The sequence below is a fragment of the Xenopus tropicalis genome, chromosome 4 (assembly GCF_000004195.4).
Source record: "Xenopus tropicalis strain Nigerian chromosome 4, UCB_Xtro_10.0, whole genome shotgun sequence".
NCBI classification, from domain to species: Eukaryota; Metazoa; Chordata; class Amphibia; order Anura; family Pipidae; genus Xenopus; species Xenopus tropicalis.
The window spans coordinates 40,269,359-40,405,780 of NC_030680.2; the positions used below are offsets into that span (position 1 = coordinate 40,269,359).

Consider the following 136,422-nt stretch of genomic DNA (forward strand, 5'->3'; position numbering starts at 1 on the left):
AAGCGTAGGGCTGAATTTTCGGCAATCGTTTTTCCACTTGCTGAAAAAATCAGCCCTACGCCATGTGTGGCATCAGCCTAACCCTTGGCAATAGAAACTACCAGAACAATCTTAGCACCTCTGGACCTTTCTAGAACAACTGAAATCAAATGAAGTTAAAATGGAATAAAACCACTAAAAGCAATCAAAGAACAATAGTTGCAATGAAATCGGTGGTCAGAGCCCTGGATCCACCAATGTCACTGCAAAAGCAACCTTTTAGGGGCACTAAACACACAAAGAACAATGCAAAGATAAAACACCATAAAATCAGTAAAATCCAATAAAACCACCTAAACCAACAGAAGAACAATAATTGCAATGAAATCGGTGGTCAGAGCCCTGGATCCACCAACGTCACTGCAAATTCAGCACCCAATAGCAATAAAAAAGTTATAGTGCAATAGAATAATTCAAAAACAGAAATCAATTATGAAAATGCCAAAAAAACACTAAAATGCAACCAAATAAATCAGATAATTATAGAGCAAGATCAGAAATAAAGTTTTAGTAAAAAAAAAAGACTGCCAAAGAAAGCAAAGAAAGAAAGAAAAGAAAAGAAAGAAAGAAAAAAAAAAAAAAAAAAAAAAAAAAAGTGTAAGTGTAAGTGTGTGTGTAAGTGTCTGTGTGTGCTTGGGAAAGTTGTAAATAAGTGTGTATGTGTACAAAAGTGTAATAATGACAAAGATAGAAGAAAAAATTGAAAAAAAAAAAAAAAAAAATTTTTAGACAGTTGAGATAGAAATAAGCAAAATAAACAGTGGTAGAGAGTTGTAGTTCAGCTTACCCAAGGCAGGCAGGCGATCAGAGGCGATCAGGGTCGATAAATCCAGCAGGCAGGCAGCAGGGGAGCTCCATCCGGTCCAACGTGCGCAGCAGGAGTGAGGGAGCCGACAGTAGGCGGCGCTATTTAAAGGGACAGCAGTGGACACGTCATCAATGCGTGTCCACTGCTGTCATTGGCTGGAGCGACGATCGGTGCGGCTGGGCGACCGGATCGGTGAGTATGTCCTTATTCGCTCGTTGCCTAGGGGGTTGTGAAGGCTTTACAAGCGCTGCGCTGCTTTAAAAGCGAGCGCAGCGCTTGTAAACCCGACAGTGCCATTGGACGTAGATTCTACGTCCCATGGCACTTTGGTCCCTTGGTACCTGGGACGTAGAATCTACGTCCCTTGGCACTTAAAGGGTTAAAGAGTTTTTCTCTTGGGAAAGGATATGATTACTCTTTACAAGTACATTAGAGGGAAATATAGACCTAGTGGTTTGATTAGTGGTAGATTATGTACTTGGAATGTAAAAAGATGCAACCAATGTATACCTTTAATCATTAAAATCATAAAGTTTAATGGGATTAACTTTGAAGATTAACATTCTTGATGAAGAAGGACTTGGGTGTACTTGTGGATAATAAACTTGAATGTAGCAAGCAATGTTGTTCAGGAGCTGGCAAAACAAGGTTTTGTCCTGTATTAAAAGGGGCAAAGATTCACAGGAGGAAAATGTTCATGCTGTCTTTACAAGGTGCTGGTAAGGCCCCATCTTGAATATGCAGTGTAGTTTTGGTCCAGTCCTTATAAAGGACATTAATGAAATTGAAAAAAGTCCAAAGAAGAGCTACTAAGTTGATAAAGGGTATGAAGGTTATGAGGAAAGGTTGGGTAAGATGGGGTCGTCACCACTGAAGGAGAGATGCTAATATATTAACATTTGTGCTAATATTTGTATAGGGTTGAGTTGGTTTAGAATGGTTTACCTTCTCAACTGTCCCTGCAGTAAAACCTATGTTGGTCAAAAATCTAGACCAATTAAGGCCACACTCTGGATACGTTAAAACTCACTATGTCAAACATCACTTGTCTCAATTAAAATGGATGGTATTGGAGGTTGTATGTGCCCACCACCCGAGAGGTGGAAATACTAAATTATTACTGAGAAGCATTTTGGATAACAAAAAAAAATAAAAGGTCCTTAAGGTAGTTGGTTATAAGTATAAATTGTTTTCTATAATAATCCAATTAATACTTACATTATTCTTCTTAACCTCTTACAGATTTTTTTTCCCTTGCCCTTTATACATTTAATACATATTGCGTAGGGCCAATGTAGAAAACAAATAAGGGTAAGATTAACTGGACAAGTGGGCATGCATAACGTACATACTATATAATGTTTCTATAATACTGTAACAATTTTAGCACATTTTTTTATTTCCCCCAGGTCCAACAGAGACAGGTAGGCCAACATCATGGAAATTCCTGGTGCAGTGGTGACAAACTAGTTAACCTTTTTCAGGGTTAAAGGATTTAATATAAATGTGGATTTATCTTCATCTTGAAAGCTAATTAGTGGGCTATGACTACCCTCCACCGATTTTTTAAGATTTTTCATTGGTGCTTGGACTTGGCTAATGGACTCTCCTAAAGATGGTCTCCACTTTGTTTAATAGAACACACATTTGATACTGGTCCTGCCCTGTTTAAGGTGCTTTCAATGATTGCAATCTGTATGCACCTTTAAATCTATTGACGTAAAGAGCCCTAGAGCCTGAAATTGTTGTGTCAATAAACACAAATTTCAGCTAGATCTTTTTTCATTCATTTTTTCTAGTTCTGATTGGCTGTGGCATGTACATCTAAAGCAGAAATGTTTTCTGGGAGGATGGGACTTACTACACCACTTTAGAAAGTGTAGTGTTTAGTGCAGATACCATGGTACCTGGCAGTTTATTTTTGGACTGAAAAGGTAAATCTCTCCCTAATTTAGACTTTCACGTATAATTAGTGCAGCAAATGGGCATTCTGCCCAAATCTTACCCTAACTAGCATTTAGGCTGAGTCCATGCCCTCCCCCTTCACTGCTCTATGCCCCCAATGGGGGGGGGGGGAGGCAGCCACATAATTTGGGAGCCACTGTTATCTTCTCTTGGATGCTAAAGATAACTTGATTTTGATCTCTCCAAGCCTCGCAAACCTCTCTCTGTTTACAGCATGGTTTTCTCTCCAGAAATGTAATTTTAGTTTGTAAGAAATGAATGCAGAATTAAAATGTAAATCTTGTCAAGCAATTAGTTTGAGGCTTGTGTTCTGTGTGGTTTTGGCAACTGTTTATAAGGAGATATAAGTGATGGTTAAATTGGGAAATGGGAATGTAAATGCGGTACAAGTTTAGACATGGTATGCATTATGTTACTTGGGATGTAATGCACATGGGACGTTATATCGCATGCACTGGGGAGGTTACATTCCTTCTGGAATTAATGTAAATCACTGTTGGTAAAACATATGCATAAGAGTAGTGCATATATTTTACTACTGGTGATTTACATTAATCCAGGTAGTAAAGTAATGTTTTGTTACCTGCAGTGGTGGTGATTAAGTGAAGGTGACAAAATATTGTTGGAATATTTGTAATTAAAGTGTGTATATTTGTTGGATTTCAAAGAACATTCCTACTAAACTTGTTTTAGTTATATAATTTATAGTTTACAGTGCAATAAGGCAATGCTGTCCATGCATTGCATGCATGCAGTGGGCGAATCATTTCTCATATAGCATGGTTGAGGGTGAGGGCCAGGTTAAATGAAAATGATTATATTATACAGTGAAGACTATGAAGCCTTTAAGCAGACTAGGGACTCTAAAAATCCTTTGGAGGGCTACATTAGGGCTGTGGGCCTCCAGTTAGACAGGCCTGTAAGGATAAGACTGACGGGGGGATAGGGGAATATTAGAAGAAGCATAGTAAGTATAGGTATGGAAAATAATATAACTATAGCCGTAAGGGATTGGTGACTAAGGAGATTGACGGAGAGTGAAGAGGATAGAGAAAGTAATAGGTTTATGAGGTTTAATAGAATGAAAACCAGTCAGATTATATGATTAAGCACACTGCTAAAAAGAGGGGATATATATAGATATAAATGTGATTGGAGAGGGTATGGGGTAAATGTCTGGTTAACCTTCAAACTAACCTTAAATATACTGATACAGATATTCGTACTAATTGGATTAGGGCTACAATTAAAAGGAAGAAGTATAATCAAAGAAAACCTCGAGGGTGCACTGGAGAGAAAGAATATAGGCTGCTTACTTTTTACTTTGCTATGACATATGCAGGCATATAAATATATTATACATAATGAAGTAAATTATGGCTTTTGAACTAATAGCTTACCTACCCATACGTCCTGCTAAGGCAAAATAGTTTGCTTGGCCACATGTATCACACTATTGGCACACATATGTAAAGCTGAGATTTTATTTTCATCAGCTACATAAATATATGTGACTTAAATATTTATAAAACCTGCAAAACAGTCCTTAAAACCAAATCCTTAAAAATAAATCAAATATTTCCAGGCAGAAAAGACTCATATGTTAAAAATGTCGTTTCACCCTTGGACTGTACCATATTTGTGTTAATCTATAAATATGCAATGGCAAATACAACACTACTAACTAACAAACTAGTTCTTTTATGTCCTTTGCAAAAGTGTTGATTAAGGTTTAATTGGGTATTTCTAATAAATATTGTTTAATCATTTCATCAACTTAGATTCAACATAATTAACAAAATTTAACAATTGGCTTCATGTAAGTAAATTATGTAGATCAATAATGAAAATAAAAAAGTAGAAAGTGTCTAATAACTCTAGCGAATTGTTAGGGTTGGACCAGAAAAAAATAAGGGTACTTTTCAGCCATGATGGAGAAATAGCTTTACAGTAAAACTTTACACTGAGCCTAGGTACTATACTCAATGAGGTCAGGATTGGGCAGATGGTGTAATGCCATTTAATAGGAAGAGGGAAATTTTCCCATAAGATAAAGTGTTGCACTTGCCTATACTTACTATAAACTGCCCTAATACAATCTAAACTAATTGCTGCCTAGCTGCTATGGTATGTTGGACTGATGTGACATTGCAGGTCCTAGTGTTTGTTAATGTGGGATAACCATTAATATATTATTGTGCACACTGTGTAATACCCACTCTGGCTCCCATGAATTGTTCCCGCAGGACTGTCCAGGAGAGGAGATAGCCCAGAGCTTTATTACAGGAATACAAAGCAGCTACTTCTGATGTTTTTAATCTATATAATCCCAGAAAGTAGAGGAAAAGGGTAAGTAGAGATAAGGTACAGAGAGGGAGGATTCTCTTTATAGCAAAGAGTGGTGTTAGAGAGTGAGGGCCAAGTTTCTGGAAGCTTAACGAAAAGGCAGGAATGAGGCAAAAAAGAACAACAAAGAAACACATTAAGATAAAATATTTACATGCAGAGGTTAATGAGACATAATTAATTTAATTCTCTAATCTAAAAAGATCCTCTTGTTTTCTGAAATCCCTATTAATCTGATTAAATCTTAAATCAACAGTTAGTGTTATACAAGAATTAATACACAAGCAATATATTCTAAATAACTTAAAAGTAAACAGACAGGAGTCAGATTTTGTCATTAACTAACACTTCACAAAATTACATTTTATTGTAAAATGAAACACATATTATTATAGAATTTACTTTAACTTTATTGTTTAGAAATGTCCAATCATTTTTTATTCTGCACAAGGAAAAATATAAATCTGTATATCTGTTATTATTCATATGAGTAAAAGCAGCCATAATATGTTTGGAAGAGAAACATATTAGAGACTTTGTTTTAGGAAATGATTAGCAATGCTTTTTAGTGGGTGTTAGATATATTGTATAGAAGCTCCCACTTAAATATTTACTTACTCCACTTATGCAGGCAAACAATACTCTAAGGGCAGTGACTAGTTGGTGCGTGACAAATCGGCTAGAATGTAAAGCGGCGGTGGGATAGCATACACGGCGCGTTGATTTGCTGAAATCGCCAAAGTTGCCTTGAGAGGATTTTTTTGGCACCGCGTATGCCATCCCATTCTAGCCAGTGGGATGGCATTGAGGGCAGATTAGTCACCCACGACAAGGGAGATTTGTCGCGCGCCAACTAATCTCCTCGTCTGTCACGGCCCTAATCCAGTGATCCCCAACCAGTGGCTCATGAGCAACATGTCACTTACCAATCCCTTGGATGTTGCTTCCAGTACCCACAAAGCAGGTGCTCATTTTTGAATTTCTGGCTTGTCTGTAGTCAATTTTTGGTTGCAAGGTGGGGTACAAGTAGCACCAGGTAAAATGCCTGGTTTTGCAGCAGGTAATGCTGTGTTTAAGTTACTGGCTTAGGAAAAGCCAAAATAATAGGTCCCTGGAGTGAATGGAGGGAGATTAGGAAAGATCTTCCATTCCATACTTCATTTTTTGTTTTTAGTTGGCTATCTGTAGGTAGCTGTCTTATTAGGCTGCAGGTAAGTAGCAAATAAAAGGGCTGTGGGATTACACAGTAAGGGGGTTGTCTTGGAGGTTGATTCGTGAATCAGAAGGTCACTCTCAGAGCGGGGCACAGGGGAGGAGGGCTGCCTGTGTTAGGAACTCCCAGAGGAGCTGGGGTGCCTCCTGCCACTGCAAGGAGCAGAGGGAGTTGTGACCAGGCGGATGAGAGCTGAGAGGAGTCAGCAAGGCTGTATGTTTATGGACTGTCTTATGTTGATGTTGGGAAGAATTGGCCCTAAATAAACCTGTGTTTTGCCAAAAGTAGTTGTGTCCCTGTCTTTTATGCTCCAGATCCTCTGCATGCCTGCCTGCCATTGCTAATTCCCCCAAAAATTACATGTACAGGCAGCCAGCATGTCACATAGTACACATAAGGGCTGCCAAATAGCCAATCACATGCCTTATTTGTCCCCCCCAGGAACTTTTTTTATGTTTGGGTTGCTCCTTAACTCTTTTTACATTTGTATGTGTCTCACAAGTAAAAAGTCCCCGCTCTAAACTTTTCTTATCCTATCAGTTGCCCAATATATTTTCAACAATTGTAAGTTGTTATGGTATAATACAGGAGCAAATTATACATATTTGCTGTCTTGCCGGTTCTGTCCTTGGCAGTGAATATTACTTGGGTGCTGTTGTGTGACTTCAGCTAGTCAAAAGATATTAAGTGGCCATTATTTACAACCTTTATATCTCATAGACATAACTTTTTCAGCTGTTTCAGTCTTACATATATATTTTAGTAATTTAGCTGCCTATTAAAATATTATTTCTCTTGACAGAATTTTTAAAACATATATTGAAAAATGGTTTACCTGATACTCTGCATTCCCCCTCCATGCAGTTTGCCAAAGCACAGTAGAAGACAAAATGCAGATATAATTCCACAAAGCCATGAAAGTAGGGCAGGATCCACTTTATTATTCACCACTATAGTTGCAGTGTGGGAACCACAACCCCACAGGGCAGCAGAGAGGAAAATACCAAGAAGAAGACATATACCACTGCGCCAAATGGGTATGTGGTGACCTGCTGTAATATAAAGCTGGTGTTATTCTTTGCAAAGAATGAGGTAGTTCAGTGTTGAAAAATGGATCTCATTAACCAATATAGCTAAAAAAATATATGCTAAATTGTACAAGTGTAGTAGCCAATAGTATCCAGTCATCAATTAAGTTCTTTGTGTAACTAACACCAGACTAATCAAACCTTATTGCTGATTGCGCAGTTGCAATTTTTCCCCTACTATATATTAAATAAGTCCCACTGACTGTATCAAACCTGCTAGTAGGGTTACATGGATGACTGATATGTCTTACTTTCTACTGATGAGATCCTATTAAAATAAAAACACACTTTAGAGGAAAGTAATGGGCCTGTAGCAATGGGACTCAGAAACATTAGTTTATTTTTTTTTCTAGCACTGAAATGGACATTGTTATGTTCTATATTAGGTTCTTTTTAATGGTCCAAGCTGTCATTCATAGACTTTGTATGATATGATTGTTTTATTATAATATACCCATATTCTGAGGTATGAAAAATATTTATCACTAGGACAGCACAGTTCTGTAGAAAATGCACTCTGGGGTACAGACTACATTGCAAGACTGTATAATTATAGAGGTATGCGATTTCTTATCTATAAACTCATTATCTAGAAAGCTCTAAATTTCAGGAACGTCATCTTCCATAAACTCCATTTTAATCAAATAATTCAAAATTTTTAAACATATTTCCTTTTTCTCTATAATAACAAAACAGTACCTTGTACTTAATTACATCTAAGACATAATTAACCTAATAAAGGCAAAACATTACAATTAGGTTTATTTAATGTTTAAATGATGTTTAGCAGACTTAAAGTATGGAGATTCAATTTATGGAAAGACGCGTTATTTAGAAAAACCAAAATCAGGTCCCACGCATTCTTGATAATGGGCCCCATTCCTGGACTGTACTAGGTTACTGTAATTGTGTAAAAATGCGGGACAATGATTCATTGATCCATTATTTTGTTTTACATATATGCCACCAAAAAGAAAGTATTACAAAAATGTAAACAACATTTCAATTTTTGCCCAAAATTAGTTTTTTTTTATCAGATAAAACCATGTTTCTGTGCATTGATAGAAAGATTAAATATTATGCATTGAATAGGTTGTTCTATAGAAGAAGGTATTCAGGATCTGTCACACTCAATAAAAGGCTGTTTAAAGTGGGAGGTAACTAATTCAAAAAGATGATTTACAATTTAGCATTTTCAAGGTTTTTGCGTTGTTGTTGTCAAGAGCAAAGTTTTCCAGCTACGAAAATACCATTTAGGTTTAGGAGACATAAGATGCTTTACAATCATCACTTTTTAGCCACAATAAATGTACCTTAAATCACCCCAGCTAATTTCCTCTCACTTGAATAACAAACACCCGACAGTGCCAGTACTGGTGCTTTTCAGATCAAAAATATTCACTAAAGCCTTGCTCTTCATGTTAGCTTAAGGCTTTATGCCCAGAACATTGTACATGAGAAGCACAGAAAACATGAATATTTCAACAGCATTAATATTACAGTATTTACTTTTAACAAAAGGCTTTTTTTTCTTTCTACAATGAAAACAGCTGATGAAATATGATGAAAGAGAATAGATTTTTATCATCTGCAGATGGTAAGGTGGGGATACATGGCTGAAATATGTTGGATCTTTGACATAAGACAAATAATGAGAAAATGCTGTGTGCTGCAGACACTATCTCTGGTCTTATTACATGCAGTTACGGGATCTGTTATCCGGAAATCCATTATTCAGAAAGTTCCGTATTACAGGTTGGCCATCTCCTAGACTTCATTTTATTCAAGTAATTAAAATTTTTAAAAATTATTTCCTTTTTTGCTGTGATAATAAGACAGCTAAGATACAATTAATCCTTATTGGCAGCAAAACAATACTATTGGATTTATTTAATGTTTAAATGATTTATAGTAGACAAAGTATGGAGATTCAAATTATGGAAAGAACTCTTATCCAGAAAACCCCAGGTCTGGAGCATTCTGGATACCAGCTCCCATACCTGTATTACAATAAAACAAATTTACACATAGCATTCATTCTCTCTCACCTGTTTCTGTGGTTGTGTCGTGCTTATCATTTTCTGAAAGTGTTTCTGGGGAGACTTTTGCAGTAAGTGTTTTCATTTTGTTCTTCCTTCTGTAGTTTATTCACTTGGTGCCTTCTCTCAAGCCAAACAATATCGTTTTCCACCAATAACACAGATTTAGGTCCTTGTTTTTTTCCCACACTCTTTCTTTTGCATCTTTCTCTTCTTAATCCATATACCAATCCTTTTGAATGTTTTTTTACAGCCCTCCTTCTAATTAGAGAGGATTGCTTGTTACAGATAAGATGACAAGATGTTTTGAGTACAATGGATTGGAACATACCAGTATGATCTTCTAAAGCACATTAATTAAAACAGTAAACATTTTTTTACATTTTCATGATATATGAATACATTCTTATTTGGACATTTTTTTTTTTATAAAGGGTAAAATAGAATTTGTTACTGTTTGTTAGAGAGGAACTGCTGCATCTCCACAGAAACCCCCTGATCCTTTTTTGCAATTTGATAGCCAATAACTACAGATTCTCACTTCAACATTCATGCAATGATATTGTACTCATTTGTATTCTCTGGATTTATGAGAGAACTCGGATAATTTGACAGTTCTATTATTTTTCTTCCTGGCACATTTTGCAACAATAATACCTCTAAAAACACACTACAATATTAGCTATCTTTTTACTGACTGTATTGTTTATCATACAGTAGGTTATACAGTTCAGTTTATTATTGTCTTATTTCCTGCAATCTGATATTTTAGAACTGAATCATTCAGACCTACTGTGTTAGCTAGGCATTCAATAATAAGATAGCACAAGGTCAGACCATGCTTTTCCTCTAAGGCTTTAAAACCAGTGTAATAATTAGAAAATGTGCTGTATTTTATGGAAACATAACACAGTAAAATTTGTGTTAAATAAAATATCTTTTAGGGCTCTAAACTATGCATTTTAAAGGTTTGGGTGTATTTTACAAGTTATTAGTCAAGTGTCACAATCTCCCTGAGGAGACACCATGGAGTACCAGTAAGTTGGGAGCCTGAAGACTTGGTAACCTGGAGTGTAACCATTTACCACTGTAACATACTGAAGTGAAAACAAGCAACAGTGCACACTATGGATATACAGACTTAAATAGTTGAAAACGGCAGGCAGAGACACAATCCAAAGTCAGGACTAGCAGCAATCAAATGGAGTAGAGCACAGGCCAAGGGTCAGAACTGGGGAATCAGAGAACAGGACAAGGAAGGGCACCAAAGAACTGGAACAAGGCAGAGAGCAGGAACAGGACACAGAATCTGGAGCTTGGAACCACAAGGGGGTCCCAAGATCAATACTACATGAACAAGGAACATAATAATCATAGGCAGGGTCACAGAAACAGCTTAATGACCAAGCAAGGTGCAATGGTCAGGGACAGGCTTATAAAGGGTCATGATTACAAGATGGGAAACACATAAGGATAATGAGGTGGGTGGAGTAAAGGGAACAGACCAAAACGCCTCCAGTGGCTCAGGAGGTAAATGCATGTTACCAGAAATACATCAACCAGTGGTTGAATCCTGACTGATCCTGACATCAATGCTACCTCTGACTACAGGAAAGTTTGCTGATACTTCCTTGAGTATAATCCTCATCTTTAAACCACACCAATACCTTTGGTCACATCTCACTAATTAGATGGAAACTTGTTATCTAGGGGCACTGGCACAAAACATTTTTTTTCAAAATCAATCCCACAGGGCAAACCCCAAACTGCTCTGCCACACTGTCACTGATTTAAGATTGCTCGAGCCCCGGCATGAGTTAAGCAAGTCATGCAGGGATTCAGGGAAACTTTTTATGTAGAAAAGCCCGCACGGGGGCAAATATCTCTAACTAACAAGGTTTTTCCCAGAGAGTTTCTTCATTTACGCAGGGTTTCCTCTACGACTGCTGAAGCCAAAAGAAATATCATTTTGGGCATCAAACTATTCATTGACCTCTGACATTTATAAAGTAAGAAAATCTGGCACTGAGTGTAAATGAAATGCAAAATTCAGCAGGTACTGGTTAAGGCTAAGGGCTCGACATATTTTGGTTACAGATGAAAATGCAAATGTGCCTAATCAAGAGAAGTAACAGTTACAGGACTCACTAGTAGCTGACAAAGGATATACAGTAGCAATTAATTGTTTATTCAAAATTAATGTGAACAAGGCACCAAGGCCTGACACATACTCCCTTTTATCTTATGTAATTCCAGTAATTAAAAATGGATTACGATCTTAGCTTGTCAATAATAGTCCTGTAAGTTTGACGTCAGTTGTAAGCAAGTTTTTTGAAGGTTTGTTTTGAAGGGATGACATTTAAGAGAATGTTCTGGAGAATGGCATTATAAGTGATAATTAACATGGCTTTGTGATTTTTCTGATGTTATAAGTAGGAAATCTGACAGTGGGGATGTTAATGTCATTTGTAGATCATCGGCTTTGACCTTTGATTGTGCCACATAAATAGTTGCTTTTTAACCAAAGGTTTGTTGGCCATGGTAATGCTCTTTTCACAAAAATGAAAAGCTGGCTAATGTGTCACGTACAGAGGGTGGCTGTCACCGGTAGATTCTCTGCATGGTATAGAGTTGTTCTGTATTGGGTCCACTTTTATTTAATTTATTCATTAATGATTTGGGGATGGCATTAAAAGCAGTGTATCTATATCTGCAGAATACACAAAACTATGCATGCCAACAAATAGGTCCATCTCTGATGTGTCATCCTTGCATGGGATCTGGATACACTGGTAATCCTGGCAGCTAAAAGTCAGATAAGAATAAGAGCTGATAAATCTGTTACATATATATGTTACATTTGGCATTTAGAAATATGTAAGCAATTTATATCTTATCTTGATAGGACTACTTTTTACTTGATGAAGAAATCCTTCAGTGTTTAAAGGAGAAGGAAGGGTAAATGCCTAACATTTTTGCACCCTGCAGTAATTGCAATCACTTACCTTATACCCCAGGTTGGTGCTCCTGTTAGGAGAAAACCCCACTGGCCCGGGGTAGCTGTGAACAAGTCATGTTCCTTCTCTCACCTATCTTTGGAATCCCGTGGCGGGCACATGCGCAGTAGCTCAAGCAGCACAAAAACTAAAGAAGTAAGAAGATTATACAAATGAATTTGAAGAACTTCTAAAGCCTTCTTAAAGGTCATGTCAACCCCCCAAAATGTTTTTTTGCCTAATAAAAGAAAACACAATTCTAAGCAACTCTCAATATTAATATTTTAAAAATTATAAGTGCTTTAAAAGTTGTTTGCAAATGTAATTGCTATAGAAAGCAGCATTGGCTGAACTCCTGGTTGTTACTTTTAAAACAATGTTGCAAGCGCCAGGCTCCCCCAGCAAGGCAGGTCTGTAAAATCTGCTGGTTTGTGTTACATTGTTTTATACGCCAAAGCCACCGGGGCAGAGAATAGACAGGACAGACAGACAGACACTTCTTTTCAATAGCAGTTATATATACATATAACTAAAAAAAAATACAAATTTGTAATGAATGTATATTGCAAAGTCGCTTATTAAGTTTTAATTTATTAGGCAAAATTATTTTTGGGGTTGACATGTCCTTTAAAAATGCATATGATTCTGATTTCAGATTTGGTTGTGCGTTAATTTGTAATTGTTTTTTTCTTGTTTCCACACCTTTCCTTATAACCTTCCATAGGTCTGTCTATCTGGCATTGCAAAGACCAAGCAGAGAAACTGAAAGAACAACAACCTCATATCCACTCATGTTCATATAGCATTAGACAACAGTATTTGTATCATGAATAAATAATGCTAAGTTTTATTGGTGTTTGCACATTAGCTGTTACAGTTGTTACATTCTTTTTTCCTCATTTTGCAAGAATTGTTTGCTGCTTTGGAGGGGAGGGGGTTATGAACTAAAACCCTAACCAGTAAAATTGTTTCCTAACATAATGGTCTAATTGCATCATCAACCTGTGGCTAGACTTCAGCAAACCACCAGTGGTATTGGTTCTAAAGATAGGTGGGAAACTTTGGATTTGAAACTTTATTTTGAAGCTAAACCTCTAAAATACGTTTACTAATGTAAAGCTTTAAGAATGCAGAGCAGGCCATGTTTACCTCGGTTTTTTAACATTTGCTTTGTTTCTTTGGTTTTCTCTGTGCCTTTTGTCTCAGTACCTTCCCATTTTCTTTTTAACTACAGTCAACGGCAAATGGTCCAAAAATGAAATATTGTCTAATACAATGAATCCTAACATGTTGCTCCCAGTTGCCTCAAAGTAGGTGCCCATTTTTACATTTCTGACTTGGAGGCAAGTTTTGGAAGCACAGAGACACAGTTTTAGTCCAAGCAGGCTAGCATTCCACATGGGGCTGCCAAATAGCCAATCACAGCCCTTATTTGGCATCCCCAAATAACTTTTTTCATGCTTGTGTGGCTCACCAACACTTTTTACATCTGAGTGTCGCTCATGTGTATAAAAAAGTTGTGGATCCATGGTCTATTAACCAGGCAATGTTTGTTATACATACCTTAAAATAATCCTCTTATTATGTGACTTTGGCATCCTGCTTGAGCACAAATGGATCTGCTTTGTAATCGAAAATTTGCTCATACATAAACATGCTGTTGAAGTGTACCTTCAAGATTGTTGCACTTCCATTTCTGGCAAGTCAAGCTCACAATTATCACCATACCATGCAGGAAGGCACAATTATTGTCTTCTTCTGTTCCATACATCTATGCTTTTTCTGCTTTCTAAGCTGTTCATGACAGATATAAATATAAATACACCTTCCACCTATCTGAGGTCTCCAACCATGCCTTCATTCTTCTCTTTAACAACATGGCCAAAAAGATTTGTTAGTTGCCTATAGGTTTCTACAAGTAGCCAGAAAAAACAAGTGCATGGAACTGTGGAAGCCTCTACTGGAGGTCGCTGTATTCCTTTGTTTTAATATAAGTGTAGGAAGGAAGCTATTTTAGATATTCTGGAGATGCTCCCAGTAGTACTGCATTCAGCAGCAATAACTTGCTTTTCTTCCTGAATTCTTCTGCCAGAGAGTGATTACATTCACCTGGAAGATTTTATTCTGTTGAGACATAAACCATGTGACAAAAAAAAAAAAATGAGCTGCTTGGTACTGTAAGTGGTTGGAATGAGGTTAGGGTATTTGTTCTGGGAATATCAGTCAGATTAGGCTTGTACTGCTGTAACACATAATGCAGGATTGAAAATGGGTCTTGTTCCCTGAGAAACCCACACAAGTGTTTTGTAAGTTTTTCTATATATTTAATGGTTTATGTTTGAAGTTTTCTGTGTGAAGTTAACACTTATAAAGTTTTCTATATATGCATATTGTAAAGAAGAAATGGTTTATAGAAACCCCCAAATTATTACTTAAAATGTAACAGTTTCCAGTGCCACAATCACTTCTGTAAGAGTTTATCCCTGTAAAGGCATGCTCTTGATTTTGCCTCATATGTAGCAGATGAATTAGCCACTGCCACTGGTTTATTTTGCAATTGTGCACTCACAACATAGACATTTGACACTTACACAACATAGACACTTGAGAAACAGCTTAAAAGAGGGAAGACCTTTTGCCAGCTAACTAGTTACTAGAGATAAGAGAATTTCTAGCAGTACTCCTATGTAACACTTTCTCTTTGGCAATGGTACAATGTAATTTTCAAATATATTTCTACCAAAATGTCCTGTAATGCCTATTTTGATGCTGCTTCACAATCTCCCAAAATCTCCCAATTGTCCCAGGAGCAACACCAAACAGCAGATTTTATATGGTTGGTTGAGCATTTCCTGCAGCCCTCCCTAAGCTATACCCTAGAGCAGTGCTGTCCAACTTCTGTGGTACCGAGGGCCGGAATTTTTCCGACCTACGTGGTGGAGGGCCGATAATGGAAGCCAGTTTTGACTACTCCCCTTTTTGAAACCGCACCCACTTGAAACCACACCCATGTTATCACATGACCATACCCATATTAATGGTTGTAGTACAGCAAAAACTTGCCATACTCTGCCTGCCCTACCCTGCCTGTGTGTGCCATACTCTGCCTTCCCTACCCTGCCTGTGTGTGCCATACTCTGCCTTCCCTACCCTGCCTGTGTGCCATACTTGGCTGGTTTGTGCCATACTTGGCCTGTGTGTGCCATACTCTGCCTGTGTGTGCCATACTCTGCCTTCCCTACCCTGCCTGCATGTGCCATACTTTCACTGTGTTTGCCATTCTTGGCTGGTTTGTGCCATACTTGGCCTGTGTGTGCCATACTCTGCCTTCCCTACCCTGCCTGTGTGTGCCATACTCTGCCTTCCCTACCCTGCCTGCGTGTGCCATACTCTGCTTGCCCTATGATGCCTGTGTATATGGCACACACAGGCAGCCTACAGTGACACAATGCTGGCATTGCTCCTACAGTCTGCACAATAACTATATATTAAAAAACTTTTTAATTGCAGTACCACCTCAGTATATGTTCTTTTTGTAGTGTGCAGGGATTATTTGTGGGTTTCTACTGCTCCTGAGGTGTGAACAGATGAACAATGGGGGTGATTACAGCCTGAGCCTGAGGTGTGAACACTGCAGGGGGTGAACAATGCAGAGATTAAAAGGTGTGAACAACACAGGGGATTACATATTTAAACAATACAGGGGGATTACAGCCTGAATCTGAGGTGAGAACCATGCAGTGGTCCAGTTAATCACAGTACTGATACCATTTAAAGCTTACACAAGAGTAAGCCATCAAAGCAGCCAGACAGGTGGGGGGCCACACAGAGAGGGGTCGCGGGCCGCATGCGGCCCGCGGGCCGCCAGTTGGACAGCACTGCCCTAGAGTAAAGGTGTGGACCATGAAATTTAATATTTTTGGCTTTTTTTTGCATACTCACATACACACAATACATACAAATACAAGTTTTTTTCTTTCCTTTTTAATTTTATTAACCGTTTTTACTCTTTTTATGTGCAAAAAAAGTTTATGCAGAGTGACAGATGGGCCAACTTTTGTGAAAACAAATTACACTATTTTTTTATATTTTGGGCCAGAATCAATTCAATGAGAAGACGTTATCTCAGGGTAATAAATAAATCAGTTCCATTTGTTTCCCATAGAGCAAGGGACAGACACTACTGCCAGTTTTTCAGGAATATATGTTGGAAAGTTGCTTAGAATTACATTCTCTTTCATCATGCACAAACTATTTTGGTTTTGTACCCATTTTAAGAAACTTCCCTTAAACCTTGTAAATGGTAAAAATTATTTTTAAATATTTGAAATATTTGAAATGTAAAGACAATTTGTAGGAATAAAGAGTCGCTGTGCTATGAAAACATCTTCTATTTTGGCACAGCTGTCAGGATTGTTGATTCAATAAAATAATTTTATGATATGCTTTGTGTTTTCCTAAAAGGTATGCAGGCCCATACTACTGTCCCCGAACACAGCCTTCAAAAAACGTTTGAGCCCTACTAGTAGTAGTCAGAAGTGTCCCATCACATATGGTGGGAGGGTGCCCTTAACTATTTTAGTTAGGTGCTTCTGCCAGCTATGTGTATGACAATGAGACATTGGCTTCTGTGCTTAACTTGGGAGAGCAGAATGCAACTTAAAGTTTCTAAGCCCTGCTAACAGCAACCTGCCATGCAATGAATTCATTTACTTAACCAATCTTCCAATCTTGGTGCTGTAGCAAGAGGCATAAAAATGTATACAATGTTGAGACTGACATTTAACACTGGCTGTATATATCGGTTTGTGCAGCTAAGTAGGATACAACTTGGTCAACAGCTATTGCAAAAGAAGATATAAGCTTCAAAAATATTACTATCTATCTTTATCCTTTTCCCAAAATCTGACATATTGCACTAGGTGTGGTATTTGTTTTCCCTCTCTCTGTAGCCTTTGGCGCTGATCACTGTTATCTGAAAAAAAATGATGTGCCACTGAACTAGTAATCATACGGATAATATTTCCTTTTCTCTTCAAAATGATATCACTGCTATGCATGCCCTTTAAAGGAAGAGTAAAACCAAAATATGAGTATGTGTATGAAAGTAATTAAATTAAATTGTAATGTACTGTTGCCCTGCACAGGTTTGCTTCAAAAAGACTATTATCACTTCTACAAACAAAGCTGCCTTGTAGCCTTGCCTTGTATTTCAGTGCGAATAGTTGCCCCCATAGCTACACAGCAGCTTATTAATGTAACTTATAGTAGTATTTCTGAAACAAACACCAGTTTTTATCAGTGCGGGGCAGCAGTACATTATATTATGGTGTTACTGTTGCTTTTAAATCACATTGGCAGACGTTATCTAAACTTGATAGGCAGGGAAATCTAAATTTGTGTTGTTTATGCTGCTTTAGAAGAAACATTGCTTCATCAACAAGCCATAAACTTTTTTGGTGTAACTGGGCTTCTAAGGGATGGGGGAGGGGGCAGGTGCCTTGGGAATTTAGTGCATAATATGGCTTTGTTTATTATTTCCACTAAGGCAAAAAGCCTGAGAATTTCCATGCAGTTGAAATTGCCATAAAGGCCTGAGAATTTTCCTTTCAGTTGAAATTGCCATCACATGATATGTATCATGCAAGCTTGGTATTACCTTTTGTTTCTGAAAGGATAAAAGTGCAGTCCAGAAATAAACTGGGTTGTTGTAGAGTAAAGCATCTTTAGTTTAATATTTTGGTTTAGGCCTCACTACAAGAAAGTGAACCTTATTTAATGTAATGTGACATTTTTCAGTAATGCAGTGATTCTTTAAAGTAGAAGGGAAGGGTAATACAAAGAATTCGCAATATGTTAGGCACCCCCAGGGTAAGATGGAGGCATGGTGCTAGGTAAGTTCGTTGGAATGGTGCAATTTTTTTGTTAATGTTTGTATTGTGTATAGTATAGTGTTACTCTTTCCTCAGCCTTTAAATTCTTTTTATTTGTTGAAATTTATATCTACTATTTTCATTCATTTTAAAAGAATGAATGTAATAAAAATGCACCATGCACAGGCTTATTTCAATGCATTGGTCAGAACCCTCTTAGGCTATAATTTGGGAAAAACACTGTATAGTGGGTAAAACAAATAACACTATCTGCACTAGTTTTGCAACCCCCAGGGCGGCACTATGGCCCAAAATGCCCCTGCAAGACGGCTTGAGTTTAAGCCGAAACGTTTAAACACCGTTTCTTTGCTTCATACAAATCCTGTGAGTGCGGTTTGTTTGTGCTTATATATATATATATATATATACTGTATATATATATATACAACCCAGTCCGACCCTGAGCAAGGCAAATTATTAAAAGATTATAAAAAAAAACAAATAATGAAGACCAATTACAAAGTTGCTAGCAATAGGACATTCTATTACATACTAAAAATAATGTGACCGTACACAGGTTTTAATAAAGGCTAAGCTTCAATAAACCAACACTAATGAGATTAGTACAACAAACAGGATAGAGGTATTACGCATAGAATAAGCACTTTATTTAATATACCATGTGTTCTTCACACATGGAATTGGTACTGTGTCCTGGGGTTTCTATAGATGGACCTGGCACTACATTTATTCTACCATGTATTCTGGGAACATTATACTTTGAATTTGACTTGTATTTATTGTGTAATGTGTTTTAGAGTTTGGAGTTGCCGCTGCATTTATCCTGCTATTTATTTTGGGGTATTATATGTGGAACTGTTCCTGACATACTATGCTCATACATTTGAAGATATATTCGTTTGGTCAAAGGGCCACTGATTAGATCAAGGTTGGCATATCGGGGAAAAGTTCTGCTCATTTGGCAACCTCGCCAAACGGGCATATCTTTCAATGTATGGCCAGCTCTACACTTTCTTTCCACAGGGAAAAGTGTTTTCTACAGCTTGTCTTCAAGATCAACATATATATATATATATATATATATATTGCAATTTATACAGCACCCTGCTATAGAATAAGCTGTGGTGCATGTCCCTAAAAGGTTCAGAATTTTATAAAATAATATTTGTTCAGATTTTTGTGTGGTCAACAAAAGTGCACTTTATTGGAGGATATTTTGTCTACTTACTATTTAAAGGGATAGAACCCTGCAACAAGTATATAATAAATATATAATAAATAGTATATAATAAATGATGTATTTCCTCTTTTGGACTATATAACATTTCTGTGAGTCATATATATACACACATATGTGTGTGCTGTAATTAGTAGAATTACTTGCTTATAATGGATTCTATCGGACATGGCATTCCCCTTTCTGGATAACAGGTTTAATAATGGATCCCATACCTGTGTTTATGCCTGTATATACATATATATACTTTATATATATAGTGCTTGATATGCAGAATGTTTAGTTGCTTACAGAGAATATAAAGTAATATAACTGAATGCTGTAACATTATAACATAGCAAAATAGGACGAAAAAAAGAACTAATGGGGAGGACTATGTTTGTCTCTGTCTCTACAGAACCTTTCACATTGTCTCAGACTTCCCGACACTCTCAGGATGTGACAGTGACAGGCAATGGGGGGGGGGGGGACCACGGTGAAAACAAGAGGAAACTGTGGTCACTCAGAGTGCAAGGGCAAATAAGAAAGGCACGCTACAAGTAATCCAGACCAAAGCAGTTTCACTAAAAGGTAAGGTAACAAAGCAATGATACCTGAACAAAACCATAGGCATAATATATTTGTATTGTCAGAGTGACCTGGAGCAGATAGAGGAACAAATTTATACAGTAGTTTGCATACACATGTGTATCTGTCTATCTATCTATCTTTCTATCTAATTTGTAGCACTTTAAATACCTTGCACATGTCCCAGCTTTGTAAGCCTTGCTATATATCTAGCCATCACAAATGTGAACCTGCGCTAGGCAGTGCAAATTAATTGAAAGCATTATTTCAGCAGAAGATCTTTTGTCTGTTAAATTTCCCTGTTGCTTTTGGCATACTGCAGTGCTGAGTGACATTACATGGGATAAATAATCGCTGATAGTATAAGCAGTCAGTAATAACAGCCTGTGAGCACTGTTCCCTCTAAGCTGCGCGCTCGTAAATGTGCACACACATTTTCTAGGCCAGCACACACATAAAATTGTGGTGTGCACAAAGAATTGTGTGTAAAAACACATAATTTTGGATTTATTCTGACCTGGCATTGCCTGAGAGGTACAGCATTACCACTTTCTTTTCTGAATTAGTAGTTAGGCCCACACTTCTAACCTAGAATTCACCAGTGAATTACATGACATTACTAGTTATTATCTATTTGACTACCAAGGGTGATACTCCTTTTAGTGAATATTTAGGTACACTAGTCAGGGTTTGTATGTTGTCAAACTCACTGCACAAATGGGATATAGCAGAATGTAAAACAAATCATGGATTCAGTGAATCCCTAACAAACACAAAAGCAATTGAAATAGCAGGATTGAGCTGAGTGAAAGTGGTATCAAATATTCTACAATGAATATAGCCCCTAACAATTTTAAGGCAAATGGCATAGCAGCATTTTATCATCTGAGCTATTTCAGCCAACAGAGAAGTGTCCAAAATACCTGATAGCCCCAGTACTGTTGCTTTTCAACCCTAGTATGTTTCTGGGTCATTATTGGGCTGCAAAGTACCTGAATTGACTATGTCATGTGTTTTGCATTTAAATGAATGGGAGGTGACAGTAGACAAAGCAGTCTCTATCTCTCTATACAATGGCAGATGGTGCATGTTTTTTGCATTAGCACTGTCTATGGAAAAAATGCCCCATGTGCCATCAGACTATGGTTAATTCCCATTCTACGCAATCACTGGGTTCCACAATATTTTTTAGACATTTTATTGCCCATCTTGGAAGACAATTTTCAGTGGATGAAAAAACACCCCGTGTGCACTAGAAGAGAATAGGTACGCTAAGAACTTGAATTTAATAAATAGACTACAGAGGAAACAAAGAGATTTCAGGCATCCTGTGCAAAAAACCCCAACATTTTCCCTCAGTGCAAATATTGATGCAGAATTATATTTTCTTACTATTGGTACACCATTGCTATTGGTCATTTTGCAGCACAACACATTTTTTCAAATCAGAATCAGATTAATATTTAAATATTTCTCATCTCTTAATTGCCCTTCTTAAAAAAAGAAAGTATTATGAAAGTAACATATAATGGTACATACCTGTACATGCTGTATTTCCATAAAAAGAAATTCACAGCATTTTAAGGTACAGGTATGGGACCTGTTATTCAGAATGCTCTGGACTTTCTGGATAAGGGATCTTTCTGTAATTTGGCTCTGCATACTTTAAAGGAGAAGGAAAGGTATAATCACTGGGGGGGGGGGTGCCAAAATATTAGGCACCCCCAATAATTGTAATCACTTACCTAATACCCCTGGTCTGTTAGCAGAAACCTGCACTGGTATAAGTGCCACTTGCGCATGTGCAGTAGAGTGAAAAAGCTAACTTTAACAACAAAAAAGCTGATGTTTTTACTCTACTGCACATGCGCAGGTCCCAGGATCGCAGAGAAAGAAGACAGGAGGAAGAGAATCACTCATTCACAGGTTCCCTGGGCCGATGCAGGTTTATGCTAACAGGAGCACCAACCCAGGAAACCTGTGAGCAAGCAATCCTCTTGCTTCTTCTGGCTTTGCCCTGCTTGTGCATGTACAGTAGAATGAAAAAGCCGGCTTGCATGGACCCTGCGGGATCGCATGGAAAGAAGAGAGGAAGAAGAGGATTGCTCGTGTGCAGATAACCTAAGCCGGTGCATTTTTCTACTGACAGGGGCATCGGCCTGGGGTATTAAGTAAGTGATTACAATCACTGGGGGGTGCCTAACATTTTGCCCCCTCCCCGAGCAATTATAATTATATATTATAAAAACAGTATCTTGTACTTGATTGCAACTAAGATATAATTAATCCTTATTGAAGGCAAAACAATCCTATTGGCCTTATTTAATGATTTTTAGTTGACTTAAAGGAGAAGGTCCTTTAAGTCAACTAAAAATCATTAAATATTAAATAAGGCCAATAGGATTGTTTTGCCTTCAATAAGGATTAATTATATCTTAGTTGCAATCAAGTACAATATACTGTTTTATTACTATAGAAAAAAAAGAAAAAATAATTTTTAAAATTTTGGCCTTCCTGTAATTTTTTTCTTAAACTTCTCTTCTAAAAGCAAAATAACCCCCCCTGTCTGGTACTCTCAATTGTGTCACTCAGCATGGGGGTGACAGGCCCATCAATGCCTTCTGGTTTTGTTATTGTGCTACAGTGCAGGGGGAGGAGCAAATTTACATTTCACATCTGTCTGTACCATTTTGTAGGGAAAGTTATAGGTGCCTTGAGCCCCCAAGCCAGTGTCACAACACCAGAGGAAACCATAGATTTAATTCTTTTTGCATGCCTTGGACATCACTAGAGGGTTCATTTACAATGCCCACAAAGTGTGCAAAGTGCAAAAAAGACCACATTTGCCCTTTTTTTTTTACACTTCACATACAGCACAGGACATTTGAAGAATGGCTGAAGGCCTTTTTCTTTGCACTCTTCTTTGGAGCACAGAGACCTGCAACATGCCCCTTGAATTATGCACTGACCCAAGAAAGGTGGGAGTGGAAAGGCACTTAGCCATCCCCCACCCTCCCCCTAATTTGTGTGTCATTCAGCCTGCAACAGGGTCTGGGCTAGCTATGCCCCCTGATGCTGCACTATGCTCCACACACCAGGTATGCCCCTTAATGTTCCAGCAATTGTGACTGAATGAAGTAAATGATCTCTACCTTTTCGATACAGTAATAATTCTCTTTTATATGCCAGTGTATTATTTTTTGGATAACCAGCTACGTGACTACCTTTTGTCCCTCACTATGTCACCCGACAAGAGAAAGATTGATGAAAGGGAGTGAGGATGTGAAAGGGGGTGGAAAAAAAGTCCAGCCATAAGGGTCACATAGCCAGAATGACACCTGGGAATGACAAAACTCAGCCAGGCTTTTAACACACTGAAAATAATGATTAAAGCATAAGGCTCATTAAGCAAGACTGGGCTTATTTGCCCCTGGGCACTTAGTGCATCCAATCAGTGATGAGCTTTTTTCAGCCAAGTTAAGGTAGAACAATGAAAGTAAATATGTGATTGGTTGCCATGTGCAAATCTGCCAAGCACGGAAAAATGAGCACCCTAACACAGACGTTGTTTATGAAAAGAAAAAAGTGGTATGTACTTAACCCCTAATACCATAGAAGAACACGATTCAAAGCAAAAGGTCTTTGTAAACATAACTGCTATTAAAAGCAATATTTGCTTAACTCCTGGTTATCGCTTTTTTTTAACAATGTTGCAAAAGCCAGTCCCCTCCAGCAACACAGGTCTGTCAGTCTGCTGGCTTGTGTTACATTGTTTCAAAAGTCAGTGCAGAGAATAGAAAAGGACAGACACTGCTTTAATAGCAATTATATATACAAATAACTTAAAAAACATTTGTAATGAATGCATATTGTATAGTTGCTTAGAATGATGTTTTCTTTATTGGGCAAAACGTTACTTTTTGGGTTGACGACTTTAAAAGGCTTTATGCAACCCTTCATCAATTGGGCAAGCTGAGCTCCCTTCCTCATTCACCCACTCAAAGCATTCTGACCAAATGGATATGCTCACCAGCTGACCCTTGGGTAAATGTGTGTGTGTGTGTGTGTGTGGGGGGGGGGGGCAGCTGGTGTGCTTAGGAGTTGATGGTCAGAGTTTGGTACATAACAACAACAGCAAAGGCAACAGGGTTTCTGCACCCTCTGCTTTTAATGGCATTGGCCATTCTCTTACCCTGGCCCAAGCCTAAAATATGTATCTGTATGTGTCATTGTCTTGTGTTAAACCTTAGGGAGGTTGAGAAGAAGAAAGAAATAGGTTGAACTAAATATCCCTGCTAGTAAGTTCCCATTTATACCACAATCCCCTGTTCCCTCATTCCCTCTGACCCCCCATTGTCTACTTGGCTGCTCATGGGGGGCTTTTGACCCAACCTTGACCAGCTAAAATGGCTCCGTCACCTTGCTTTAATACCCTCTGTCCCTTAAGTACACCCAATGGCAATAGCAGGGGGCTGCTACATTTATCAGATCTGGACATGCTAACGTGAGAAAACCGACAAAAAATGAAGCACCGGCCTGCAGCTGTTACTGTTGAAACTAGGAGTATTACAAAATATAACGTAAATGACCAGCCTACATGTCACCTCACACTGTACCACATTTGTCTGTAGCTGTTTGTAGCTTGAGTCTGGCTGTGTGTACTGCCCTTTGCATTGTTTGATCAGTGTGTATGCTCTGCAGCATTTCCCTTGTTATGTGGTAGTGAACCCAGTGGGTAACTGCATTCAGCACAGCATGTGTGCTCATCGTCTGAAACCCTGCTTATGTTTCCTCATGATGTGCTTTTTTAATTTTCCTTGCAAAATAGCAACAACATTATACTTATTAACATCAGAGCACAGATTTGTGATTGCCCTTAAATGTTGAAGCTTAATTTTTGTATTTTTTTTTTTACATTTTTGTAATAAATGTGGTATATATTTATTATTGTCTATAATGTGAGTGGAGGCTATACATCTTGTTATCACTACCATTTATTTCACATTTTTACTTTCATCAGAAGATAATTTTGCTCCCTTAAATGTGTATGCACCCCTCTGAAACATTTACATGATTCCTATATCGTCTCGCATTCCCTGCCTCTCGAATTTCCGCTTGGATGACAGAGGAAAAGGGCACGTAGAGCAGAAACAGACAGAGGAAGTGACAGAGTGGAGCTATAGGGAAAGGATGTGTAGTGTGTGTGTGAGAGGGAGAGAGTCATAGCAGGGGGAGGATGGGTGGAAGGGAGTGAGGAAATGGAAGGGGGAGGAGGAAGAGAGAGGTCAGCAGAGGAGATGCTGATGGGAGGAAACTGACACACAGAGAGAAGCAGCAGCCTGCAGCTGTTACAGAGAAAGAAAAAGGGAGGTTGAGGGAGCTGAGGGTGACAGCGAGGAGGATTACAGAGGTAAATGACAGCTGCTCATATCAGTTTGAATGTTATCTCACTGTTTATGCATTGTGTATACTGTGCAGTGTTTAAATGATCCCACTCGTCTGTAATGCCTGCTGCCCCAGTCACTGCATGATTTTCCGACTGTGAACACTGCCCATAACATTGTGTGAGCTGTGCGTGCGTCTCTATTAGTGTGTATGTTCTGCAGCCTTTCACTTGTGGCAGGAAACCCAGTGGGTAACTGCATTCAGCACAGCCTGCGTGTACATCATCTGGAGCCCTGCTCATTGTCTCCCCATGACAGTGTGCTTTTCCCATTTGCCTTGCACAATAACCCCAACTACATTGTACTAATGCCACCGACACAGCATTGTGATTGTCCCTGAATGATTGTAGCACAATTATTTGTGTTTTTTGAGAGTGTACTTAGTATTATAGCCAGGGTGGTATATATTGTACATAGTCTATATGTGAAGGGTGCACGTGCTTTGAATTCACTACTGTTTATATGGAATTTCCATTTCCAAGAAGCCAGCTCCCCTCTCCTCTCTGACACATTTCCACTATTCCTGTCCTCTCTCTCTGTCTTTTCCCACTCGCTGCCTCTCTCATTTCTGCTCGGATGACAGAAGAAAAGAGCATGCAGATCAGAAACAGACAGAGGAAGTGACAGAGTTGGGCTATGGGGAGAGGATGTGCAGTGTCCGTGTCTATGAGAGAGAAATATGGGTAGAATCATTACGTGAGCATATGGAGGGTAACCAGAGAGTAAAGATATGTGAGGCTAATGGGGGAAAGAGACAGATGTTACTTGTGTATCTTGTGACCTCACTACAGTACTATATATTCATCCAAGCATTGTGGGTCATACAGATGGTATTTCTAGTTCTCTACCAGCAATACTGTTTGGTGATTAACTTGTGCCTATTGTCCATTACTCGGCTTAGCTAATGTTTTTATTATGTGAAAAACTTTCGGTCACACTAACACTTAAAGTGGGTGATCTACGGTAGGTGAGAGGGTAAGTAATGATGTAAAGGGCAGTCTAGGGGGAGTGACTCCTAATACACAGGCTTCTCTGTTCACTGCTTTAGAGCACATTATTGTCAACCTACATCAACCCCCATCACCCCCCTCCCATTTTCCTATTGCTTCTCTCACTGTCTTCATGTTTCATTTCCTCTTTATTATGAACATTTATTTATAAAGTGCACATGTACTCTCCTAAGGCATTTCATGCTCACTGATTAATGGCAGCCTCAATTAAAGTGCATTTGTCATTAAAAGCAAACGTGACCTCATACAAAATGACTGGATGGCAATATATTTGTCCCACATTGTAACCTAGATTTGCCCATTATTGTCAGATTTCTAAAAAAATTTTGGCCTACACAAGCTCCACTAGAAATGCAGTTCTACAAGGGCTAAGGTCAGGTGTGTAGTAAAATGTTTTACAGGATAGCATTAAAAATACAGAAGCTAATATAGATATTGTGTGCTATAATGTATTTAAACAGTTTCACCAGTTTCCTTTTGTGGTTTTTTTGCCCCAAGTGATAGAATTCAGGAACAGCTGCTTATCCATGATCAACATCAGTGCTTTACCCAACTGTATACTTATTCATTACTAATAGTTGACATACCACAAATACCTTTATTATTTTATAGTAAGGTCAACATTTTTCTTTTGTTTTCCATAGGGCATAACACACTACAAATGATATACTCAGTTCATAGGAAATAAAGTAATTGATTTTTGGTCTACTATATGTTTCAGATACAAGTCTTGAATGTGATGTAGTCTTACGTCCACATGGCGTATGACTGGGTAGCTATTGTGTATCAGTTTTCAGCAATCTCTCAATGCTTATTCAGTAAACAAATCTATATTGTTAAAAAAAATATACAATATATAGTTAAGAAACATTTCATTTATTTAATGGCAAGCAAACAGGATAAGGTTGCCTTTCAATCCTTTCAAATTAGACACATAATAAATCTACATTAGCAGTTAATACAGATGCAGACTGCCCTAGTTTCAGTATAGTCACGTTCCATACATACACATTGCAAATAAGTCATTAAGCATTTGGATCTTTTATATGTTTCGTTTTAAATGGTTGTTACATAGTTACATAGTTACATAGGGTTGAAAAAAGACCTGTGTCCATCAAGTTCAACCCATCCAAGTAAACCCAGCACACCTAACCCACACCTACCAATCTATACACTCACATACATAAACTATAAATACAACTACTAGTACTAACTGTAGATATTAGTATCACAATAGCCTTGGATATTCTGATTGATCAAGAACTCATCCAGGCCCCTCTTAAAGGCATTAACAGAATCTGCCATTACCACATCACTAGGAAGGGCATTCCATAACCTCACTGCCCTCACCGTGAAAAACCACCTACGCTGCTTCAAATGGAAGCTCCGTTCCTCTAATCTAAAGGGGTGACCTCTGGTGCGTTGATTGTTTTTATGGGAAAAAAGAACATCCCCCAACTGCCTATAATCCCCTCTAATGTACTTGTACATTGTGGTGGCAACTCTAGTCCAGAAAGCTATATAATAAAAAAGTAACTCTCCATTGATGGGGTGTGCAGTTGGGGAACACTGCAGTTATTTAAACCACCTCTGGGCAGCAATAAGGTTGAGTGGTTATTGTTGCTGCCTTGTAGACCTGGGGTCCTGAGTTTGATTCTGACCTGCACAGTATCTCATAAAAGTTTGTAGTTTATTCATTTCCTCAACACTTTAAAATATATACAGATACTTTAACTGCCTTCCAGTGAAACTGGCCCTAGAACTTGTTGCTTATATGTATAAGGAAACCTTAGATTGTAAACTCAACTGAGATGTGATTGATTGTCAACCCCTATAAATGTTTTGGGATGGGATCTCATATTCAGAGACCTGATTTCAAAAAAGCTTTCATCTCTCAAAGAGTCCTTTTATGTGAATAATTACATTGTTACAATTTCTTCTTTTTCTGTAGTAAAAGAACACCACTTTGTACTGTATTTGATCTTGAGTAAGCTAGCATAAATCCCATATTGGGGGCAAAGCATTTCAACTGTAAGGGACAGATGGGCAGGGACCTTCATTCTCTTGTCTTTTTGACACTTAGCTCTCTGGAATTCTCAATGCAACTTTTGTACTTCTACTTTGTATTTATTAGTGTACTTTATATTAATGTATCTGTTATTGTAATCACCCCATTTGTTGATTTAATGTATTACTCTGCTGTACAGCCATACATATATAAGTAAAACTATATAACTTAAACTATTTATACATACCTGTACATACAAAGCATTCTTTTAGGGTTTACCACCATTCTTTTAGATTTTATTTTAGCATTTGTTTTGGGTTTATTTAATACTGAGTTGTTTTAGTAGGTTTTAGTAGATTTAAAGTATGGTAATCCAAGTAAACCCCAATTCCCAGACATTCTGACTCATAGATCCTATACTTACATAAGAAATTGTTATGAGTTATAATCTTGAATTTCAAATCTGCTTTATTGCATTGTTGCCCAGTTTATTAATGTAATATTTTAACTAATGCTGAGCTTACTCTACACTGCTTTGCTTCTGGAAGGCCATGTGAACAAATGAAAAGAAAGCAGGATTCAGCAATTTGTTTTGACAAGGACTGAAGTGATGCTGGGCAATTGCCTTTTTCAAGAACCTGAAAGGACACAAGCCACTGATTTACAAGGACATTGTTTTCCTGCAGAACCAAATTGGAGATATCCTATGTTAGCCTCAGACTTGCACATGCACAGTAGAGTAAAATATTTTTATTTTATTCTTCTGCACATGAGTGAGCCTGCACCTGGGAACACCTGAGAAAAGTAAAACACATGGTTACATCATGCTACGTTACTGTTTTTTTCTGGGCCAAGTTATTTATTTTTTACTTAAAGAAGCCTTGGCCATGGAAAATTTTTTTAGTGATCTAATTGTTGGTGTTGCCTAAATTATTGCCCTCCTCCCAGAGAATTCAGTATTTGCTGTTTTGTAAAAATAAAACTATAAAAAAATATTTTTTGCCACAAGGATCTGCCACCTGCCGTATCAACATCTTATTCCAAAATGAAGGGCAATAATATAAAATTGGTTGTCTCTTTTACAGTCTCTACTCTTGTGGGATGGCTTTCCATTAGTTGTTGTACCATTGTTTCTGGGATTTGCATTTATTTAGCCACAAGAGCATTAGTGAGGTTTGGCAATGATGTTGGAGATTAAGCCTGGTTCACAGTTGGTGTCCTACTTTATTCCACGTGTGTTAAATTGGCTTGAGGTCAGGGCCGTGAGCAGGATTGTCAGGTTCTTTTACATTCATCTAAGCAAACTTGATTTGTATGGACCTGATTTGTGCATTTGGGCATTATTGTACTGAAACAGAAAGGTCCTTCCCAAACTGTTGTCATAAAGGCAGATGCAAGGAACTGTACAGAATGTGATTTGAATACTGTAGGTTTAACGTATCTATACCACTAGACAGTCAAAGCAAGATAAATAATATTCAGAATGTATTAGACCTTAATGGAATTTAGAAGTGTAAAAATGTTAATGTTAAGTACCTTTTTGTTTGTTTGGTTTTCTTTTTATGATCCTTAGCTTGCCCAAGGTCTCCATAAATATCATTGCAATAACATTGTTCTGTGCAATATGTTGTGTCACCAAATTATACACCAAATTAATAAAAATGTTGCCCATATACATCTTTAAAAATAGTTTTTTTAAATATTTGCACAAGGAATAATTTTCAAGAATGCTTTTTTTAGTATTGAATTCTTAATTTTCATTTCTTACCATACTGTTGAAATAAGCACTTTGAAAAGTAATGTAGGTGTAATATTTTACATTATTATCCAACTATTTTGTTTCTATGATTCAAAATGTTGCTCAGGGCTAATGAGCTGACTACACATTGGTAGTCATAAGTATATTGTAAATATTAACACAATCATAACTTTTCATATGTATATGACAAGTATAATATTTAAATGTACAAATAATTGACTAAAGAATAACAGGACCACAAAAAATCTCAAGTTGGAGGTCCTGAAACATTTTCATCTCTATTGCTGATCTTTAATGTTTATTTAGAAGTAGCATCTTATTTGTTCATGCTCATGTATGTAGTGACCCTCTTGTACCAGTGGCTGTATTCATTTTTCTTACAATATATACACAGAGATATAATAAATATTACCTTAAAGAATAAACCCCTCTTTAAAGAAGTTACGGAAAACTATCAAAGATAATGTAGTGTTTATTAGACAGTGAAGCGAAGATAATGTAGTGTTTATTAGACAGAAGTGAAGTGTGAAGTGTGAATTTGTAGTGTTCCGTAGTGACCCTCCCAATTGTTTACGACTAGTTGATATGACTTGTTATGGCTAGAAAACAATCAGCCTCTTAGATATTGTGCTGAAAGATAAAAAAAAGTGGTATAGACTTAAAACCAGGGACAGGCAGGTTAATATGAAAAGGAAAGGGTTCCCACTGAAAATGAGATAAAGATACGAAAAAATCCTCAGTATAGCATATGGTTTTGGTTTGGTGGATACAATCTACATGTAATAAAAATAAAAAAACATATTCAAAACACTCTCTACTTTGCTTTAAATGGGAAAATCCTTGCTTTCAGACTTGTATTCTATAATATAAGCCAATACCAGTAGTTCTGCATTTTTAAAAAGTCATCCAAGCCCTTCTTGAAACCATCCATTGTGTTTGCTGTATGACCTCTTCAGGGACTGCATTCCACAGCCTTACAGTTCTTACTGTAAAAATTCTGTTTGCAGCTGCCGATGAGATCTTCCATATTCTAACTGCAAGAAATCCCTGTGTTTTCTAGAAGCATCAATAAATTAACAACCAACAACCATTTTGTATGGTCAGTTTGTATATGTCCATTAAGTGATCATATCTTGTGAGTACATACATTTCCCTGAAAATCTGCATTGTGTAAGGAGTGTTTGTCACATGTAGCTATTAACTAACCAGCTAAGCACAATGTCTATTTCTAATCACCAGAATAGCTGTTGAAATTCATGTATAGCAATTGTCAGTAGTTGAAAAACAGAATTTAAAAGAACGATTTCATAAATCGTCTTTTATAAAATCATGCAATTGATTCTTTTGAAAAGCTCAGCATTCTGTGGGATTATTCGCCATGCTCAAGGACAATGGTTATTTCCAGTTGTTTACCTACAAAAAAAAAGCAGAAAAAGAGAAGTCAAATGGAATTTAGGTAGACTGCGAAGTTAATTGCCCTGGGCTTGTAGGCATGAATACTTCTACTGATGCTGAATAATATGTTTCAGTATTTTATCATCAGCTGAAAGATTTGAGCCCTTAAGAAAAAAAACATTATTAATGGGCTAAAAGAAAAAGTAGGCATTTTTAGCTGACCGAGCGCTGAATGATAATGAAAACAGTAACATATGCTCTTGAATTTGCCAGCCCAAGTGTGAAATATCATCAGTGCATAACCTATTTGAAAGTATTTTTAGATTCTTTCCTGTTCTCTAACACAAAAAGAATGCCTGTGAAAGTAAACATTTTAAATACTATTCAGTGTTGTAAATAACTAAATATTTCAGTGCATATATTTTTTAATGTTGCATTATTAAGACCCCAATATAATATTGTACTATTGTATTTATTTTTAAGGTGCCACCAGTCCATATGTTTATAAATAATTTTAATGGCTGAAAATGGCTCCGTAAAATGCTGTAATATTTTGCCACAATATAAACTACAGTATATACAAGTATAGAATCCTTTATTCGGAAACCTGTTATCCAGAAAGCTCTGAATTACATGAAGGCCATATATATATATATATATATATATGAATATATAAGTATAGGACCTGATATCCAGAATGCTTGGGACCTAGGGTTTTCCGGATAAGGGATCTTTCCTAAATTTGTATCTCCATACCTTAAGTCTACTGAAAAATCATTTTATATCTTGATATAGATATATTATATTTATAGATATATCATATATATATATATATATAATTTTTACTTTTCAATAACAACTTTGATATTTTGTTGAAAATCCTTCGCAATCAATGACTGCCAGAAGTCTGGGACCAATCAACATCGCCAAATGCTGGGAGATGCTTCCACTGAAGAATATTCCACTTATTTGCCTTCAGAATATGTTTTGGGTCTGTATTGTGAAGCACCATCCTATCAGTTTTTGCAGGATTTGGCTAAACTTAAGCAGATTGTTATAGTATAATTTGCTTACTTCTTGGAAAGTGCTCTTGACTTGGCTAGATGTTTTGAATGGTTATTCTGTACCATGAAAAGAATTCTGTGGTCACTCAGTACAGTTGTCTTCTATAGCTGTTCAGGTATTTGGTGTTGTTGAGCTAAGCAGTGCATTCCTTCTTTTTAAGAATGTACCAGATTGTTGATTTGGCCTCACCTAATTTCTGCCATCTTTCAAATGGGTCTGATTTGTTTTCTTACACCAATGATGCACTGACAGCTCTATCCACAGCACCAATCTTTAAGTGCAAATTGTACACTTCATCATCTCCAAACCTTTTAACTGATTAATTGTTAATGAAGTAGTGAGGCCACTGCCCACATTTGGCTTTGGAACAGCTTGTTCATCAAATGTCCAGTTAGCTTTGGTCCCTTGAAAAGGAAGGGAATACACATGTAAAGTGCTGTCATTTCTAAACCATTCACCCAATTTGGAGGTAAATACTCTCAGGTTAAAACTGACGATCTGCACTTTTAGTCCACATTCACAATATAACTTGAGCTCCAACATATTTTGGTTAAAAGGTTAAAAAAGTTGGATTTTAGCAATGAAAAAATATTTATGTATCTAATTGTATAAATACAGTATATAGCAAAGGTGCTAATTTCAACACTGCTGTGCATCCTTAAGAGGCAACATAATAACATTAATTTTAGCCCTCTGATGTCTCTTACAGGTTGCTACTGTTGGTTTCTTTTCCTCTGAGCTGTAATTTCAGTTCCCCTCTGTCTCTCTACTGTGTATTAACCACAATCTTAAAGTAATTTCCTATCTCACATGCTTTCTCGCCCCCCCCGTCTCTCTTTGTCAAACACAAGCTGATATCTTTTAAGTTACTGCCTACCTTTTTTAAGGCAATAAATGTCCTACCTTATAGTAATAATTTGTGCTTGTCCCTATTATTTACAGGTAGACTTATTTAAGTACCAGGCCATTCTTTTAAAAAAGGGCATTTTATAAAATGAGCTTTTTGCAGAGCAGGACTAAACCACAGCTACGTAGACACATATATTGGCTAATGAGTATAACGACATAACAGATTTCTGACTGAAACCACACTATTTTGAACTAAAAACACCACAAGTTTAGACCTATTTTACTTGTGATTTTTCATGTTATTACATTAAACATCTTTTTGTCTGATACGTAAGACAAAACAATTGGATTGTTTTCCCATGAACATGGATTTATGTATGTATAACTTTATTTATAAAGCACTACTTGGATACACAGTGCTGTGCAGTTTACCAATATTGAAAAGTACACATAGGGAAGACAACATTATAATAAATAATAGTTAATTAGTATAAACAGCAATGAAGTGTCATGTGGTAAAAGGCACATTAGACTGGAATCCCTGTCCCTTAGAGCTTATTATCTAAGTGAGGGATCCCCAGCCTTTCTAACTCGTGAGTCACAGTCAAATGTAAAAAGACTTGGAGAGCAAAACAAGCATCATAAAGGTTCATGGAGGTGCCAAATAAGGGCTAAGATTAGCTATAAGGTACCTCTATGCACACTATCTTTATTTGGTAGTAAATCTTGATTTTATTCAACCAAAACTTGCCACCAAGTCAGGAATTCAAAATTAACTACCTAGTTTGGGGGCACTGAGAGCAACATGTTGCCCCTGAGCCACTGCTTGGGGATCACTGATCTAAGTGATAGGACAACATACAGGCAGAGATAGGAGGGAAAGGTGCACAAAATGTAGGCATTGGCCTTTAAGTTCCAGTACTGAGCAGGTAGTGTTCTACTGTTTCAAATAGTAGGATCTAAATTTGTTTTTGAAGGGGTTCAGAGAGTGTTATTATGGAGAAATGCAGGGATGGAATTCCAGAGGTAAGGAGCAACGAGACAGAAAAAAATTGAGAAGAAAGAGAAAGCAGTGGGCGTGGATGGTGTTGAAAGATGGTGGCTTTGAGAGTAGTGGAGGAGGACAAGTGAGGAAATGTAGTGAGAAGCAAAGGAGTAAAAGGCTTTAAATGTTAACAGAAGGATTTTGTATTCTATCCATTGTATCACAGGCGGGCTGGGAGACCGGTTAGTAAGAGGTTACAGTAGTCTCAGCAGGATAGGATAAGAGCATGATTTAGTATTTTAGCAGTTACTTTTGAAAGAAATGGGCATATCTTAAAGGACAAGGAAAGGCAAAGTCACTTGGGGGTGCCAAAATGTTAGGCACCCCCAAGTGACTTAAATCGCTTACCTTGTACCCCGGTCTGGTGCCCCTGTTAGGAGAAAACAGCACCAGCCCGGGGTACCTGCAGCGAGCCCTCCTCCTTGCGTCTTTGCGCTGCCGGCGAAATCCGTCTGCTGGCGCATGTGCAGTAGAGTGAAGAGCCAACTTCTATGTTTAAGTTCAGCTTTTTCATTTTACTGCACATGCGCGTGCAGCGAATACGGAAGAGGAAGCGCTCGCAGCTACCCCGGGCTGGTGCTGTTCGCTCCGTACAGGGGCACCAGCCCGGGGTAAAAAGTATGCAATTTAAGTCACTTGGGGGTGCCTAACATTTTGGCACCCCCAAGTGACTTAACCTTTCCTTCTCCTTTAAGTAAAAAAAGTGGCAGATTTTGGCAGTGGCATTAATATCTTAGTGAAGGATAGGTTGTGGTCAAAGATAACCCCAAGACAGCATGCCAAATCAAAAGGGTTAATAGCCATGACATAGTAAAGGAAGGAGAAGGGCCTGGTGTGGGTGTATCAGTTTTAGCTAGGTTTAGACTGAGGTGGCATTGGTCCATCCAGGAGGAAATAGCTAGGAGGCAGTTAGATGTCTGGGTCTGAATGTCAGTGGTTATGCTGGCTTTGCTGTTGGCAATTACAAGTTATTGTCTTATTAAAAAGAAAAAGCATATAAAACCCCACCAAAAAATGAATAACTTTTTGTTTAAATAGGACACTATACAAAATGGCATTTCCGTATTTTGAAGGCTTCTGAATAAACAGCTTTCAGATAATGCATTCTATATATGTACTAGTTACCAAATTCTAAGCTAAAAAAAATGTATTCTAAATTATATTTGGTATATTAACCAAAACTTATAAATAAGTTATAAATAAGACAATATATTTCTACTGTTGATTTCCACGTTTTAACATTTTGTAGAGACACCTTTTGCAGCAATACATTTAGAATCCAGGTAGATATGGTCCAGGTTGTTCAGGTTTGTTACATAATACATGTGCTGCAGTTTCTCACTCGGATTTAGATCAGTGTCTTGCCCAAGCCATCCCAGTGTTGCTTTAAACTTGTTTTGTATCGTTCTACTAAATAATGAACTTTCACCCCAGCTTCAGTTTCATTGTGGTCTCTGCAGCATTTCACTGCATTTTGCACTACCCATTCTTCTTTCTGTCCCTACTAATAAAATAAATCTGGTATGGCCAGTTAGATTTCCACCACAGATATCACTCTGAACCAAAAAGCTCTAGTGTCGGCTTATTAGATCAAATCCTTTCCCTTATCCCAACTGGACTGCTCTCTTGAGTTTTGGCAAATGTATGTTTACATGATTCTTTTGGAGCAATGGCTTCTTTCACGCCACCCTCCAATACAAGCCAGTGCTAAGGAGTGCTGTTTCTATGACAAGAAAACCTTCACTTCATTCACAAGCGACTGAATTCTTCAAAGTGATTTTTGGCTTCTCTAGTCTCCTAGAGAGTTTTGATAAATGACCTTTTCTAGGCAGTGTCTGTGTGGTTTCATGCATCTTCCACTTCCTATAGAAACAAATGGATATTGTTTAGCACATCATTTATGCATTAATATCTTGTTTTCTCCCACTTCTTTAGAACACTCTTTAGGTTTTACTTTTACATCTGTCCTTTAGGGCTGTGACACACGAGGAGATTAGTCGCGCACGACAAGGAAGATTTGTTGCGCAGCGACTAATCTCCCTGTGCACTGCCGCGTATGCCATCCCACCAGAGATTTACATTCTAGCCGGTGGAATGGCATTAATGACGATCCATTAATTGTGATACTTATCCAGAAAATGTTAATTTTCTAGATAAAACCTGTATAAACTTAAGCGATTCCACAATGGTTTGAATGACTGGAATATGGATAGGCAAAAGTTCTTAAAGTATTCTAAACCCAAATATTACATTTTCATTTTAATACTAAGAAACTTTTCGCTGTCAAAGATATCAATGTTATTTGTATATGAAAAATGTGTGTGTCTGTGCTTTGCTATTGACTGCATTGCTGCATATAGACTTTAAACAGTGCTTCAGTAGTAAAATATTGACAGTCAGCACTCTATATTATTAGCAAGTACCATAACTTATTAAGTTAAGAAGCCCCCTTCTTCTTGTGCACTTCTACAATATTTAAACATTTTGATATGAATAGTGGATTTTGTTTTAGCATATTGTGATTTTGCTTCAGTTGTCAGGCTGTATCTAGCCAAGACTCCTATTTGCAGAATGCATCAACACTTTTTTAGTCTCCTTCTTGACATGACTGTACACCACAAAATCACAGTCATTATGGAAATTGTTGGAGTGGCTGTGCTTGTTTCATTTGTGCATACAGTCAAGACCAGCAGTGCAGAAAATAACAAAGAACAAATAGATACTGTCCAATTATGATTACAAATAACTTTGAATCATTGAACATATATAATAAATATACATTAAAATGTGCATAGAATAACATTGTTCATTATATAAAAAGATGCACTGTAGTTTAAACGTTTAATAAAAAGGTAAGTAAAAATACCATAATAATAATTATAAAATCTAACCTCAGAATTAAACCATCCTTAGTAGTTAATCTCGGGTCAAGACCTAAGGGCATATTTAATTCTGCAAGTACAGTGAGCAAAGTGCAATTTTGAGCCCAACTGCCATTTTTTCTCCACAATGCAGTGTTTTCCCCAGAAATTAACAAAAGCTTTATTGAGCAGTGGAACGTGAAGCACTGTGCCACACAGAAAATGCATTACCAAACACATCTGGGTGCAATCCTTTAGATAGTGGAAGAAAAATAGGAAAAGAGATAAACTGCAGATTAACCCATAATTCTGATCAACATCATGCTAAAGAAATGTTTGATGGCAAATTCTTTTATAATATCAAAGGCTTTATGATACCAAAAGTTAATTCTAAATTGAATTTTCCCTTTTATTTATTAGTCCATCTTTTCATTCAGAATTTGTTTGTTTTTATTTTTCACTATCGGCAGTACAATATAGTGGTGATTAATTTGCTTTTCTCTGTTTGTTTGCAGAAACTTTGTGCTCCGGACTTCTAACTTGGACTGAATAAACATCATCACCTTCATAAATTAGACTTCATCGTGCTAAATGTCTAAGTTAGATATGATAAATGCTGCAGGGTTCTGGGCTAAATGAATTATACGAGTTTTAAAACTCCAGGTCAAAGATGTACATTAGGATTATTTATCATTAGTATTTTAAGGAGAAGTATAAAATACCATACAAAGTGTAGATAAAAAATACAGCTTACTAACAAAAGACAAAAACAAAAAAAGCTATAAATGCAGCTACACAACATGTGAAAGAAACTCAAAACGATGCTATAATGTGGAATACACTTTGACAAATTCACAACTTGGGATTTAACACACAGATCAACTGAAAAGCAGATAAATGTGGATTAAGTCAAGGTAAACAAGAAATACAGTGAGAGTAATAGTATCACACAGGACTAAAAGAAAGAAAGAATTGCACAGCACAGCCATGAAGTGTTACCAATGAGTTCCTTCCCATGAAATGCAGTCCGATGACCTCTTTGTGCGTAAGTTTCGTCAACCCCCTACCCGATCTTCCCCTCACAAAAATACTTGCGAAACAAAACTTTCATCAGTCACAGGAACCAAAAGACACAACGGAGGGGGGCGCTCTCTTTCTGAGTCAGAATCAGAAAAGGGGTCCGGTAGCCCCTCTGCCTCACGCTTTAAAGATCCCTTCCTACTGCTGGGGCTGGCTGGGATCAGCCAGGGGCCTCAGGCCCTGGATGCCAAAGAAAAACTCCCAGATGGAGGCCCTTTTTTCCACCGACCTAAAAGTTTTGCTCACTATGATGTTCAAAGTATCTTGTTCAACCCATTTCTGAGGGGAGAGTATGAAGCCAGACGTAATGTGAAGAGTGGTGCATCTGCAGCCTCTCAGATTAAAACTTGTACCTCTTCTCCCAGGAGATCTCTATCCTCTCCTGAGGAACCAGCAGACAATGGAGATGGAAAAGACAATGAACTGCTTCTTAGCTGTCCATACTTTCGCAATGAAGTGGGTGGAGAGAACATGGAAGGTCAAAAAGACCAAAGCTGGGGCTTCTCCTCAGCAATGGCTTTCAGTACTCCTCATATATGTCCAGTGAGAGGACCAAATGCAGCAGTATCTGTGCTGGAGGAAGCCAGGGAGAGAATGAGGGACAGTAGCTATTTTGTGGAGTATCAAGACCTGGGGGCATTATATTACCGGAAGTATTTTTATGGCAAAGGTTAGTAATTTTACCTATTTATCACTTCAGTTTTTCTAATTACACAGGCATATATATCTAATTTCATTTACATTTCTTTTCTGTGGTTCTCTGTTTTCCCCATTACTCTTTTACAGAACATCAGAACTTTTTTGGGGTTGATGAACGCTTGGGTGCCATAGCCATAAGCTTACGAAGGGATGAAAGAGAAGGGTCCCAAAGTATACAGTACAATTACAGAATTATTTTTCGTACCACTGAGGTAAATAAGTGCTTCTTGCTATCTCTATATTTAGACTCTTATCAGAATATTACAACTTGAATTTAGCGATTTAGATCCAGTACTTACAAATAGGGAAAATGAATTGATAACTATGGAGGAAAACTTGGGATCTGAGCATCACCAAGAGCTCTAAAATCCATTCAGTAGCCAAGTGTTAGCCAGTGCTAAAGCAGCAAGTGTTCCAATCCTTAAAGGGGACCTGTCATTCAGACACAAAAAGCTGTTCAATAAAAGGCCTTTTTTAAATTAAACATGAAACCCAAATTATTTTTGTACACAAACATCCCTACCTGTAATAAAGGTATTTTAAAAATAAATATGATCTGGCAATCATATATTGCCTGCCCTGCCTCTATGCCTCAGGCTGTTACTTTAACTTTCCATTTTTCACTTCCTAGATGTCACTGCATGGGCATTGGCATTAAGTATGTTTATACAGTGTAAAGTATTTATTCTGACTACCACAAAAAAAAAGAATTTAGAATTATTTTTTAGGGTGACAGACAGGTTTCCTTTAAAAAGGGTATATAGGACAATCAGTTGTATAATTGGCCAACTGGCAAAGTGCAAGATTGTCTGGCTGTGAAAGGGTGAAAAACCAATAAAGCTAACAGTAAATACTGACGTATTAATATAACAAGTACAAGACATATATATTTATATATATATATATATATATATATATGTGTGTATTTATAAATCTCTGCAAAATATATTACACCAAAAATAGTCAAAGTTTGCAAAGCTCTGTTGTAGTCAATACACTTAGGGGCTGATTTACTAACCCACGAATCCGACCCGAATTGGAAAAGTTCCGACTTGAAAACGAACATTTTGCGACTTTTTCGTATGTTTTGCGATTTTTTCGGCGTCTTTACGAATTTTTCGTTACCAATACGATTTTTGCGTAAAAACGCGAGTTTTTCGTAGCCTTTACGAAAGTTGCATAAAATCTTGCGATTTTTCCGTAGCGTTAAAACTTACGCGAAAAGTTGCGCCTTTTTCGTAGCGTTAAAACTTAAAAGGTGCGAAGTTTCGCGTAAGTTTTAACGCTACGAAAAAAGCGCAACTTTTTGCGCAAGTTTTAACGCTACGAAAAATCACAAGATTTTACGCAACTTTCGTAATGGCTACGAAAAACTCGCGTTTTTAAGCAAAAATCGTATTGGTAACGAAAAATTCGTAAAGACGCCGAAAAAAATCGCAAAATACCGATCTTTACGAAAAAAACGCAATCGGACTCGTTTCGACCCATTCGTGGGTTAGTAAATCAGCCCCTTAAATTTCACAGAATTGCAAAAGAGCTTTGGAGCTTAACTCATGTAGGATGGATTTAACAAAAATCGATTTGGTATATGTTTCTCGATTCGAGAAAAACATGGTTTCTCCGAACACACAAATAGTCAGGATTTATTAAAAAAAAAATGAAAATTCTTCGCAAAAAAACTGGCAAGTAAAAGCTGGTAAGGCTGTATAGAAGTCTATAGGAATATTCTCTAACAACTTTTTATTTATTTAAAGTTTACAGGTAAAAAAGGAACAGAAGTAAAGAACAAATCATTATAAATCAGGCTGTTCCTTAGAGACACAGTCAATGGGTAGACAAGCGACACAAGCCTTACTGAAAATAAATGGAAAAATTTGATTTTTGGTAGTATGCAACTTTTTTCCCATGAAAAAAAGAATTCATTTTTTATTTTTTGTAGTTTCTTAATTATTTTACTTTTTGCAGCTCTCAGTTTGGAATTTCAGCAGCAATCTGGTTGCTTGGGTCCAACAGGAGAGAACACGAATACAAAAATAAGTAATAAAAAGTAACAATAACAATGAAATTGTAGCCTCACAGAACAACAGTTTTTGGCTGCCGGGGTCAGGAACCCCCATTTTAAAGCTGGAAAAAAAGGAGGAATGCAAATAATTAAAAAATGATAAAAAATAAATAATGAAGACCAATTCCAAAGTTGGCCATTCTTTAACATAATAAAAGTTAACTTAAAGGTGAACCACCCTTTTAAATCAGAGGATCATAATTGCATGGTAAAGTCAAAGTATCCTATAAGGCTTCAAAAGTCAGATTATCAATGATGTAAGCTGCAGTTTTGATCCCAATTTTAAAAGTCATTAATAGAGGCTAGTTTGATTTGATCATTATGAGTTGCAAGTTCAAGTTAATATTGTTAACTCAGAACATGAACATGCTACTGTGTAAGAAGTCTTATTGCTCTGTGTGGAAAAGCACTGAGCTTTGATTTTAGTAAATTAGTATGGAATAAAATGACTCTTCTGCAATAAATCATTCTCTGCTTTTGTTCCTTTTAAGGCTTTTCACTGATAATTAATCAGCCATTTTACAGTTTATTCAGATATTTGTGTGTACATTCACAGCTTATAGCTTTATTTCTATATTTTGATGGTTCTTATTTTGTTTTTGAAGCTAAAGACCCTTCGGGGCTCCATCCTGGAAGAAGCCTTTCCCTCAGCAATACGTCACAACTCCTCCAGAGCCATATCTCCTAAAAAACTCTTAGAATATATTGTTCCAGAGGTTAACCTTCAGTGCTTGCGCTTAGCATCCAGCTCTCCTAAAGTTCCAGAAACTCTCCTCAAACTGGATGAGCAAGGGGTGAGTCAATAGAAATGCCTGTGTGTTTAGGTTATTTTATTGGGCTTACCAAAATGGTAGACAGATATTCAAACATAGAATTTTAGGGTGTTAAATACATTGGTTATAAGGATAAACATATTAAGGTTGCAAAATAAATAGATTTTAGCCCTTACAAAACATACTACTACAAAAATGTAATCAGTGAACAGCCTCTTTGAAATCTTTCAATACCTGCCACACTGATTGTCCAGAGGTTAATAGTAAGGCTGCAACATCTCCTTAATCAGTTAGATTTGCTTCTCCTCCTGTAGCCCACTCGGCCCCCACCATCAGGAATTTGCTTTGGCTGTTGGCTTGTGGGCTTGCTCATTTATTCTAAGCTCAGATTACTAAACACGCCCCCCAGTCTAGCAGCCAGTGAAGAGATGGCATTGCTGGTTCCCATAGAAACTCAGCTCTAGCTGTCTGCTTCAATTTTTTTCTACCAACCAACTCTCCTGAGCTCAGCTCAAACAAAGCAGAACTTTTATCAAAGACAGTTGTGCCTGTGTGAGCCTGTATTCTTGATGAAATGTATGCTGAATAAGGGTCTCTGTGTGTATGCTGTTTGCAGATTTATATGTATCTGATTATGTATCAGAGGAAAAATGGCCGCCAGGTGAAAGCTGCTATTTGGTTTAGTAAAATGTGATGGTGCTGGCAAGCAGAGGGGATATATGCAGTACAAATAATGCCATTTGGGTGAGGGAGGCATGCCCAACTGATATACATTATAGGCAAATGTAGGCTTTACATGTCCTTTAATAACCTTGTGTGCAATCAATATTGTTAATATTATTATGCTCATTTTTGCACCCTTTCTTTTAGACATTTATTATTGTTGTTTACCCTGTAAGTCACTATGTAGTGAATCTTCTGGTATTCTGTTAATTTCTCATTAGCTCAGCTTTCAAAGAAAGATTGGCATTTTATACTGTCGAGCTGAACAGGGCTCCGAGGAGGAGATGTACAACAACGAAACAGCTGGGCAAGCTTTTCAAAATTTTCTGAATCTCCTTGGAGAAGAAGTTCGACTGAAAGGGTTTGAGAAATATCGAGCACAGCTGGACAACAAAAGTAAGGCCTCTACTTGTTACTTTAGGTTACGAATGCATTTCTTTTGGCTTTGCTTTCCTTGTATAAAAAGCCTACTTTGTTATTATTTGGTCTTCCATTCCCTCTTTTTCTCAAGTTGGAATGCTTCTATTCGTCTAGCATGTATCATTATACCATATTAATCTATTTATTCACACTTCAGTGGTATTTTCCTATTCACAGCTGACAGCACAGGAACACATTCCCTTTACACACGTTACCAAGACTATGAAATCATGTTCCACGTATCAACAATGCTTCCATATACAGCCAGCAACAGTCAGCAGGTAAATAAAGAACTGTACATACTAGCATTTATACCCTGACATGTTATATTTTAACATTATGCTGTCAAATGCACAACAGTTGGGAAAAAATGTATCCTTAAATTTCAAGCCATTTCTCATTGAGTAGTATGCAGTAGTATGGCTGCACCTCGAACTGCAGAGGAGTTTTAGTATAAAATTTCCAATCTGTTCCTCGGTCCAGCTGATATTTAAACCATTTTAAACCTTATTCTGGGCAACTCAAAAAGCACAATGATTAGGACTGCTAACCTTGCATCTTTGCATAAAACTATATTGGTAGTTTAATTGTCTTCTAAATCAAATTAATTGATCCACATGTATGTGGCTATATCTAGGCAGCAAGCTTCATTGCGAACAAGGGCTGATGTGAATGATAAATTTGAATTTTTTTCTTGCATGTCCCACAGTGGGTCATAGTAAGGGTATAATGCTAACACAATTTAGCATAGATTCCCTATGACCCTCTGTGGATAATGCAAGGGAAAGAAGAATTTAAAAAACTCATCTATAATGGAATAAGAGTTACAAGATTTGTACAAGGAGTGGCAGCTACTCGTGAGAGAATGGAGCGACCACTTATTTTTCATATTCCAGGGTTTTTTGTCTAGCAGTTAAATCGCAGAATAATTGTGCCATGTGCAATTAATATCTCTCATTTGCAGTTTACCTTCTGATAATGCCATTCTTCTTTTTTTCCCAGCTGCTCCGGAAAAGGCATATTGGCAATGACATTGTAACTATAATTTTTCAAGAGCCGGGAGCCCTACCATTTACACCCAAAACCATACGCTCGCATTTTCAACATATCTTTCTTGTGGTGAGAGTCCACAATCCATGTACCGCTCACACCACCTATAGTGTAGCTGTAAGTCGTTCAGCTGACACACCATTCTTTGGCCCAGCATTACCTCCTGCCAACTTCAGTAATTCTCCTGAGCTCAGAGACTTTCTGCTTTCCAAAGCTGTAAATGGTGAGAATGCAGCTGAACGTGGTGGAAAGTTTTTAGCCATGGCTACCCGGACAAGAGAAGAGTACTTGAAAGACCTTGCTCGTGACCATGTAACTACCGCTACTCTGGACTCTTGCTCATCTAAGTTAGCCATTTTGGGTCTGTCTAAGAAACGTGACCGAGCAGGCAGCACTGGCACTGGAGACAAGGCTGGAAAAAGTCCTCGTTGGGCCTACACAGTACCTCCTGAATTTCACAGCCCTGGTGCACTAGTATGGCCAGTAAGAGCCAAAAGCTACTCAGTCCCTGATGGTACCTACTTGCTGGGCATCTCTTCTGAGATGCTGGTATTGATAGATATACAAAAAGAGAGAGAAATTGCCATAAGCTTTCACTGCTCATGCAGAGATGTTTTAGGATGGACATATTCATCAAAAGGGGGGCTGGACCTTTACTATGGAGGAGCTGGTAGACTTGAACTCTGTCCAGTGGCGGGTAGTGATGCAGAAGTTGAAGAAGAGGTGAATCATATTGTGAAGAGACTTCAGGTAAGAAAAAGGGAAAGCAAAAACTGCAGTTGTAATAATGATGGTCGGTCAATGTGTGAGTATGGATAAAGTAGTCACAATAAGGATACATCAGTAAACTAGAATCACAATACTTTTAAAACCCTTATAAAAGGGGGCCTTTGCATGTGGTACTAGATTATCTGCACCCTACGATTGCTTTGTCATCTATTTTTGAAGTAAGTGATGAGGTGCACTGTGTGGCAACCTCAAGTGACAGAATAATATATAGATCATATTAGCACATTTTGCATTATAACTGTACTCCACCTAATAATACAGTTGCTGGATGGGCATTCCACTTAAAAAAACATGCTTAGAATTCAGTTTATCTACAGTAACACACAATGATATAGAATGGAATTCAAGTTAACTGGGCCTTCTGAGACAACAAGAAAGTAGAAGGAGGCCAGTCAGGCATGAAAAAAAATAAAGGGTAGTAAAAAAAATATTAGTTTCAATTCGAACAAATTAAAGGAGAAATGAAGAAGAACTGCTAAAAACTGCAGTTTCTGCCTTCTTGACTTTGTTCTGCTCCGGGCAGATGCTTGCATAGACTCTACTGAGCATGTGCCTGCCCAGACCTGGAGAAAAGAGAAGAGATAAAAGAGAACGTCAGATAAGTGATTATATTCAATAGGGGTCCTAAGGGCAGTGGCACACGGGGAGATTAATCGCCCCACGACAAATCTTCATTGTCACGGGTGACTAATCTCCCCGCAATGCCATCCCACCGGCTAGAATGTAAATCGCCGGTGGAATGGCATACACGTCGCTGCGATGTCCCGAAGTTGTCTTTAGAGGAAACTTCGGGCGACTTCAGGACATTGCAGCGATGCGTATGCCATTCCACACGCGATTTACATTCTAGCCAGTGGGATGGCATTGTGGGGAGATTTGTCGCCCGCGACAACAAAGATTTGTTGCGGGGCGACTAATCTCCCCTTGTGCCACTGCCCTAACACTTGGCCCTCCCTATAATTATACCTTTAGCTCTCCTTAAAGCAAGAGACTCTTGGTATCTGAGTCAGATAACTGGTTGATAGAAACAGGAAGAAAGCTGAGGCTTTGAGCCACTTATTTTCTTTTGTTTACACCAATGAGGAACCAGTTAATAAAGTGTTCCTTCTAGTTTATATCTAGTTAAATAAATTTAAATATAGGTTAATGATTGACTCAGGAGGAAGTTCAAAATATATAATTTCAAGGTATCAATGACCATATGGCATTTACTCCAGGTAGTAAAAGAGTTCAGTTTTGTGCTTGCCCAACTACCAAGGGGAAACATCACAAAAACAAATTGTATGGTTTCAAAAATAATCAAGTTAATAATCCACCTTTCAGCAATCTTTAAACAGTTCTCAAGCAGTTAGATCATGATGGACCCTGTAGAAAAGGTAATTTAACATAAAGAAATGCACATTATGCCTCAGTGTGAGAGTGGTGAGCATGTGGAATATGCATGTATGTCTGTGTGTATATATATATATACAGACAGCAACAAGAGGTCCTCTGCATTCACCCATTATCAATATATACTGTATACGACATTAAGACATTCTGTGAATTAAGCTACCAAGAAATACCTTTCCCTTTAAGCAAAATAGGGATTGTTTGTCTATATACATTGCAATATACGCAAGCTGGCCAACTATGTCAAAGTCATCCTCAGTATGGTCAGTCTTGCTTTTGCTCTTATCTGATTCATTAAGAATTCTACTGTTTCAATATACTTTTAACAAAGGGACTGAGATTTACCTGCAACTTACTTGCTTTCAAGATTAAAACCCCCAAATGGTTGCCCTTTAATTGGCCCCACTGTGATCACCTGACTGTAGCTGGGAAGGGTGGGAGCTACAACATGGAGCTGGCCACTGCTCCTGTATAAACTATAACAAACAAGGGATAGTTGTGCTCACCGCTAAATTTTCAATCATTAGGAGGGGGTGCAATAAAGCTGTGAGCACAAAATTCATACAGTCAGCAACAAGAGGTCTTTTGCACTCACCCATTATCAATACATATAGGAAATTAAGACATTATGTACATTAATATATCAAGATAAGCCCTCCCCTTTAAGCAAAAGAGGGATTGTTTGTCCATATATTGCAATATACTTCAATCTGGGCAACTACGTCAAAGTCATATATAATATACAAGCCGAGGAGGGGAGATGAATCATGAAAGTACCGTTTATAATAGTGCTATTTTCTTCTATTGTGTTTGGTGTGGGGGTTGTTGCCTAATGCGCATTGTTGAAGATGAAAGATACACGGAAGGTTGAACTTGATGGGCAGATTAACTGATGTGCAAATCTAAGCATAGAGAAGTGTACAGTAGAGCGTACTGAATTCCTCTTCTACATACATGTTGTTGTTCATTTATAACAGTTAAAGCTGGAAAAAAAACTACACATTTTTATACTTTAAGCTAGCAATGCTTAATTTTGCATCGAATATCATACGAAATGAGATTTTGTACGATATTATCGGTGTGTGTATGGCTGGCTTTAGACTCCATAAATTCTTGCACAAGGCTTCCATAGAAGCCAATCAGTGTATTTTACTTTTTTTCAAGCTTCCTTTAGTTAAGTTGGCTTATTTATAAGTAAAATAATACTATGTAATAACTCAAATATAGGCTCTTTAAAATACTGGAATATACAAAAAATTCCAGAAATACTTCCATATTACTCTTAGATGCAGATTTATCAAAATGTGAGATTAGAGTTTACAACATACAGTAAATGTGTATAAATACATGATAAATAGACTGCTAAATTCCCATAGGAATAAAGTGTTAAACTCTAATCTTGCATTTTGACAAATCTGCCCCTAAACTTACACTGAATTAGACATGCAGATTTAAGTTTATGTTGATCTCAGCATAGTAATTTTTACTACAGTAATCATATTGGGTAAACAAAAGAGTGAAAACTATGGAGTTTAATCACATGAGCCCAGTAAACTTCACTGTTTCAATTGCAAATATAAAGCATTCATTAATAAACGGATACCTAATGGGTAATTTACCCGCCAGGGGTGCAAGTGCAGGAATGCAAAAGAGTACTTATTAATGCCCTCTTATACAGCACTTGTGCCTCCGGGTTGCTGGTCTAGGTTTGCCATCTGCCTGCTTTTGACCTGGACAGTATGGTTTTCGGAAAAGGCTGTGCGGGTCAAAACTACTTGCCCGATTTTCCAAATTAAGAAAACTAGGCAAAATTATTAGGTTAACCAATTTTAACAATCGTCATTTCATAACCCTGCATATAACATCACTGGCCCCACCCCTGACATCTCCCACCCCCTCTGGCGTCACCACACTTGCTCCCTGTCCTGAGTTGCTAAATATGGGTTGGGTATGTTGGTCTTTGCACTGAGCGATGGATCTAAAACCCGGGGCTTGGTGTAGAGAGCAGCATCACAAAGTGTATCTGAACCCTGTCCTTAATGCCTGCCTTAGGGAAGGTGGTACGGAGAGGGCCCAATTCTGTGCTTCCTGATGCTATTTAACTTGCATGTTTAAATGATGTGCAAGTTAGGGGTGGAAAGGGGGTGGGGGGCATGGGGCATGTCCTTTTTGGAGCACAGAAGCCTGCAGCAAATGAAAAAAAAGGAAGGAGTCAATGCAAATATACAATGCACAGTCTACAAACTGCAAAAAAAGTCCAATTGAACCTTTTTTTTGCACTTTTTACCCTGGGTCCTGCATTATAAACGAGGCCTCTTGACCCTTGAATTAGGAAATGTGGGACAAAACAAATGCAGTTTTATATTATTTCCAGTTACTGTCAGAAGAAGGTTGAAGTTATTTTTTCACATATAAAATTAGGCATGTCCAGTTTAAAATGCAGGAAGTTTGCAATAAAATAGGAGGAAACTATTATATCTCAGGAAGTTAGTTCAGTAGTAAAATGCTGGACACCACTATTGTTAAAATGAAGGAAGAATAATGAAAAATAAGTTGAGTCCTTAAATATAGGAAGTTAAACAAGTGAATGTGAGTCTCACAAATGCAGAAGAATAATTTTACAGCCATAGCAACCTTTAGAAGATGTAATGGCTCTTCCCTTCCTGTACATCTACTAAACTGAAGTGAGAGTTCAAATCAATTCCCTATTGTTACTATTTTCTTGTTAAGAAAAGACCAGGTCATTGCAAATAGATATTTGGCTCATTTGCTATTCAGTGCAACACAGTTACTGAGCGAAAACACTTTCTTACATCATCATGTTCATTTTGGGTTTTATGAATGATATTACTTTAATGAATGTCCTCATTCAATGTCTTATAATAGTTAATTGGTGGTGTTGTAGGTTGCCAACAACTCACTTTATTTAAGAAGTACTATAGCCTTGGCTAACACCAGGAAATGACAAAAGCCAGACACCAGCTATTATTATTGTTAACATGTATTTATAAGGTGAAACCCTGTGCATTTATTGAATTGAGTGCAAAGATCTCTGCTCCACTCTAAATGCAGTTCTTTTAGTACATTTGCAAACTGTATAGTGCTGGATACAAGGATGGATCCCTTAGGCCACTGATCAGATCAGTCTGATTTGTCTAAGCATGCGGTGGCTAAATTGGTTAAAGATATGTTTGTTTGGTGAGTGGATCTTTACTTAAATGACCACATTTAAAGAACATATTAAAGAAAAATAATCATTTACTTATGAATAACTTGTATTCTTGTGGTTGAGATGCATAAAATAGATTTACCCTGCATAAAAAATTCAGCATAACAATTTCAACAACCCTGTATAATATAGTGGCCCTTAGCGCTCATTCAGGCAGCACTTCTTCCCCGGGGAATGGCTGTGTAGTGCACATTACTCTGGTTAATAATGTGGCAGAAGGTGTACAGCACTGCGTCAGAGGGTGCATTCCAGCCCTGTCTTTACTGCCTGCCATAGGATAGGCAATAAGGTAAGATCCTTGTGTGGCCTGCATCTATTGCTGCTCCAGTGGAAAGCTTTCATTCTGTAGTGTCTCCAAATAAATAATTCCTTGCACTCTCCAAATTAAGTTTCCCGATCTAAAACAAAACTTTTGTAGATATTTTGTGGCAGATTAAACAATGACGTATTTTTGATATACAGTAAATTTATTTTTTTTCTACCTCAGGTTGTATCTGGTGGTTGTGAAACTCGGGAAATACCTCTTTTGAGAAATGGTCTGGGTCAGCTTGGGTTTAAGGCAGATTCTGAAGGATTTGTGACAGAGGTAGAAAGATTCAGCATGGCTGAAACTGTTGGACTTTGTCCTGGAGCTCGATTAGTGGCAATCTGTGGCCAACCCTTCTGCTTGCTGAGCCCAAATGATGTTCGTTCTCTTTATCTAAGTGGCAAGAAGGTTACAGTGACCACTTTACCTCCAGATGAAGCAGGAAAGCCACGCAGGCAAGTGCTTCTTGGATTTACCAAGATTCTGCCAGAGAAAGACAAATATTTGTAACCTTTGTGTTGTATTGTTTTTCATTTATACTCATACTCTTAATTATCAGGAGTTTCTCGGAGCTGTATGTGAGGTCTCTGCAGGGTCAAAGAGTTCTTAAGCCAATAGTAGTGGATGACAAGGAAAAATGTTTAGAGAAAGCTAAACCTTCTTCAGAGGCCCGAACCCTCCTTCGTACTTTGTCTGTACAGGAAGAGAGAACTGAGTTCAGGTAAAGAGCATTTCTCACTGTACCACTATATATTAGTTCCCTGTAATTCAGTGTTTGTTTAGAAAAGAAAATTAGACTAAGAACTTCTGTTTAAAGGTGCACCCATAGGCCACTGTACATGGCATTCATTTCTATGCCCAGTTTTGCCTTCTTATTCCACTTCCACTTAATTTATGTTGCAAGAAATGGATAATCTTTTTATATGGCTGAATATAGTTTACCTGTTTCTTATCTAAATGATGTGAAGGCTCATTTACAAAGGCCCATAGACAGAAGTGTAAGAACACTAAGGGCTCTGGCACACGGGGAGATTAGTCGCCCGCGACAAATCTCCCTTGTCACAGGCGACTAATCTCCCCGAACTACCATCCCACCGGCGAACATGTAAGTCGCCGGTGGGATGGTACACGCTGCGCAAATCGCCGAAGTTGCCTCGCGAGGCATTTTTGGAGATTTGCCGAAATCGCCGCCGCGTATGCCATCGCACCGGCGACTTACATGTTCGCCGGTGGGATGGCAACTGATGGCAACTCGGGGAGATTAGTCGCCCGCGAACAGGGAGATTTGTCGACTAATCTCCCCGTGTGCCAGAGCCCTAAGGAATGTAAAGTCACACCTTAATGCTCATTCAGGGAATATTTCTCTCTGAGCTCTGCACCTCCCACTTGAGATACAATGCACAACGACAGGTGCAGGTCATGCCTACTGACTCCCATAGGGCAGTGCCCCTTATGTATACAGTACTGAAAAACAGAAGCAGCTCTGTATTTATGGGGGCAGTCATGTTTTTGTGCTCCGAAACAAAGCGCAGAGAACTGTGGCAATTTATTTAGTCTGGAAGACTGGGTACAAAGTGTAAAAACATGGTGGATTGCATTTTTTTTTTCAATTTGCACCCTGTATTCAGTGTTGTAAATGACCCCTGCGGTTGCATCCTCAATAATGCTGTCCATAAATTTTCTTGTTTTGATAGAACATATAAAATCACGCCCCTCATATTTTTAACATACCTTGATATATAAATGTGAAGTTTATTTTTGGAGAAACTCTAGAAAATAAGTTACTACAAGTCTTCATATATACTTAAGCAGCTATGCAGCTGAGTATTAAAATTACAATTCTATTCAGATCCTTCCTTAAAGAGATATTGACACCAGAAATGAAACCTTTTTTACATCTGTCATAACATTGTCTTTGCATGCTATTTATAATTTTGCCATAAAAGTACTTGTCCAAGCTTTTACATTCCCTATCTGATCCCCCATGTTTCTCTATGAGGGGGCGGCCATATTTGTGCAGCAGGAGGCCGTTAGCATTAGAAGCTGTAACTGACAGGCTGAGAAGGGACAGTCAGGTTGGCAAAACAGTCAGGTTTTGGGATTTCAAGTAACAATTACATACAAAAGCAGCCATATCAGTAAAAAATGATCAACATGACCTATAGGCAACTTTTTATGTAGATTCATATTTGAAAAAGTTGTTTTTTCGTGTCAGTATCACTTTAATCAAATTTTCATAGATAAATGAGGTGGCTTAAGGTGGCCATAAATGGACAGATTTAAGCTGCCGATTTACGTCCTTTAGACTGATTCAGCAGCTTATGTGCCTGTGTATGGGCCCCCATGACTGATATCTGGCCAGAGTCAATCGGGCAGGTTTCATATGGTCCTTGGTTGAACTGCGTCTATACCCGCCATAGAAATTCGATCATATGGCCCTAGCACCAAACAATCAAATTAGCACAATATTGGATTTTATCCACAATTCATTACAGCATTGCACGAGATCTCTTAGCCACCACAAAGCACAAAATACTGTTTATGTCCAGGGCATCAATGTGTGCATCACTGGGGCATGCTGGGGCTGTTATCATCTGCCTTCTACTTATAATTTTGACACGCAAGACAATTTTTTTCGCTGCAAATTTTTGTGCCATTTCGCAAAAAAAATCTGCCAAAGGCGAAACGTGAAAATTCGCCACAAATCAATGCCTGCCTAAAAATTTCGCTCATCACTATTCATCACAACCTTTGTGTCAGCTCTCTGATCCACACTTCATTTTACTAATCGTGACCTTACACCATACCCTACATGATTTTTCCTGTGTTTTGAGAGACTACATATATACTTATTTGGCAACATATTTATAGGTGTACAAAACTCACAGTCAGCAAGGTCCTAGGTCTTGAGGGTGACACAGAAGAATGTTGGCTTGAAACCAAGATAGATAGATAGACTTGGAGAGCAACACAAGCACCATAAAAGTTCATGGAGGTGCCTCTATGCACACTCTCAGCTTACAGGGGGCTTTAACTACCTGGTTTTGGGGCTCTAAGAGCAACATCCAAGGGGTTGGTGAGCAACATGTTGCCCCTGAGCCACTGGTTGGGGATCACTGCCTTGATGTATTTCAACACACATAAGCGGCCTCACAACCTACAAGCCACACACTCGTACAGTGTTGGGTGCAGACTGCCATGTTAAAGGAGTCGCACAGTCTATATAACATGCAGACAGGGAGATTACCCCATTTATTGTGATATCTGTGCATCAATATTGCTGAGGGGATAACTTTTCTGTCATTATCTGTGTATAATAATTAGAAATTACTGTGCCCCATAGCAAAATTATTTTATCGGGTTCACCCTAAACTTATGATAATAAGTTATTTTTCATGAACAATATAGAAACTGCTTATCTGTATGTGTCCACTAGGCTACCACTGGGACAACTCCTGCCCCACATCCCAGAAGAAGAAAGATCAGCTTTCTTTATAGTTACAAACCCCCCTAGACTTTTATTTTGGCCTCTAGAGCAGGTGCTAATATTTCAAACAGGACAATGTCTGTTTCTCTAATTCTTATTCCAGGAAACTGCTTATTATGCTTAGTATGCAAATTCCACTTTATTTTTGCAGGTATAATAAATCTGATCTTGCTCCACCTGATGTCATACCTCAACCTGACCCTGTTGCAGATGAAAAGGTAAGATAATCAGTTTGTGATTTACTCAGTATTTGGGTAAAATACAACCTTTTCAAAGTTATTATTAAAGCTTATTTACAAAAAATTAAATAAATAGGGCATCGTGCTAATTGAAAAAAAAAAAAACAGCGCAAAACCCTGCTCCTATCCATTCAGTTTTTATGTTCATTCTAGTACAGATGCAAGGTGTGCAGGCCCCTTACAGCTCCAGAGCTTCTGTCTGTACCATTGGCAAATAAGCCCTTGTAGAACTCATTTAAAGGGAAAAAACTGCAAATTGTCTGTTTGGTATTTTGACCTGTTAGATTGTGGATGCCTCCTCCCTTGCATCGAATAATGATGTATTTGAACCAAGCACCCTCAGTGAAGAAGAAAGTCTCCCAGAAGCTCCATCTTTTCAAGAACCCCCCAAAGAAGGTAAAATTAATGTTATATATTTACGAATTTCAGAAACTCGAATTCACAATATTTTGCCAAAAATTGTGGTAATGCCCTTAGTATGGGTATTTATTAGTTTGTACTTATTTTGAACACGTAGACCAATCTCTACTGTTAATTATACAGAAAATAAATAGCAGAGGGTCTGAAAAAAAATAAGCGATGAAAAATGTCTTTAGTTTCAAAGTGTATCTACGATCTGCAGTGGACCAAACTATAAAGGAAGTACAGTAAAATTAGGTTGAACTCACCAAGAAACATGTAGAAGTCCAGGTGAACATGCCCCAGACCTTTCAATGCAGGGGGCAGATATTTATAAGAATTTTGAGGAACGGGCAGAAACATGTGATTAGTGAATGCAGGATACGGATTTTGGAATTACATCTGACATAAATGAAAATCCTTACAATTCCAGTTCAGCTAACCTCTTCAGACAGGCTATCACTCCTGTGCTCCTGTTGTAACTCTATTTAAACCTAGACATCATATAGAGTAATGGAGGACACCTGACAATCTGACAATGCAGTGTTGGCATGTTCCACCACATGTTTTGGGCAAAGCCCTTTTTCAAGTGAACAAACATAATATCTGAACAAACAACATTTAAATGGTTCAGGGCCCTAGTCCAACCTCCCCATTAACCCCATTGGTTCCACACAGTCCAAGGGAGGTGTTACTGCTCCAGGGCACAGTTAGGAACCTCACCCCAAAAAAACACACTTCAAAGTCCAAATTATATTTTATACATGGCCATGCAGTTGGTCTTCCACGATAATGTAGCTTTAAAGGAAATACATATAGCAGGCACAAGCACAATACAATTACTGCCTATTTTAACTGATTTTCTACTTGGGTGCCTTACCACATGCTGACCAAGTCTAACTAGGGCAGTTCATTTATATCTGTAAAAGAACCGAGGTTACCATTAGTAGTGTGTAGTTTACAAAAAACTTTACACTCCATGCACCATTTAAACCGTTAAGAGTAGTTTTGTTATATCCCCCCCCCCCCCGTTGAGGGGTATTTAAATACTTCTAGCACCATCCAGCGCAGTTGCGATTGGTTATACTTTAATTGGTGGAAATGTCTGGAAACTGCTGTATTGCTAGTGGAACCTTCTTTAACATTTCTAATATCCCCCTTGTGTTCTTTTGTCCTGGTCTTGACAGGTCTATTAGTTTGGCCAATATCCACCTTGCCGCAGGGGCATTTAAACAAAGAGTGTGATATACATGATTAAATGCCCCTGCGGCAAGGTGGATATTGGCCAAACTAATAGACCTGTCAAGACCAGGATAAAAAACACAAGGGGGATATTAAAGATTTTAAAGAAGGATCCCCTAGTGCTCTACCAATATTACTGTTGCTCCAGGCTCAAGTGCAAAAGCACTTAGGGGTGAAATATTTTACCCCTTAGTTCCCATGCACAAGCACCTGTGTCTGGGGCAACAGATAAGTTAACTGTGCCTTTTCTCCTCTGACTGGCTGCCCCCATGGCTACACAGCAGGGTATTTATATAAACTATTGCAATCTTTCTCGAACACACAACTTTTACCAGTGCCAGGCAATAGTGCATTATATTTTAATTACTTTAAAACATTTTTATTTTTTGGTGTTGCTGTTCCTTTAACTCTAGTGATTTTAAACCTGTACCTAGCCCTAAACTGCTGCTGACTACCCACTTACAGCCTGCCTCTAGTGGTGCCATCACTGCAGGGGAGGAACTTGATGTGAGTGGTGTTTTTGTAACCTAATCTACCACTCACTATCACTAATGCAAAATAAATATTATGCAAAAAAAACTTTAATATTAGCAATAAATGTTTTGTAAACGTATATCAAAGTAACTTATTGAAATTACAGTCAAAGGCCCCCTGTATCTTGAGTGCAATACTGAATATAATGTATTGTTTACCAACTAGGACTGTATATTTCCTTGAGTCTCTCTTTTTATTTCACACTGTCTGATTGTATTTCTCAGCCCTCTCACCAGCTCCTCCGTCTATTGAAGATGAATGGCAGAGTATATCGGATCTCACCTTGGCCTGTAACAGTATACTAGAAGCCATGTCTAAAGAAGGTGATCAACATGCACGACTGCAATGCATTAAATATTTTACTTATTATAAGTCCTATTTGTTGTTGTTGTAAAATGTCCTTTAGGGGCTAAAACTTTTGTAATACAGACCAAATTGATTTCAGGCCTCTCTGTAATTCAATGCTGCTGTAGTATCAATACGACCGTTGCATATTGTAGAGCCAGGTGAATTTTGGCTACTAAAATGTTACAAGGTAGTTAACTGCTTCAGCAACAAAATCTACTTGTACCTACTTGTGCCTATGATTTTCATCTACTGTTATGGAAAGTGTTAAATGCCATTCATATTACTATATTTTAACACTGCAGTTATTCATAGGAAGCTAATTTTGTGACTAAGTGCTGAAACATTTTGCCCTGCATTCACTAAGGAGCAAATAGGCACAAACCAGTAATTAGTTTTAAGTATTACGTTTGGGTCATAGCTGAGTTTAAAAAAAGTCATATATTCATCATCATCAACTTATTACATAAGGCTGCTTCCAATTTGCCTTGGAAGGAAAAATTTCTTCCTAAATCCAGAAGGATATTTAGGCCAATTTCTGAATCAACATTGTACTTAGTAAATTAATTTAATTAATCTTGCATTTTAAAAATGCACTAACCCATACATGAAGCCATCCAATGCATCCACTAGTACAATATCTCTTACACCTGGTACAACAGTGAGGGAGAACTAGGCACGTACCTCTTTATTTACCTCCCCCTAGTTACATCAGCAGCGGTGCTCCTTGCCATGCTCAACAATGCATGCACATACATGGGGAGGGGGCTGGGCATGTTGGCCCGGCACTGAGCAGAAAAGAACATGGGGAGCTACCGGGGCATCTTAGAAGATGAAGGATAAAGGAAAAGCACAATATACAATGGCTATTCTTTACAGGAAGTACACAGAACGTGCAAAAACAGGGTTGCTGAGTCTTTGATCTTCAAAGAGAGTTGTTGAGCTTAAAGGGCCAATATTAACAGCCTCTCATTTCTGGGGAAAACACCTGCTTCTCTCCACCTACTTTTCCTCCACAGCTTTTACATTTTACATTAACATTTATTTATAAAGTGCCAACATATTCCGCAGCGCTGTACAATATGTGGGTTACATACATTGGACATACAGAGTAACATATAAAGCAATCAGTTACCGATACAAGAGGTGAAGAGGGCCCTGCCCAAAAGAGCTTACAATCTACACAGCTGGAGAGAGGGTGATCCTTAGCCCTATTTGCTGCCCCATCAGCTGGTGGTACCATCACAGACACCTCTTCTACACCTTTCCTCCCTTTAACAAGCCCTGACACTGTATGGATAAAAATATTTTATACCCTTGATGAGTCCAGGATTTATTGCCCTTTATTCGGTTTACCCCAAAGAATCAAATAGCTCATTCAAAATGTTCAGTAGCCCTTTTCACATTCTTCCAAAAATGCAAGAATTTTGTATTAGCAAAGCCACAGGATTGACTTTAGTTATATTACTTGAAATGTATGTTTCACAAGTAGTCATTTGCCTCTGAAGTCCATAGCAACTAAAAAAAGCTTTATCATACCTAATAGAGAATTAAATAAAGGAATTGGTGTCTACATTATGTTAGCAATTAGAAGAATTCTGTGAAATCATATATATACAGCAGTCTATCAATTTAAAAAAAATATTTAATAAATTAAACATTACATGTGTTTGTGCTTTAATACAGTATTTGTTCCCTAACAGGACAGGAGCTGGAGGTATCTAAAGAGCTGAGGGCACAAATGCCTTCCTCACCTCCATCAGGGTAAGGAACAACATACCTAATATAATAATATTCCATGGCTTTGACTTGTCTTCTAAAGTTAATTGTGAAAAAAACCTTCCTCATTTTTTTGCAGGAATCTTTCTTACAAAGTCACAGAGCTGGAGTTACAGCTGAAAAGACTGCAGGCGGAACTGAAGAGGGTGAGAGACTTAGCAAGAAGAATAATGAAAAGCATAAATGTGAAAACTGTTTGCGGTTCCTCTAAAACAGTTAGTTTGGTTAATCATTCTATGGGGCCCTTAAAAGTTGATGAATTAGTTCAGTGTCCGTGCATTTGAGTGGCCAGATGACACCACCCAAATAACTGCCATGCCAGACAGTGGGTATGACAGTGAAAGTAAAATAGAAAGTAAGACTATGTTAGAAAAAGCAAAGTGAAAGTTAAGAAGAGGAAGTTGACCAACAACATTGATATTCCAGGTTTTGCTGCACTTGTGTTTGGTATTTAATCGGATATCTGCTTGCTAGATTGCTTTCTGGTTAGATATATTTTCAACATTATTTAAAAAGTTTAAAAAATAACAGGCTTAAGGCATGCTTCAACTACTTTGGTTTTTATGTTTATGACAAGCTGTAATATAACAACAGAAGAAGCCAACAGGGCCAGTTAAAGTTGGCAGATGTATACTAGTGGGGGGATCTCAGGTCATGTAAATGGTATTGATGAGCTCAGAAATAATTTTTAGGTACTAAGGGGATTGAAGAGATTAAGGTGCACCCCTGCTGGCAAGATATCATGTACCCACAGTATTAAGGATATGGTGTCTCAAAGGTTTATGTAGGAGTAACCTAAAAAATTGATGCCTATGACTATGTGCGCTTGCGCACGAAACGCGTCAGGCGTGATGGTTTTAAGGATATGAATAAAGGTTGAGGTTTTACGGTATCCTATGGCTGTTCAGTGAGCTATCGAAGTTGCAGTTTGGTTGAATTGATTTTGCTCCCTTGGGCTACGGGTTCGGGGCTTTAAGTAGCTGGACCCTTAATCGACATGGTGAGTCTTCACTGAGTTTTACTTGTGTGAATTGGCTGTGAGCATTCAGGTGGTGGGCCTGGGGTGAACACACCCAGACCAACGCATATTTTAGGTACTATCACAGTGGGATATTAATTATCAATTGTTGATTTAATAATAATAGCTTTATGATTTCCATGCCAATCTCTTATTTAATTACTTAAAATGTAATTATTTAGTTTGAATGTTTTATTTTTGACTAATACACCTGTATTCTATGCAGTTTTATTAATTGCAGCAACATTTCTCTTATCATAGGAGCAGGAAGGTCGGGCCCAGCTTCAAGCAGAAGTGCAAAGTCTGAAGAGGACTCAGGAGGAAGCTTTCACTGGAACCTTGCCCCATGGGGGTGGAGCAAAAATACTCAGGGGTGGTGCCACCAACTGTGAAGAACTAGCCAATGACTGTACAGAAAGAGCCAATGACTGAGTGCATTTGGGGGCTAGGACTGGTACAGAAGGATAAGGGGATGTTATGTTATTAAAAAGGATCCGTAACATTTATTTTTTGGCTGCCAAAACAAATGATACACTCAAAGGATAAAACTGTCAGAAGAAAAAAACTTCATCCTAGAAGAACCTATTAATTAAAGGGATAATCAGAAAATATGGGACTAATGAGTGACAAACACAAACAAACCTTTGAGTAGATGGCATGGACGCTTGTTGTACGTGAAGCAAATCATTTACAAGATGTGAAAAGGAATCAGAAAGTGAAGCAAGATTTTAGGTAGTGAGGAAGGAACTGGTTTAATGATCAGGGTAGTCAAGGACTGAGGGGAACAAATCATTTTATAGTGTGGGCAGTGATTACCTTGCTCACGCTTATTTCAGGGAGGGTTTTTTTTTAAACTGTGAAAGGGGTTAACAAGATGATTTGCAGGGGTATTTTGCAGAAGGTTGCTCTGCAAGCAAAGTATAAACAGAATGATGCTCTGCGGGGGAGTTATGGTCAGAGCTATACTCTGCAAAGGTTGTGTAAATGCAGCTAATTTGGTAGAAGGATGTTCTGCATTGAATCACTTTGTAAATATAAATGTCTTCCGCCAATTTTAAACTTTCCAGCCACCGTGAATGTATTCCTGGGACAAAAAAAAGGGTAATATGTATCTGTATGAAGAAAAACCGTGTAAATCAACAACTGCAATCAATAATGACTGCAGCTTGGAATTAAATATCGTAATATTAAAACTGTATAAAATTTGACTAAACAAATGGGGATGTGTGATTATTTTCTAAATGAATATATATATAGTCTAACAGCAATAAAGCTTGAATACAGAATGTGAAATTAATTTATAGCAGGAATAGGATCCACTTTGGGGGCTAATTTAACTTGAATTTTTGCAGCGATTCAAATTTTTTTTTGACCTAAAACTCTTGAATTCAGATTTTGGCTTCAAAAACTCCAATATTCAATTTCAATTAAGAACAAAAAATCCGAAAACTTGAATGTAAAATTTTGGCATCTAGAAGCTTGTGAGTTCATGTAGAAATCAATGGGAGATGTTTTTTTTTTTTTTTTTTTGAGTTTTTACATTTTTTTAAAGGTTTATAGACCCATTTTATTTTATTATAATGTGTTATTATATGTAGAAGTATAGCTTTTCAAAATGGGATCCCTTATCCAAAAACCTGATATACAGAAAGCTCTAAATTAGAGAAGGCATCTCCCATAGAGTCCATTTTAGGCAAATAATCCTATTCTTTTAACAATTTCCTTCTTTTCTGAAGTCGTAAAACAGTACTGGATCTTCTCCCTTTCCTTCTCTTCTCCTTTTATTTTGCTGGTTTATTGGAAAATTTTATATTATACATCTTCACTTGTTTTAATTTAAGTATAAATCGCAATTTCACCATAACACACTCATGGTAGTCTGGCACACCTAAGAGTGAGATAGCCAACTACCCTGTTGTTTAAACTAAGTGTCTATGCAACCTCAACAAGCTTACGAATGCAACTGCTTTGCACACCAAGACAACTTGGCATAAGACAACCCACGTACATTATTACCTCTTGAATTGATACTGTACGTATTAAGCTTTATGTTATATCATCCTTTCTGCAAAAGACACTACCTTGTATGTATGAAACCCGAATCTTATATAAAAAATAAAATAAATACATTTAAAAAAAAAACAAAAAAAAAACATTACTGGATCATAACCAAACTAGTAGTTACACAGGCATATGGTCTATTATCTTTTAGTAATTTGCATCACCATACCTTAAGTCTGCTGAATATCATGTAAACATTAAATAAACCCAAGATTCACAGCTTAGTTACCATCAAATACAATGTACTGTTTAATTATTACAGAGAAAAAGATTAGAATTATTTGTTTAAAAAGGACTCTATAAAAGGTGACCTTTGTATTTTGGAGCTTGTCCATCTAAAGTAGTCCAACAGATAGATAGATGATAGATAGATAGATAGATGATAGATAGATGTACAGAATTCTGTACCCAAATCAGCATATCAGGTATGGTATACATTATTTTGGATAAAAGTGACTTGGCAATAAATAGACCTAAGGAGTGAATGGATAGAAGACATCTACTGGGAGAGTAGAGAAGGGCCAGTTTTCATCTTGGATTTATAAATTGTGTTTGGTGCAAATTACGGTCTCCCAGCCAGAAGCGGTATGTGCAGTTAGCACCTGCCTTGAGGAAGTATAACTCCAATGGCTCCTTTTGTGCCCACACCTAAAGCTGATTGACACTTAATGTTTTACAGATTAATGCTATTTCTGGTGGGCACCAGGAGAACATTTACACACCCACATTTACTCAGAGACAAAATAGTGCCACAACTTGTCTGCAATGTCTGTTTTACCTTGTCACAATCAGACCCACTGATGTATATCTGCTGTGTACTTACTGATGGTGTGCCTACTCTTCTGCCAGCTCAGGGGGACAGCTTCAGCTGTGGCAATCCAGTTCAAGTCATTAAATAACACAGATGGTAGTCAGACTTTTATTTTTTGTGAGGTGAGGGCTTCCCCTTTATATAGCACCACAGCAGCATGCAGTGCTTTACAAGTTGTAAACACAAACTGGGGGTGCTAAAAGTCACAGAAAAAAAGTCTCACATTTTTTCTTATTTACTATTCGCCAAACGCCTAAAAATCCGAATCCAACAATTCTCTAGCTAAAACCTGCTGACATCATGTAGAAGTCAATGGCAGATGTCCCTTCCCTTCCTTGTAGGATCCTACTTTTGCTTCGAAACTTTAGAGGTCTTTTTTTTGTGACAATTCGAAAAAGTAGAGGTTTCGGTGTGATAAATCAAAAGTTTCGCAACTTTTCTGCAACTTTTTCACTCACAGACTTAACCAGTCAAACATTTGTGGAAATTAGTTTATTCAAGTTTTTAAAATAAAAAAATGAGAATCGTTTCAGTAAATGTGCCCAAAAGTGTAAGGACTGGGAGGGAGTGTATGGAAAGATAAGGGCAGATACAGTGTCAGACTGGGATGCCAGAGGCCCACCAGAAAACCTTACACCGTGGGCCCACTGTTTAAACTATTTTTCATCAACTTCTCATTCTAGTTTTTTTTCTTTACATACTATAATCTATTCTTCTTTATATTAAGTTGACTTGTTCCCATAGAGAAATAGGAAATTACCATGATGTAGGCCAAATGGTTAAAAGCAGGAGGGCCCATAGGGAGTTTTCCTAGTATCCCTGTGGGCTATTCCAACACTGGGCAGATATATAAAGAGAGCAGCAGAGAAATGGAGAGCTCTGAAGGACATGATGAGGATTTTATACATTATATGCACCTTTTGAGCAGAAGAGAGTGCCGAGAGTGGCTGCCATATCTTGGAGCCACTGCCACCTCAGGACAGTGTAGCTCGTGGGTTCCCGCAGCACCCAGTGTCAATAGGCGCAGCACACTTGTGCCCAAATATTAGGGTGTGGGCTTTATTTTAATGCTGAACACTGGAAATAACTAAATGTAATTGCGTTTATTTCCATGCATTGGCTACAATTGCATTAAACACAAAGTCCCCTTGTCTCTCGAAACTGTACTTTGCTCACTGCACTTGCAGTTGTAAATGAACCACAGAGAAAGCTATCTTACAATCTTAATGTAATTATATATTTGCAAAAAAACAAAAAATAGAATAATGTAGAATAATGACCCCCTTTACAAACCTGTAATTCAGGGGAGTCTGGGGGTTCTTATTCAATGCTACAGTGGAGTACAATTAATTAAATGGTATCTTCAGTTAGCCACCAATAGACAGATGGACTTTGACAATGCTTCCATCTTTTGCCTTTGTACTGTTTCTCTTCTATGGACATCCCCTGCCAGTATCAAAAAATACAACACCTCAAACCTATTCACTAAATTTAATTTGAAAATTTTTGAAAATTCATGTAGACAACCATGTCTTCGCTCAAAAAAGATTTCCCTCCTTCAAATATAATTAGTGATGGTAGACAGGTATAAAAGAGTTATACATTACTGGTGTAGGATACGTTATACGGAACTAAGCCGCAACTATGGGAAGGCCATCTCACATAGACTCCATTTTAAAGATATAATTGAAAATTTTAAAATTAAGTTCCTTTTTCTCTGTAACAATAAAACGGTACTTTGAACTTGATCTCAGCTAAGATATTATTAATCCTTGGAGACAAAACTATCCTATTGGCTTTAATGTTTAAATGATTTTTAGTGGACTTTGGAGATTCAAATTACAAAAAGATCCCTTATCTAGAAAGCCCCAGGTCCTGAGCATTCTGTATAACAGGTCCCATACTGTACAGGTATGGGACCTGTTATCCAGAATGCTTAGTACCTTGGGTTTTCGGGATAAGGGGTCTTTCAGTAATTTGGGTCTCCATGATACCTTGAGCCTACTAAAAAATAATTTAAACATTAAATAAACCCAATAGGCTTGTTTTGCCTCCAATAAGGATTAATTATAACTTAGTTGGGATCAAGTACAAGGTACAGTTTTATTACTACAGAGAAAAAGGGAATCGTTTTTAAAAATGTTAATTATTTGCTTATAATGGAGTCTCTGGGAGATGGTCTTTCTGTAATTCGGAGCTTTCTGGATAATGGGTCCTATACCTGTACTGGGAGATAGATCTTGTAACCACCATCCTTTCTTTCATGCTCATACACCCATGTGTTAGCAGCCACCCATACACCCATGTGTCAGCATCCACATGTTGGAAACATTTATTTAACCCCCCAGTCTGCCCTTATTGTTTCTAGGAATGCCTGAAGGGTGACTCATACTTGTGGTTGGGCTTGCCCAATAGTTCAGGATTTGGGTTAAAGCATTAAGATACTGCTTTGTCAGTGCTTAACCAAAACACACAACTCAGCCCATGGTTAGCGTAACTCTGCCTTCCAATAAAGTATTCTCCTTTCACAGATGCTCACTGCAGACTGCTGCATGATAGCATTAAATTGACATTTTAATACATTACCTGTAAATCAATGTTACTTTAGAATAAGTTGTATAAAGATTATGTTGTATTTATCTGCTGTGATAGATAGAAACCTGAAAACCACAACCTATAGAAATCTGTTGTGCTAACACTATTTTTCTAGAATCTGTCAAGCACCATTGCAGTCTATCACACCTGTGTACATAAATTCTATATAAATTCATTTTGATAATTGTAATAGTAACTATGATACGACTCTGGCACAGTTGAGATGAAGTAATTAGTTATGTGCCATATTTTTGGGATTCTACTTCATATTTCCTTTCTTTCTAACCACATCTTTGTAGTATATCTACTCCTTTGTTGGTAATTCTTGTCTGCATTCTTCTTATGTCTGTCTCGGACACTCTTATACTTTTTCAGTCTCCCTTTCCTCCCACCCTCTCTGTGCTTGGCTCTCCTCCCCTGCCTGCCTCAGTCGCTCCCTCTCTCCCCCTCCTCCGTCTTCCTGTTTTCTCACTCCGTTTTTCTGCTGGCTGCTCTCAGGACACTGCTTTCATCCGGAAAACTTTCTTCCTAAAGCCTTGGGCTTTTACACTCTCTACCTTCATCCCATTATCTTTACTCTCTTTAAACTTCAGTATTTCTCTTTCTGTTCTGTGTATATCTATTCATATTTTCATTTTTTCCTTCCTTTCTTCCCATCCCGTTTTTTTATGCACACGAGGAAACTCGATACACAACACATCAATTATACACAAAAGCTGACTCTAACAGAAAAGGCTTCTGATATGGCTCTTACCACATAGTTTACACACACTTGAGAATTTCACAAAAATTTGGAAATGATGCTTCAGTAATAACAGACATCAGTAGGTTTCAGACAGTTAGAAACTACATGAAACTAAAACACATGCACACCAAAGAGCCACACATATACCATAACACAAAAACCGTATAGATGCAAAAATATAGAGAGTTATAGCGGACAGTTAAAAAATACGTACTTTGCCAAATAAAGAAGCCGACACAATTATACAGATATGCAGTGACTCAACTATAGAGAGAGACAGAATACAGCACATTTATAGGCTTTATTCATACACTTAAAGAGCTGCACAGGACTAAGCAGTGTCCTTTATTCACAAACATGTGAGTGACACAGACAGAACACAGAAACACTAGTGCAAATGCTCATAGGTTAAAACATACCGAGGATACAGTCTGTGCTAGGACAATGTATCCTACTCGTATCATCTCCTCCCTTTGTCTTTTCTTTCTCTGGTTAGGGATATTCTCTTGCCACATCACCCCCTCTGGAACCCGAGAACGTTTCAAGGTGGTGTTTGCCCCATTGGTATGTAAAAGAACATGTCAAAAAGGCTACTGCCATGATGTATGCAAACCAGGAAGCAACATGACGCTGATAGCAGAAAATGGGGGATCAGCAGACACCCTAACAGGTTCTGGATTCCGAGTTGGTAAGTATGTGACATGTGAGTGACACTACCTCACAGCAAGGAGTAACTATAAATGTGTGTCTTTGTTTTCTGGCTATTATAGTGTCCCTAAGGGTCTACTCAGTCATTTCAATCTGTATTTTAGATGGATTAGGAGGTAATGATAGATCATGTCAAATACAGGGAAACTGATGCATAAATAACAGTGAGCATGTAGTGGACACAGATAAAACATGATTACCTGTGAAGTCTATTTTTTCTGTATGTTACAGCTTTTTAACTTGCATGCCAGCTCCCTGGCTTCCTGTCTTTGAGTGCAACATCCATAAAGGCTGCATACTAATGCTACTTACAGCTGATGCCCATGTTGAAATGCACAAGTAAACCAGCCCTTAGGGATGGGAGATTTAATGTTTTTAGGACTCATTTCCTAAAGCAAGCCCAAGTTTCCTTGCACCTTGTTTTTTTGCCTGCCAAGCAGTAGTAGTACATGCCGCAAGTTGCATGCTAAAGTACAAGAGCTTTTAGTGAACCACACACAAATGCACATTTTCAAGTGGGTATAGCATCACTTTCAGCACACGACAGAAATGGTGTCATAAAAGATTTACTTGGAATGGGTCCCTAGTGCCCTTGCACACAATTCATCTGTGTATGCTAAATATGCACCCAGCATAAGTTGTTAGGAGCATGTGTGGGCACAAGTACCTTTCTGAGTAGCATAATTATAAGTTCTATTTTCTGTCCATTCCAGCAGTTTTGCACTTAAGCTGAATGGCCCTAACCCTAAATGAGTCCTACAGAGTGACAACTTAAACAGTCAGCTAAGTGTTTTTCTACAGTTGCAAGAAAATGAGTAACATAAATAAACCAAGGAGCTACCACAGAGGCCCTTGCAAAGAAGATACATTGATGTTATGTGTCATAATTATTTTATTCCATAAATATGTGTTTTCACCCATAATGTAAAATATTATTTTTACACCCATAACTACTATTGTCTGACAAGACTCGTCAGGCAATTTACATTTATGTGGCAGCTCTGGGACCACATTTTAAGCCTGATAAAAGTAACCTCATGTGCCATTGCTCTTATACAGTGTAATTAGTTTTTTTGTTACCTGAAAATAAGTGGAGTTGGTGGGCCTGAACATGATTTGAAAATGTGTTAGGTTTTGTGGTACTAGACCCTATAGCGGGACTGTAAATTAGAAGTGCTTTCATGGATTTTATGGTATTGTGTTCTGTTGATATTAGAGTAACCTGGTAACATGCAATGCTACATGCTAATTCACAACTATATCAACAAGTTTTGAGAATCTGAATATTTTTGTGTTCTGAATATGGTGCTGCTTTCTCAGAAACATTTTATTGTTGCACTGTTATAGCTATAAGGTCTGGACTGGGATTCAAAATAGGTCCTGGCATTTCAACTACACAGAGGCCAAAACAGCACCCCCACCAGCCCAATAAATAGTGACTGTCTATGGCATCTTACAGCATTCTATCTGGCATTTGCCAGAACCCACAGATTGCCAGTCCGGGCCTGATAGCTATATGTTTAGTGGTTAAAAAAAATAGTTGCCCTTTAAAAACAACAATACACACAAAAACAAAATTGTACAAAATGAAGAATGGCAGCCCGCTGATCCCAAATGATATCCATGTATTATTATGGTTAGTTTGGTGCCTATGCACCATATTGGTTAGTATATGGTTCATTGGTAAATGCACTAAAGAAGAGCCACAACTCATCTTTCTGTCCAGCTGGGCTGCCTTTCTATTGTTTTGTTTATTTGGGCAGACAGGACCTCGTATGCTATCCATTCAGCCAGCAGGCCGTTTCATCTAGTAACACAAGAAGTTAAATCAGTGTGGCAAAATACAAGTTGGATGTTTAATATTGATGTATACTCAGATCCACTCTTACACACACCTGCACAGTCAAATCTATTCTGACACCCAAAGGCACACTTAAACCAACAATGACGAATGCTGGCTCATTCAGATCATCCCACACATTCAGAGCTGCACATACTCAAATCCAGAGTCTCACACCAACATGCCAAGTCCTGTGATGTGCCCATTTTAACAATAACAATCACCGGAAGCAAAATAACACACAATACTACACTACACACACCTGCAAAACCACACAATATACACCAGCACATTCATACCTAGGTGGAGTGCGATTGCACACTCATATGTGCATAGGTCACACCAGAACACTTAGATCTACCATGACACAAACCAGAGCACTTAGATCAATACATAGCTGGAAATGCACAGAGATGCAAACCAGCCTGCTACATATAAATGCACTACTCAACCATGATCAACTATGATCATACCAGTAAATTCAGATCTATATTGATGCAGCATAATCAGATCTGAACTGATGTCTGTGAAGAAGAAATAATTACCACTGGCAGCATCCTCATCAGTCCTGTTTTGTGCTCATGCACTTATATAAGGACTTTCTTACATTATCCCCCTAAACTAGATGTTGGGGAAATCCATGTCACCATGTGTGAAATCTGTGGTCTGTGCCTCTTGGATTCTGGCCAGAGAAGCTAGAGTGGTTGCATGTGTGTGACTCTTAGGCTTATATCATACATAGATGCAATGTATGCAAAGCTATATGATTTGTCATAGATTACTTCCTTGTATTATTTATAGGAAATGCAGACAGTGTAGCACTTATTTAACCTTCAGGTTAACTGTTAGTAGAATGAATGTAGAATAGTAGAATAGAATATAGTAGAATAGAATGACTTCTATTATTGAATTATTTGCCTTTCTCTTCTGACTCTACCAGTAAAAAAAACTATTGCTCCACATGTCTATGTCAAGGACACAATCAGTCCTCACGGTATCTACTCCTGTCTGAATTAGTTCAGCGAAGTGTGTGGGTGCGCACCGGAAGAATCACACTGACACCAGGTTCAGTACGAAAGCTTCCCTGTCTTTATTGCATATTATTTAGCTTATATAGCTCCCCAAAAAAAGCTGTATACAAGGTTGACATATAATGTCCCACTAGGAAGCTCGTAATTGGTCACTTCCTTATATGGTCCATGTTACATGTAAGCATCCTCAAGACGTCAGTGACATGTCATCTCGCGTGATATCTGTTCTCTTGGTTTTTATGTCTCGAGGAGGTTTAATCTTAGTTTTGCTTTTAGCTACGCATATCTGAGCATATCAGGTTTGAGCAAGGACAGCAGTAAAATAGACATTTTGTAACAGTTTTATTTTCACAGTATAAACTTATGTAATCTTAACAATCCCCCTTAAAAGGTCTCTTTTACTGTCCCTACCTGAGAGGCAGGCATCAGTTGCTCGAGAGGGGTTTCACACTTAGGGTGGGTGTGGAACTTCAGCGAGGTCTGGAGAGACCAGCACAATGCCACTGGCCATCCCTACCAACTATGCCTACTCAACTAACCCTGAGGAGGTGAGACTGGATGGTAGGAAGAAAAAAAGGTAGATTTTAATGGGGTATAAGGTGTGGTGTCAGGAATGTCTACAGCGTGATAGAGCAAGGTAGTGGAATAGGCTTCAACTGCTTTAGTTGATAGTTTCTTAAGGTACAGAAGGAGACAGAAAATGATGAGAGACAGGAAGAGTATGAGGAGGACTAAAGTAATGGCAATTTGTGCAAAGTATTTTTGCCAACCAGTCTTCCAGCTAAAATACCAGATCCAGGGATCAGTGATACCTGAGTTCTTGTTCAGTTCAATTGACAGGTCTTCAAGTTTCTGTATAGCAATAGTGACTTTGCCGTTAGGTCCAGTATTGTCTGGAATAAATGTGCAACACGTTCCAGTTCTGTCTAACATCTTACAAACACCTCCCTTCTCTGCAAGGATCATGTTGAGGGCTACCTTATTTTGAAAGGTCATTTGGGAAGTGGGACCTAACTGGTTAGCTATACCATGAAGGGCATTGATCCAGTCAACGTTCTTGCTGACTGTAATAATAGGTATGATGGTCTTAAGGCCAGCAGCTACTTGATCACGGGCTTTAAACTCATTGGGAACCCCCCTTGGAACGCCAATGGTGTCAATATAAACATGTGGATTAAAGCTGCCTTGTGGGGCCAGGTCCCTTTTACGCCTGGTTTGAGTGGGAGTAGAGACTAAGGGGGAATTTTCAGAGAATATGTGTATGGGCATGATAGCTTGACATAAAGCACACTCTCCGGTCCACATACTTTCTAATCGGGATCTGATTTTCATGTCCCCACATATCCAAAAAATATCAGATATTGATTGAGTCTGATTCTGCAATGGTTCGGCGAAACCATCCCTATAAGCATTACAATAGCCATTTGAGAAGTTGCCCACAAACCGGCCAGTGCCGTGGTATGTAGCATAGCAAGTGTAGTTCCCTGGGTATATAGTAACTTCTTCCCCAGGCTTTGGAGTGGTGCTTACAATGGGGTAGGCCTTTTTCCAATCTTCACATAAAGAATGGTTGGTGGATCTATTAGAGAAGAGGCTAAGGAAGCAGGCTTCAATTCCTGATGGTAGGTTAAGGGGAACAGTGCCCAGATGAGGCCTAGCTCTAGCACAGACAAAACAGTTAGTCTTGTTGTTTTGGTTGGCATTATATCTCATCCATTCTAAACACAAATTAACATCTCCAAACCCTGTTTCAGCTGCAATGGTGTCCTCAAATGAAGGGTTGGCTAGAGCCACCATATTGTTTAGAGTAAACATGTGGGGCTTAAGGGGATTGGTCACTGGATTGGGGTGTGACCATACTGATGAGTTATACATATCTTTTATCTGAAACTTCCCAAGTTTATGGTCTGATCCCCCTCACATCCACATCCCAATCCAATAAGTGCCCGCTTCCCCAGGCATGGGATTTTCTATAGTTAGGGAGAGTTTCATTACACGCCCTGGCTGTCCACCATAGAAGATCGTAGTGCCTGATCTATATCTTGTGCATGAGCCTGACTAACAGATTCATTCGGCTTATGAGGGACTTCCCATGTTTATCTACTCGTTGTTGTGTACTATTTGGTTTATACCCCCAGTCTGTGTCGATGTTCCAACCTACTGCTCCCCAATAGTTGCAATTCTGTCCCCAGTACTCATCAGTTACGCAAATGTAAATATCTTTATGCAATGGGATCTAAAAACCACTCACACTGCCATGATAGAGGGTACCCACTGCAATCTACTATGTTGCAGTAGTCAAAGGTGAAGGTGGCTATGTGTGTATTAGAAGAATTAAACCAGAATTGTACAATACCATTTTGTTGTTTGATGGCTACTTCTTGGGCTAAGGCATTATAAACAAATGCATTGAAAGGATATGGATCATCATTTTGGGATGGGTGTGTTGTCCGGTGCAGGTGTTTTTTTGCAATGGGAGGTGTGAATCCAACTAGGTTTCCCACCAAGCTTGACAGAGGTGGCAGTGGTCAGCAGGACCTGATGCGGACCTTCAAATCTGGGATCAAGGGCATTTTTCCGAACAAATTTCTTTAGCATCACCCAGTCCCCGGGCTGCAAGGAGTGAGTTCCCTCAGTGGAGGTGGGATCTGGAATAGAAGAGATCACCTGACTATGCACTTTAGTTAGTTCACAAGTCAATTGAGATAAAAATGAGTTAAAGCATCAAAGTGTAATTGCAGCTGCTAGGGAAAGTAACACCCTAATCTGGGAGCTGACCCAAACAAAATTTTGAAGGGGTACAGTTTACAGTCCCCTCTTGGTGAGTATCTAACACTGAACAGAGCTATAGGCACTCTGTCAGGCCATTGCATCTCGGAGTGCTGGGCCATCTTTAGCATCCTTGTCTTCAGAGTGCCATTCACCCTCTCAATTTTCCCACAACTCTGTGGGTGGGTGTCAGCACAGGATAGAGAGAGGTGGTGGTTTGCTGTGGGACAAAATGGCCGTTACTTGTTGGGGCATCGGCCAGCGCAAGATGGCCACCGCTGGGATTACTAGGGGTTGGGTTTGAAGGAACACCTTTTTCAGTGCCATCATAGGGTGGCGGTTGCATGCCCGCTACACAAGGAAAAGGGGCTTCTTTGTGGTATAGATATTTGATCTTAACATCTGATTGTATAATCCTCTGCTCAGACCAGAGTTCTTTATGTAAATCTTTGGCAACTTCTAAGCTACAGGACATAAGTAAATGTCTCAGAATCTTTCCTTGTATGTGTTTAATATCGATCATGCAGCATTAAAGGGGATATATTGTGCCAATATTGTCAACAATATTGTGCCAATGAATGGTACTCATCTTAATATAGAAGGAATGTGCTTTAAAAAGTAGTGTTTCAAGATAATTTAGTGAAAATTTCTCCAAAACCCCCACTAGTCCCCCCCATCTATCCCACTTCCTGCTGCCTCCTTTCCCAGGCTGTGCAGGGGGCCTGCAGCACTTAGCACACTACACTGTAGGACAGGAACCAATCAGCAGCTAGGCTGACCTGATTGGGAACTGAAGCCAGTCTTGACTGCATGGCTGTGATTGGCTTTCCCCCTTCTGCTGTGCTTATGGCAGGGACCATTAGGACACACCAACCCCTCATTTGAAACAAGACAGGAACCTAAAAGGATCTATAGGGAGCTCCAGTAAAGGGGCCATTTTTACAGATAGGCTTCATTTTTATACCAAAGTGAAACCAACATATTACCAACAGTATATTATTCATAATTGCCTACAAGGTTAGAGGTTTTTTATTTTCCTATATGTTTCCTTTAAAGAAGCACTTCTGAGAAATGTATTATTAGCACTGTGATTAAAATGAAGGGGAATGGTAATAAAACAAGCTAGTACTACCTGCAATCTGGTCCTCTTCAGTGTCCAGGCAGTATGCATTTAAACGACAAGTCAACCCAGAATATAATAATTTTCCTAATAAAATTAAACAAAGTCCTAAGCAACTTTGCAATATACATGACCTTTAAATTCATATTTCCTTTAGTAAGACATTTTTATTTTCTTTCTCTTCTACAGTGGTGTGCCCACTGCCATGCATTAATGGTGGGCAATGTTCTTCAAACAATCATTGCCTCTGCCCCCCAGACTTCACTGGCCGATTTTGTCAGTTGCCAGCAGCTGGTGGAGGGGGCACTGCGAGAAATACAGGTGAGGCAACTGAAGCCGAGGGTGCGGAGCCATCATCGGGGAAGCACGCTGTCTATGCTGTTCAGGTGATTGCAGGAGAAGATGAAGCAGATGGCAGAGAAACAAAGATTAGCCAGTCAGCTCTTACAGTACCACTGGCACCTGGGCATACATCCTCAGAAGGTATCTGTCTTTATCAGAAAATATCTGTATTTATTTCTTAATTAACTTCTTACATTTTTATCCACCCATTATAATCTGTATGATATTTTCATCCTGATTTGCACTTTTTTTTAAATCTAATTATCTTGCTTAGATTTTCATTCATAGCCAGGGTCGGACTGGTGGGTGCAGGGCCCACCGGGGCTACAACCCCAGGGGTCCCAAACCCCCACACAGTGGCCCCCACTGTGCCCCCCCTAAACCCCCTGATGTCCTCCCCTGAGCGCAAAACTTACTTCCAACGCATCAGGGGAGGTAAACAGATTAAGGCATTAAGGAAAAACTATACCCAAGAATAAATTGCTAACCAACAGAAAATCCTGGGATAAACATTCCTGGGATAAATGACAAATGTATTGTGGGTTCCTGAGCTATTATTGTATGTTGTCTAGAATATCTGAACTATTACATAACATGCCATTAAACTAAAGTAAGTGATAATAAGACCTGTACGGGAGATTAACCAATGCCAATGTCGAATCCAAAAGACATGAAATAGGACAATTTCCCTATGGAACACCAATCGGATGGACTCCAGAGCATCATGTTTGTTGACAGACTTATACAAATATTGATACAACCTCTAGTCCAAGCTAACCAAGACTTTAATTTACCATTAAGTTTAGGTAGCAGTGCTTTATCAAGACCTAGAGGGAAAGAGACTATAATGATGTTTTTGATATGATTTATTATATTTATGTTAGTACCACACCACCTATTTTCATTTTAGTTGAGTTGCAATTTCAAGCATTTAAGCTTACTTTCTAGGAATCCGCTAATGAAGAAAAATGTTTGCCATAATGCTCTGAATTTGATTTAGTAACATTACGTTAATTTTGAAACTTGGAAATAAGTATAGTGAGATACAGAGACCCTAGGGAAGTTTCGGTTTGTTACCAGAATAACAGCTATAGTATGTTTATGTGAAAGTATTGTCAATAATCACACTTACACATTTGATAAATGACTGAGATGAAGTAATTCATATTTAGTTGTGATTTTATATTACAGCCAAACAACTGTTTCTCTGCTCTGTTCTCTTTACTTAACTCATATAATTTTTATGTCTTGTCTCTCTTATATATATATTTTTTTTTTCTTGTGTTTGTATATTTTTGTGTACACACATACACAAATGCACGTCCTCAATGAATATACTGACATTAGAAGTTGCTGAGGAGTTGCAAAGACAATATAAAGGCACCTGACAATAGGCCAAGCATTTGCTATGTGATTTGTGATATTCAGATTTCTTTGGAGCAGGGAACTGTATTATTCTTATTAGTTATGGAATTCTCTCCCAGAAATGGTTGATCAACAATACAAGGTTATTGATGCTAATACTATTTTACACTCTTTGTATAATGTTTCTACAGGTATTGTTATTTTCCTTTATGTTAGTTAAGGATCTTTTTACTCTTGTGATGCAAATTAGAGACAGCCTCAAATGGAGATTTTTACCTTCCTCTGGATCACAGCTGCAGGTTCTTTAGTATTTACTTGAATAAAAGGCTAAACTTGATGAGCATATGTTGTATTTTAAGCTCAGCAACTATGTAATACTGCAGTCTATTGTTTCTTTATATCCCACCAAAACTGTTTTGATATCATCTTAGCAATGTTAAGACTGCAGAGAATCTTGCATGTTAATATGCAGTACAGATGCATTTTATAAGGTTTTCTTACTTTCCTCTATCTTTATGTATCTCTCTATTTTAAACTTTAATCAATTATCTTCCTTTCACTCCAGTCCCGGTTCTACCCCCTTTCCTAAACGTTCGAGTTCATCACCCTCCCAATGCCTCTATTCAAGTTCATCGCATCGATGGGCTTGGGTCTGAAGGTTCAACAGGAGGAGGAGCACCTCATCTCATTGCACATCCAGAGGGAAGCAAAGCTATACCTTCTCGGCCCCTCACTTACAAACCTTTGGGGCGCTGTTTTCAGGATACCCTTCCCAAGCAAGATGTGAGTAATAATAAACAAACAAAATGTTGCATAGAATCACTTTGTATTCACTAAATGTGAGAAAGCCTATATTTAAAAGTATATGAATATTTTCTCAGTATATTCCATATATACCAGGAGTCACTCATCATCATCATACCATCATTATTCAACCAGGTTGCACAAAATTGTAATATTTGACATTCAAACATTACCCATTGTAAACTACTACCAAACCTATAATTAGAGTTACAGATAATGTGTCAGACATAAGGTATAAAGCTTCCTTAGAACAGAAGCTTCCTATGGATAGAGGTATGCTTATAGGAAAACTATACCCTCAGAATTAATACTTAACCAACAGATATTTATAGTTTATATTATGTTAAGTATCAGTAAATATTGCCCTTTTCCTTTGATCCTTTCCCTTGAGCCACCATTTAGTGATGGGCTGGGTGCTCCCTCAGAGATGACATGACCAGAAATAATGCAGCTCTAACTGTAACAGGAAGAAGTATTGAAGCAAAAGAACTGTCCATTGATTGGCTGATGTGACCTAGCATGTTTGTGTGCCTTGGCTTGTTTGTGTGCACTGTGAACCCTATGATCCCAGGAGGCGGCCCTTAATTCTTAAAATTGCAATTTTCTATTAAGGAGTACCCAGTAGCACATACTACTAAAAAACAATATTTTTATGAAAATGGTTTATTTAGATGAAGCAGGGTTTTACATATGAGCTGGTTTATGAAATATACAGTATATTTTTTGAGAGCTACATTGTTTGTGGGCATAGTTTTCCTTTTATGTCCCTGTAGCTAAGTATACTTTCAGTACTGCTGGTTTAATGGCACAAATGCACCAATTAATTTAATTAATTATATCCAAACTTGCAGACAGCCTGTTTCAATCTTGTTAGAACTCATAAGAGCAAGATATTGGAGCATGGCTTCCGAAGGTAGAGCAGTGAAGCAAAGAAAGCATCCTGGTTAGGGCAAGAAGGGCATGCAGTGTAAAGCCTAATTGGGAAATGTAATGAAAGGCTGCAATGTTTGGTTACTGTAACAATCAATAGGAAGCATTTTTGCCCATCTTTTTTATAAGCAAGCAACTTATTGGTTGCTTGCAAGAAAGGCAACTGCACCTGGGCAATCTTATTCTTTTATTACATATGCAGGCTATAGATACTGACATTTTCTTGTTTTACCACCTTCTGCTATTTACCTGTGCTAGATTCACACTGTTCTTAACCTATGGCTACAGGAATGAGTTCAACATATGGAAGGAGGTGCAAAGATCTGATAAGCTGATGGACCATGTGAACAATATTAACAATATCAAATCTTTGCATCTTCAAATCTACAGCCTGTCCTGATGGTTGAACAATCTTTTGTGTAGTAGGGAAATGCTGGCACAGGCAAGTGGCATACAGGTGCTTGGCAGGAAAATATCATACTGATACTTTATTCTAAACATAAAATATGATTTCAGATCAATTTGAAGGATGTATAGCTGATTTTGATTGTACAGAATTTGAGCATCCATCTTCTTTGTCTATATGTTTTGGCGTTTGAATCATTCTTTAACTGAATCTTCGGGAATGTTGCAATTTTTATGCTTTTGTTATAACAAAGACTCAGTAATAACACTCAACCTTACTGCACTGCCTGAATGTACAGTACAGGTATCGGACCCCTTATCTGGAAACCCATTATCCAAGTTCTGAATTACGAAAAGGCTATCTCCCATAGACTCCATTTTAATTAAATAATTCACATTTTTAAAAATGGTTTCCTTTTTCTCTGTAATAATAAAACAGTACCTTGTACTTAATCCCAACTAATATATAATTAATCCTTATTGGAGCCAAAACAATCCTATTGGGTTTAATTACTGTTTAAATAATTATTTTAGCAGTCTTAAGGTAGGAGATCTGAATTACAGAAAGACTCCTTATCCGGAAAACCCCAGGTCCCGAACATACATTACCTGTATATCAGACCATGATTTACTTTTTGATTTATTATGTACCTTTTGGGTCATGCCCACACTGATGTGTTATTCCCATTCTATGTGCGTTTCTCTTATTTTGTCTCTTTGTATCACAGTGCAGCACCAACCCTCTACCTGGACTTACCAAAGAGGAGGACTGCTGTGGCAGTGTAGGGACGTCATGGGGACAGCACAAATGTCATAAATGTCCACAGTTGTCATGTGAGTGTCAAAATAATGAACTTTACCAAATGAGACATATATGGAGTGGAGGAGAAACCAAATATTTCCATACTAAATCATAATCCTGTGAAAGCTAAAATCATTGTGCAGTTATTATAAGAATTTCAAAAGTTAAAAAGATGACTCTATACACTATAAATACAGGTCAAATCTAATTTATAGGCAACAAGTAATTGTTGTAGTAGCCTGTACGTCAACAGAGTCACTGGGGAACGCTCCGAGCGTTCGTTCGTTCGTTTGATCGGTCCAATCATATTTTTCGTGACTTTTTCGACGCTTGCGTGACTTTTCTGGCACATTCGTGACTTTTTCGTATTTTTAGCACGAAAAAATTGGATCGGTTTTGCCGCTGTTTACAATCATTCGGTACGAAAATTTTGTGACTTTCAGATTGCAATACGATATTATTGTGACTAATACGATTTTTTCGTATGCAATTTTGTGATATTTGCGATCTTCAGAAATTTTCGTTTCCAATGCTAATTTTTCCCATTTGGGATTCAAACTCGTGTTTTGATAAATCTGCCCCACTGTGAGTATAAATAGCTAAAATAATTTGTGTGCTTCGGTCTCAAAGGGGTAAACCAACAGGTAAAACTGAGGTTACACAATATAACACATTATTCATTATTTTATTGTTAGCACTTTACATAGAGAGCAATTATCCCACAATAGACATACATACCTCATACACTTTAATGATAGACTGGTGGTTAACTTCTGTCTCTCGCAAACATGTATATCAATACCTCTGCAAAAACATGGACATTTATGCAAAAGAAGCAGGTATAGTAGAGCAGAGGCACTTCTGGAGATCTATTAAATTCTAAATATGAGTAGGAGTTATTACACAAGCATGACAATATTACTGCACCAGTATTGCAACAGAGCAACAAACTAGATATATATGAAACACATTGCTATATACAATAAAGTTCATGCATCCAAATTTAATTCTAATCTGCACACTTGCTTATTTATTCCAGGGGAACTGCCTGTTCACTCTTTTATAAATATAGCCCTAAGTGAAAATGATGTGAATATGTTTTTATGGTGTTAGCAATCTTTTAAATCTGACTGCCATATAACACCTATATGCTATGAAGTATCAAAACACATAGTTTGCGCTTGAAAGGAAATGCAAACAGTCTTAAAAGGAAACCATAAGATGACAAATAGAAACCCCAGCAGCCCAAACACTATTTCATTCTCATCACACATTATACAAAATATCTTTAACGAAAAAAACACACAAATATGTTTGCGTTTGCTGCTAGCTTGCTACCATTATCTGTATTATAAGGGTAGGGCATTGGCTTTTTGTACAAGCCCCTACCCCAGTGAAAAAAATCTTTTAATTAAACCTGGTTTAATGATTTCATTCCAAGGGATACTAACCGTAGTTGCCTGATTGGGTTTCTTTGTTACAGTTGACTAAACAGCACTCAGTAGCACCAGACATTCCATTCCACTTACCAAATTGTTGAATTATTCATTTTGAGTATGTTTATTATTAATGACATAAGACTAATGTGCCTATAATTTTCCTCGTAACATTATTCCCCCTTTTTAAATAGTGGGCCTACATCATGTTACAGTGAGTCTTCTGGCAGCATCCTTGCTGGAAGTCCCTTTATAGAGTGCCCTGGGTGGTTTCCATCAGAAAAAGGTTTATTGTATAGAAACACTTTATCAGCCAGTGCAGTTTGCAATAACATAATCAAAAACACCCTGCATAGAGGAGCTAGCCATAGTTAAAGCTAAATGTATTGCTTAGCTATTATTTTAGTTAATGTGATCAAATAATAAACGTATTTTTTTACTTAAAGGGGATATATTGTGTAAAAAACAAGAATGTGTCAGTGTATTATACTCTAGTATGAATTGTACTCATCTAAATCTAGAAGGAATGTGATATAAAAAGTAGTGTTACAGTCTAGGGATTTTCTTGGAGCTCTTTGGAATTCATTCCCAGAATTCCTTTTGTTTACTTGTATCTGTATGAGGCATTCTCCTCAACCCTAATGATTTGGTCTAATTCAACAGTTCTCAACCTGTGGGTGGCGACCCCTTTGGGGCTCGAACAACCATTTCACAGGGGTCGCCTAAGACCATCAGAAAACACATATTTCCGATGGTCTTAGGAATAATTTTATGCTTGGGGAACATGTGGAACTGTATTAAAGGGTTGTGGCATTAGGAAGGTTGAGAACCACTGGTCTAATTTATTAAAAGTTTCTCCACCTATCTGTTCCACTTCCTGCTGCCTCCTTTACCAGGCTGTGCAAAAAGCCAGTGGCACACAGAACAGTGCACTGTAAAACAGGAACCAATCAGCAGCTAGGCTGACCTGATAGGGAACTGAAGTCTCTTAAGCCCAGTGCCACATACTATTCATTTTTGCATACAGGATGGGGAGAGGCAGGTATAATATATGTCTCTTTAAGAATAAATCTCTGCTACCACGGGCGACCAATCTCCCTGAAATGTCTTCCCATGGGCAATAATGTTGCGTATTCCTTCCCACTCAAAAAACAGAGGTGCATATGACAATGGTTAGACTTTGTGCATGAAAGAAAAAAAGGCTGATAGGAAAAAAACTATAGTTGAATAAAGAGAGGATTAGGGTGGGGAGGCATGCTCAATGTGCCAAGTATTTTTACAAAACCCCTCCCATATAGATTGTAAGCTCTACGGGGCAGGGACCTCCTTCCTCTTGTGTCCTCGACTCTTAACTTATTGCTGCTGTATTTATCTGTATTTATTGTTATACTTTGTATTTATCTATTATCTTATTAACACCCTGTTTGTATTAATGTATTCTACTGTACAGTGCTGCGTACATAAGTAGCGCTTTATAAATAAAGATATACATACATACATACATAGCCCAAAATGTTTTGGTGAATTATAGAGTTGTGACAAATACTGATATTGTGTGTTCCTCTGTTAATATCTATAGGAACAGAGAGAGAGAATAAAAGTTTAGATTTTAGAACAAGGGCAGCTGGAGGCAACTGGAAGGCTTGATTTGCATGGGGCAAGAATGATTTAATCCACTCATTATTGTGTCTCTAAATTACTTAATTAACATATTCTGTATGATTTACTAATCTAAAAGCATAACAATCAGTTCTGCCCGGCTCACATCTGTCTCTGCTCCACCACATTCCCATCTCCCCCACCCTCACGTTTTTCTCACTTCTCTCAGACTTTGGATTCAGTTTTTCCAGACCTGCTGGAAGTGAAATACTGTACAGGCAGCGTGGAGCGGGGGAGGGGGTGGCTGAAATCTGCTTCAATAATAATACTGACTACTCCTTCTGCCTACAGATTCTGGAACCCATAAAACAGCCCCATTTCGTGGGGAACATGGATCTAACTGCCCTCAGGGATATAAAAGGCTGAATAGCACGCACTGTCAAGGTAACTTCATCTTTGTCCTAATACATATTTGCCAAATATCACCAGTGATGTTGGTGTTGGCCATAGCAACCAATCAGATTTGAAGAGTTATCTACAAGTTAGAAAATGAAATTAAACAATGCAGTGTCATTTTTCTTCTTTGTTAAACTGGAGGATACAAATTACCCACTGCTAGTATTTTATACAGGTATGGGATCCATTATCCGGAAACCCATTATCCAGAAAGTTCCGAATTACGTAAAAGCCCATCTCCCATAGACTCCATTATAAGAAAATAATTCTAATGATTTCCTTTTTCTCTGTAATAATAAAACAGTACCTTGTACTTGATCCCAACTAAGATAACTTTTACAAATATAAATAAGTGCAATTTTCTAAGAAATAATTAATCCTCATTTGAGGCTAAACAATCCTATCGGGTTTAAATGATGTTTATATGATAATTTAGTAGACTAAAGGTATGGAGATCCAAATTACGGAAAGATCCCTTATCCGGAAAGCCCTGGGTCCCGAGCATTCTGGATAACAGGTCCCATACCTGTACTTAGAAAAAAATGTGTGTAGGTGATATATAATATAGTTCCCACGATGTAAAGGATTTTCAATTCAGCAAAAGTGTTTTTTTATTGTGGAGCACACTAACATTTAAGCTAACACAATAGCCTTTGTCAAAGTGAATCAAGTCACAATAGGCAAGCTGCATTTTTTCCCTTGGATCTTACGTTATATACAGTATATATACCCTCAATCTTTCTGTCCTCATCCATAACTTCACTGATACTTTTTACTATTTACACAGTCTAAAATTTGTCAGTGTAATAGGTGATATATAGCATGGTAAATACACCTTATTGGATGACTTGTAAATTCCCCTTGCTTAAGCTTGTCTTTTGTCATTGTATACATACAGTATATTCATATACTGGTTAAAAAAATTCATTTTCTAGCTTGAAGTAAAGCTGTAGTAAAGCAGTTATTATCAATATCTGGAACAGTCAGACTGGCATTTGAAGGGTTAACATTTTCCAATTTTTGTTTTTCTTAAAAAAGCATTATGTTTAATATTTTTTTCCAGCCCTCATATATTTAAACATATTGCTTCCTGTTAAAAAATATCAGAGGGATTTCCCTCACAAAATGGAATTTTGGTTTAACATCTGCTTGAAGATGGCGTAATTATGACCGTGACTTTTTCATTAAGAAGTTTTATTACATTCACTGTGGCAAGAAATGCAAAAGGTTCGCTAATGGCTTTTTGTCATGGAAATGCAAAATGTGTTGCAAAGCGCCATTTCGGTTCCATTGCAACTGTTTTTCTGTTATCGATACATATTACATTTCCCCATATTTGACCAAAGCCAAAAGGTGTGGACACCGAGCACTTAATATAATACTATAGTTTTGTCAAATAAAGAGAGCAATTATGACACCCATTTGTGATTGTGAAAAAATGAACACAGTTGTTTTGTGCATTTATTAAAGTCATTTAGGTTGAAAACAAACCAGGCCCTTTAAATTCGACCTTTTGGCCTAAATTAAACCTTCCTCCAAATGGCTAGGTGATGCAGAGAGAGGGCAAAAAATCAGACCACTCACTAAATTTTTGCTTAAGGCTAATTTTGGTAACCCTGTTTTTTCTCATTTGCTAAAAAGCCACCCAACCCCTTTCTGAAGCTATCTAATGTATCTGCCAGTTCAAACGATTTAGGGAGAGAATTCCACAGCTTTACAGCTCTCACTGTCAAAACTACTTTCTTTCTTCTAATCAGAATGGTTTATTTGGAAGGACCTACATGTGAATAAAGTATCAGAGAGTTTATTGTTTGTCCCCTTATATATTTACACATATTTATTATAGTTCTCCTTCAGCTCCTCTTTTCTAGTGTAAATAACCCCAACATGGCAAGTCTTTGTTCATAAATGAAAGATGTTCATACCCTTTACCAGCGTAATCTGATTAAGGTTCTTGTGCCCAAAGCCATTCCTCACACTTCTACACAGTCGCATGTCATTGCTGCATCTGCCCCACATCTTGTCTTTAATAGAGCTTAAATTATTGATGCTGCCCTAAACAATCACATGCAGTTATCATGCAGAGTACTAGGAATATCAAAATCCTGACTGAAATAGCCAGATCAAAGCACAATTTTGTGCATGTGACATATTGGATAAAATGAAATCAGGCTGAAATCTCCACTGTGGCTACAATAATTACACTGGAACTGCAAAAAAATGCTGCATTATGGGTAAAAAACATGCTGAATTTCATTAGAAATTGAACTTTGCACAGTAATCGGGGGGCATAAATTATTATTTTAGTTATTTTTATGTCATGGTTTATGTCATAAATACTTTGTAGTTTATAGGGAAATTTGAAACTGAATTTTGTTTTTCATCTGGATTATTTTAAAATCTTACTCCCATTGCTGGTATTCCTTTTGTTTGAAGAACTTCTGCCCATATTTATCCTCTGTAAAACCTTCACTTTTGTACTCCTTAAACCATTATCTCATTTCAGTTACAAAGCGCTATATTTTGTATTTATTTAATTTCCAGCTGTGATAGTCATTTTATGTATTTGTTCACACAGATATAAATGAGTGCGTCATGCAAGGAGTATGTCAAAATGGGGAATGTTTAAATACACAAGGCAGCTTTCGATGTACATGCAAACATGGCTATATCTTTATCTCCTCGCAAATGCACTGTGCACGTGAGTAAAACATTTTGCTGTTTGATAGTGAGAGAATTCAGTATTACTGCTCATTACAGGGGTCATTTACGAAGGTCTGGGTACAAGTGCAAAAATGATAAGGGCCACTAAGAACCCCATGCAAAGTGCTTTGGCACCAAGTCTTTCTGCCACAATGATCTAAACTCTGCATCTTTCTGTTTAAGGTTTCAGTACAAAGGCCAGAACCCACTACTGACAAGGAAGCGCTGTACCTGTTGCCTGGTATAAGCGGACAGTGCTTTAAACAGAGAAGGGTATAGCTATTTGAAATTAGGCCTATATGGTTTATAACTGACAGACTAGTTCCCTTTAATACTGTTGCCACACAGGTTGTTCCTACGTATATGTAGGCCAAAAAACATTTGATCCGGTGGCTCCTGGATATACAATACACTGGGCACTGCATCGGCCTGAGTGCAAATACAGGGAACAAAGTATGAATTTTCGAAAGGGTTGACACCCATTTGTTTTTTATTTGGGATTCATCCCCCCAAAAATTTCACTGACCGACCCTGAAATGCATCACCATCCATCCAGACTAGGCAACCTTAATTTTCGCACTGAATTTATCATAGAATTTATCAAAGAGTGAAGTTAGAGTGAAATTCTGCTACTCTCATTCTATGGGGTATTTATCAACGAGTGAAAGTTCACCCTTTCATAAATATGTCTTTAAAACTGAACTCTAGTGAGCTCTGACTTCAGTCTTTGGTAAATATACCCCAGTGTGTCTGCACCCATGTCAAACCAGTTCTCATCAGTAAAGACAGAGGCAGAGGCATATTGACTGTTTATTGGGCTGCTATACACAGACCAAGAAACAGCCACGTGTTCCTAAATGTATATACAAATACACAAATATACAATGTGTATATACAAATACACATAACACTAACCTGGAGCAAATTTACAAAGGATTGTTCTCTTTTCTTGGTGGCTACACAATCATTTTATGACTTAAAAACCCTTTTCAGAATTATTTAGAGATTGAATTAATGTGGAAAAGCTGAAACTGATTCATACTGATTCATGCCCTATAGACTGAAAGATTGGATTTTGTTAAAATGATATTTTAAGGAACTTTCATAATTCTGTTGCCTGACAATTCTGCACAAGTTGCAAGATTTATGTCACAGGTAAAGCACATTGGTTTTTTTTGTCTAGTGTTCCTTTCGAACTGCAGGTAAAATCATTGGAAAATAGTTTCTGTATGTTTATGGTGATTCTTATTGAAGTCTTTTTTTTAAATTCACTTAGCTGAGAAGCCGGAAGTTAAGGGTCTGTGTTACAGGCTGGTTGGTACTGACGGACAATGTCAACATCCACTGTCTACAAGGCTGACCCGACAGCTGTGCTGCTGTAGTGTGGGAAAGGCATGGGGGTCTCAGTGTGAGCCATGCCCTGCAGATGGGACAGGTAAGAAATTATACATAAGTAATATAATATAATTATTATAAGTTCTGATCCTGACTTTACTATGTATTTAAATTCATAAACTTCTATATAGTTCTATATTTTACATAACTATCTCCCTGCTTTTGTCTCTATCAGCATCTTTTAGTGAGATCTGTCCAGCTGGAAAAGGTTACCATGTGCTGATGTCTCACCAAACACTCACAATCCAAGCTCACAGTGATTTTACACTGCATCTACATCCAGAGGGTGGGGAAAATCAGCCTCTAGTTCCAAGGGTCCCCGACGTGGTTGCACCTCCAAAGATTACAGAGCCGGATTCCAGTGATGGTGGGAATTGATGCTTTAAGGATACTGTTATATGATCTATGTGAAGGTCTGAGACATTTAGACACCTGTGCTCATCTAGAGATTTCACTCTGAACCTCAATTTAATGTTTCTAATTACATGATTTTGTTGAACTAATTTCCTCTTACCCTTTCCTTTTTTGTGTTTAATTGGATTAACTTGCATTTACAGTCTTGTCAAAAGCCTCATTCTAATGAGTCTCAGGCATTTTTATAATTTTGTAGTATTATAGAAGTATATTTATATCCTCAGCAGGAGGGTGGGGTCACTCAACCAGAAGGATCCATTGGTCCTCTGCCTTTCTGTTTGCTTTTATTTTTTCTGCCACTTGCATTTTCAGCCCAGAAAATTGTGGTAAGTGCCCTTAGTTAGGAATGAGAGTTATTTGTTCTATTGCTTCCAAAAAGTATAGTATTTAAAGGGGTAGTTCCCCTATAAAATAACTTTTGGTAGGGATATACAGTGATATTCTGAGACAATATATAATTGGTCTTTAATGTTTCAGTTTTTTATTATTTAGTCATTTGTTCAGCAGCTCTCCAGTTTGGAATTGTAAGAACTGTCTGGTTGCTGGGATCCAGTTTACCATAGCAACCAGGCAGTGGCATGAATGAAAAACTTGCATATGAATAGGCAAGGGCTTAAATAAAAATATGTCATAAAAAGTAACAAAATCAATTTGACTCCATCTGAAAGGCAGAAGAGGAAAGCAAATCATTCAAACACTTAAACATGAAGACCAATTGAAAGGTTGCTAAGAATAGGACATTCTATAACATACTAAAAGTTAACTTAAAGGTGAACCAATCCTTTAACCAAACATACTGGGGGTAGATGCTGAGTTTGTCTTTTGGCTTAATTAGGACTGATAAGGGCATATGTAGGCAGGTTTGGACTGAGATTAAAGCCCTGGCATTTCACGTACACAGAGACCCAAACAGCCCCCTACAGGCCCAATTAATAGTGGCTGAGAGACACCAGTATCTATTTTAGGTATACTATATGCAAGGAGAGACCATAAAATACATTGTAGAGAGGTCAGAGAAACATTGCCTTAGAATTGTAACACCTTGTTTCTATAGTCTTTATTTATCTTCTAGCATTTATATAGCGTGACACATTTCCTCAGTACTTTACAGAGATTATAGACCATTCCCATCAGTGCCTGCTCCAGAGGAGCTTACAATCAAAGGTCCTTATAACATTCACACACTAGGGCCAAGCACCCACCCACTGAGCCACCTTCAGTGATATTACTGTACATTTAAAAGCATGGAGCCATGTTGCCAAACAGCAAGTAATCTCCCTGAACTTTATCTTTTTCTGCACTACATTACACAAATGTTACGTTGTTATATGTTACGAAGGCAAGCAGTCCTTAAAATAAGGTTGCTTTTGAACCTGCATGTAATGAAGCAGAAATAAGAAATTCCACCAAAAATTTAGGATAAATATGGTCATCTCAGCTTTGTTTTTTGTCAGCATCCTATTTTTGATAAGTGCATTTATTAAAATAGAACTAATTTTTTTTACTTTCCTTGTTTTGCAGGGGATGTGACTGCTCCTGTGGTGAGTTGCTTCTTTGCTCTGCAATTAAGATAACACAAAAAATACGTCAGTGAATTCTCAGACTACTTCACATGGCCTACTTGGTTAGATAGATATAACGGCTTATTTGCAAATGCAATTGAAATAAACAAATATTTTCAGTTGGGAGTAAAACAGCATGCTTCCCAATTCTAAATCCTTTTAAACTGTAGTTTAAAAAAGTAGGGGTATGGGATCCATTATCCAGAAATCCCACATCCAGAAGGTTCTGAATTATAGAAAGGCCATCTCCCATGGACTCCACTTTAATCAAATAATACACAATTTGAAAAAGGATTTCCTTTTCCTCTGTAAAAATAAAACAGTACCTTGTACTTGATTCCAACTGAGATATAATTCATCCTTATTGGAGGCAAAACAATCTTATTGTGCTTTGTTAAAGTTTAAATGATTTTAGGGTTTATTTAAGGTTGAAATTATTTTTTAGTAGACTTAAGGTATGGTGATCCAAATTATGGAAAGATATCAAGTCCAGCAAACCCCATGTCCTAAGCATTATGGATAACAGCCTGTATTTACTATTCTGGAGTTAACTTACTGTTTTGGGGAGTTTAAGACACTTAAATGTAGATTGTGTGTGGGTTTTTTAAAGGACCACAGTGTCAAACATGAAAAATAGTATGCCCTGTTTACATCTTGTGGTCTCTAAATACCACATAGTTGGAATATTATTTGCTTATTGGATATCAAACCATTGTGTCCATACTTAATAATTTGTGATATTTTGCCTTTGTATTTCCGTGTTCACCATGAAGGAAATATGATGCTTATTGTACGAGTTTTGACTTGGCAGTCTAAAGTAGGAAGACATATTTACCCACATTAAATTCATCATAAAATAAATTTAAAATTGAGAACAAAGACAATTCATCCTAAATATGCAATATGTATGCTATAGTGTTTGCCTGTGTAATCCCTTTGTATTTTACAGTATTGTATATAGAACTGTAAATGTGGTTTAGCCAATTATATGCATGCATTGTAAGTTTCAACCATTAAGAATGTGACAGGACCTTTTTTCCTGCATAACCTCCACAAAATCTGGTCAGCCCATTGTCTACCTTTCATAACAAGTGCTCACATACTGCTTTTTTTTTCTTTGAAACCTGAGCAAGAGCTTCAAAAATCAAATCACACAGTGCAAAAAACAGTGCGTGAAACACACGTAAAGTGCAAGGCTGCAACCACACTCTCACAAAAAAGGAAGTCCCAAAAGGAAATCCTTTGGGGATGCCAAAAATGTACTGTGATTGGCTATGTGGTAGCCCCATGTGGACTGCTAGCCCACATGAGGCTCTGCATGGAGTTAAACTGGGTCTTCCAAAACTTAAATTTAAAAATGGCACCTACTTTGGGGCCAATGGGAGCAAAGTAAACGGGGGTGGTGAGCAACATGTTTATGGGTTACTGGTTGGGTATCAGTGGCCTAGAGTAATTAAAAATGTGGCATGAGGTTCACAGCACATGAAGGTTGTACAAGGCAACCTTGTCCTTACCACCTGCTCTATAGCAGGGCTCCTTAGCACCCTGGGCCTGCTGGAATGGGGGGATCCTACATGCCTCCCAGAGCCTGGGAGCACCAGCAGTACTGTATTTATAGAAGGAGTGCAGGTGTTTGCATTATTTATTATTATTATATTTTTAGGCCAAAGACTTGCACCTATGTTGCATAGGTGCATAAGAGGGTGTTACAACACCAGGAGCATGACAGTTTGAATTCTTCACACTGTGTAAATGAGGCCCCTGATCCTGAAAATGGAATACATTTTAAATGTTGCACCAAAAATGGCAGTGCTGTTACTTTAATTAGTAGCTGTATAGCATACTTTTTAAGGGGAAAAGAGTGTATACATATTCTTACATTTTTATGTATATAGACATATAGTACATTTTTTCTGCTTACAGCTCCCAGCATACAGCACACACTCAGAGGAAGAGTCTGTTGATTTTGCACCAGTCATTACCACAACACAAGGAATCTCATTTCCAGGTAAGATAAATGGAATAAATGGTACCCTTTGTCAAGATACATCTAGTATATTCCCTAGGAGTGGGTTTAACATACTGTAGTCAAGGAGAATGTTTACTGGCTTTAGTTAGGGTAATGTGAAAGCCCTTAGTGCTTGTTAAACAGGCTCGGACTTGCAATCTGTGGATTCTGGCAAATGCCAAAGGGGCTGCTATAAGATGCCATACACAGTCACTATTTATTGGGCTGTTGGGGGCTGTTTGGGCCTCTGTGTACATGAAATGCCAGGGCCTATTTTAAAACCCAGCCAGGGCCTGCTTCTCAGAATAAAATTGAGCTGTGCCTTTCCCATGGGCAAATTTTGTGTAAGAGAAAAACAAAAAACAGTTGGGTAACGGTTTGAGCCTGTCTAGCCCATTGCTCTCAAAGTGGAAGCCTGTCTTATTTAGAAAGTGCAGCACAGGGTGGGTCTTTCTGCTCCAAAATGGAGAACAAAGACCTGTATACAGATCTACCTGTGTTCAGCACCACTGTATTCATGGATTGGGTAGGGGAAGACATGTAGACACACCTCTTCCCTCCCCTACACGTGTGCATCATTCAGACACAGAAGTTAAAGACACAAGCAACATAGGGGCCCTGTTGTACTATCGGCAGGAAGTTTGGACAGGGCTGCCTTGGCCCATGAGCTGAATTTGTAATCCAGCATGAGGTGTAAAGCACAGAACTGCCCCTGACACAAGTCCAAAATGAATGAACACTAAGGGGCATGATTTTGCACTGCAGTTGCAGCAGAGGCAGAAATAAATGAGCCCTCCATACAGTTTTGTGGATATTAGCACAATTCATTGAATGTTGCACTGATCCTATATGTAGTACATTCTCAAATTCTCGGTCCCTTTTTCTTTGATTATAAGTATGTTTCCAGTCAATGACATTCCCTTTACTTCGACAGATATGATTCCCATACATGATGATGTATGAAGGTATGAACTAGCAGTTCTTGAATATATCCCTGTCTATATATATCTTTTTAGAAGTGGCCCTAAAACCCACTGTTGTTGCTGTTAAGAATATACCTCCTGAGTATTACAATCGGAGTGCTGTTGAGATTGCTGTGACGAAGGGAACAGGTGAGTATTATAGTAAATGCTTTCTGGTGGAACTGATCGTTGAGAGCATATACTGAAATGTCTCATTGCATAGAGACCGACGAATGTAAACTGACAAGGGATCTTTGCGGTTTTGGAGAGTGTATCTCAACCCCTTCAGGATACTACTGCAGTTGTTATCCTGGGTATCAGCCACATCCTGAGAGAAAGCATTGTATTGGTGAGTAGCTACAACACAATTGTAAAACAAAGAAAGCAGTGTAGAAAGAGAGTTGGACTGTTATAAAAGCAGTGCTACTAATATGAAAGCATAATGAAAGCAAAGCTATTTCCAAGCAACACTCCAACTCACATTTATTAACTACCAAACTCAGTGGTACTGATAGAACAGTGAAGTCACTCTCAATCGTTTGCATTGCTCCAATACATATAGGCAAGCTATATATGACATTAGGTGGACCTGAATCATACTGAATGTCTCCTTTACATAAAAGAAAAAAGTGGTATTCTTGCCATTTACAAGTATCATAGCAATTTAGAAAAGGAATTTTCTTTTAGCACACATAGAGGGTAATGAAATTAATGGTCTTAAAGGGGCCATATAACCCCTTTTTTAACATGACTTGAGCTAAACAGGACAAAGTGGAAAATGAAGCTACTTCATGTATCATCCTTCCGAGGTTGAATTGCAACATTATACTGAAACTGCAGTAGTGGACATAAATGACTCCTTAAATGCGAGTGAACATAAGACTTTTTGTTACACTACCCCAAATCTCTGAAGCTCTGGAAGAATTTTACTCTGAACCTGTTGCAGCTGCCACATTACAAAGGCTACCAAGGCTCCCTCTGTTCTAAATTGACTTTTTGCTGTGTACACCTCCTCAAGCCTCACGGTTATAAGTATTTTCCCACTAGAACTAGCACCTAGCCATTTAATATGCGGGGCATGTAAACTTACTTACATATTCTGATACTTAACCCTAAAATATGCTGGGGCCACCTAGCCCTATAAAAGCTGAATTATTTGGGTTACCCTCACAATCACCATCTCTGCTCAGGACTATTTTCAACTTTTTCAGGCCATTAAGGCTTGATAGTCTCTATTTTAAAATTCTGGGTAGTCACTTCCTGAGTTTGAAATAAAGTATATTAGCATTTGGATTTAAGGTAATAAGGTAATATAATGTAGCTTCATACACTGACATCAACACTCTTTCCTATTAACTTAATTCTACAATATCCTAACAAATAGCTCTATGGTACAATGTACAATACAACATTTTTTAACACCTATTGCTCTGTCTAGAACAGCAAACACTCTATGATATTATTTGTCTTTCTGTCACAGATATTAATGAGTGTGACAAAAATCCATGTGGCCCTGGTCGGGGTGTTTGCCTAAACACAGGTGGCTCCTTTAACTGCCGCTGCCACCTTGGCTACAGACTACAGGTGGCAAATGAACTGCGATCTTGTGTGGGTGAGAGAACTTGCTCCTGTCTTTCAATATGTCTCTCAATATTTTTGCATTCTTATTCCTTTATATTTTCAGCAATAATTAATCTGGCCAACATTAAGCATGCTTTTTTTACTCTTAGCTGTAAATATATTCCAGCAGGTCGTGTCTTCATCTGTGCCACAATGTCTCATCAACTGTCTAAAAACATCTCTATGCATGCAGCAACTAACAACCCCTTTGTCAAATGTGACTTTTCAGTAGACTCTACAGCCACTCACCCTTTGCTGCAGAACCGCCTTCCCAAATAAATCCCATCTGTCTATGGAAGTATTTAGGCTAATGTCACGTAGCATATTCTTGGCAAGCTGAAAAACATTTGCCAAGAATATGCCCCACTACTATAACATTCTGTGCCTGCACCAGGAAGCATTGAGTATGCTTGGGTGCAATCGGACAAAGCTGATATCTGCCAAAATGCAAGACTTTGCATTTTCGGGGGATATCGGCTACATGTGCCTGCACCCGAGCATATTCAATGGTTCCCAGTGCAGACGCAGGTAGGAGGATTTTACAGTAGCGGTGCATATTCTTGACAAGAGTTTTTCGGCTTGCCGAGAATACGCCACATCTGGCATTAGCCTTATGGTTTTACCAAGAATAAGAATAAGTTCTTTCTTTTTACTCTACAAACTACAGCTATTACTTATTTGCCCATAATATATAGCATTGTTTTCAATTTGTGCTAGTCTGCTGTGTGTTACTGACTAGTACAGAAATATAGATGCTTTCTGCATGTGTTTTTCACTTTTTATGCAAGCATGCATTCTCTTCTAATAATACAAACACATTTTTATGTACAAAAACACCATAAGATATTCTTGTTTGAGATACACATAAATAGAAACATGTAAATCAAACAGTGACTTTTAAATTGTACTTTTACTTCCCCAGTTTTCATTAAAGTTTTTGTGCATTTTAATATTCTCTCTATTAGATGTTAATGAGTGTCTCCGAACTGGAGTTTGTGGAGACTCTCGCAGCTGTTTCAATTTCCCAGGATCTTATAAATGTGAGTGTCAGCTTGGATATAAACAGAGGACCACAAGGCCGCTGGTATGTGAAGGTAAGAAAAAAAAAACCTAGGGAGAAAAGGTAATGGATATATAGATAAACACAGAATTGGAACTATAACCTGCCCATTCCTGCCTAATCTACTACAATAATACAGACTAAAACAAATTGTCTAATTGGTAAACCGTGTTTATACCACCCCATTTAAAAGAAAAATGTAACTGCTACCTGAGCATGTATTGCACAAGCTCATGGATTATTTACACGTCTATATGCTATATAAGTGACGGGACTCTAAAACAGCAATGGTTTTGTTTGGGCGTGTTTACTAAGATTGGAGATAAATATCACCAGTAATTTTGCCTTTATCAACCAGTAAAATCTTTGCTTTTGATTTCTAGCTTGTAGATGACTGTTTAAATGTAATTGCTGATTGGTTGCTATGAGCAACATTACTAGTGATATTTATCCCTAATCTTAGTAAACATACCACTTAAGGTGGCCATATATGTTACAATTAAGAATCTTTCCTGCAACCGTTGGTCACAGGAAAGATTGTTCATACCCACTACTAATGTTCAGAGCGAATCGTTAGATATGGAGGTAGAAACAATAGCAATTCTACCCCTATGTGACGATTCAGCCCTAAATGCTTGTCTTTGCTTGAGTGCCTTCAACAGCACCCAATCAAGATTTCCTGTCTAGCTCGATTGAAAAGACGACCGATATCCAAGGCTTTTGCAATATTGGTCACTTTGCCAATTCACCATACATGCACCGAATATCTACGAAAGCTTGTTCTGTACAATAATATCGGTGTGTATGTACGGCCAGCTTAAGAGCCTATCTAGAATTGCCAAGAGCAGTAGATTCAGGTGGTGGTCTGTTTCAGGATAAAGGTCAGACTAGCAGAAGACTTGAGAAAGAACCAAGGGTTAGGTCCAGCAATTAATAGGAAATGAATAATCAGCAAGTAAAATGTCCAGAAACAATGACATAAGTTATAGATATGTAGCCTATGGTACATGTGGAGTTTGGGTATTTTGGAATGCATTGCCAACCTGCCCAAAATCATCCTTGCTCCTGCTCATCACATATCTCACTGTTTACCACATGAAAACTCTATTGAAGTCTATGGAAAAAAATGGAACTGAAATAGAAGTAAAGTTTTTTCCTTCAAATTAATCTTGTCTATACATTTTCACTTGATAAACCATAACATAACTTTTTCTCATCAAACTGTAGTTTGTTCTGTTTTAGGCTGAATATTCCTGTGCTGATGATTTCAGGCATTTAATACTATGGAAAGGATCAGGAGGAACATAAGGCCACACTAAGCCAAAAACTAGCATTGGGAAAAGTTTAAAACAATATAACATTGCATAGCATATGCTGCATCGGGTGCTTGCTACCACATATTAGACAGGAATGTTTGCACTCAAATATGAAACTGGGAACACAGTGCTGAAGCTTTAGCATAACCTTAACACAAGCATTAGCTATATTTTGTGATTTGATGCAGATACCGATGAGTGTTTGTCACGGGAACACAGTGCTGAAGCTTTAGCACATATATGTCAAACACAAGGCCCGGGGGCCAAATCCGGCCCACCTGGCTGTTTTATGTGGCCCTTGGTGAGTGTGTCTGACCATCCAGCCTGATCAATATCCATTTTCCTCACATAGTAACTAAGACTAAGGGGTATATTTATCATGCTGTGTAAAAAGTGGAGTGAAGCATTACCAGTAATGTTGCCCAAGGCATCCAATCAGTAATCAGATTTAAACAGTAGCAAAGCATCTATTGGCTGCTATGAGCAACATCACCGGTAATGTTTTACTCCACTTTTTACACATTGTGATAAATATACCCCTTAGTATCTTACTAAGTATATTAATAAAAAATTTGGCCCACGACTTAGCCTGTGTTTTAGATTTTGGCCCCCTTATGTGATTGAGTTTGACACCCCTGTTTTAGCATAACCATAACACAAGCATTAGCTATATTTTGTGATTTGATGCAGATATCGATGAGTGTTTGTCACGGCAGCCGTGTGTTGGGGGAAAGTGTATTAATATCCCTGGCTCATTTCGGTGCGTATGCCCACCAGGTTACAAATTACACAACCAACACATATGTAAAGGTAAAACTATGCTTACTTTCTACTTTTTTGCAGTATTTCTGTGTTTCAATCCATTTTTCTTAAAAATCCTGTTCAACACTCTCAGATATAGATGAATGCCTGCTCAACCCAGACTTATGTTCCCCTCATGGCACTTGTGAAAATGTGGATGGGTCATACATGTGCATATGTGACACTGGATACACACCTAGTGAGGACCGCAAGAGATGTGAGGGTTAGTAGTCTATTCTTTTTAGCTTACTTAAGTGTTGAGTCATTGCCTCTTCTTCCATTTCCATCTTCATGTTTATGGCTTGCTTCAGTCTGTCTTTTATCCTTTCTTTCTCCCAGTCTGTACTAACTCTTTTGTTTTTGTCTCTTAGAGGTTGTGCGTAGCTTGGATCGCAGAGACTGCTTTTTGAGTTTGGACGACTCGCTATTCTGTGACAGTGTACTTGCTGTCAATGTAACTCGTGAGCAGTGCTGTTGCTCTCTGGGGGCAGGATGGGGTGACCACTGTGAGATCTACCCATGCCCTGTACATAATTCAGGTACTAAAAAATGACAACTGTATTGTATTTTCTCTATTATTTCTCACTTCATCATTGATACTGATTCTATTTTCTTAAGCTGAATTCTCTACACTCTGTCCAGACGGAATAGGATTTATAATTGATCTTGACATCATGACTTATGGTTCCCCAACATACAGAGGTAAGACACTGTTCATGATAATATTCCATTAAATGTACCATGTAAAGAAGAGCTGAATTGTGTGCCAAAAAAAAGCACATATGGTGGGCGACTAATCTCCCCATGTGTCACCTCTCTTAAAGTGCAGTAGAGGGAACCTGGACACAAAACCTGACCCCTTGATAAATAAGATACAAGATGTGTTGTTCTTGTATGTATGGGTGTAGGGCTGTTTATGTTTAATTAGCTGGGGAATGTGGTAGCATGCAAAATGAGACCTGGCAACATATTGGGCTTAAATCCGGCAGTATTCCAGGTCTCACTTGTACCCTGGAGCTTGCATGGAGCACCATATAAATATATATATTGAAAATAGTCCTCTGTGTAGGACAGAAACGTCAACTTACACCATTATATTTTTGCAATAGCTAAGATTTATCACAGGCGACTAATTTCCCTGTGTGCAACTTCCCTTTAGATGTCCAAAAAAGCCTCTTGGTGTAAGAATTCACAGAAAGAAAACAGCTATTAAGTAGGGAAGGACTCTAATAAACTCAAGTCTCTGAGACCTGCTGAAATATAATATTCTTTTGTATAATCCTAAATGAGAGTAATAGGTGAGTGTCACATCCAAGAGTACCTGAAGTGTATAATGAGCTGATCTCTCCTGCAGATATTGATGAGTGCCAGCTGTTTGGACAGGAAATCTGCAAGGAGGGAATGTGCGTGAATACAAAGCCCAGCTATGAATGCTACTGCAAACATGGATATTACTATGACAATCGGTTGCTACAGTGCATGGGTAAAACATACTTTAACTGACAAAGAGAAAATGAATGTTGGAAGAAAAATGATGTTTTAGGGAAGGGTGCATTCATATTAAAGAAGGTATTTAGGGAGAACATATGAAATCCTCCTTTTAATTGCCACAGGGTCAGACTGGGCCTGCTGCAACAACCTGCTGCCTACCCTAGACTGGTATGGGGGGGGTCACTTTGTGGACGCTGTGGTGGGGGGAGGAATTGGCAATGGGTGTGGGGGGCCCTGAGATGGTAGCTCCCAGTGGGTCCAAAACTTATCTAGCCAACGGTCCCACAAAAAAGCTTAAAATTTTAAGAAATCTGCCCAATATTTTCGGGATGGAAGAGGTCTGAGAAGCTTTGCGGCTTGTTTTGTGTATTCTTTTCGTATTTAAAATGATTTGCTACTAACTATTAGAAACATATTATTTCCATTAAATTGCACATATAAGGTATAGAAAATGGCTTTTCTGCAGATACTTGCTCTAGAGGTTTTTTTTCCCCACAGATGTGGATGAGTGTGTAGATGAGTCAAACTGCATTAATGGTCGATGCATGAATACTCGGGGCTCCTTCTACTGTCACTGCCCACAGCATACTCAGTATCATCCGGAACTCAAGCAATGTCTATCTAACGCTGAACTTGGTAGGACTGGTTTTACCCACAGATGTTTTCTGAATATGGGCAACCCATTACAAAATAAACAATACTTGTATCAAAATTAAATACCAGACATAAAAATACACCTTGGTGGCAAAAAAATATTTTAAGGTCACCATAGATGTGGCATTTCTCATGATGAATGTTCACTCTGTGAGAAGTAGGGCTATGGCGTTTAAAATGGAAGAAATGCAGGTACAATACATAAGCAAAGACAGCAAAGAAAAAAAGAAAGATGCAGATATATACCCTGGCTCATCAAACACTTGTGAACTACAACTCCCAAATGTAAATGCTGGGAGCCTTTGTTTGCAACAGGCACTTCTTCCAAACACTTTCTTGTCCCAAAATGAACAAACTGTATTAATGCAGAGCCCACAGTTCCAGCAATACAAATGGTGAATCCAGTGCCTCAGCAGTAAGAATTAGCAGTGCCAAATTATGAAGGCAGTGCAAATGCAAAAACCAGTATCCCAGCAAAACAAAAGAGAAGGCCTACATGTGTTCCAAGAGTGCAAACAAATGTCACCTCAAATTTGTATGCATGCATCAGCCAGCGTGATAGTCGTACAGACAACCCCAAAGTTTTCCCTGTACGCTGTAGTAAATAGTTTAGCCAAATGTATCCAAGCCTTATAGATGCAAATTAACATCATTTTCAAACAAGACCACGTGGCCTACTTATTATTTCCTTTCTCACATATTGTCCAGCTCCAGCCTTTATAATTCACAAATATTTTTTCTTTTGCGCAGTCTATCTATTTTACCCAATTTAATTTTTACACTGAACTTTTCCTTCAGTTCCTTCCAAGTGTGGCTTCGATGAATTCTTGAACAAGCATAATATCAAAGCCTATTTTGATCTGAAGATCTACTGTTAAGTTTAGTATAGGTATATGTATGTGTATAGCAGGGGTTAGATGTTTGGGTTAAACTTGATGGACATTTGTATTTTTTCAACCAAAGTTACCTATGTAATTATGTAATTAAACTTAATAAACTTTTTATACAGCTTATAGATACCCTGCCTGAAATACGCCCATGTAGAATTAGCCTAAAGCATGTTTAATTTTTTCATTTTATCATAATCAAAAAGCAAATCAAAAAAGCTTTGTCTTTTTTAGTAGCCACAAGTAGCTCCGTGTGTCTTGTGCTTATAGCAGTCCCAAATGAACTTAATAAGAGATATAGAAAGATAGGTTGATATTTCTACCACATATTCTGTAAACATGTCTTTTTGTTTATTTTGCTCACTTTTATGTCTGTAACCTTATAGATGTTGATGAGTGTCGAGATCCAGGATTGTGTCGTAATGGGCGTTGTGTAAATACCCATGGATCATTCCACTGCGAATGTACTCATCCTTGGACTTTGGATCCCCTTGGCAGACACTGTAATCCTCCAGAGATGCAATCAGGTAACACACACTAATTTATACACAAAAAGAGACTTAGACAGATGTATGTATCTCTTTATTTATTAAGTGTTACTTATGTACGCATCAATACGATAAGGACTTTAGCAGTGGAAGGGCCTGAACTCTTCTGGATGAGAGAAGGAGAATTCTGGCAGCAGTATTTAAAATAGACTGTAGAGGGGGAGATGGGAGTAAGGGATGTCAGTTAGTAGCAGGTTACAGTAGTCAAGTCAGCATAGGATGAGAGCATGCATGAGCAGCCTAGCTGTTGCAGTAAAAAGAAAGCGATAGATTTTTACTTACATGATTTTTAAAGACAAATGAGTGGATAAGATCTCCCAGTGTGTAGAGGGAGATAAAAAAAAACAATCCATTCACACAAGGAATGAAGAAATGTCTTTGTTTAGAAGACAAGATGGCCAAAGGAATAGAGCAGTGATCCCCAGCATGTTGCTCACCACCCCCTTTGATGTTGCTCCCAGTGGCCCCAAAGTAGGTGGCCAGTTTAAAATCTCTGGCTTGGAGACAAATTATGGAACCCCAGAGACACAGTTTTACTCCAAGCAGAGCTTCCTGCAGGCTAGCAGTCCACATGGGGCTACCAAATAGCCATTTGCAGTGCTTATTGGGCACCTCCAAAGAATTGTGTTCATACAAGAAAATTTAAATTTTGAGTAGATAATCTTGGGCTACTAAAGAAATGCACTTTTAATATTCTAAATGCAATTTTAAATTTTTTGGTTGGGGGGGGCTGTATTATTGACATTTTTGTTAGTGGTCTTGCTGCTAGCTTTCCAATTATCCTAACCATGGTTTGTGGGGCAGAATAGAAGATGGACAGACAGGGCCTTTACTGAAAGATAAATACTAAAAATCAATAAACACTATTAAAATATAACCATGCAGGGGATCAGGTTCTTGCTTGACGGGGTCTTGATCCCAAGAACCTGACATAATTTTAAATTGCATTTTGGCAAACATTTAAGGAAATTTCCATATAAGTCAAATGAAAAATGATCCACAAAATCTCTGGTGTTTAGTCACCTCTATTTTCTCAGGAAAGTGAATGGAAAGAATTGCCTTGCTTGTAAAATTCCCTAAGGAAATATACAGCTGAATTACTGCATCTCTAAAATAAGAAACAGACTCGAGCTTCATAAAAAAAAATATAATTTGGGAGGAATGTAAAGGGCAACTGCTATAAAAAAAATGGCACATTTTTATGCTGTTTAAATAGTTATAAAAACAATGGTCATTACATAGCATTATTTGTGCAAAAGTTGCCCTTTAAATAGCTTTTCAAACAGAAAAACATGCTCTGACAAGCAATTAAATTAACAGAAAAAACCTTTCTTTACACTAACATCAAAATATTTTTATTTTAGAGAGCTACATTATGTAGAGACATCAAAATATGGACATATGTGATGCTAAGCTCGGCCAAGGACTGCAACCTATTTTAGTCCCTCTAAACAAAATCTGAATACAGAGTAATCAAAAATTACAGACTCTTAGAAAATGAAAACTTAGACAGAAAACTATCCCACAACATTTAAATAGAAATATAAACATTGCAAATGATTGTAAAACCAACAAAAGCAACAATAACTTCAGGAGGACTGGTCTCCTCAGGACCTATATCCTTCAAATGAGTCCCTGTTATTCACTGCTCTTTCCTACACAGGAGAACTGATATCTGCATGCTTCCTGCAGCCCAACAATACAAAACATACTTTAACAACCCGATTTATCAAAATGTGAGATTAGAGCTCACCACAGAAAAATTCACCTACTTTCTATTCATTCCATTTTTAGAAGGGTATTTATCAAATGATATCTTAACTTTTACCCATTGCTAAAAACGCTTTTAAAAATTCCATAGGAATGAATAAAAAGTAGGTGATTTTTTCTGTGGTGAGCTCTAATCTCACATTTTGATAAATCTGCCCCTAAAGGTATGATCCCAAAACAGAACCTGAGTATGGAAATACTTTTGGATGTGAATGGGCAGTACAGCTACCATCAGGGCCGCCATCAGGGGGGCACAGGGGGTACAGATGTCCCGGGCCCGGACGTTTTTAACTTTAAAGGGGGCCCGGCCGTGCTTGAGTTTTCCTAGCTCGGGCCCCCTTTAATCAATTCCAGGCCCTCTCACTGCTGCCAACCTCCGTTATGTCCTGGTGTTCCCTGCTACATCAGTGCTTATATAAGGTTGCGCCCCGTGTGTAGTGACGTCACACGGGGCGCAACCTTATATAAGCGCAGATGGAGCGGGGAGCAGGACATAGCAGAGGACGTCACCGAAGTCGGACCACGCAGGGGATAGGAACTGGAGGATGCTTTGGGGGCCCTGGTGGATGCTTGGGGGGGGGGCAGGAGGATGCTGGGGGGGACTGGAGGATGCTTGGGCGGCCCTGGGGGGAGCTGAAGGATGCGTCGGGGACCCTGGAGGATGCTGGAGGGAGCTGAAGAATGCTTTGAGGGGGTGCAGGGGGACGCTGGGGCAGGGGACTGGAGGATGCTTCAGGAGCCCTGGGGGGAGCTGAAGGATGCTTTGGGGGGTCAGGAAGACGCTGGGGCGGGGGACTGGAGGATGCTTGGGGGCCCTGGAGGAAGCAGGAGGATACTGGCGGGGGAGCTGAAGGATGCAGTGGGGGGGAGTGGGCCATAGTATTTGGGGGAGGACCACCAATGTTTTAGGGGGCCCTGGGCTGGCTAGCAATGTTTTAAGGGGCACCTGTTCTGGCACCAATGCAAAATGTAACCCCTGGCCACAAATGTTTTAGGGGGGCCCTGGCTACCAAAGTCTCTGTATCGTTTGTATTGATGGGAGGGGTCACTGGGGGAGGGGCCATTGGGGGCGTGGGAGGAGGGGGGCCCAGAAAATTTTGTTGTGAGGGGCCCCGTGATTTCTGATGGCGGCCCTGGCTACCATAAAACATTTATGCAATCTCTCCCAAGAACTCATACATGGGTAAATCTTGCCAAGAATAGAGAGCATTTTGCCCATGCATTTCAATGGACTAGGCCAAATGCATTCAGAGAGGGGGAGTAGAAAATGAATGTTGGTTTTTCTAAAGTGGTAGTTATCTAGGACCTTTCTGAAAGGACGAGTGGAGAGTCATTTTTTGTAGAACGTTCCTAAACATTAACTTGCATTAATCCTTAAAATTGAAGTATGGCAGAATCTTCAGATATAAGGATGGATTTATAGTACCGCTCATTTTCAAAATTCAAAATGAAATGATGAAAAAGCAAAATAAAAAACATAACACACTTTGTTCTGCTACAGATCGTGAGGCTCAGGATATTTGTTGGCGAATGCGAGGTACAGATGGAATCTGTTCCCAGTCCATGCCTGGTCCCCAGTTGTCACTGGCTGAGTGTTGCTGTCGACAAGGGCAGGGATGGGGTTTGAGTTGTCATTCCTGCCCGCCAAGACATGGTAAGACTGATGTTTAATTGTAACTTGCAGTTTCCATGAAATGTTTATAGAGAGGATTCTCTTCACAGAAATTCTCTACTGATTGAAGTAGGCAAGACTCTGCTCCCTTGGAAGACAAATCTGCTCCTGCACCTTACTGTCAAGTTTCAGTGATGGTGGATTTATCAGTCCAAGCAGGAAAGGCTCTAGCAAATAGAAAAGGACTTTTGAAGACAAATCCTGAGTTTTGAATTTGTGTTCTCAAATTGGGTGTATCCTTTCATGTAGATTTCCATATTTGTTCAGTTGTGTCCAGCTTTGTGGTCCAGGATTTTGCTTTACAAATTTATAGGATACAGATATAAAAACCCATGGTAATAACACCAGCTCTCCTTATCCCTTTAAAAGCTTGGCGTTAACCAATTTGTACAGAATCCCAAACAGCTTGTATTGGATATATTTCATAAACATAAATGGATGAGTAACTAGCTATCTAAGTGGATACATATTGCACAGCAGCATAGAATCTAACCTATATGAAATATTCAAATGAATTAAGCATAGATCAGGTAGATTTATTTAAAATTAATCTAATTTTAAATCTGAAAAATATACACTATCCATGCATTGGTACATTCCCCTAAATAAAAATGCAATGTGCAGGGGGCTATGTTAAAATACATAACCCCACCACGTAGATTTAAGAAGTATCCCACTTTCGTTGAGGTAGTACCTGACTGACATTATAAGTATGCTTTAAATTCACTTCCTTTTGCCACACAGTTGGTCGTTGTGGTGTAAGGTAACATTTCCAAAATAAATATCAGTCTCAAAAGGTTTCAGAATCAAAATAGCAGCTGTTTCCTTTAGCAGTCATATATGATTGTACTCAGCTATTCCCTCTGACTTTTACATTAAGAAGTCTAGGTCATTAATGTCATGTAACTTTAAAACACTGGACAACTGAAGGTGACAATATCTTTAGATGTTGCAATTTTATGCGAATATACAAATTTGGTTTCGGATTCAGTTCGGTACATGGCAGATGCCAAAAATTATGTAACTTCAACCAAACATTTCCTATGTCTCTGCCCTATTTCTCCCACCATAATTTTCTGTTTTATACTCAATCCTTTTTCACGCAAAACCTAAGTAATATTATTATGATGATATAATGAGAAATGGTGAAGAGGCAGGTCTTTCTTTGTAATACAAGGGTATAGCAGTGCAAGTGGGGTGTTGGCGGCAGTTCATGGAAGGGAAGGTATAGCAATATTTATTGAAATATCCTTGTATTCTGGTTGCCTTTTAGCACATTTTTGAAGTTCTGGAAAGTTTTGTAAAACTTTGCATATTTTCCAGTAGTTACACTTAAAATGGACCAATTAAATGTGAAGAATAATAAAATGTCTTACCAATTTACTATTTAAGTGTCATGATTTAACATGTTTGTAATTCAGGCTGCATTGACATTAATGCAGTTGTATAAACAACACAGAAATGCTTCCTTTATTAAGGGTTCCTGTTCTGAAAAGAAGTTGTCTTTAATGCCCCTTTGTACCTTTTTAACCTGGAAAGGCTGTTATACAAAGATTATCCAGAGTTCCCAAAATACTTTTAAAAAAGAGAATCTTCTTGCTTTTATATTTAATAAAGCTTTGCTTCTGTATACTTATCTCCTGAGACATGAAAAGCACTAGTATGCAACCTTTTAAAAAAAATGGTGACTATACAGACAGCAAATACTTTAGAGCTGCCAAATGCTTTCTCCAAATGAGTGTTCTGTTTATCAGAGGGGTTCGTCAACATAGTCACGGAGTAAACATAGTCAAGAATGAGCCTTCTGCAAAAACTCTGTGAACATTGTGAATTTCCTGGATCCTGGGCACTCATTGTACCACTATACAATGGAACATAATTGCCATTACTCTCATTTGATTCTAGATGTGCTAAGTTTTAGTCTTGTGTCTTTAGATATGCACTGAGATGATGTCCTGGAGATTCTAGCAAAAATTATGTGGTTTTTGCGAAAAGTGATATGCAATAACCCAATAAGCAAATGGAAAATTGCAAATCTTTCTTTGGGAGCTAAGCTTCCTTCTTTGGGTCATGTAGATGCCAACCTGTAAGGGGAGGACTGTAAATATATCCTCTAGACATCTACCACACACTGAAGATAAAAACTCACCACTGAGTAATGGTATAACCATGTTAGTCTGTAGGTTTGTTCAGTGTATGCATGTTCGGTCTTTCCCTTTAAAGCTTTTCCTATATTTCAACAAGAAACAGTTGATAATGTAACCCCTAATTTGCTACTATTAACATAAACTTTCTCAAAATAAAATGAGCTAAACTTAGTGCAGCATCTGGCATATGTGAACAGATCTTTTACTTCAAAGAGTGGAATAAGTGTACTTCATCTGTAATATTAGTATCATCATGAGAAACAATCCTGTATTTGCCTGCACTTATTTATTAGTATAATGCTAAGTGCATCTTCTGTTTGTTTTTCAGCTCTGCAATGTTCAGCCTCTCATAGTGAGGCTAATTCTTTCTGGGAATCAAGTGCACTTCATATAAAGAAATACAGACGAGGTAACAAAATATTAATCCCCTTCTTTGCTCGGACTTTTCAGTGGAGTGTTCTTTCCTTTTTTCTTTTCATTCTTTAAGGTTTATCTACAAACACAAGTACAATGTGATAAAATTAATATAAAATTGTGCCTGTTTGAACAGTATTCTGAAAAGTACCTTACATTAGGGGCAGATTTACTAAAACTTGAATTTATCTCATTGTAATTTTTTTGAAACCACAAATAAACTCATTTGCACGAATGTCAGATATTTATCAAAAAATGAAAAAAATTTGCCATTGACTTCTAAATGATTTTGACAGGTTTAAGCTGGGGCTGCCGGATTCAGATTTTTAGCCATTTTGACGTATAGTAAATCTCGAAAAAGTTGCAACCTTTATTTTATTGACGTTTCCAGAGTTTTGGAGCCAAAAAATCTGAATTATAACAATGTGAGTGAACTGGTTAAGGCAACGCTGATGCTTGCATTCAAGGTGCAAAGTACAGGGTTTACTTCATGCAAGGGAGCCCTGGAATAAACACCTATTTTGAGAGGTGTTAGCTCCAGGGTTCCCTTAGTTTATTTGCCCATACATATCACTGAGTTGTACCTTGTGAATCACACACTAATGTAATTACTGAAACCATACTCATTGATGCGCTGTAAGTGGCCATTTTTGGGCATAAACTAACTGAGAAAAACTTGTGCTGAAAATTAAATGTAATTTACCAGAACATCCACATTGATAACTGGCACACAATATGTACCAAACACTACTTTGTGGGTGTTCACAGTAACACTGGTAAAATGCCGTTTTGTGTCCAAAAAAACACTGTGATTTTTATCAGTTTTTTCACTCTTTACCTTAACTCATAAATAAACCATTTGTTTTTTTCATTTCATGTACATTTACACTTGTGTCATGATTATGCTCTTTTCAGATCATGACAGCTCAGAGGAAGGGTCAGATGAGTGTCCCTGTGTGAATGGTCACTGTAGAAGAGGGCCTTATGGTGTCTCTTGTGAGTGTCCAGTGGGCTTTCAGCTGGATATAACCCGAACCCGCTGCCTTGGTGAGTTATGACCCTTTTCATGTAACAGTAGACATTAGCTTGTTGCAGCTGATTGGTGTAATCTTTTTATTGTTTAGCAAACAAAATAAAGGCATACTGTATATTACCCTCAAGCTCCTTACCCCCCCTTCAGTTGATCCCCCACACATTACTCAATTACTCGTTGAACCTGTAGTGTAAATTAATTAAGAGGAAGAAGTTTAAATTAAGAGGAAGAAGTTCAGCTCTAAGTGCAAACAGGAAAGGATGAAAATTAAATCTTGGCAGACTTGATTTGGGTTGGTAAGGGGCAAAAATAAATGTAAGATTATGCACTTAAAAATATGGATCATATACCCATTCACAGATTAATTCTTCATGTTTACAAAGAGTCAGGATTATTCTAGATCAGAGAGAAGCTTGGTAGGATTTTCTTGGGCAAAAGTTTGAACTACAGTATATGGACTAGTGTTTTTTTCAGCTGCAGCTATAGATCTATTATCTGGACACAGACTCAGTCCCTTCAGACCCAATACATGAGCTTATTGGCCCATGTATTGGGGACCCTATGGGGCCTGTTGGACTCTTAGACGTGGTAAAGTGCCCAGTTGGCCATAAACATTGCCCTTTTTGTATGTTTTGTGGTTAGATACATGTTTGCATCACTTCAATTTTTGAGTGTGCTGCTGGTACTTTCTTTATACTGGTATTTATAGCCTGGCACCAAAAAGGTATTTATTCGGTTTGAAAATATGCTGAGCAATATCTGTCTGAAAATCAGGCAATGAGTGGGGCCTCCATAGGCCCCAGTGCATGATTCGATAATTGGCTCAGCTCAGTTTGGCCCTGTGCGTAAGGGGCCAAATAGGGCCCTAATTTGCTAGTTTGGTGACCAAATAAGCAAATGGCAGTGCAAAGCCATCTTTAGAATAGGGATGCCATCTTTGTTAGAAGGTTTTATGATGTCACAGAAAGATGCTTATTGTTATCATGTTTTTGATATGTCAAGTGTATGAATCAACTTTGGATTCATACACTTGCAGATTCTGTTCATTCAATTATTATTGATTTATGTTGTTCTAATAGACATAATTGGTATAATGCTTTTTGTCTTTGTTTTCATTCAACTGATAAATTGTATTTCACTCATTGTTGTTATATCAGATTTAGATGAATGCAGGCAGAAAAATCCAAGAGGATCACTCTGCAAGAACAGCCGCTGTATAAATACAATGGGATCATTCCGCTGTGTGTGCAAACCAGGATACACTCGTTTCCCCAACCACCATATTTGCATCCCTCAGAGGAAATGATAACTGCATTTTCAAAGTCAATATAGCTCAAATTTGAACAGATGCTCATAAAAGTAGGCATAGTGTCAAAAGAATGGGCACGAGGCATAGAAAAGGAGAAAAATGGAGGAGGGGCAACCTTCTGAAGAAAAGAGAAAAGAGGTCAATCAAATAAACAAAGCGTGAACTAAGAAACAGAAAGCAAGAATAAAAATAACGAGTATAATATTAAATGAAAAAATCGAAAGGAGATGTGTCTTCTGTAAATATCTCCTACGATGTTTAGTCTGATGTATAGGACTATGGCAAAACAGCCCAAAATGCTGACAATCTATTTTTAGAATCCTCTGTATATTTATAGACAATCTTTTTAGCCTGCACACTTTCAATGTAAAGACATTTAATATACAACTATAGTTAAAGGAAATTGCTGAAATAACAAAAGAACATGGAACCACTGTGTGTGTATATTAAGAATTGCTGTAACCCATAGCTCTGCACTTATCAGTATGTACTGTATGTCTTCATACATACATGCATGTACCTATACACATACTTTTGTGCTGCTCCATCATATCCTCCTAAGTTTAGAATTTATATACATAAAAATATTGTCTTTACAAAATATATTCATTATATTTATTATTGTATATTGTTGCACTCCCTGTTACTCTTATTGAAATGTTTATAGATTTATACCTGCAGTATTTTTCTTGATGGACTACATGTAAATATATGTCACTAGAATGAACTTAAAGGGTAAGAGAAAGTTTTTGGGGCAATTTAGAACCAGGCACAAATTTTTGAGTCTAGTAACCGATCAGATGTTAGCTTTTAGGGCTCTGGCACACGGGGAGATTAGTCGCCCGCGACAAATCTCCCTGTTCACGGGCGACTAATCCCCCCGAAATGCCATCCCACCGGCGAAAATGTAAATCGCCGGTGGGATGGCATACGCAGCGGTGCGATATCAGTGAAATCGCGGAAGTTGCCTTAAGAGGACTACGGGCGACTAATCTCCCTGTGTGCCAGAGCCCTTAAACAACAGACCAGACCAACCCCTGCACTACACTGATGAGCCCCAAGAAGGGCGAAACCAGTATGTAGCTGGGAATCTGATCAGCTATTATTCTGGCTTCAGCTATAAAAACCCAGTGGGTTAGCTTTAGCCTATAGGATAAACCCATGTAGTTGGGATTTTCTTGGAGCTCTTTGGGACTAGTTCCCAGAATTCCTTTTGTTTATTTACATATGTATGAGGCGATCTTCTCAACCCTATTGATTTCTTTGTGAAACAATGGACCAGAACTGGAACAAACCTTGACATTATGCTTACTAAAGAACTGTCAGAAAAAAGGGTAATATAAGAAGTAATTTGAGTTTGTAGAATTACAAAAGGAAATACAAAGGGACAGTGTTGCTTAATATTATGTTTTTTACATTTATTTGAACTACAATTGCCAAGGATAAGGTTCAATTATCACAGGCCAGGCACAAGCAGGTAGCAAGCGGCCTTGGCGGGGGAGTAGAGCCTGGGCCCCTTCAAACACTTTTTTTGCAGGTTGTTTCCAAGGTAAGCAACCGTTATATGCCCTTGCGTTAAACATTCTGTTCTAGTGCCAAACACCTAATTGTTGCCATCCTTCTGATTACAATGTAATTGGCAAAGTTAAAATGGCACAATAATCTCTAACAGTCTGATAGCTGACATTGTAGGGTGGATTCTAACTCATTTGCATTTATATTTGGGACTGTCTACTTTTCAGAGTTCAGAAATTCATTGGCAGATTTTTACAGGAAGATTATATTCCCCTTAACTTTGTGTGATATTCTAAAATGTGTAAATGTAAATTTAAAGTTCTGCTAATTTTGGATGATCTATTAAATACTTAGAGAGCCAAAAAGTATCATCTCTGACATTCATGTGCCTAAAGCACAGTTTCAAAAGTGTACTTTCCTAAAGTTCCAAAATGGCAATTGAACCCATTTCATTTACTAAGATGAGAGTCATACTATAGCCTAGTTAGTAATCTATTATATTTACCAGTCTTCCTTCCAACAAAGGTCCCCAGAAATATTCCTGCACTATTTCAGGTGTAAATGACTTTGTAAAAGAAGACCACAGCAAATCATTTTTTTCTTCCTTTTCAATAGTTTATATTAACATTTTTAGAAGTACAAGATTGGTATTGCAGCACAAAATATGCATTATTTTCTGCAAAATTGTTTTTCTTCTAGGGTAACGCCAGCCTACAACACCTGGATCTGCTATTCTATTCTTTCAAACCCCCATTAGTTACTTATAATAGATGAGTCTTCTTGCAGGTTCATTGTTGCTTGTAATGTTTTTAATCCCCACACTTAATTGATGTCCCAAAATCCACACTGTGCCTGACAGGATGCTGTTGAACAAAGATCCCCAGCATCCCATGCAATCCCTATTTTTACAACCCCTTACACACAGAAATGTGGTTTAAAGATTGGATAATGGTGGGATACAGTTACAGTCCAGTAACAACTAAAATATCTCATGTTGAAGTGGCCTCCAACTTGCTTTTTTAAGTACAGAGTGCCTCAGCATAGTGGAGGTTGTATTTTATAATTTTAATCAGTATTCATACACCTATATATGACATGCATCTAACAATAGCAACCAATAGCAGTGGTAGGACCTTTAATATAAGCAATCTTCAGCTCTAGACTTGTTATGGCTCCTTTTTTAAGCTCTCTTAAGGAAAGATAAATAACGTGACCAAAGCTCCACACTCCGGTGGTGCAAAATTAATGGACTGTATAGAAATGTTGGTGCAAACCTGTGATTTTCTAAACACGCTTCATTGTTCCAAGACATTTGCAGTAGATTATATAAATGAAACATATTAAAATTGCTGCTTCAAATGACTCAGTTCCATTTCAGTTCTTAAGAGTTTTTAAGCATTTATGACCCAGTTTATGTACTAAAATAGTCAGTTTAAAAGGACAAAAAGTACAAATACAAATCATACCTTTGGTACAGCAAATAATCCAACACTTGGATAACTTGCATTTATATTATGTCTACGAAAGTGCATAACTTTGCACTTGTCAACATTGAACCTCATTTCCCTGCCCAGTTTTTCAATTTTATCAAATTGCTCTGCAAAGTGGCAGCATCCTGCATGGAACTTATAGTTTTGCACAATTTAGTATCATCAGCAAAAATAGAAACAGTACTTTCTATGCCCTCCTCCAGGTCATTAATAAACAAGTCCATTTACCACCACTCTTTGTAATCTATCCTTCAGCCAATTTTCCATAGAAGTACAAATATTATGTTCTAGGCCAATATTCCTTAATTTTATCATTAACTTTCTGTGTAGTACTATATCAAATGCTTTAGCAAAATCTAAGTAGATGTTTGCTACCATATCTAAAAACCTCTTGATAAAATGCCTGTAAAAATTTGTAAAGCCTATAAAGCACTGAATCTTTTTAAGGCTAATGGCACATGGTGAAATTTGTCCCCACTGGTTAAATCAGGGCTACCATGGGCAACAAATCTCCCCAAAATGCTTTCCCACTGGCAATAAACTAAATTGCATGTGGGAAAACATATGCAGCACTTCATTTTCCAAAGTCACCAAAAGTTTCCTTGTGAGGGGATTTAACCGCTGGAGACAAATCTCCAAGTGTCCCATTAGCTTAAGATGGGGTTGGACACTATCTTATTAATCATTTTCCTGCTGCCGAGGATCAAGGACATATGCAAGATTATTGTCTATATATATTTTAAGGTCCTAAAACTTTGGCTCAGATAAATGAAATTACTTGCAAATTTTTTTTTGCTCCTGGAAGTATATCAATTGGGCAGTTGTATATGTGGTGTGTGTGTGTGGGGGGGGGGTTATCTGCCTCTCTTTTATAAAATAATTCTATATATTGATGGGGTAATTCCAAATTAATTTGAGGACTGAGGTAAACCAGTATCTGACCCAATCTGTCTTAAAATGTATATCCTGTCACCCAATATACTAGGATTAGTTTTAAGTAACCATGGAAACTCCAAAATGTCAAAAGGAATAGAAGGCAAGAGATCTAAGGTTTCTTTACCAATAAATCATTTAGTTGAAAATAAGAAAACATTTTAGAGCTCATGGGTAAAGGACCAGAACATAAAATCATCAACCACTTCAATAATCAGTAGAGGTTTATAAGCAGGCTTGAATGTGGCTTTGGCCATCATCATCATCTTACAATAATTTTACAATCAAAGGTTACCAAGTAAAAAATAGGATCAGAGGGCCCTACTCACATGAGCTTACATCTGAAACATAGGATGATAACACAAGATGATCTATAATAAGGCCCAATCATGTTATATCCACAACCCCTTTATCACCTTTCTCTTGTGGGTTAACCATATAACTCCAAAACAGGCAGGTTAATTGGCTACTAACTAAACTGACCAGTGTGTATGTATATGATAAGGACCTTAAATTGTAAGTTCCACAGGAGCAGGGATTGATATGAATGATGTATAATCACTGTGAAGCACTGCAGAATATGTTGGCACCATATATAAAGGATAGTAATAATACGTTTAGTGACTACATTTTTGAGATATTAGCATAGAAGCGATTTTTTTCAGTTTGCTGCACAGTTTTCGAATGTATTCAAATTAATTCATCAAGTAGAAAGCTCCTGCTTAAAAACTTTTGTTTTGAGACTAAAGAGTACTCACGACAACCTCAAGTAATTTATGAATGAATTAAAATGAAACAAACTTAAATTGGAAAAGGTTTGGAATATAGATATGGGATCAATCATCCAGAAACCTGTCATTCAGAAAGCTTGAATTATGGGAAAGCCAACTACCATAGACTTCATTTTAATCAAATAATGAAAAAAATGATTTCCTTTTTCTGTAATAATATACCAGTACCATGTACTCGATCCCAACTAAGATATAATTATTGAAGGCAAAACAATCCAATTGCCCTTATTTAATGTATAATTGATTTTTTTGTAGACTTAAGGCATGGAGATCCAATTTATAGAAAACTCCTTATCCATAAAACCCCAGGTCCCAAGCATTCTGGATAACAGGTCCTATACCTGTATATGGCTATACAGACAAGGTTTGCTACGTCATCTACAGCCTACACAATATGCGATTATATTTTGAGTCCCAAAATATGTCAAAACGCATAACAGAATGCCTGTTATTCGGAACGGGTTTTAATCATTTTTTTGCACTAGCTGACATGAATTAATAAATGTTGACAATCATTTTATATTCTGGAGACCTGTAATAAAAGTTACGTTTTAATTTCATCAGATAAAGCACAAAAACAACAAAAACCCAGTATCAAGAAACCTCCAAATTACAGGAAGGCCATCTCCCATGGAATCCATTTTAATCATATAAATACATTTTTTAAAAATGATTTTCCTTACTATGTAATAATAACAAACTGCCTTGTACTTGATCCCAACTAACATATATTTAATCCTTATTGGAAGCAAAACCATAATATCCCGTTTAATTAATGCTTGAGTTAATGTTTAATGCGCCACAGCAGTACTAAAAGTAAAATAACCATCACAGTGGATTTCTTGACCCCAACTTAGGCTCTACCTATAATATAGAATTCCCCACCACTCTGCAACGTGCAGGGCGATAGTAAAAATTGATAGTTAATAAAGTTATGTTAAAAAAAAAAACTAAAAATAATTTCACTACTGTTGACAAACTTCTTTAGTGCAGGAGGTTAAACACAGTCCACATTATAATTAACTTTTAAAAAATCAAATCCTGCCATTATTCAGAAGTAGAAGACTAGTGTGCCTAATATGCTCATCTGACACCCAGTCTGTTTTCTCCAATAATGATATTTACAGGCAGCGGGATAATTTTTGGCACTGGCAGGTACACAGCGCAATAATGACTCGCTGAATGGTGGCCTCTGACTACTCAGCTATTATAATTCGCGCCTTCTCCTCCCCACCAACGTACGTACGGTACGTGCTACGTCACTAACCCTGTTCCAGTTGCCTTTGCAAGCGCCACTCCAGATGCCCCGCCCCCGAATACGTCAGACGCAGCACGTAAGTGTTTGTGGAGGAGTGGAAGTAGCGGGACTCTCAGATAGAAAGCAAGTAAATGGCAGGTTGCGCAGGCACTAAGGAAGCGGAATTTGCGTGTTAGCTTTTGGTATGGCCAACCATTGTGGATTGACATGCTCTAAATGAAGTGCTTGATCCGATCGCATTCCAGCTCCATTCAATTATTTGCTATGTCGCCTACCAAGTAATCGGTTCTGCTTGGACTTTGTTATGTTCTAGTCATCAATCTGTTGTTTGTTCTGTTCCCCTAAAACAGCTTATGACATTATGGGGCTCCTTCCGACCCAAAAGTCTTTCTTCCCTATTACTTCTCTGGATTCGTTAGTCAGTCTCTTTCAGTGGGAGCTGTCGCGCCCCGAACCTGACTTGGCCCTGCTATCTCTCACTTTAGGGTTTGTTGAGCACTTTCTAGCAGTCAATCGTGTAGTGCCTACTAATGTGTCTTCCCTGCCAGATACAGGCCCGGCTTTATTAGCTAAAATTGGTGGCGAAGGAGCAAAGGTAAACAGAAAGATCTCCAGTAAACAAGGGAAGAATGAAAGTATAAAGGCAGAGCAGGGAAAGAGAGAAACAAGGGCTGACATTACAAGAAAGGGTGGCTCAGGGGGGCACACAAAAAAAGAAGGGGAAGTAAGTTCTGTTGAAATAACATCCTCAACTAAGGAGAATAGCAAAAGTGGAAGAGAATGCTCAGAAGAAAAAAGAGACAAGGATGAAGGAAATGAAGACAGCACCAATAAGAACCTTCATTCTAAGGCAGCTCAGAGAAAAGAGGCTAAAGGGCCAGTTAAAGAGGGGCCATCAAATGAAACTTCTAAAGCAGAATCGGCTAGGCTCGGAATTCCATATTTTCCAGCACTGGAGTTGTCAGTTGCACAAGCACTTCATGCCCGCTTCACAGCCCAGACTCGTGGAGCAGTGGATCTGTCTTGTTATCCCAGAGAAGATGGTGTGTCTGGACGTGAACTAATCCGGAGAGTGTCAGATGTTATCTGGAATGGGCTGAGTCGTTCATATTTCAAAGACAGAGCCCATATACAATCACTATTTAGTTTTGTAACAGGTAAGAGATTGTTGATTTTATACAAGTGGGTTTTTTTCCAGTTATATTTGTTTAGCTATGTGTGAACTTACATATAAAATGGTCCGAATGCGTTTTTTTCGTAATGATCGGTATTTTGCGATTTTTTCATAAATTGTTGCGACTTTTTCGTAGCCGTTACGACTGTTTCGCAAATTGTCGCAACTTTTTCGTAGCGTTACGACTTGCGCGAATTGTCGATACTTTTTCGTAGCCTTCGCACCAAGTACGAAAGTTTCGGATTCATTCAAGCTTCAGTATCGTGACTTTTCTTGGGCCAGGTTGGAGCTGCAGAGTGCCATTGAGTCCTATGGGAGGCTTCCAAAATCATGCAAAGTCTGAAAGTTTTGCCCGCCGTTTACGAGCGCTCAATACGAAAAAGTCGTGACAATATACGAGCAAATCGTAACGGCTACGAAAAAGTCAGCACTTTCCGCGAAAGTCGTAACGGCTACGAAAATGTCGCGACAATTTACGATAAAGTCGTAATGGCAACGAAAAAAAATACGAAAAAGTCGCAAAATGTTCTTTTCCAATCCGAATTTTTCGAATTCATGGATTAGTAAATCAGCCCCAGAATGTTACATATACTTTTAGGTCTGACAAAATGACTGACACCCTAGATTTGCTTGTGTGTTTCCTTCAGAAACACTACTATAGTAAAATAGAAGTATATAAATAAGCTTCTCTGTAGTTGTGGGGGCAGCCATTCAAAGCAGAAAAGGCACAGGTTAAATAGCAAATTGCAGGTAAGCTCTGTAGAATATAATGGGGTTATCTGTTATCCCATATTTAATCTGTGCCACGTAGCCCTATTTAATTTGCCTCTTGCTACACAGCCACCTGTTTATATACACAGTAGTAGCATTGCTAAAGCAAACACACTTTTTAACTAACGCAGAGCAACACTACATTATGTTAAAACAATTTTATTTTTGGGTGTTACTGTTCTTTAATATTTGCTAGCATACCCTTTGGAAAGAATGACTGAAACAAAAAACTTCTTATAGCCATGAGTGAGCTTTCTGTATCTTTCTGCTAACTGTTTGGACCACTCTTTTTTGCAAACTGCTCCAGTTCTCCCAGCTTCTAAGGATGCCATCTCCCAATTGCAGTTTTCAGATTTCTCCACACATGTTCATGGGAATTTAGATCTGGACTAATTGTTGGGCACTTTAGAGCAGTCCCCTGTTTTTCTTTAGAATGAAGACAGAGCTACTAGTAGCAGCTTCTTTCTGATGGCTACTAAACACCAGAAAATACCCTGCCATAGACAATACTGAGAATTGCCACTGCTAAAACACACGTAGAGTCAATTATTGTCTATTTTAGTAGCCACGGTAAGTAGCTGTCACTAGTAACTCCATGTGTCTTCGCCTTCAATCATTCCCAGGTGCTTTTTGAAGTGTTCTTTCGGTCATTGTCCTTCTGAAAGTCATGTGATCTGTGACAGAGACCCAGCTTTCTGACAATAGGTGCTCCAAATACCGTGGTAGTCTGATATGATGTCAGGCACACAGTGAAGGCACTTCGTTCCAGGGGCAGCAAAGAAACCCAAAATATAAATGAACCTCTATGATATCTGATTTTCTTTGAAATCTCCTTTCTGTGTGTAAACAAAGAAGTGCTTTAAAATAATCGTAAGGGTCTACTGGACATTTGTCCAGAAGGATTTGGCTTGTTCAGGTGTGTTTTGGTGAATTCCTGTTGTGCTTTCTTTCTCAACAGGTGGGTCCAGGGTGAATGGCTACAGTGCCATGGGCCTCCAATATTTTCACAATGTTGCATATAGAGTACACAGGAATATTTAGGGCTCTGCACATGCACTTTAAGCCCTGAGACTGGCGTTGCTTCTTTACAATTTTCTGTTTTACCTACTTACAGATCTATACCTTCCTTTCATTTCTCTGTTAATGGAGAACTATACAAGCCCCCTTTACTAGCACTGCCTTGACCCCCCCTCACCTCTCCCTTATCGCATATTTTCTAAGTTTAACAACTGTCCCTATCGCTAACCCCAAGCTAAAACAGCAGCGCAGCTGCGTACCTGGCCGACATCTTCTTTGTAACTGAAGACACTTCGAGTCATAATTAAATGTTACTTTTACATTTAATAGCAGCAAGAGTGCGTTACATCCTATTAGATACTTTGGTGTCGAAAATCTATTCCTTTTGCTCCTAATAAATCTTTCATTTGAACACTACCCTCTCTATTTCCGCCTTACAGGTATCTGTTACACAGCAACCTTTTTACAGAACACCTGGTTTGCCAGTGTAATAGATATCTCTTTGGTAAGAAGAAAGCAAACCTTACAGGAAGGATTTATTTCTAGCAAAGGAATGTCTGCATAGGGGAACTGATCCTTAACATATTTAAAGCTGTGATTTTCAGCACCAAATCTATACAACAGTTATGGAGAGGTTTTGCAAGATGGAAAATGCTTTTCAGCATGTAGTTAAAAATTAAAAGCTGTGAAATACTTTATTTATGAAAGTCGATAGTTATATTGATCTCCTTTTCACTATAGTTCATCTTTTTTTTAAAAAAATAGCTGTATTATCCTGTGTTTGTTTTTTTTTGTAACAAGAAAATTTTAAAAAGGTGAGATCATATGGTATTTTTCTTTCTTCTCCCTTACCTGTACTCTAGGTACAAAATTGGACTCACCTGGGGTGGCTTTTGCAGTGGTGGCTGCCTGTCAGGTTCTTGGACTCTCTGATGTACATTTAGCTTTATCAGAAGACCATGCGTGGGTTGTGTTTGGAAAAGATGGAGAGCAGACAGCTGAAGTAACTTGGCATGGAAAAGGAAACGAGGACAGAAGGGGGCAGTCTGTAAGCTCGGGTGTCTTGGAGAAGGTAATTACTTTGGTTTCCTCCCAACTACAGTCTATGTAAATGTCCGTAAAAGGAAACCTTGCAGGTATTGTTAAAATGAGTTTTTAATATTTGCAAATACTTTCTCTGTTCCTTTTAAAATCTTCATATTTGTTCTCATTCCAGAGCTGGCTTTATTTAAATGGTCGGTATTTGCGTTGTGACCGCCACATGGAGGTGGCTTTCATGGTTTGTGCCATAAACCCTTCAATTGATGCTCACACAGACAGCCTGGAGTTGCTGCAGCTGCAGCAGGTGATCTACTGATACCAACAAGGTGACAAGATGACTGACTGATTAAATACAGGATGACTAAATGACAGGTTTAGGATTTAAGTTTAATGCTACATATTTCAAACAGTAAGTGCCCTGTCCATAGGGTGCTTCATTGCCCAGTGAGAAATCTCCTCTCTCGTGGGTGAAGAAGCCCCCAACATTACCTATCCCTTCATATTAGTTAAAATCACTGCATGTAAAACACATTACATGCAGCAATCTTGGATAATTACCCTAAAATGTGGAAGAAGGAGTTTTTCTGTAATGTGATAAAGTGGCAATTCCAGCCAATTTGAAGGTGCAGGTATTATCTGGCACTCCATTACCCACAGGAGAGGAAATTTTCTGTCAGGCGATAAAGTGCTCTACCTGTTGGCACCATTACAAAGTAAACTCTGCTTCTAAACTATCATTTGATTAGTAAGTATAACAAGCTTATCAGTTGTACCAGTGACATTATCAATAATGTCCCCATCTAGTTTCATCATTTACTGGAAGATTAATTCACCTCCATTGCCCAAGCCATTGATAATTAAAAAACATGGTGCAGTACAGAATTCTGTTTAGTTTAGAGAGTCCATAGACATCTGGGTTACATAGTTTAGAAAGCAAAAGTAACTATGCAGACATGCACACAAAAATACCAGATGTTCATATATGGGATAACGGTAATAGACTTGAAAAGCGTAGCTTTGTAATTGTTAGTGATATTTAATCTGCAATCGGAATTGTAGAATACCTAGCTGCCAATCAGCAAGAATGCTTGTGGTATGGAAAAAAGTTAAGTTGAGAGTACATGCTAGAGACCTGTGCAGAGCCCACAATAATAATGTGTGCATGTGTAAATATATAAAAAATGTTGGAACAGTGACAGGGGCAAGCTGGAAATATAAAATCAACATAAATAAAAGTAGCCTTTATTTGTAACATTTTTTGAGGAGTTCACTTTTTCACCAAACCCCCTCACAAGAGACTGGTTTCTAAGTTTGAGAAGCACTGTCCTAAGCAATGGGTTTTTAGATTTTCCTTGAGACGCTGGAGTTATCTAGCTGCTAATCTGTATGTCTATTTTTATTTTTTTTTTTCATTATACATCTGTACCTTTAGGAACTGATTTTTAGGCAAACTTAACCAATACATTTACGTATAAGGAAAATAATCACTGAGTTACCACTGACTGCAGGCACTGACATACTTCTGCACTGACCGGTTGCGCCAAACAGTACTTATAATCCCACATAATTAGAAAGCTAATTATGTAGGAAATTATGTATGGAATAGGCATACCAAAAATGTGTTTTTAGAACCAGAGTTTGAAAAATTAAGGCATGATGACTTCCAGAATGTAACATATTTTTTTGTCTCAATACAGAAGTTGCTGTGGGTATTGTTTGATGGAGGACACCTGGACAAGTAAGATTTTGTATGCTTGTTCTTTGTTTGGGAGGGGGGGGTCCTATAGGATCTCAAAATATTGTTTACATAGTATCTGTCTTTCTTACTGAATTGATACCATTTCTTTACCTTACCCATACAGATATCCCATGGCTCTGGGTAATTTGGCAGACCTCGAAGATTTGGCTGCAACCCATGGACGTCCCAATCCCCTGGAAATCTATCATAAGGTTATCATTTGTTTTAAATTCTTGTTTTTCTTTTCTTATATTTTCTTACATGACCGTTACTGTTAACTGTCTCACAGGCTGTTTCCTCTTCTCGTCTTCACTATGAGAATCAGCACTTATATCCACACATTTATTTGGCTGCTTATCACTGTCGGAATAAAGATATACGAGAGGCACTAAAAGCCTGGGCTGAGACTTCTGCAGTCATCCAAACGTGAGCTGTTTTTTGTCAATTTTCCTTTTCTACCTTCTACTTTTGAACCATATTCTGGTTTTATTTCTGCCACCTAAATTTATTCCATGCCTCTTTCTCATTGTAATTTTTCAAAACTTTCATCCCCTCCTTTAAAAATATTTCCCTTTAATATAATAATTTATCTGCGTTTTTTTTCCAGTTACAATTATTGCCGTGAAGATGAAGAGATCTATAAAGATCTGTTTGATATAGCCAATGATTTGTTACCCAATCTTTTGAAGGAGGAAGCCATGTCACCTGATGGTCCGGTGAGTAGCCAATGAGGCATTTCTAATCACTGTACAGGTAGCAGAAGCATTTGCCATTGTTTTTGTTTTTTGTTTTTTTTAGTCTGGTTCTGCTCTTCAAGACCCTGTATGCTTTGCAAACCTCCTACGTTTCTATGATGGAATCTGCAAATGGGAAGAAGACAGTCCAACCCCTGTCTTACATGTTGGATGGGCAACTTTCTTGGTACAGTCTCTGGGAAGATTTGATGCTCAGGTGAGAATTTAATAGAGCTTCCACAATGAAAGGCTGAAAAAAAAAATTACAAGTTTAAACTATTTCAGTGGGTTAAACTTGATAGATGTGTGTTTTAATCCTCTGTTAATATGTAGAAATAAAAAGGCTCTTTTAAAATGGGCATTTTTGGATATGCACTTTTGTGAGTAATATATTAGACCGGTACTTATGCAAACAGAACCATAATGTAATTGCATGGGGACCTGTAACTACCACTTTTTCTATGGTAAATATATCCCTGTTGGATAATTGGGATACGACAATATGTAGTACTGGCTGATGTTCAAAATCTATTCTCTAGAAACCTGTTATCAACAAACTCCAAAATGCAGCCATGTGATTTCTCATAGTGTCTTATTTAATAGAGAAGGAAAGGCTAAGTCACTTGGGGGTGCAAAATGCTAGGCACCCCCAAGTGTCTTAAATCACTTACCTTGTACCCCGGGCTGGTGCCCCTGTTAGGAGAAAACAGCACCAGCCCGGGGTACCTTGAGCGAGTGCTTCCTTCTTCCTCTTTCTTCTGCCGGGGCATGCGCAGTAAAGTGAAAATCCGACTTTCTTGTTAAAGTTTGGCTTTTTACTCTACTGCGCAAGCGCGCCAACAAGGAAGAGGGAAGCGCTCACAGCTACCCCAGGCTACAAGGTAAGCAATTTAAGTCACTTGGGGGTGCCTAACATTTTGGCCTTTCCTTCTCCTTTAAACAAACAATGCTTTTATTTTGGCTTATCTGCCTATTCTCTTTAATTAAAAACCTTTGCGCTTAATGTACAAAAATCTATGTGGGTAGCAAAGCAATACATTTTGCAAACTGTAAAGAAAAATAAACCGCTATCAGGTATATAGATACATGATCCACAGACTGACTTTTGTATCATCTCCAATTATAATCATAATTGTTTCACATCAACTTTAATATCAGATCAATAATATTAATATAACTGAACACACTAATATTATGTAAAGCTGCTGCCACAAAATGTATGGAAATTATTTGTGAAAACAATTAGCAATATAAATGGAGATAAAAATCAATATCAGCCTGTGGAACATGTAACCATTATGCATGAAGCCAAAAGATATGGGAAAGTAAAATGATAATACGAGAGTATAACTACAAAATATTAGCATGTTTGTTAAAGTATATTTATCTGGCCCTCAGGTCAGGCAGCAGATTACATTATTGAGCTCAGACTCTTCAAATGAGGATGATGATTCTGAAGACTCCAGAAGAAGGGGTCCACGTCGAGAGTCTAAAACTGGAGAGCCCACCCAACCTTCTTCAAATGATGGACCCTCTCCTGAGCAAAAAGTAGAAGAATCAGAACATGAACAATTGCTCACATTCACATTTCAAAGTCAGAAAATGAAAGGCATGAAGGAGCTGTTAGTGGCTGCAAAAGTGAACTCCAGTGCCATTAAATTGCAACTTACTGCTCAGTCACAAGTACAGCCAAAAAGAGCCCGAGGGTCTGGTGCAAGAGATTATAATCTGGGCTATTTAAAAAGACAGCGCAAAGGGGTGTAAGAAAATAAGTGAAATGCTTACCCAGAAAGGGTATATAATGGAACAATTTAAAGTTTTATTTTTGTTACTGAGCAGTTTTTTTTTCTTTTGAGAAAATAAATATTTAAATTTTAGTATTAATAATTGTGTTTTAATGAATCATGTACTGATAAAAAGCATGCCTTCACTGAGCTGGGTAGCAAACAAAAATACAAGGAGGACTTATTTATTTTAATACTTCATATGGAATAATTTGCATTTTTTTATTAGTATAGATCTTTTAAAGGCTTAGTTCAGTGTAAAAATGAAACTGGGTGAAATGCATAGACTGTGCAAGATAAAAAAATAACTGTAATATAGTTGGGAAAAAATGTAATCGATAAAGGCTGGAGTGAGCAGATGTCTAACATAACAGCCAGAACTCTACTTCCTGCTTTCAGCTCTCTAACCTCTTAGTTAGTCAGTGACTTTAGGGGGGGCACATGGAACATAATAGTTTAGTTAGTTTGTTAGTTTTTTATTTTACCCAGTTTCATTTTTACACTGAACTATTCCTTTAAGGCAGGGATCCCCAACCTTTTTTACCCGTGAGTCGCATTTAAATGTAAAAAGAGTTGGGAGCAACACAAGCATGAAAAATGTACCTGGAGTACCAAATAAGGGATGTGATTGGTTATTTGGTAGTCCCTGTGTGGAATGGCAGACTACAGCAGGGATCCCCAATCTTTTTTACACTAAAAAGTGTTTGTGAGCCACACAAGCATGAAAAAAGTTATTTGGGGATGTCAAATAAGGGCTGTGAAAGGCTATTTGGTAGCCCCATGTGGACTGCTGGCCTGTAGGATGCTCTTCTTGGAGTAAAACTGTGTCTCTGTGCTTTCAAAACTTGCCTCCAAACCAGCAACGTCAATGGGAGTTGCATATGGGGTGTTTCTACAGGTGATGCAGGCATTTCGCATTTCCCTTTTTTATTTAACAGAGGGCAACTAAGTGTTTGGCACTGCATTTCTAAGCAGTCAAAAAACTGACAGATACATTTACCTAGTTACATACCAAGACACAACTCCTGCACAACATTTGTAGCCGTGACCCTGTGGTTGGCAGAAGTGGTTAGACCAGATGGACTGGAGCACCAATTAGCACAATGTCTCCAGCATACTTGGTTGTTGCGTCTTTTCCAAGCCTGAAGTCTGGGCTGCACACTGTACAGAAATAATATTCTACCCTGTTCTATATTGGAAGAAGGGTAATGGGGCTGGAGAGCAAAACCCTCAGTTTTCACGGTAATACTGACAACTCTGTGTATCATGTTTATCTGCTTGAGATAGCAGCATCTCGGGGTAGCATAAAGTATAACTTTAAATAAACTTGTAACTTGTGCTACTGTTTGTGCAATTACATTGTAGTCACTCTTTATATGTACGAAAGCTAGTCAATAGCAGAATATATGGCCATTTCTTAGGAATATACGTCTGGACTGGCTATAGCAGAGTAAGTGCTACAGACTGACCAAGGGGGCCTTATAAGACTCAGCTGGCCACGAAACCTGAAAGCCTGGCTAGTCAGTCTACAGGAGAGCTCTGACTGAGAGACATAGAAAGGTGTCTGCGTGGACCAGGGAGCCAGAAGCTCTGGAGGGAGGGGGATGGGAGGCTGCTTCAATAATTCAAAACAAGCTGTATTATATTTTCAGTATAATAAAAACATTTTTCGTGACTGTTCCCCTTTAAACAAATAGAACTTTGCTAGAATGTTTGAAAGTGATACAACTACTTTGCTTATCTGAGGTGACAGTGAGCCCTAATGTAAAATACCCATATTTCTATCAACCCTCAATTCCTGCCTGCACCTGTAGACATCTGGTCCTCTCTGTGTGGACATATTATCACTTTTGCCCTAGACTTCTTTGCTTAGATCTTACTGCCTTTTTTAATTTCTTATCCCTTAATGGCTTCCATATGTCTCTAATTAATATTAGCGGAATAAATACTTCTCTAACAGAAGGTGTTTAAAGTCACTTTTAATGTGACATTCTGAGACAATTTGCAGAGTATCTTAATTTTTTATGGATATTGAATTGTTTGGCTTTTTGTTTATCAGTTCTTCACATTTTAATCTCAGCAGCTATCTGGTTGCTACTGACCAATATATCCTAGCAACCAGGCAGTTGTTTGAGAGAATGGAAGATGACTAGGAAAGGGCCTGACTAGGCTTGTGGCTCTCTGGGTTAGTATAGACTGAAAAATCATACTAAGGGGCACATTTACTTACTCGCGAACGGGCCGAATGCGTCGGTATTTGGCGATTTTTCGTAAAATTGACGCGACTTTTTCGTTGCCATTCCGAATGTTGCGGAAAATCTGGCGATTTTTTTCGTAGCGTTACTACTTGCGTGAAAAGTCGCGACTTTTTCGTAGCCTTCGCGCTGAGTATGAAAGATTCGGATTCATTCAAGCTTCAGTATATGGTGACTTTTCTTGGGCCAGGTTGGAGCTGCAGGGTGCCATTGAGTCCTATGGGAGGCTTCCAAAATCATGCTAAAATCATACTAAGTTTCGCTGCCGCTTACGAGCGCTCAATACAAAAAAGTCCCGACAAGATACGAGCGCATCGTAATGGCTACAGAAAACTCGCGTTTTTTCGCGCAAATCGTATTGGTAACGAAAAAGTCGCGTCAATTTCCGAAAAGTCGTAAAGGCGCCGAAAAAATCGCAAAAAATACAAAAAAGTCGCAAAATGTTCGTTTTCCAATCTGAATTTTTCCAATTCAGATTCGGATTCGTGGGTTAGTAAATGTGCCCCTAAATGTTTAAATCTGCTATCGCAGATATGGGAAGAGAATCTGAGCACTTGGCAATGATTTTTTTCAAAAATGCAGCATGAAATAGAAACAGTTGTTAAAAATGAATTTTAAAAATAAATGTTTTGCATTAACCTGGTAGAACTGAAACAGAAATTGTTAACTCAGTTATAATACAGTGTATTGTTTAAAGCATACCTAAGTTTGTCATGATTTAGAATAGACTGTCCTACATTGCAAGTGCCAAAGGGTGGATCTTACTAGGCAGTGGGTGAGGTTTGGGGAGGATTTAGGTTTGATCTAAAATGTTCACAAAATTGTTGTAGCACTGCAGGATCCTGATAACTGCTAAAATCTCCCTTAGGGGCTGATTTACTTACCCACGAACGGGTCGAAATGAGTCCGATTGCGTTTTTTTCGTAATGATCGGTATTTTGCGATTTTTTCGTATTTTGTGCGATTTTTTCGGCTTCTTTCCGAATTTTTCGTTACCAATACGATTTTTGCGTAAAAACGCGAGTTTTTCGTAGCCATTACGAAAGTTGCGTAAAATCTGGCGATTTTTCGTAGCGTTAAAACTTGCGCAAAAAGTTGCGCTTTTTTCGTAGCGTTAAAACTTACGCGAAACTTTGCACCTTTTAAGTTTTAACGCTACGAAAAAGGCGCAACTTTTCGCGTAAGTTTTAACGCTACGAAAAAAGCGCAACTTTTTACGCAACTTTCGTAATGGCTACGAAAAACTCGCGTTTTTAACGCAAAAATCGTATTGGTAACGAAAAATTCGTAAAGAAGCCGAAAAAATCGCAACAAATACGAAAAAATCGCAAAATGTTCGTTTTCAAGTCGGAACTTTTCCAATTCGGGTCGGATTCGTGGGTTAGTAAATCAGCCCCTTAGTGTCTTAAGCCTCACACATTTTTGCAGGACGATCGGTCGCACGAAACATCGTCAGATCCGCCACACACCATTCAGGGCTGAATCGGCAGGTAAGGAGGTAGAAACAATAGGATTTCTACCTCCTTCTGCCGATTCAGCGCTGAAGGGAGATTTTGGTCAGGCGCCTTCTATGGCGCCCGATCAAAATTTTCAGACTGGTCCGATCGGCGAGTCGGCCAATATCAGCAGCTTCCTGCGATATCGGTCTACTCGCCAACATACCATACACGCACCGAATATCGTACGAAACGAGGTTTCGTACGATATTATCGGTGCGTGTATGGCCACCTTTAGAACAAAGGATGCAATGCATAACAGGGGCAGCCATATACTGCATGCTTCTAATTTATGTACAAATATCTAAATGTGAGTTTTTTTAATTGGGGTATAGGAAAGGTATTTTATTTTCTTCATGCAAAATAAAATAGTAATGTACTTTTTTTTTTTTTAAGAATGATTTTAAAAACTTTCTATACAACTATTTATTATTAGGAACTACTACAGAAAAAAACAGGATTTTTCCTTTATTAACAAATTAGAACAGCCCTGTTCAGAGTCGGTTGTTTGTCCGGGCATTGGCGACTACAACTCTACACCACGTTTGTCTGCCATAACATAGTGGAAGAGTGTGACAAGTCACAGCTTTTTAATGTTAAAATGTCCACTTGTTCAGTCACAATGACTATCCTCCATTTTGTTGCTTGTTCTTCAGCGACAAGCAAGATGGCGGGACAAACGTGCTAACAACGTCAGACACTACTACATCCTATAAATCCGGAAGAAAGAGTTGAGCAAATCACTAACAAATTTTCGCGCGTTTATGCTTATTAGAGTACAGTCTTTAGGCAAAAGAAAACGAGGGAGGGGATGGTTTTATGCATTTTACGTAACCAATCATCTTAACGTTCTCTAGTTCTGCCTACAATACGTACGTGCGACGTAGCGCTTTATCCTATAGCAACTACCAATTCCAGCCAATCATCGCTTACGTTTTTTCCTCCTTCGACACCAACCTGGTTTCGGACCAATCGGTAGCGTCTATTTATTCATCTACCAATTATCTTCGTTTTCTATTCCTAGAGGGTGGACTCCGAAGGTGATAAAAGGTAAAGGCTGCACAGTTCCGTTCAGTCATCTTGGAGCAAGGAAAGAGGAGGAGTTTGGAAGTATTGTGACAAAGATAGACCGCGTGATGGGTAAGTAGTGTACCAGGCGTTTACTAGGCCTCTCATGTAGTTATTGCTGTTTAGAGAGCTTTTCTTCTTTTAGTCGCTGGTATTGGTGTCAGTCGCTGCTTCCAGCCTTATTTAGTTCTATATTTTGAATGTATAAACGCATATTGTATCTCAAGTCCCGTGGCTAGTTATATCTCAGCGCCGATGTATAAACGCACGTGGTTAGAGTTAAGCAAAACACTTTCCAGATTATGTATTAAGGAATATTTGGCTATTAAATCCGTTGAGTTTGTGCGTAATATCCAGTTTTACTCTACATACCAGCGAATTGTAGGCCTTTCTGCGGTGTCTCTGCTGAGTTACAATACTTGCTTGACTTGTGCGTTTTTATGCCAGTACTGCTGCAAAATCGCATGATATAATGAGGGTGAATTCGTGTTGGTGTTGCAAGTGTATTCCTTTTATTTGCGTCGCTAGCGATAAAGTTTGTGTTTTTATACGTATATACCGCACTGGTGCGAACCTATACAGGTGGGGCGCTGCAAGGTTTCGAGTGTATTAAAAAAGTGGTTAACTCCACAATACAATTTCCTACATACATTCATTAACTCTAGTTAAAGTCGCTTCCTTCCTATCGCTGCCGTCTCTGCTTTTATGAAACAATGTTGCAGCAGCAGCAGCTAACTGATCTGGGAGAAGCATGAAAGGCTGACTTTTGCTACATGGGTTCAAAAGACTGAACCAGCATTTTCGTCTACTGGTTGCTTGCAACCTGGGCGTTTCCGGATAGGGGATCTTTCAGTAACTTGGACCACCTTTCCAAAAATCATCAAATAAACTCTGTAGGATTTGCTTGTCACCAATATAGATTTATGCATCTTGGTTATTAAAGGAGACTGAAAGCTGTGCCAAATGTTAGGCTCCCCTTAATGATTGTAATCGCTTACCTTTTACCCCGGGCTGGTACTACTGTTAGGCGAAATCCACACCTGCCCAAGGTAGGTGCAAGAGAGCAATCTTCTTTTGTCTTTGCACCGCTTGTGCAGTAGAGTGTAAAGACGAACTTTAACAAAAAAGTTGGCATCTTCACCCTACTGTGCATGCGTCGGCCCCGGGATTCAAAAGCATGAAGAGACGGAAGGCTGGTGTGGTTTTCTCCTAATAGGAACAAAAGCCTGGGGTAAAGGTAAGCAATTACTGGGTGGAGCCTAACATTTGGCACCCCCAGTGATTTTTGCCTTTCCTTCTTTTTTAAATACATGGTACTGTTCTGTTACCACAGAAAAGGAATGACAACCTTCCCGTGATTTGGAGCTTTTCTGGTTAAGGATCAGATCAAATATATATATTTTTTTTTAATATATACACCCCCACCCCCTCTTTTCAGTATGAGTTTAGTAGATAGTGCTTGTGCATAAGATACCATTGTTTTAATTAAGATTAATTTGTGGTTATTCCTTGACTCTAAAGCTGGCCATACACGCACCGATACTATATCGCAGGAAGCTGCTGATATCGGTCGACTCGCCGATCGGCCAGGTTAGAAAATTTTGAATGGGCGCCATAGAAGGCGCCTGACCAAAATCTGCCGTCAGGGCTGAATCGGTAGAAGGAGGTAGAAACAATAGGATTTCTACCTCCTTCTGCCGATTCAGCCCTGACGGCAGATTTTGGTCAGGCGCCTTTTATCAGCCCTGACTGTGTGTGGCGGATCTGACGATGTTTCGTGCGACTGATGGTCGTACGAAACATCGTCAGATTGCCACATGTGTGGCCACCTTAAGGGTAATGGCACAGGGGATGTTTTGTTGCCTGCAGTAAATCTTCCCTACCACATGCAGCAAAACATCATTGTTTCCTTCCCACTGGCTAATATGCAAATCGCTGGTGGTGAAACATATGTGGTGTGAAGCACACTGGCGATGTGCATTATAGCCAGTTGGAAGGAAGCAAAGATGTTTTGTTGCCCTTAGTAGTGAAGATTTATTGCAGGCAGCAATGTCCTGTGAGCCATCACCTCAATGGTGTGAACAGACATGAAAACTTGTTTCAAGTTTTAGTGGCAATTGATCTGTTGGGTGAGTGAAAATCGCCCAAACCAAACTTACTATGGAGACCAGGCAACTGCCATCAAAATGAATGTTGTGCAATTCAGAATGGGTTAACTGAAGGGTAAAAACCCACGGGTGCTGTTCAGTTGCCCATGATAGATCTGTTATAGTGGGCGACTACCGCTCTGAAATGACTTTCCACGGCAACTTCTCGTCAATTTGTTTTTCGCAGTCGCACAAAGTTGTCTGCAGGAGGGGAAACTTTGCGCGACTTCAGACCAAAGTCACCCGCAATATCAGAGGTCTATCATGGCCGACTGAACCACTAGATGGGTTCTTATCCTTTACTGGTAGATTTTTGTGATAAATACTGTCCAACATATTCCACCTTTTTTGTAAATTGACATCTATACAGAAAAGTCAAACGGATCAGAAATAATTTTATTGAAAGAAGAAAAACAAAACTCGTACAAAAACCGTTGCATTGCTGTGCACACCCTTTAATAATCAAGAATGTGGCTGCATTCAGAATCAACCAATCTCAAATAGTCTCATCTCAAATAGTAGTTAGTATACACCTGACCTCTGATTGAGCTCAGATAAAGTTTGACTGTTCCTGTAAGATTATTCCTCTTGAGGTGGCCATACAGGTAACCATTACTATCTTTCCTGTGACCATTTGTCCTCAAATATGGAGGTAGAAACAATAGGAATTCTACCCCTATCTGATGATTCAGCCCATAACACAGCTTTTGCTCTGGCACCTTCAGTGTTGCCCAATCAAAATCTTTTGTCCGGCCCAGTCAACAGCTTTTGAGATATTGGTTGTCTCGTCTATCCACTATACATCGAATATTGTACAAAGTTAGGGTTCATATGATATCAGTACAAAATTAGGGTTCATATGATATCAGTGCACGTATGGCCAGCTTTGTTCTCACACTCCAAAAAGTATTCAAATCATTTAACATTCTATGGAACACGGTGAAGACAGTCATTAACTAGTGGAGACAGTATGGCTCTAGAGTGTCTAACAACATCAGGATGGAAAGCCATTTCAGAGTGGTTAGTCACCCACAATATCAGAGGTCTATCATGGCCGACTGAACCACTCCATGGGTTCTTACCCTTTACTACCCCTATCTGATGATTCAGCCCTTAACACAGCTTTTGCTCTGGCGCCTTCAATATCGCCCGATCAAAATCTTTTGTCCGGCTCAATCAACAGGACAACAGATATCCAAGGCTTTTGTGATATTGGTAGTCTCGTCTATCCAACATACATCAAATATTTTACAAAATTAGGGTTTGTATGATATCAGTACAAAATTAGGGTTCATATGATATCAGTGCACGTATGGCCAGCTTTGTTCTCACACTCCAAAAAGTATTCAAATCATTTAACATTCTATGGAACACGGTGAAGACAGTCATTAATAGGTGGAGACGTTATGGCTCAAGAGTGTCTACCAACATCAGGATGTCCCGTCAAGACAAGGAGAAAACTGGCCAGGGAGGCCACCAAGGGGACTATATAAACATTTAGGGCTCTGGCACACGGGAAGATTAGTCGCCCGCGACAAATCTCCCTGTTCGCGGACGACTAATCTCCCCAAGTTGCCATCCCACCGGCGAAAATGTAAGTCGCCGGTGGGATGGCACACGCGGCGGCGCGATTTCGGCAAATCGCCAAAAAATGCCTCGCGAGGCAACTTCGCCGATTTGCCAAAATCGCCTGCGCAGCGTGTGCCATCCCACTGACGACTTACATTTTCGCCAGTGGGATGGCAACTCGGGGAGATTAGTCGCCTGCGAACAGGGAGATTTGTCGCGGGCGACTAATCTCCCCATGTGCCAGAGCCCTAAAGGAGCTGCAGGATTTCTTGGCAAGTAGTGATTCTTACATACATGTGATAACAATCATTCATGTTCTTCATATTACTGGGGTAGGGTTGCAAGACAAAAGCCTTTACTCACAAGGAAAAACACCCAAGCCTGGCTAAACTTTGGGGGATAAAAAGTATACACAGTCTCCCACAACCATGTGGAAAAATGTATTATGGTCTGATGAGACCAAAGTTGAACTGTTCATAATTCAGAAAGTGGTGCAAAGATAACAGAGCACATCATCACAAGGCCACCATAACCACAGTTAAGACTGGCCAGAGCTCAGACCTTAATCTGCAATTTGACAAATCTGGAAAATGTTTTCAAGAAACTGGGCAAAGACTGGCAAGTCCAGATGTGCCAAACTGATAGACCCTTACCCCCCCCAAAAAAGTGCTTTAATGAAATTGAAAGGAGCTTCAACCAAGTTAGTTTAGGGGGTATGCACACTAATGCAACCAATTTTTTAATGATTAATTTTTTTCTTTCTCAACTGTTTCTGAAGTGTTTTCGACTTCTTTGTATAGATGGCAATTTTGCCATAAAGGTGGAAGCCACCTCTGCTGCTATGTCTGCTCAGAGCTTTATCGTCAGCTTGGCATCGTCAGCTTCAGCTTTAAAATGGTATAAAACTTTTAATTACAGGTATGGGATCCCTTATTCAGAAGCCTAGCATTCAGAAAGCTCAAAATTACGGGAAGGCCACCACCCATAGACTTCATTTTAATCAAATAATTCCCATTTTTTTTGAAAATGTTTCTTTGTCTGTAATAATAAAACAATACCTTGTACTTGATCACAGCTAAGATATGATTAATCCTTACTGAAGGTAAAACAATCCTGTTGGGTTTATTTCATGTTTAAAATTAATTTTAGCAGACTTAAGGGGTCTTTCAAAAACTTCAACCTCCATACCTTATCTGGAAAACCCTAGGTCCCCAAGTATTCTGATGGATAACCTGTATCATACATGTATAAACTTGTATAAAATTCAATGTTAATTTTTGTGATTGTTCCCCTTTAATTTGAAGCAGATCTATGGCAAGTTGTGAGCATTACTGTTATAGTTAGCCATGTTCCTTGGAAGATGTACAATATCCAAATTTGTTGTAAAATACAAAATCTAAATGGGCAAAGGCACAGAGGCTGTGTGAGTAAAGCAGGTTTGCATGTAGCGTTCACAATATAACTTGTAATCATCCTTCTCAGATTTCTCAAGGAAACGTAAGCGCAGTCGATGGAATGATGAAACTCCAGACCAGAAAACTATTATTCCTGGGATGCCTACAGTAATTCCTCCAGGGCTTACTCGTGAACAGGAAAGAGCTTATATAGGTAATCTTTACATGTTTTTGCCTTTATAAGTGGTATGTAATTTTTCCCAGTGTTCATGTTTGACCTGACAATTTGAAAGTAAATTTTGTACAGAAAATCCATGAATATCAAAAATCAATTTGAATTTGCCAAACTTGGGGGATTTTAAGAAATACATTAGTCAGTTTTTTATGAAATGTTCAATAAATGGTGTTAGTACTTAAATCTGTATTTTTTCCACATTTTTAAGTGCCCCCACAGTAACATTATTATAAATATATTCAATTTAACTGTGCAGATGTCTTATTCAGTGGGACTTTTTAATTCTCCCAAAGTTACAGCCTTGATTTTACTTGTTTACCATAACCTTTTGTTACTTTAATAGGCAAGTATTTTTGTTCCTTTGCTTTTGGTGCATTGTGGGCTTCTGGAAGCTTCCCAGAACCACTTCTGAGCTTATTAAAGTAGTTTCAGACATGGATGTATCCATGGATTGCAGGAAATATCTCAAGACCATCTCTCCACTGACATTCATACATAACAAGCTTTCATTAAAGAAAAAAACATTACTTGGCGCATACCTAAAAGCAACCAAAAGCCCGTCAAAACTTAGGGTTATTTAGTGTATGGCCTGCTTTCCATGGTCAATAACCGTATGCTTGGCAAGATAGTGGACAACTATGTTGGACTAACTCATAGATATGCACAATGCTGCCTAGGTTAGCTGGGTGTTATTGTATACTGCTACCCTGCTGTGTGAGCTGGGACAGGGAGATGCGCTCCACCATACAGCTACAAGAAAGCTGCACAGGTAGAGTCCACAAAGTCAGTTAGGGTAGATTGTGAAAATTCATCTTATAATAAGGCCCAAGGCATTTCGTCTTTATAATATAGACTATCTGTGAGAGGCAGTAGGGCAGCCCTCTGACATAAGAGAAACTGTGATGTGAATGGACATATGTTCATTCAGTCTTTATCAAGGTATGCCTTAAAGGTGAAACTAAAAAGTGCTGCTAAATAAGACATTTTCTTTTATTTGAGATTTATAAATTAATTTTGAAATTAATGTTTTTATACAAATGAGAGAATCTTTATATTTATTCTTACATAATATCCAAAGTGATCTTTTTTGTGTTTAGGAGACTGAGAACTGTTAAATATTTAGCTATAACTCCAACAAAGGGGTTTGATAGCCTTAATTCAATGGCATCTTAATATTTCCTGGTATTGTGTAATCATCAAATATACTAATAAACTAGAAAAAGAAGCTTTCATGGCTATTTTAACATTACCTGAATACTTCATTGATATGTTTTTATTTTTTTACTTATCACTGCTACTGCAGTTGCACTGCTTTAACTTCTAAAGTTTAATTTGCTTGTCATGTTAATTAGCAGGTTTTAATCCCCACACGTTATCCCACATTTTAATTATGAAATTTGCCAGGCATTTGCTGGAGGTCACCAAGGTAAATATACCTCTCAGTTGCCACCATCCAAGCCTTGAAAGCTTGTCATATTTCCTATTAACATTCAACATGTTCTCTTCCTCATCAATAGCTAAATGTAAATGATTGTATTATGGGTTTAATTCTTTCCTCTCTTGGTTTTGTAACAATTTTTCCCGTTCCTTTTTTTTGTTTTCTAACCTACTTTCTTCCAGTTCAACTTCAAATTGAGGATCTGACGCGCAAGCTTCGCACAGGAGACCTGGGAATCCCCCCTAACCCAGAAGACAGGTTGGGAAACCCCATCCACAAGCTTGTAACTGCTGACAGTAATGGTTTAATATTCTCTTGGGCTCATTAAATTGACTATTTTAGTGTGAAGATATGGAATTTAGACAAAAATTCATTGTCTAGAGGCTTTGTATCCTTTCCACTGTTCTCTGCTTGAAGGTTATCTGCAAGTTTCCCTCAACAAGTTAATGTTTTTGCAACCCATATGACTTCTAAAAATAGCTCAACAGTGTTTTAATTCTGTAACATTAACTGTGGCAATAGAATGGAGCAGTGTTGAAGAGCATGGCAGTTCATAAAACTGATACAGCACTGTTACCCTCAAACTCACTGTTTTTTTTTAGCATTAGGGTAAGTTTGACAGCATTTCTGGTGTTTTTGATTGGTTTTAATTTTACAATGTCTAGAAGAAGGTTGCTATAGGTGGGGAATGCAAGTACACTGCTCTGAGCTGTCTGCTCTGGGGTTGGAGGTTGATAAACTGGATATTGTTAAAGGGATTCTGTCATGATTTTAATTGTTTACTTTTTCAAAATTACACTGTTTAAATGGCAAATAATTCATTCTACTATTTAAAATGTCGTTCTTGAACCAAGAAATGTGTGTTGTTTTTTTAGCTGTAATATTAGTGTGTAGGCAGCCATCTCAGTGCATTGTGCCTGATGCAGAGCTTTCATAAAGAGCTAGCGCTACACATTAGAACTGCTTTCAGTTAAGACAGCTTCTCCTACTGCCATTTAACTGTAGAAGTCATCACCCGGTCTTGGATTTTTACTATTTTATTTTACTATTACTATTCCCATATCTACCACTTAGCGATACAGGTGTCCAGGTAGCTGTTATCTTGCTACCTTCCTATTGTTTTGCTGATCGGCTGCTTGGGGGAAAGGGAGCAGGGTGATATCACTTCAACTTGCAGCACAGCAGTAATGTGTGACTGAAGTTTATCATAGCGCAAGTCACAAAAATCTGTTTGTGCTTTTGAAGATTTCAATGCAGGATTCTGCTGGGGAAGCTCTATTAACTGATAAGTTTTGGGAAAAAAAACGTTTTCCCATGACAGTATTCCTTTAACGTCAGGCACTCTGACTAACTGCCTAGTCACAGGGAAAGTCTCTAAATGTTTTTAGTAAAATCCTATAATCAGCAGCACAGCCTTACTTATAAGCAAGGGACACTTATCTGAGGAGAGGGTGGATAAGCAAAAATAAGTCCTATTCCTGCATTTGTTACAAAGAACAGTATAGGTCACTAATGTAGGGTAGTGTAATTACTGTTCAGGAAGGATTATTTAGGTAACCTTGTAGAACGCATTCCTTGGGAAGAGCACATGCCTGTGATTACGTTCTAGGAAAGCATGAAATGTGTAAGGCTTGGCTAAAGATATCCTCTGGGTATAATTAATTTAATTGCCATTAAGGACAATGGAGGGGGCAATTACCAGGGTTTTGCCACCCACCTTGCCAAACTGAAAATGCATTATAGTAAATTGCCCCTTCAATTGAGACTAACTATCCCCACACAAACGAATTTGCCCAGGGTGCTTTTCTGAGCACCTTTGCAATCTTCTTTTTTTTTTTTTTACACTACTAATATAATAAAATAACTAAAACATACCCAGTCATTTTGTCACAGCAGAATGTTGGAAGCATACATTTTTGATGCCGGAGGCATGTCCTGACTCACTCCTTGAATCAGTTACGTAAGCTTCTGGTTTAATGACAGAACAGTAAGGGATGCCTCTGTTAAATTATTTATGGCAGTTCACTGTATAATGACAGTTATTCTAAGAAACATTCCAATATGCATTCAGTAGTTTTAAAGTAATTTTGTAAATGGTATTGCAATTGAAAGCCTTGTTTGTTTATCCTTCTATGTTTTCTGGTTCTGATTCCTGAGATAATGTAGCAGAAGTCATTGTTTCAGGTATTAGAAGAATGCAGGAAGTATAAAATGCTGCTAAAATACAGATGCTACTTTTCATAGTGATTACATTTGCCACTGTAAATTTTGAACTAATGTATATTGAAAAGTTGCTTGAAACTAGATTTATTTAATTATGCCAAAACATGTTTTGGGTGGGGGATACTTTTAAGGACATATATTTTGAGTTGTTGTAAAATAATTATCGAAAATACTACAGATTAGCTAGAGTAAATCATAGGAACATTTTGTATTTGACACAGCATGTTCCAAGAGGTGTTACAACTTCTCATATTGCATTTCCCTCTGGCAAGTTTTCTAAGGGTGCATGCATGGACAATTGTACTATACTGAAGAGCGGGTTACAATAATCTAGCATGTGTTCATTGTGAGTATGCTTGAATGCATTCTGATCCTTCATATGGCAACTTTTTGGGGAAACTTTCAGACTTCTTTCAGTAGATTTCAAAACATCTTAATTCTGCAACTGTTGTCCATGAACTACATTGACTTTTGGAAAGGGATAATTTGTCACATGGTTTGGATTTAGCAATGTTCCTTGATCCTTCCCTAGTAAGTATTGTTGGGGATAAATTTTATTCTCTACCACTGAGGAAATTGTGAAATCCAATTAAAACCTTGATAAAGTATTGATTTAGGGTTTTTAAAAAACTGATGCAGCAGTTAAGCAAGTGTTAAACCAGATGTGCTCAATTAAAACCATGGTTTTTATAGATTCTTTGCTACCATTCTTATTGATATACCCCTTGCCCTTTTTGAGATTCTTGATTTAAAGCTTCCTTAAGAGTTAACATCTTTTGATACTTTATATAAATTCAAGAACCTTGGCATGCCATACAGTGTTTTAACTGTTGATGTAATCAGGCAGAAAACAGTGGAGGTCTCCTGTCACCACTCCTAAAAGTAAACCATGGGAAATGCACTGTCTAAAGCATGTCACAAGTTGACACAGACCTCTGCTAAGAAACGCTCAAGCTGCCTGTCACTACTTTGATTTTGGTCTGATTACAGCATGGTTAAAATGCCTTGGGCACCATTAACTGTAATGTGGCTGTCTTGGGCTATCCCTAATGAACTGCAGATGTCACAAAGCAAAAGCATTGCAAAGCTGGGTTAGATATTTTGCTACCCCCATGTGGCCGCCTGCTATGGAAACGGGGAATAGGATGACTTGCACTTTGCAGGCTCCAAAAGTTTTATTACCCAGCATTAATCAGAGATTGGTAAAATAATAGGTATTTAATATATAACATTTTCCTCTTGTTCCCGTCAGAATTTTACAAACTTTCTCCCTGCTTGTGATTTGCCTTGGGGTTAAGGATTCTGCTGGATGATAGTGCTCACTGCTGCTGCTAAGCAATACCACCCCACTGGTTTTTTAACTGTTTACTGCAGTGGAACATAATCTATTTTATGTGATAAATGCCACTTCAATAAAAACTGTCCTGTAAGGGAAATGTTCCTAGCAGGAAGGTTTTTGATAAATGGGGAAAACATTTGAACTGCTGGCAATCCTTGCATTTCAGTGTTTGAAAATCAGCCTCTATTTTGGCTTCTGCAATATTGCCTGGGCATTTGCTGTGCTGTTCTAT

General features: G+C 38.2%; 4 protein-coding genes across 6 annotated transcripts in view; all 4 read left to right on the forward strand.

Moving 5' to 3' along the window:
• The first annotated feature begins 20,127 nt into the window (after nucleotides 1-20,127).
• Nucleotides 20,128-60,408, forward strand: sipa1 (signal-induced proliferation-associated 1). 2 transcript variants are annotated; one of them, XM_004913519.4, is made up of 15 exons: nucleotides 20,128-20,195; nucleotides 38,144-39,378; nucleotides 39,495-39,619; nucleotides 42,075-42,263; nucleotides 43,187-43,361; nucleotides 43,563-43,666; nucleotides 44,388-45,185; nucleotides 50,333-50,607; nucleotides 50,712-50,873; nucleotides 53,791-53,857; nucleotides 54,163-54,274; nucleotides 56,278-56,376; nucleotides 58,102-58,162; nucleotides 58,257-58,323; nucleotides 59,457-60,408. In XM_004913519.4, the coding sequence occupies exons 2-15, from the start codon at nucleotides 38,649-38,651 to the stop codon at nucleotides 59,625-59,627; spliced, it is 3,135 nt and encodes a 1,044-aa protein (XP_004913576.1). In that variant the 5' UTR covers nucleotides 20,128-20,195; nucleotides 38,144-38,648; the 3' UTR covers nucleotides 59,628-60,408. The 2 variants fall into 2 exon arrangements, with proteins under 2 accessions (XP_004913576.1, XP_002935408.2); XM_002935362.5 differs by lacking the exon at nucleotides 20,128-20,195 and adding an exon at nucleotides 25,463-25,602.
• Nucleotides 60,409-65,115: 4,707 nt separating this feature from the next.
• Nucleotides 65,116-107,452, forward strand: ltbp3 (latent transforming growth factor beta binding protein 3). The gene is made up of 25 exons (XM_002935363.5): nucleotides 65,116-66,095; nucleotides 73,065-73,358; nucleotides 75,148-75,365; nucleotides 77,450-77,555; nucleotides 80,910-81,002; nucleotides 83,593-83,715; nucleotides 84,994-85,152; nucleotides 85,288-85,479; nucleotides 87,048-87,067; nucleotides 89,012-89,096; nucleotides 90,113-90,208; nucleotides 90,282-90,407; nucleotides 91,539-91,670; nucleotides 92,644-92,772; nucleotides 94,745-94,864; nucleotides 94,950-95,078; nucleotides 95,227-95,394; nucleotides 95,474-95,557; nucleotides 96,210-96,338; nucleotides 96,845-96,982; nucleotides 98,274-98,414; nucleotides 101,707-101,859; nucleotides 104,353-104,433; nucleotides 105,354-105,485; nucleotides 106,629-107,452. The coding sequence occupies exons 1-25, from the start codon at nucleotides 65,852-65,854 to the stop codon at nucleotides 106,775-106,777; spliced, it is 3,441 nt and encodes a 1,146-aa protein (XP_002935409.2). The 5' UTR covers nucleotides 65,116-65,851; the 3' UTR covers nucleotides 106,778-107,452.
• Nucleotides 107,453-113,042: 5,590 nt separating this feature from the next.
• Nucleotides 113,043-121,126, forward strand: men1 (menin 1). The gene is given in 9 exon segments (NM_001016361.2): nucleotides 113,043-113,924; nucleotides 116,593-116,801; nucleotides 116,946-117,074; nucleotides 118,468-118,508; nucleotides 118,633-118,720; nucleotides 118,798-118,934; nucleotides 119,116-119,224; nucleotides 119,307-119,459; nucleotides 120,641-121,126. Coding segments are annotated over 9 exon segments (2,028 nt in total). The 5' UTR covers nucleotides 113,043-113,128; the 3' UTR covers nucleotides 121,007-121,126.
• A 4,740-nt stretch (nucleotides 121,127-125,866) lies between these two features.
• Nucleotides 125,867-136,422, forward strand: part of sf1 (splicing factor 1) — a 19,804-nt gene continuing 9,248 nt past the window's right edge. Inside the window, exons 1-3 of one of the 2 annotated variants that reach the window (NM_001011340.1) lie at nucleotides 125,867-125,917; nucleotides 131,044-131,169; nucleotides 132,811-132,886. In NM_001011340.1, coding sequence (NP_001011340.1) covers nucleotides 125,914-125,917; nucleotides 131,044-131,169; nucleotides 132,811-132,886 — 206 coding nt within the window. In that variant the 5' untranslated portion in view covers nucleotides 125,867-125,913. The remainder of the gene's footprint in view (nucleotides 125,918-131,043; nucleotides 131,170-132,810; nucleotides 132,887-136,422) is intronic. The other variant, XM_012961004.3, reaches the window with a different exon arrangement.

Coding starts and splice junctions, on each gene's coding strand:
- sipa1 (XM_004913519.4), top strand. CDS start 38,649: ATGCAGTCCGATGACCTCTTTGTGCGTAAGTTTCGTCAACCCCCTACC. Junction 45,186..50,332: donor ATATTGTGAAGAGACTTCAG/GTAAGAAAAAGG, acceptor TTTCTACCTCAG/GTTGTATCTGGTGGTTGTGA. Junction 54,275..56,277: donor TCAAGAACCCCCCAAAGAAG/GTAAAATTAATG, acceptor TGTATTTCTCAG/CCCTCTCACCAGCTCCTCCG.
- ltbp3 (XM_002935363.5), top strand. CDS start 65,852: ATGTATCCTACTCGTATCATCTCCTCCCTTTGTCTTTTCTTTCTCTGG. Junction 96,339..96,844: donor TCGGTTGCTACAGTGCATGG/GTAAAACATACT, acceptor TTTTCCCCACAG/ATGTGGATGAGTGTGTAGAT. Junction 96,983..98,273: donor TCTATCTAACGCTGAACTTG/GTAGGACTGGTT, acceptor GTAACCTTATAG/ATGTTGATGAGTGTCGAGAT.